Source organism: Oncorhynchus nerka, linkage group LG6 (genome assembly GCF_034236695.1).
Source record: "Oncorhynchus nerka isolate Pitt River linkage group LG6, Oner_Uvic_2.0, whole genome shotgun sequence".
Classification (NCBI taxonomy): Eukaryota; Metazoa; Chordata; class Actinopteri; order Salmoniformes; family Salmonidae; genus Oncorhynchus; species Oncorhynchus nerka.
In genome coordinates this window covers 79851984-79994316 of record NC_088401.1, presented here as the reverse complement: position 1 = coordinate 79994316, position 142333 = coordinate 79851984, and the positions used below count along the sequence as shown (strand labels likewise).

Here is a 142333-nt window from a genome sequence, read left to right as displayed (position 1 = left end):
TGGTCTAAACTGAGGTAAGGCCCAGGTTAAGTTGATTAGAGCTTTCTCCGATTTCCCTCTCTGACTGATGGCTGCTCTCGGGTATTTAGACACACTAAAGGGTTTAATGTTCCTCTTGAGGGGAGGTGATGAAAGTTCCTCCAAGGAGCTGCTTAGAGGACTGCAGGAGGCCGTGGATCAGGTAGGCAGGGAGGCTGAGGAGGTGGGGTGTGGTGTGGTGAGGACTGGGGAAGGCAGGAGAGACAGGTGGGAGGTGGTGGGGGAGGGGTGGTGACAGTGGAAGAGGTAAGGATGCAGTGGGAGAGATGGAGTGAGGGGCTATAAACTGCATATGGACAGACAGGTGAGAGGCTGGGGGAGTAATTGGGGGGGTTGTATGGGTCAACAGACAGGTGAGAAGCTGGGGGGTAGATGGGGGGTTGTATGGGTCAACAGACAGGTGAGAGGCTGGGGGGGTAGATGGGGGAGGGGATGGGGTTGTATGGGTCAACAGAGAGGTGAGAGGCTGGGGGTATATATGGGGGAGGGGGATGGGTTGTATGGATCAACAGACAGGTGAGAGGCTGGGGGGAAGATGGGGGGAGGGGTTGTATGGGTCAACAGACAGGTGAGAGGCTGGGGGTATATGGGGGAGGGGGAGGGGTTGTATGGATCAACAGACAGGTGAGAGGCTGGGGAGGGGGATGGGGGAGGGGTTGTATGGGTCAACAGACAGGTGAGAGGCTGGGGGCAGATGGGGAGGGGGGATGGGGTTGTATGGGTCAACAGACAGGTGAGAGGCTGGGGGTATATGGGGGAGGGGTTGTATGGGTCAACAGACAGGTGAGAGGCTGGGGGTATATGGGGGAGGGGTTGTATGGGTCAACAGAGAGGTGAGAGGCTGGGGGTAGATGGGGGAGGGGGATGGGTTGTATGGATCAACAGACAGGTGAGAGGCTGGGGGAAGATGGGGGAGGGGTTGTATGGGTCAACAGAGAGGTGACAGGCTGGGGGTATATGGGGGAGGGGGATCGGTTGTATGGATCAACAAACAGGTGAGAGGCTGGGGGCAGATGGGGGAGGGGTTGTATGGGTCAACAGACAGGTGAGAGGCTGGGGGGAAGATGGGGGAGGGGTTGTATGGGTCAACAGAGAGGTGACAGGCTGGGGGTATATGGGGAGGGGGATGGGTTGTATGGATCAACAGACAGGTGAGAGGCTGGGGGGAAGATGGGGGAGGGGTTGTATGGGTCAACAGACAGGTGAGAGGCTGGGGGCAGATGGGGGAGGGTTGTATGGGTCAACAGTCAGGTGAGATGCTGAGTGGGCAGATGGGGGAGGGGTTGTATGGGTCAACAGACAGGTGAGAGGCTGGGGGGCAGATGGGGGAGGGTTGTATGGGTCAACAGTCAGGTGAGATGCTGGGGGGCAGATGGGGGAGGGGTTGTATGGGTCAACAGACAGGTGAGAGGCTGGGGGTATATGGGGGAGGAGGAGGGGCTGTATGGATCAACAGACAGGTGAGAGGCTGGGGAGGGGGATGGGGGAGGGGTTGTATGGGTCAACAGACAGGTGAGAGGCTGGGGGGCAGATGGGGAAGGGGTTGAATGGGTCAACAGAGAGGTGACAGGCTGGGGGCTATATGGGGGAGGGGGAGGGGTTGTATGGGTCAACAGGTGAGAGGCTGGGGAGGGGATGGGGGAGGGGTTGTATGGGTCAACAGACAGGTGAGAGGCTGGGGGGTATATGGGGGAGGGGTTGTATGGATCAACAGACAGGTGAGAGGCTGGGGAGGGGGATGGGGAGGGGTTGTATGGGTCAACAGGTGAGAGGCTGGGGAGGGGGATGGGGAGGGGCTGTATGGGTCAACAGACAGGTGAGAGGCTGGGGGCAGATGGGGAAGGGGTTGTATGGGTCAACAGACAGGTGAGAGGCTGGGGGCAGATGGGGAGGGGTTGTATGGGTCAACAGACAGGTGAGAGGCTGGGGAGGGGATGGGGAGGGGTTGTATGGGTCAACAGACAGGTGAGAGGCTGGGGGCAGATGGGGAAGGGGTTGAATGGGTCAACAGAGAGGTGACAGGCTGGGGGCTATTTGGGGGAGGGGAGGGGTTGTATGGGTCAACAGACAGGTGAGAGGCTGGGGGGCAGATGGGGAAGGGGTTGAATGGGTCAACAGAGAGGTGACAGGCTGGGGGCTATATGGGGGAGGGGGAGGGGTTGTATGGATCAACAGACAGGTGAGAGGCTGGGGAGGGGATGGGGGAGGGGTTGTATGGGTCAACAGACAGGTGAGAGGCTGGGGGGCAGATGGGGAGGGGGATGGGGTTGTATGGGTCAACAGACAGGTGAGAGGCTGGGGGTATATGGGGAGGGGTTGTATGGGTCAACAGACAGGTGAGAGGCTGGGGGTATATGGGGGAGGGGTTGTATGGGTCAACAGAGAGGTGAGAGGCTGGGGGTAGATGGGGGAGGGGGATGGGTTGTATGGATCAACAGACAGGTGAGAGGCTGGGGGGGGAAGATGGGGAGGGGTTGTATGGGTCAACAGAGAGGTGACAGGCTGGGGGTATATGGGGGAGGGGGATCGGTTGTATGGATCAACAAACAGGTGAGAGGCTGGGGGGCAGATGGGGAGGGGTTGTATGGGTCAACAGACAGGTGAGAGGCTGGGGGAAGATGGGGGAGGGGTTGTATGGGTCAACAGAGAGGTGACAGGCTGGGGGTATATGGGGGAGGGGGATGGGTTGTATGGATCAACAGACAGGTGAGAGGCTGGGGGAAGATGGGGAGGGGTTGTATGGGTCAACAGACAGGTGAGAGGCTGGGGGTTAGATGGGGGAGGGTTGTATGGGTCAACAGTCAGGTGAGATGCTGAGTGGGCAGATGGGGAGGGGTTGTATGGGTCAACAGACAGGTGAGAGGCTGGGGGCAGATGGGGGAGGGTTGTATGGGTCAACAGTCAGGTGAGATGCTGGGGGGCAGATGGGGGAGGGGTTGTATGGGTCAACAGACAGGTGAGAGGCTGGGGGTATATGGGGGAGGAGGAGGGGCTGTATGGATCAACAGACAGGTGAGAGGCTGGGGAGGGGGATGGGGAGGGGTTGTATGGGTCAACAGACAGGTGAGAGGCTGGGGGGCAGATGGGGAAGGGGTTGAATGGGTCAACAGAGAGGTGACAGGCTGGGGGCTATATGTGGGAGGGGGAGGGGTTGTATGGGTCAACAGGTGAGAGGCTGGGGAGGGGGATGGGGGAGGGGTTGTATGGGTCAACAGACAGGTGAGAGGCTGGGGGTATATGGGGAGGGGTTGTATGGATCAACAGACAGGTGAGAGGCTGGGGAGGGGGATGGGGGAGGGGTTGTATGGGTCAACAGGTGAGAGGCTGGGGAGGGGGATGGGGAGGGGCTGTATGGGTCAACAGACAGGTGAGAGGCTGGGGGCAGATGGGGAAGGGGTTGTATGGGTCAACAGACAGGTGAGAGGCTGGGGGCAGATGGGGAGGGGTTGTATGGGTCAACAGACAGGTGAGAGGCTGGGGAGGGGGATGGGGAGGGGTTGTATGGGTCAACAGACAGGTGAGAGGCTGGGGGGGGCAGATGGGGAAGGGGTTGAATGGGTCAACAGAGAGGTGACAGGCTGGGGGCTATATGGGGGAGGGGTTGTATGGGTCAACAGAGAGGTGAGAGGCTGGGGGTAGATGGGGGAGGGGGATGGGTTGTATGGATCAACAGACAGGTGAGAGGCTGGGGGAAGATGGGGGGAGGGGTTGTATGGGTCAACAGAGAGGTGACAGGCTGGGGGTATATGGGGAGGGGATCGGTTGTATGGATCAACAAACAGGTGAGAGGCTGGGGGCAGATGGGGGAGGGGTTGTATGGGTCAACAGACAGGTGAGAGGCTGGGGGAAGATGGGGGGGGTTGTATGGGTCAACAGAGAGGTGACAGGCTGGGGGTATATGGGGGAGGGGGATGGGTTGTATGGATCAACAGACAGGTGAGAGGCTGGGGGAAGATGGGGGAGGGGTTGTATGGGTCAACAGACAGGTGAGAGGCTGGGGGCAGATGGGGAGGGTTGTATGGGTCAACAGTCAGGTGAGATGCTGAGTGGGTAGATGGGGGAGGGGTTGTTGGGTCAACAGACAGGTATGGGTCAACAGACAGGTGAGAGGCTGGGGGGCAGATGGGGAGGGTTGTATGGGTCAACAGTCAGGTGAGATGCTGGGGGGCAGATGGGGGAGGGGTTGTATGGGTCAACAGACAGGTGAGAGGCTGGGGGTAGATGGGGAGGAGGAGGGGCTGTATGGATCAACAGACAGGTGAGAGGCTGGGGAGGGGGATGGGGGAGGGGTTGTATGGGTCAACAGACAGGTGAGAGGCTGGGGGGCAGATGGGGAAGGGGAGGCTGAATGAGTCAACAGAGAGGTGACAGGCTGGGGGCTATATGGGGGAGGCTGGGGATGGGGAGGGGTTGTATGGGTCAACAGGTGAGAGGGGGGGAGGGGGATGGGGGAGGGGTTGTATGGGTCAACAGACAGGTGAGAGGCTGGGGGAAGGGGTATGGGGGAGGGGTTGGGGAGGGGGATGGGGGAGGGGTTGTATCAACAGGAGAGGTGGGGGAGGCTGGGGACAGGTGAGAGGCTGGGGGCAGGGGATGGGGAGATGGGTCAAATGGGTCAACAGAGTGAGAGGCTGGGGGGGGGGGAGGGGAGGTTGTATGGGTCAACAGACAGGTGAGAGGCTGGGGGCAGATGGGGAAGGGTTGAATGGGTCAACAGAGAGGTGACAGGCTGGGGGCTATATGGGGAGGGGAGGGTTGTATGGGTCAACAGACAGGTGAGAGGCTGGGGGGGTGATGGGGAGGGGTTGTATGGGTCAACAGACAGGCTGGGGGCTGAGGGGAGGGGTGGGGGACAGGTGAGATGGGGGAGGGGGAGGGGAGGGGTTGTATGGATCAACAGACAGGTGAGAGGCTGGGGGAGGTAGATGGGGGAGGGGAGGGGTTGTATGGGTCAAAAGACAGGTGAGAGGCTGGGGGGCAGATGGGGAGGGGTTGTATGGATCAACAGACAGGTGAGAGGCTGGGGGCAGATGGGGGAGGGGTTGTATGGGTCAACAGACAGGTGAGAGGCTGGGGGGGGGATGGGGGAGGGTTGTATGGGTCAACAGTCAGGTGAGATGCTGAGTGGGCAGATGGGGAGGGGTTGTATGGGTCAACAGACAGGTGAGAGGCTGGGGGGCAGATGGGGGAGGGTTGTATGGGTCAACAGTCAGGTGAGATGCTGGGGGGCAGATGGGGGAAGGGTTGTATGGGTCAACAGACAGGTGAGAGGCTGGGGGTATATGGGGAGGAGGAGGGGCTGTATGGATCAACAGACCGGTGAGAGGCTGGGGAGGGGGATGGGGAGGGTTGTATGGGTCAACAGACAGGTGAGAGGCTGGGGGGCAGATGGGGAGGGGTTGAATGGGTCAACAGAGAGGTGACAGGCTGGGGGCTATATGGGGAGGGGGAGGGGTTGTATGGGTCAACAGGTGAGAGGCTGGGGAGAGGGGGATGGGGGAGGGGTTGTATGGGTCAACAGACAGGTGAGAGGCTGGGGGTATATGGGGGAGGGGTTGTATGGATCAACAGACAGGTGAGAGGCTGGGGAGGGGGATGGGGGAGGGGTTGTATGGGTCAACAGGTGAGAGGCTGGGGAGGGGATGGGGAGGGGCTGTATGGGTCAACAGACAGGTGAGAGGCTGGGGGCAGATGGGGAAGGGGTTGTATGGGTCAACAGACAGGTGAGAGGCTGGGGGCAGATGGGGAGGGGTTGTATGGGTCAACAGACAGGTGAGAGGCTGGGGAGGGGGATGGGGGAGGGGTTGTATGGGTCAACAGACAGGTGAGAGGCTGGGGGCAGATGGGGAAGGGGTTGAATGGGTCAACAGAGAGGTGACAGGCTGGGGGCTATATGGGGGAGGGGGAGGGGTTGTATGGGTCAACAGACAGGTGAGAGGCTGGGGGCAGATGGGGAAGGGGTTGAATGGGTCAACAGAGGTGACAGGCTGGGGGCTATATGGGGAGGGGAGGGGTTGTATGGGTCAACAGACAGGTGAGAGGCTGGGGAGGGGGTGGGGGAGGGGTTGTATGGGTCAACAGACAGGTGAGAGGCTGGGGGCAGATGGGGAAGGGGTTGTATGGATCAACAGACAGGTGAGAGGCTGGTGGATATATGGAGGAGGGGAGGGGTTGTATGGATCAACAGACAGGTGAGAGGCTGGGGGATATATGGGGGAGGGGAGGGGTTGTATGGGTCAACAGACAGGTGAGAGGCTGGGGGGGCAGATGGGGGAGGGGTTGTATGGATCAACAGACAGGTGAGAGGCTGGGGGGCAGATGGGGGAGGGGTTGTATGGATCAACAGACAGGTGAGAGGCTGGGGGGGCAGATGGGGGAGGGGTTGTATGGATCAACAGACAGGTGAGAGGCTGGGGGGGCAGATGGGGGAGGGGTTGTATGGGTCATCAGACAGGTGAGAAGCAGCAGCAGCAAGGCACACCACCATCTCAAGTCACAGAGCGAGCCCTCCCTCCATCACCCGATATCTGCCATTCTCACTTCACTAATGTAGTGTTAGATCACATTTCACCCAGCCAGGACAGAACCCAGCCAGGACAGAATACGCTGTACTGTACTTCTAAAAGAAATAGACTACTTCTTCTGCTGTTGTCTGGAGCCTTGATCAGAAGGGTGCAATGTTACAGAGCCCACTGTTAGAAGAGTAGTGTGTAGACCAGATGTGATTGTCTGTTATAGAATAGAGTCGTGTCAGCTCTCTTCCCTGTCAAAGGCCCTGTTCAGGACAACGTTACAGAAGAGACCCCTGACATGTTGCCTGTTGTGTAGACCAGATGTGATTATAGAAGAGACCCCTGACATGTTGCCTGTTGTGTAGACCAGATGTGATTATAGAAGAGACCACTGACATGTTGCCTGTTGTGTAGACCAGATGTGATTATAGAAGAGACCCCTGACATGTTGCCTGTTGTGTAGACCAGATGTGATTATAGAATAGGGAGTCGTGTTGCCTGTTGTGTAGACCAGATGTGATTATAGAGTAGGGAGACGTGTTGCCTGTTGTGTAGACCAGATGTGATTATAGAAGAGACCCCTGACATGTTGCCTGTTGTGTAGACCAGATGTGATTATAGAAGAGACCCCTGACATGTTGTGTAGACCAGATGTGATTATAGAGTAGGGAGACGTGTTGCCTGTTGTGTAGACCAGATGTGATTATAGAGTAGGGAGTTGTGTTGCCTGTTGTGTAGACCAGATGTGATTATAGAGTAAGGAGACGTGTTGCCTGTTGTGTAGACCAGATGTGATTATAGAGTAGGGAGACGTGTTGCCTGTTGTGTAGACCAGATGTGATTATAGAGTAGGGAGTCGTGTTGCCTGTTGTGTAGACCAGATGTGATTATAGAGTAGGGAGACGTGTTGCCTGTTGTGTAGACCAGATGTGATTATAGATTATACAGTGTTGTGTAGACCAGATGTGATTATAGAAGAGACCCCTGACATGTTGTGTAGACCAGATGTGATTATAGAGTAGGGAGACGTGTTGCCTGTTGTGTAGACCAGATGTGATTATAGAATAGGGAGTTGTGAGACCAGATGTGATTATAGAAGAGACCCCTGACATGTTGCCTGTTGTGTAGACCAGATGTGATTATAGAATAGGGAGTCGTGTTGCCTGTTGTGTAGACCAGATGTGATTATAGAGTAGGGAGTTGTGTTGCCTGTTGTGTAGACCAGATGTGATTATAGAAGAGACCCCTGACATGTTGTGTAGACCAGATGTGATTATAGAGTAGGGAGACGTGTTGCCTGTTGTGTAGACCAGATGTGATTATAGAATAGGGAGTTGTGTTGCCTGTTGTGTAGACCAGATGTGATTATAGAAGAGACCCCTGACATGTTGCCTGTTGTGTAGACCAGATGTGATTATAGAATAGGGAGTCGTGTTGCCTGTTGTGTAGACCAGATGTGATTATAGAGTAGGGAGACGTGTTGCCTGTTGTGTAGACCAGATGTGATTATAGAGTAGGAGTCCCTGTTGTGTAGACCAGATGTGATTATAGAGTGGGATTAGACCAGATGTGATTATAGAGTAGGGAGTCGTGTTGCCTGTTGTGTAGACCAGATGTGATTATAGAGTAGGGAGACGTGTTGCCTGTTGTGTAGACCAGATGTGATTATAGAGTAAGGAGACGTGTTGCCTGTTGTGTAGACCAGATGTGATTATAGAGTAAGGAGACGTGTTGCCTGTTGCCTGTTGTGATTAGACCAGATGTTGATTATAGACCAGATGTGATTATAGAAGAGACCCTGACATGTTGCCTGTTGTGTAGACCAGATGTGATTATAGAATAGGGAGTCGTGTTGCCTGTTGTGTAGACCAGATGTGATTATAGAGTAGGGAGACGTGCGTGTTATAGAGTAGGAGTCGTATGCCTGTTGTGTAGACCTGTTGCCTGTTGTGTAGACCAGATGTGATTATAGAGTAGGAGACGTGTTGCCTGTTGTGTAGACCAGATGTGATTATAGAGTAAGGAGACCCTGTTGTGTAGACCAGATGTTGTGTAGACCAGATGTGATTATAGAGTAGGGAGTCGTGTTGCCTGTTGTGTAGACCAGATGTGATTATAGAGTAGGGAGTCGTGTTGCCTGTTGTGTAGACCAGATGTGATTATAGAGTAGGGGTAGACCAGATGTGATTATACAGTAGTTTGCCTGTTGTGATGTGAGACCAGATGTTGTGTATTTATAGAGTAGGGAGACGTGTTGCCTGTTGTGTAGACCAGATGTGATTATAGAGTAGGGAGACGTGTTGCCTGTTGTGTAGACCAGATGTGATTATAGAGTAGGGAGTCGTGTTGCCTGTTGTGTAGACCAGATGTGATTATAGAGTAGGGAGACATGTTGCCTGTTGTGTAGACCAGATGTGATTATAGAATAGGGAGTCGTGTTGCCTGTTGTGTAGACCAGATGTGATTATAGAGTAGGGAGTCGTGTTGCCTGTTGTGTAGACCAGATGTGATTATAGAGTAGGGAGTTGCCTGTGTTGTGATTATAGAGTAGGGAGTCGTGTTGCCTGCTGTGTAGACCAGATGTGATTATAGAGTAGGGAGTTGTGTTGCCTGTTGTGTAGACCAGATGTGATTATAGAGTAGGGAGTCGTGTCTGCTCTCCTCGTTACGTCTTTGACACGTTCTCACTGTTTCACCTAACTGTTGTGAATACTTCCCAGGTGAGGAATGTGATGTGACAACTGACACGGTTCTTATCTTCAGGTACTCCGGCATGCCCTTATTCCTTGGTATCCTTAATATTTGTAGACTGTTGTTCATAGTGAGGGAAAAATCAAACAAGACTTAACATGCATGTCACAAAGTTAAGAAGAATCAACATGAAAAAGGCCTCAGGTTGCAACATGTCCAATTAGTACAACAAGATGAAATAGAACACAGAGACTACAAATCAATGTTTACTATATATCCAGCATTGAAAACACAAACTGTCATAGAAGCAATTCCTGTTCAGTCAGTTCTCTCAGGTTCTTCACAAGTTAAGACAGGTGACATAAGAGGAATTAAATTGTTTTGCTGAGTGAACTCCCCTTATCACATAATCTTTCCAGCCATCTTGAAACCTCACACCACAGTCGTTGAAATAATTATTCAAGCCTTTGGAGTTTGGCACCTTGGGTAATTGTACCTGTCATCATGCTCGGTTTGAAGTGTGTGTGTGTGTGTGTGTGTGTGTGTGTGTGTGTGTGTGTGTGTGTGTGTGTGTGTGTGTGTGTGTGTGTGTGTGTGTGTGTGTGTGTGTGTGTGTGTGTGTGTGTGTGTGTGTATGGGTGGGAGAGTGTGTGTGGGTAGATGAGTGTGTGTATGTGTGAGTGTGCATGTATGCGTGCAACCTCATAGATAGACATCTAGGTAGACAGGCACTATAGGCCACCAACTAGTTTCCTCTACTGTGTCTCCATCCTCATTCCTCCTTAGCGTGTGACTTGGTTTACACAGCAGTCAACTGGATGTTGAAAAAGCCTCACAGAGAATCCACAGTTCAATGGAATGTCAGTTTATTTCCAAAAGCAGCAGGAAGGAGTGGTTATATCCTCTTCTTGAACCCTGAGTCATCTTCAGGTATTCAGTGGGGGAAGAGAACCTCCTCAAACTGTAGACTACCAATTCTCAACTTAAAAAGTGTCATTAATAAAATACTCCAGCCTGAACTTAAACAACTTAAAGCAGGTAGAAAGTGTGTAGAAATTATAATTAACTTTTTTTATTATTATTATAATTGAATCTCTGAAGAAGAAAAAATCCCTGCATTTTCAATATAAATCAAATCAAATCAAATTGTATTTGTCACATACACATGGTTAGCAGATGTTAATGCGAGTGTAGCGAAATGCTTGTGCTTCTAGTTCCGACAATTCAGTAAGAACCAACAAGTAATCTAGCTAACAATTCCAAAACTACTACCTTATAGACACAAGTGTAAGGGGATAAAGAATATGTACATAAAGATATATGAATGAGTGATGGTACAGAGCGGCATAGGCAAGATACAGTAGATGGTATTGAGTACAGTATATACATATGAGATGAGTATGTAAAAGTGGCATAGTTAAAGTGGCTAGTGATACATGTATTACATAAAGATGTAGTAGATTTATTTATTTTACCTTTATTTAACTAGGCAAGTCAGTTAAGAACTAATTCTTATTTTCAATGATGGCCTAGGAACAGTGGATTTACTGCCTGTTCAGGGGCAGAAAAACAGATTTGTACCTTGTCAGCTCCGGATTTGAACTTGCAACCTTCCGGTTACTAGTCCAACGCTCTAACCACTAGGCTACCAATAGGCTACCCTGCCCAGTGTGCAGTGTGGTTGAGATTGCATCGTCTGTGGACCTATTTGGGCGGTAAGCAAATTGGAGTGGGTCTAGGGTGTCAGGTAGGGTGGAGGTGATATGGTCCTTGACTAGTCTCTCAAAGCACTTCATGATGACATAGAGTACAGTATATACGTATACATATGAGATGAATAATGTAGGGTATGTAAACATTATATTAGGTAGCATTGTTTAAAGTGGCTAGGGATATATTTTACATCATTTCCCATCAATTCCCATTATTAAAGTGGCTGGAGTTGAGTCAGTGTGTTGGCAGCAGACACTCAATGTTAGTGGTGGCTGTTTAACAGTCTGATGGCCTTGAGATAGAAGCTGTTTTTCAGTCTCTCGGTCCCAGCTTTGATGCACCTGTACTGACCTCGCCTTCTGGATGATAGCGGGGTGAACAGGCAGTGGCTCGGGTGGTTGTTGTCCTTGATGATCTTTATGGCCTTCCTGTGACATCGGGTGGTGTAGGTGTCCTGGAGGGCAGGTAGTTTGCCCCTGGTGATGCGTTGTGCAGACCTCACTACCCTCTGGAGAGCCTTACGGTTGTGGGCGGAGCAGTTGCCGTACCAGGCGGTGATACAGCCCGACAGAATGCTCTCGATTGTGCATCTGTAGAAGTTTGTGAGTGCTTTGGGTGACAAGCCAAATTTCTTCAGCCTCCTGAGGTTGAAGAGGCGCTGCTGCGCCTTCTTCACGATGCTGTCTGTGTGGATGGACCAATTCGGTTTGTCTGTGATGTGTACGCTGAGGAACTTAAAACTTACTACCCTCTCCACTACTGTTCCATCGATGTGGCTAGGGGGGTGTTCCCTCTGCTGTTTCCTGAAGTCCACAATCATCTCCTTAGTTTTGTTTTGATGTTGAGTGTGAGGTTATTTTCCTGACACCACACTCCGAGGGCCCTCACCTCCTCCCTATAGGCTGTCTCGTCGTTGTTGGTAATCAAGCCTACCACTGTTGTGTCGTCCGCAAACTTGATGATTGAGTTGGAGGCGTGCGTGGCCACGCAGTCGTGGGTGAACAGGGAGTACAGGAGAGGGCTCAGAACGCACCCTTGTAGGGCCCAAGTGTTGAGGATCAGCGGGGTGGAGATGTTGTTGCCTACCCTCACCAACTGGGGGCGGCCCGTCAGGAAGTCCAGTACCCAGTTGCACAGGGCGGGGTCGAGACCCAGGGTCTCGAACTTGATGACGAGCTTGGAGGGCACTATGGTGTTAAATGCCGAGCTGTAGTCGATGAACAGCATTCTCCCATAGGTATACCTCTTTTCCAGATGGGTTAGGGCAGTGTGCAGTGTGGTTGAGATTTCATCATCTGTGGACCTATTGGCGCGGTAATTAAATTGGAGTGGGTCTAGGGTGTCAGGTAGGGTGGAGGTGATATGGTCCTTGACTAGTCTCTCAAAGCACTTCATGATGACGGAAGTGAGTGCTACGGGGCGGTAGTCGTTTAGCTCAGTTACCTTTGCTTTCTTGGGAACAGGAACAATGGTGGCCCTCTTGAAGCATGTGGGAACAACAGACTGGGATAGGGATTGATTGAATATGTCCGTAAACACACCAGCCAGCTGGTCTGCGCATGCTCTGAGGGCGCGGCTGGGGATGCCGTCTGGGCCTGCAGCCTTGCAAGGGTTGACACGTTTAAATGTTTTCCTCACGTTGGCTGCAGTGAAGGAGAGTCCGCATGTTTTGGTTGCAGGCCGTGTCAGTGGCACTGTATTGTCCTCAAAGCGGGCAAAAAAGTTATTTAGTCTGCCTGGGAGCAAGACATCCTGGTCCGTGACGGGGCTGGTTTTCTTTTTGTAATCCGTGATTGACTGTAGACCCTGCCACATAACTCTTGTGTCTGAGCCGTTGAATTGAGATTCTACTTTGTCTCTATACCGACGCTTAGCTTGTTTGATTGCCTTGCGGAGGGAATAACTACACTTTTTGTATTCGGTCATGTTTCCGGTCACCTTGCCCTGATTAACAGCAGTGGTTCACGCTTTCAGTTTCACACGAATGCTGCCATGAATCCACGGTTTCTGGTTTGGGAATGTTTTAATCGTTGCTATGGGAACGACATCTTCAACGCATGTTCTAATGAACTCGCTCACCGAATCAGCGTATTCTGTAGGCAGGGATCAACAAAATGGAGTCGTGGTCAGCTTTTCCGAAAGGAAAGCGGGGCAGGGCCTTATATGCGTTGCGGAAGTTAGAATAGCAGTGATCCAAGGTTTTTCCAGCCCTGGTTGCGCAATCGATATGCTGATACAATTTAGTCTTGTTTTCAGATTAGCCTTGTTAAAATCCCCAGCTACAATGAATGCAGCCTCAGGATATATGGATTCCAGTTTGCAAAGAGTCAAATAAAGTTTGTTCAGAGCCATCGATGTGTCTGCTTGGGGGAAATATATACGGCTGTGATTATAATCGAAGAGAATTCCCTTGGTAGATAATGCGGTCGACATTTGATTGTGAGGAATTCTAAATCAGGTGAACAGAAGGACTTGAGTTCCTGTATGTTGTTGTGGCCACACCACGTCTCGTTAACCATGAAGCATACGCCCCCGCCCCTCTTCTTACCAGAAAGATGTTTGTTTCTGTCAGCGCGATGCGTGGAGAAACCAGCTGGCTGCATTGACTCCGATAGCGTCTCTCCAGTGAGCCATGTTTCCGTGAAGCAAAGAACGTTACAGTCTCTGATGTCCCTCTGGAATGCTACCCTTGCTCAGATTTCATCAACCTTGTTGTCAAGAGACTGGACATTGGCGAGAAGAATGCTAGGGAGTGGTGCACGATGTGCCCGTCTCCGGAGTCTGACCAGAAGACCGCTTCGTTTCCCCCTTTTACGAAGTCGTTTTTTTGGGTCGCCGGCTGGGATCCATTCCGTTGTCCTGGGTGAAAGGCAGAACACAGGATCCGCTTCGCGAAAGTCATATTCTTGGTCGTACTGATGGTGAGTTGACGCTGCTCTTATATTCAGTAGTTCTTCTCGACTGTATGTAATGAAACCTAAGATGACCTGGGGTACCAATGTAAGAAATAACACGTAAAAAAAGGAGGAAGAAGCGAAGGAACGCGAAGCGAGGCGGCCATCTCTGTCGGCGCCAGATCAACTCTATGCGAAGGAGATGTGGCACGCTGCATGAGGACATATATAGAGCTATTAGCCGTGTTATTTTGGTTCATTTTGTGGTCAAGACAGAATTTATTAACATTCTTCATCAAGAATATGGGCAACATTTGATTATTGACAATGGAAGAGGTGGGGATGTTGTTCCCTTGACAATGGAAGAGGTGGGGATGTTGTTCCCTTGACAATGGAAGAGGTGGGGATGATGTTCCCTTGACAATGGAAGAGGTGGGGATGATGTTCCCTTGACAATGGAAGAGGTGGGGATGTTGTTCCCTTGACAATGGAAGAGGTGGGGATGATGTTCCCTTGACAATGGAATAGGTGGGGATGTTGTTCCCTTGACAATGGAAGAGGTGGGGATGATGTTCCCTTGACAATGGAAGAGGTGGGGATGATGTTCCCTTGACAATGGAAGAGGTGGGGATGTTGTTCCCTTGACAATGGAAGAGGTGGGGATGTTGTTCCCTTGACAATGGAAGAGGTGGGGATGATGTTCCCTTGACAATGGAAGAGGTGGGGATGTTGTTCCCTTGACAATGGAAGAGGTGGGGATGATGTTTCCTTGTCATACAGTATAATTGCTACATGTATTATCAACATAACATTGAAAATAGTTTTCCAGATTGTAATTTGGTGCTGATTTTTTTTGCTACCCAATTATTGGGTCGCGACTGAGACAACCTGGTTCAATTTGGGTCCCGAGGCAAAACCAGTTAAGAACCAATGGTCTACTGGAAGTCTATTCCTATTCACAGGACGAGCTTTGATCTGAGGATTTCTCAGGTAGTCAGTCACCTGACATAGAAATGACCACAGCCTTATGAAAAGAGACTTTTATTAGAATGGATCTTGTCTCGTGGCCTCAGAACGTGAAAAGCCTGGGTTCCTGAGGCTATTACATCTAATACTGTTTAGAGCCTGTGTAGAACAGTATAACTTACTGTACATATGGCGCAGGCTTATCATGTGTAAGGCTGCCACCTGGTGGCTGTGATGTGTGAGGGAAATTATATACTGTTATACTGTATATACTGTCCACCAGCGTTACCCAAACTAAGGATCGCGAAAGCAATGTGGGGTCATCTAATTTGAGAATGGATTTGTGGGAGAAACTGTGGTTCCTAGAACCAGTGTCACTGATCTCCGGTAGCCGCTAGATACGGTTGTAATAAACAGAGCGGTTTTTGTTTTCTTCTTACAAATGTGGATCTATCTTTTGAACGGTTTAAGCTACACAATATCATGACCTCATCACTGAAAGATAAGGCTGGAACACATACAGTACGTGTCTTCTATTACCCTCAACAAGGCCCACAATCCTCTTCTATTACCCTCAACAAGGCCCACAATCCTCTTCTATTACCCTCAACAAGGCCCACAATCCTCTTCTATTACCCTCAACAAGGCCCACATGCCTCTTCTATTACCCTCAACAATGCCCACAAGCCTCTTCTATTACCCTCAACAAGGCCCACAAGCCTATTCTATTACCCTCAACAAGGCCCACAAGCCTCTTCTATTACCCTCAACAAGGCCCACAATCCTCTTCTATTACCCTCAACAAGGCCCACAATCCTCTCCGATTATCCTCAACAAGGCCCACAATCCTCTTCTATTACCCTCAACAAGGCCCACAATCCTCTTCTATTACCCTCAACAAGGCCCACAATCCTCTTCTATTACCCTCAACAATGCCCACAAGCCTCTTCTATTACCCTCAACAATGCCCACAAGCCTCTTCTATTACCCTCAACAAGGCCCACAATCCTCTTCTATTACCCTCAACAAGGCCCACAATCCTCTTCTATTATCCTCAACAAGGCCCACAATCCTCTTCTATTACCCTCAACAAGGCCCACAATCCTCTTCTATTACCCTCAACAAGGCCCACAAGCCTCTTCTATTACCCTCAACAAGGCCCACAAGCCTCTTCTATTATCCTCAACAAGGCCCACAATCCTCTTCTATTACCCTCAACAAGGCCCACAATCCTCTTCTATTACCCTCAACAAGGCCCACAAGCCTCTTCTATTACCCTCAACAAGGCCCCCAATCCTCTTCTATTACCCTCAACAAGGCCCACAATCCTCTTCTATTATCCTCAACAAGGCCCACAATCCTCTTCTATTACCCTCAATAAGGCCCACAATCCTCTTCTATTACCCTCAACAAGGCCCACAAGCCTCTTCTATTACCCTCAACGAGGCCCACAATCCTCTTCTATTACCCTCAACAAGGCCCACAAGCCTCTTCTATTATCCTCAACAAGGCCCACAATCCTCTTCTATTACCCTCAACAATGCACACAAGTCTCTTCTATTACCCTCAACAAGGCCCACAATCCTCTTCTATTACCCTCAACAAGGCCCACAATCCTCTTCTATTACCCTCAACAAGGCCCACAATCCTCTTCTATTACCCTCAACAATGCCCACAATCCTCTTCTATTACCCTCAACAGGGCCCACAATCCTCTTCTATTACCCTCAACAAGGCCCACAATCCTCTTCTATTATCCTCAACAAGGCCCACAAGCCTCTTCTATTACCCTCAACAAGGCCCACAATCCTCTTCTATTACCCTCAACAATGCCCACAATCCTCTTCTATTACCCTCAACAAGGCCCACAAACCTCTTCTATTATCCTCAACAATGCCCACAAGCCTCAGAAGAACAATAGACAAGACCAGGCACTAAATCAGACAAGGGGGGGGAATAACTTTGTCAATGATTATGTTCTTTTATACACAGAAGAGCATACCAAATTATTGCATGAACATCCCAATACTTTTCTGAATCATTTCAGTCAATTCAAACCATACTTCCTTCAGCTTTAAATACTGTCAAAGGTTCTGTCAGACTGATTTGTAATCGACTGTCATAGTAAAAACAAGTCTATATTGGCCGCTGATTCCGTCTTTTTTACATGGTGGGGTTGCAGGGGAAAAAATTGGGCCCAAAAATGTGTTCACGGGCCAAAAAAGCTTGGGAACCCGGTTGACTTTATAAGTCAAATATATTTGAGTAGTAAAGAGGTAAACAACAACAACGAGTCCCACACAGTTCGCAACAGGACATACCAGAGTAGGGCATTGTTTACTAGGCTACATACAGTCAATTATTGGGATCATCTGGTTACCACCAGTGTTTGGAATATATTGAGCTCGTTGGCAAAACAGACCATGGGAAGCCTTTTTACATGGAGATTTATTTGTCAATGGTCCGTGGTGAGTCTGTGTAAACTATGTGATTATATTGGAGAAAGGTTTATATATCATTTACTGTTCTACTGTTTCTAAGTAGTAGCCAGGGAAACTCATTTTCTCACTTTATGACAGAAGATCGAGAGTTTTCTGCCTGACTGACCTTTTAACCTGAATTCTCAGCCTGACTGTGGCCTTTTAACCTGAATTCTCTGTCTGACTGGCCTTTTAACCTGAATTCTCAGCCTGACTGGCCTTTTAACCTGAATTCTCAGCCTGACTGTGGCCTTATAACCTGAATTCTCAGCCTGACTGGCCTTTTAACCTGAATTCTCAGCCTGACTGGCCTTTTAACCTGAATTCTCTGCCTGGCTGGCCTTTTAACCTGAATTCTCAGCCTGACTGGCCTTTTAACCTGAATTCTCAGCCTGACTGTGGCCTTATAACCTGAATTCTCAGCCTGACTACGGCCTTTTAACCTGAATCCTCAGCCTGACTGTGGCCTTTTAACCTGAATTCTAAGCCTGGCTGAAATATCAAATCAAGTTTTATTGGTCACACACACATGGTTAGCAGATGTTATTTTGAGTGTAGCGAAATGCTTGTGCTTCTAGTGCAGCAATATTTAATATGTAATCTGACAATTCCACAACAACTACCTAATACACAAATCTAAGTAAAGGGATGGAATAAGAATATATAAATATAAATATATGGATGAACAATGACCGAGCGGCATAGGCAAGATGCAATAGATGGTATAAAATACAGTATATACAGTACATGTACAATGAGCAATGCAAGATATGTAAACATTATTAAAGTGACTAGTGATCCATTTATTAAAGTGGCCAATGATTTCAAGTCTGTATGTAGGCAGAAGCCTCACTGTGTTAGTGATGGCTGTTTATCAGTCTGATGGCCTTGAGATAGAAGCTGTTTTTCAGTCTCTCGGTCCCAGCTTTGATGCACCTGTACTGACCTCGCCTTCTGGATGATAGCGGGGTAAACAGGCAGTGGCTCGGGTGGTTGTTGTCCTTGGTTATCTTTTTGGCCATCCTGTGTCATCAGGTGTTGTAGGTGTCCTGGAGGGCAGGTAGTTTGCCCCCGGTGATGCGTTGTGCAGACCACACCACCCTCTGGAGAGCCCTGCGGTTGTGGGCGGTGCAGATGCCGTACCAGGCGGTGATACAGCCCGACAGGATGCTCTCAATTGTGCATCTGTAAAAGTTCGTGAAGGTTTTAGATGACAAGACAAATTTCTTCAGCATCCTGAGGTTGAAGAGGCACTGTTGCGCCTTCTTCAACTTCCGGGTTAGAGCGAGCGGTCGTATCCGCACTCGGTCCGCAGGTAGTATTACATTTCATTACATTTCATTACAGTACAACGGTTTGATTTGTCTAATCTTAGCAATTTCTTCTTAGCTAGCTACATAGCCGTCTTTGTATCATTGCGTAATTATCGTATTTCGTCGTCCTAACGCAGTCTACACTGCTATCTGCCCTGCAGCTAGCCAGCTAGCTAACGTCCACCGTCTACCGATTAGCAGCACAACTATTACACTCAACTGAACGACTTGATTAGTGTAGTGTTAGCTAGCTACATAGTTGTCTTTGCTGTCTTCGTATCCAAGATAATTGTGTAGTTTAGAGTGTGTAGTTTTAGAGTGATTATCTTAATTTACAGAGGTTAGCTAGCCAGCTATTTGTCGTCCTTAACGTAGGAGACACTGCTAGCTAGCCAACAGCTAGCCAACGTCTACCGAACAGAACTTCCGCACTCAACAACCCGGTCGCATTTCGCTTCGCTCCACAGGTAGTATCACATTTTTCATTTCATTTCATTACAGTACAACGGCTTGATTTGTTTGATCGTAGCTAGCTACATAGCCGTCTTTGTATCAAAGATAATTGTGTAGTCTAGAGCGATTTCCTAGGTTAGCTAGCCAGCTATTGTCGTTCTTTTAACGCAACGTAACGTAATCAACACTGCTAGCTAGCCAGCTAGCCCCGAATAGCAGCACAGTAGAAACTATTACACTCAACGGAACGACTTGATTAGTGTAGTGTCAACAGCGCAGCCACTGCCAGCTAGCCTACATAGTCAACTACGCAGCCTCTGCCAGCTAGCCTACTTCAGCAGTACTGTATCATTTTAATCATTTTAGTCAATAAGATTCTTGCTACGTAAGCTTAACTTTCTGAACACTCGAAACGTGTAGTCCACTTGTCATTCCAATCTCCTTTGCATTAGCGTAGCCTCTTGTGTAGCCTGTCAACTATGTGTCTGTCTATCCCTGTTCTCTCCTCTCTGCACAGACCATACAAACGCTCCACACCGCGTGGCCGCGGCCACCCTAATCTGGTGGTCCCAGCGCGCACGACCCACGTGGAGTTCCAGGTCTCCGGTAGCCTCTGGAACTGCCGATCTGCGGCCAACAAGGCAGAGTTCATCTCAGCCTATGCCTCCCTCCAGTCCCTCGACTTCTTGCCACTGACGGAAACATGGATCACCACAGACAACACTGCTACTCCTACTGCTCTCTCTTCGTCTGCCCACGTGTTCTCGCACACCCCGAGAGCTTCTGGTCAGCGGGGTGGTGGCACCGGGATCCTCATCTCTCCCATGTGGTCATTCTCTCTTTCTCCCCTTACCCATCTGTCTATCGCCTCCTTTGAATTCCATGCTGTCACAGTTACCAGCCCTTTCAAGCTTAACATCCTTATCATTTATCGCCCTCCAGGTTCCTCGGAGAGTTCATCAATGAGCTTGATGCCTTGATAAGCTCCTTTCCTGAGGACGGCTCACCTCTCACAGTTCTGGGCGACTTTAACCTCCCCACGTCTACCTTTGACTCATTCCTCTCTGCCTCCTTCTTTCCACTCCTCTCCTCTTTTGACCTCACCCTCTCACCTTCCCCCTACTCACAAGGCAGGAAATACGCTCGACCTCATCTTTACTAGATGCTGTTCTTCCACTAACCTCATTGCAACTCCCCTCCAAGTCTCCGACCACTACCTTGTATCCTTTTCCCTCTCGCTCTCATCCAACACTTCCCACACTGCCCCTACTCGGATGGTATCGCGCCGTCCCAACCTTCGCTCTCTCTCCCCGCTACTCTCTCCTCTTCCATCCTATCATCTCTTCCCTCTGCTCAAACCTTCTCCAACCTATCTCCTGATTCTGCCTCCTCAACCCTCCTCTCCTCCCTTTCTGCATCCTTTGACTCTCTATGTCCCCTATCCTCCAGGCCGGCTCGGTCCTCCCCTCCCGCTCCGTGGCTCGACGACTCATTGCGAGCTCACAGAACAGGGCTCCGGGCAGCCGAGCGGAAATGGAGGAAAACTCGCCTCCCTGCGGACCTGGCATCCTTTCACTCCCTCCTCTCTACATTTTCCTCTTCTCTCTCTGCTGCTAAAGCCACTTTCTACCACTCTAAATTCCAAGCATCTGCCTCTAACCCTAGGAAGCTCTTTGCCACCTTCTCCTCCCTCCTGAATCCTCCTCCCCTCCCCCCTCCTCCCTCTCTGCAGATGACTTCGTCAACCATTTTGAAAAGAAGGTCGACGACATCCGATCCTCGTTTGCTAAGTCAAACGACACCGCTGGTTCTGCTCACACTGCCCTACCCTGTGCTCTGACCTTTTTCTCTCCTCTCTCTCCAGATGAAATCTCGCGTCTTGTGACGGCCGGCCGCCCAACAACCTGCCCGCTTGACCCTATCCCCTCCTCTCTTCTCCAGACCATTTCCGGAGACCTTCTCCCTTACCTCACCTCGCTCATCAACTCATCCCTGACCGCTGGCTACGTCCCTTCCGTCTTCAAGAGAGCGAGAGTTGCACCCCTTCTGAAAAAACCTACACTCGATCCCTCCGATGTCAACAACTACAGACCAGTATCCCTTCTTTCTTTTCTCTCCAAAACTCTTGAACGTGCCGTCCTTGGCCAGCTCTCCCGCTATCTCGCTCAGAATGACCTTCTTGATCCATATCAGTCAGGTTTCAAGACTAGTCATTCAACTGAGACTGCTCTTCTCTGTATCACGGAGGCGCTCCGCACTGCTAAAGCTAACTCTCTCTCCTCTGCTCTCATCCTTCTAGACCTATCGGCTGCCTTCGATACTGTGAACCATCAGATCCTCCTCTCCACCCTCTCCGAGTTGGGCATCTCCGGCGCGGCCCACACTTGGATTGCGTCCTACCTGACAGGTCGCTCCTACCAGGTGGCGTGGCGAGAATCCGTCTCCACACCACGTGCTCTCACCACTGGTGTCCCCCAGGGCTCTGTTCTAGGCCCTCTCCTATTCTCGCTATACACCAAGTCACTTGGCTCTGTCATAACCTCACATGGTCTCTCCTATCATTGCTATGCAGACGACACACAATTAATCTTCTCCTTTCCCCCTTCTGATGACCAGGTGGCGAATCGCATCTCTGCATGTCTGGCAGACATATCAGTGTGGATGACGGATCACCACCTCAAGCTGAACCTCGGCAAGACGGAGCTGCTCTTCCTCCCGGGAAGGACTGCCCGTTCCATGATCTCGCCATCACGGTTGACAACTCCACTGTGTCCTCCTCCCAGAGCGCTAAGAACCTTGGCGTGATCCTGGACAACACCCTGTCGTTCTCAACTAACATCAAGGCGGTGGCCCGTTCCTGTAGGTTCATGCTCTACAACATCCGCAGAGTACGACCCTGCCTCACACAGGAAGCGGCGCAGGTCCTAATCCAGGCACTTGTCATCTCCCGTCTGGATTACTGCAACTCGCTGTTGGCTGGGCTCCCTGCCTGTGCCATTAAACCCCTACAACTCATCCAGAACGCCGCAGCCCGTCTGGTGTTCAACCTTCCCAAGTTCTCTCACGTCACCCCGCTCCTCTGCTCTCTCCACTGGCTTCCAGTTGAAGCTCGCATCCGCTACAAGACCATGGTGCTTGCCTATGGAGCTGTGAGGGGAACGGCACCTCAGTACCTCCAGGCTCTGATCAGGCCCTACACCCAAACAAGGGCACTGCGTTCATCCACCTCTGGCCTGCTCGCCTCCCTACCACTGAGGAAGTACAGTTCCCGTTCAGCCCAGTCAAAACTGTTCGCTGCTCTGGCCCCCCAATGGTGGAACAAACTCCCTCACGACGCCAGGACAGCGGAGTCAATCACCACCTTCCCGAGACACCTGAAACCCCACCTCTTTAAGGAATACCTAGGATATGATAAAGTAATCCCTCTCACCCCCCCCTTAAAAGATTTAGATGCACTACTGTTCCACTGGATGTCATAAGGTGAATGCACCAATTTGTAAGTCGCTCTGGATAAGAGCGTCTGCTAAATGACTTAACCTCTTACCTCTACCTGGGACGCTTGCGTCCCAACTAGAGCTCTGGAAATGCAAATGCGCTACGCTAAATGCTAATAGTATTAGTTAAAACTCAAAAGTTCATTAAAATACACATGCAGGGTATCAAATTAAAGCTACGCTCGTTGTGAATCCAGGCAACAAGTCAGATTTTTAAAATGCTTTTCGGCGACAGCATGAGAAGCTATTATCTGATAGCATGCACCAATACACTACAACAGAAAAGCACAGCAGGGGACGTAAACAAAATAATTAGCATTTCGGCGTTACACAAACCGCACAATAAAATAGAAAACAGTCATTACCTTTCACCATCTTCTTTGTAGGCACTCCTAGATGTCCCATAAACACTATTGGGTCTTTATTTCGATTAAATCGGGCCATATAAAGCCAAGATATCGTTATATGTAGACTGTGTGATAAACGAAAAAAACAGCGATTTCACAACGTAACGTCATTTTTTAAAATTCAAAAAGTAGACGATAAACTTTCACAAAACACTTCGAAATACGTTTGTAATGCTACTTTAGGTATTAGTAAACGTTAATAAGCGATAAAAATCATCCGTAGGCGATGTACATATCATTAGCTGTCGTCTTGGAAAAAAATTCAGGAGAGAGCTCTTCCGGAATGATCTGGGCGGAGACCGGAGGTACGTCGTGCCCCTCTTTCGGTTCAACCAAGAATCAAAGAGGATTAAATTCACAAGATACTCGACTACATGGGGATGCTGTGGGAGTTGAATGCTCGGTCTTATCTAATTCGGCTCACTGTTAACAATTGCTTGAAGTGGTGCAAGGATATTTATTTCCATTTTCTGTGATCAGGTTTTCCTGCGCTTTCCGATGTAACGCACGTTATGTAATAGCCACAGTCGTGATTTAACCAGTTTTAAAAACGTCCGAGGGTTTCCTATACACACATTCTAACCATATGAACGTACTATATTCCTGGCATGAGTAGCAGGGCGCTGAAATGTTGCGCGATTTTTAACAAAATGTTCAAAAAAGTAGAGGGTAGGAGCAACTAGTTAAATGTAAATGTAAATGTTCACCACACTGTCTACGTGGGTGGACCATTTTAGTTTGTCTGTGATGTGTATGCCGAGGAAATTAAAACTTTTCACCTTCTGCACTACTGTCCCTTCGATGTGGATAGGGGGGGGGGGGGCTCCCTCTGCTGTTTACTGAAGTCCACGATCATCTCCTTTGTTTTGTTGACTTTGAATAAGAGGTTATTTTCCTGACACCACACTCCGAGTGCCCTCACCTCCTCCCTATAGGCTGTCTCGTCGTTGTTCGTAATCAAGCCTACTACGGTTGTGTCGTCTGCAAACTTGATGATTGAGTTGGAGGCATGAGTGAACAGGTAGTACAGGAGGGGGCTGGGCTCGCACCCTTGTGGGGCCCCAGTGTTGAGGATTGGCGATTTGGAGATGTTGTTTCCTACCCTCACCACCTGGGGCGGCCCAGGTCCAGGACCCAGTTACACAGGGAGGGGTTGAGACCCAAGGCCTCAAGCTTAATGATGAGCTTGGAGGGTACCACGGTGTTGAATGCAGAGCTGTAGTCAATGAACAGCATTCTTACATAGGTATTCCTCTTGTCCAGATGGGATAGGACAGTGTGCAGTGTGATGGTGATTGGATGGTTGGGGAGCTATTGGCGTGGTATGCAAATTGAAGTGGGTCTAAAGTGGGTCTAGGGTGACAGGTAAGGTGGAGGTGATATGATCCTTAACTAGCCTCTCAAAGCAATTCATGATGACAGATAGTCATTTAGTTCAGTTACCTTTGCCTTATTGGGTACAGGAACAATGGCGGCCATCTTGAAGCATGTGGGGACAGCAGACTGGGATAGGGAGAGATTGAATATGTCCGTAACCACAGCAGCCAGCTGGTCTGCGCATGCTCTGAGGACGCGGCTAGGGATGCTGTCTGGGCCGGCAGCCTTGCGAGGGTTAACACGTTTAAATGTCTTACTCACGTCGGCCAAGGAGAAGGAGAGCCCACAGTCCTTGGTAGCGGGCCGCGTCGGGGCACTGTGTTATCCTCAAAGCGGGTAAAGAAGGTGTTTAGTTTGTCTGGAAGCAAGACGTCAGTGTCCGTGACGTGGTTGCTTTTCTTTTTGTAGGGTGTGATTGTCTGTAGACCCTGCCACATATGTCTCGTGTCTGAGCCGTTGAATTGCAACTCCAATTTCCTTGAGGAGGGAATAACTACACTGTTTGTATTCGGCCATATTCCCGGTCAACTTTCCATGGTTAAATGCGGTGGTTTGCGTTTTCAGTTTTTCTCGAATGCTGAATTTCAGTCAGCTCAAAGAACAGTGCCTGAGTGTGGCAGTGTTTGGCTCTGGATAAGAGTGCCAGCTAAATGACTAAAATGTCAAATGTAGATTATCCAGTGTCCACAGCAACTCTGTTGATTATTCTCTACCCTCTGTGCATGTGGTGGTCTACGGTGTTAGCCATGCTCTCACTGACCCTCATGTTTTCTCTTTCTCTGTGTCCCCTTCCAGAGGGCCTGAGGCTGAGGACACCCTGGCCTGACACCGAGACGTGCCAGCCCCAATCCACCTGGCCCCCCTTTACCTGCTACCTGCCTGTTGCTGCCTCCACTGGTTCTGTCAATTCAATTCAATTCAAAGGGCTTTATTGGCATGGGAAACATGTGTTAACATTGCCAAAGCAAGTGAGGTAGATAATATATAAAGTGAATATATAAAGTGAAATAAACAATAAAAATTAACAGTAAACATTACACATACAGAAGTTTCAAAACAATAAAGACATTACAAATGTCATATTATATATATACAGTGTTTTAACAATGTACAAATGGTTAAAGGACACCAGATAAAATAAATAAGCAAAAATATGGGTTGTATTTACTGAAAGCGGGCAGTATTATTTATTTATTTTCTGTCTCCCCCTCAAATCACTGACCCCCACCCCACATACTTGGATTCCATGACTTACCATGACGTCTTTATGATGAGCCGTCTGACCGTAGGGCCTTGAAGTGTGTTATTTCTGGATATTGTCTGAGCCTGCTGGCTATTAATATTGCTATTGCTCTTTCCTTATTGAAATGGTGAATAAAGGAAGATTCTGCTTTCATTTTCAATCAAGGCAATGTTAGAGATGTAATGTATTCTTTTATATGGCCTATCTATCTGTATTACAGACAGCAAGTCAAATGAAGATTAGTGCAAACAGGAAGTGTGACTTCTTTCTCTAATGATTTCCTAAGGCTAAGGTATTTAGGCAGTTATCAGTTATTCCACACCAAGGCTAGATGAGGCTGGATGGCAACAACACCACACAATGCAATGCAACTAATTAATCTCATTGGTACATGACTGCTCAGTCTGTTGAATATTCAATCAATGGAAAGATGGATTTCTTGTCTGAATTAAACATTTTATTAAACCTTCAAAAGCAACACGCACAGTAAAGGAAGTTTATAAAATAAAGTCATTGACAGGAAAAGTGATTTACTACATCAATTATAGTCACAGCCTTTCCCGTTCGTGTGATTAACTGGGGGAATGGGATGGAGAAATGGTTTACTGTACAGTAGGTGGGGTGGGGCTCAACAGGCAGAATGGATCCCAAAGGGCACCCTATTCCCTTTGACTTTTTCCTGTGTAATGGGGCTCTGGTCTAAAGTAGAGCACTATGTATAGGGAATAGGGTGCCATTTGGGATGCAACCCATCTGTTGATGAAGCCACCTGAAATGGATGGCTGCATACCAATCATCCATCTCTGTCCTCGTGGATAATAAGGTGAGGAAACAGTCCATGTCAGCCAGGACCAACTTTTTAAAGAAATACAATTTATTTCCATCTCTAGTTCAGTAAAATAAGTTGTTTTTTTCTGGTCACAAGCTACTCCAGAAACTTGCGGTAAACAGCGCCACACTCAGGCAGAAAAAGTAATATTCTATTCCAACCAGGCCTGTCTTTTCAGAGAAAACACAATTTAATTCTCTCCATTTGAGCAAAAGAAGTGGTTTTGTCGTGATCACAAGAAAATCAGAACTATTCAGGTAAAGAGCACCACAGTCAAGCAGAAAAAATCTGAACGTTCTATCACATAGTGAGAACAATTAGTTTCTCTGGCTACTTGGAAATAGTTTAAAGAGTTAATGAATAGATGACATTCACTCTGGGGTGTAAAATAAACATATTTTGAAGTACTACTTAAGTAGTTTTTTGGGGTAACTTTACTTTACTATTTATATTTTTGACAACTTTTACTTTTCCTTCACTACATTCCTAATGAAAATAATGTACTTTTTACTCCATATATTTTCCATGACACCCAAAAGTACTCGCCACATTTTGAATGCTTAGCAGGACAGAAAATGGTCCAAGTCACACACTTATCAACAGAACCTCCCTGGTCACTCCTACTGCCTCTGATCTGGCGGACTCACTAAACAGAGAACATCCCTGGTCACTCCTACTGCCTCTGATCTGGCGGACTCACTAAACAGAGAACATCCCTGGTCACTCCTACTGCCTCTGATCTGGCGGACTCACTAAACAGAGAACATCCCTGGTCACTCCTACTGCCTCTGATCTGGCGGACTCACTAAACAGAGAACATCCCTGGTCACTCCTACTGCCTCTGATCTGGCGGACTCACTAAACAGAGAACATCCCTGGTCACTCCTACTGCCTCTGATCTGGCGGACTCACTAAACAGAGAACATCCCTGGTCACTCCTACTGCCTCTGATCTGGCGGACTCACTAAACAGAGAACATCCCTGGTCACTCCTACTGCCTCTGATCTGGCGGACTCACTAAACAGAGAACATCCCTGGTCACTCCTACTGCCTCTGATCTGGCGGACTCACTAAACAGAGAACATCCCTGGTCACTCCTACTGCCTCTGATCTGGCGGACTCACTAAACAGAGAACATCCCTGGTCACTCCTACTGCCTCTGATCTGGCGGACTCACTAAACAGAGAACATCCCTGGTCACTCCTACTGCCTCTGATCTGGCGGACTCACTAAACACAAATGCATGGTTTGTAAATGATGTTGGACTGTTGGAATGTATCCCTGGCGATCCGTAAATAAAAAGAAAAAAAAATGTGCCGCCTGGTTTGGTTAACATAAGTCATTTTAATTATTCATACTTTTACTCTTGATACTTAAGTATATTTAAAACCAAATACTTTTAGACTTTTACTCAAGTAGTATTTTACTGGGGGACTTTCACTTTTACTTGAGTCGTTTTCTATTAAGGTATCTTTACTTTTACTCAAGTATGACAATTGGGCACTTTTTCCACGACTGCATTCACTGCTATAAACCTGTCTCAAATATAAATCTCACAGTTTACACAGAACCACCGCGGACCTTTGACAATACATCTCTGTGTGAAAAGGCATCCCATAGTCTGTTTTGTCAACAAACTCAATGTACTCCAAACACTGGTGGTAACCAGATGATCCCAATAATTTACTGTATGTAGCCTAGTAAACGATGCCCCCCTCTAGTATGTTCTGTTGCAAACTGTCTGGGACTCGTTTCCTTGTTTACGACTCAAAGATATTTGACATATCAAGTCAAAGACGAAATGAACCTCAAAACACTGGTCTCAAATGTATAAGCATAACTAGGCTACACAGAACCATGGTGGATACATTGTAAATTGAGAGGCATTTCACCATATTAAACCGTGTCCCAGTCCAACATGCCTAGCTCTGCCCACTGGGGCATGGCTTATGGAGGGCTCTTTGAAATCAGCGCTCCGATCGTTGTGTTCCACCGGATCCAGTCCATCTCACAGCACCTTCAAAGAAGCGGACACCAACTGTTTCACACACAGCCACTGTGGGATGCACAACGGCCTAATGTTCTCACACAACGGCCTAATGTTCTCACACAACGGCCTAATGTTCTCACACAACGGCCTAATGTTCTCACACAACGGCCTAATGTTCTCACACAACGGCCTAATGACAGATATCTGTCAGAGAAATATCAAGAGTAGACTGATGATGTCACAGTGTCTAACCCCCCCTCCCCCCTCCCTCTTTTCTTCAGTCCATATGTTCCAAAACCAACCTTTACAAACTCCCATCAGCCACTACGTCATCTGGTCAGTCCAGCAATCATGGAGCTAGAAGAGAACCCAAACGGTCATTTTATAGGCTCCATTCCTGTAGACTGTTAGCCTCGTACGAATCATCCTGATCTCTCAAGCTTACATTCTGTTTCGCTACATATATCCTTTTAGCCGAAACAAAATGTATGTATGATCAGGATGGTTCATACAAGGCTAGTAGGCTGTGGCCTATGCCTGTCGATTCACATTGCACAACACAATAATAGACTATTGTTTTGTTTATTATCCCATGAAACAGTAGGCCTACATCACTACTACTAGACCTAATAGACTAGGTTACACTTGAAAACAAAAGAAAGAAAGAGAGAGAGAGAGAGAGAGAGAGAGAGAGAGAGAGAGAGAGAGAGAGAGAGAGAGAGAGAGAGAGAGAGAGAGAGACAGAGAGAGAGAGAGAGAGAGAGAGAGAGAGAGAGAGAGAGAGAGAGAATTTTATTTATTTTTTATTTAACCTTTATTTAACTAGGTAGGCCAGTTGAGAACAGGTTCTCATTTACAACTGCGACCTGGCCAAGATAAAGTAAAGCAGTGAGATAAAAACATCTACACAGAGTTACACATAAACAAACGTAGTCTATAACACAATAGAAAAATATATGTACAGTGTGTGCAAATGTAGGAGAGTAGGGAGGTAAGGCAATAAATAGGCCATAGAGGTAAAATAATTACAATTTAGCATTAATACTGGAGTGATAGATGTGCAGATGATGATGTGCAAGTAGAGATACTGTTGTGCAAAAGAGCAAGAGGATAAATAACAATATGGGGATGAGGTAGTTTTGTGTGCTATTTACAGATTGGCTGTGTACAGGTACAGTGATCGGTAAGCTGCTCTGACAGCTGATGCTTAAAGTTAGAGAGGGAGATATAAGACTCCAGCTTCAGAGATTTTTGCAATTCGTTCCAGTCATTGGCAAGAGAACTGGAAGGAAAGGCGGCCAAAGGAAGTGTTGGCTTTGGGGATGACCAGTGAAATATACCTGCTGGAGCGCGGGCTATGGGAGGGTGTTGCTATGGTGACCAGTGAACTGAGATAAGGTGGGGCTTTACCTAGCAAAAACGTATAGATGACCTGAAGCCAGTGGGTTTGGCTACGAATATGTAGTGAGGGCCAGCCAACGAGAGCATACAGGTCACAGTGGTGGGTAGTATATGGTGCTTTGGTGACAAAACCGATGGCACTGTGATAGACTGCATCCAATTTGCTGAGTAGAGTGTTGGAGGCTATTTTGTAAATGACATCACCGAAGTCAAGGATCGGCAGGATATTCAGTTTTATGAGGATATGTTTGGCAGCATGAGTGAAGGAGGCTTGTTGCGAAATAGTACGCAGATTCTAGAATAAATTTTGGATTGGAGATGCTTAATGTGAGTCTGGAAGGAGAGTTTGTAGTCTAACCAGACACCTAGATATTTGTAGTTGTCCACATATTCTAAGTCAGAACCATCCAGAGTAGTGATGCTGGACGGGCGGGCGGGCGGGTGGGTAACAATCAGTTGAAGAAAGAAAGAAAAAGACAGAAAGAAAGAAAGAAAGAAAGAAAGAAAGAAAGAAAGAAAGAAAGAAAGAAAGAAAGAAAGAAAGAAAGAAAAACATGAAGAAAAATAACATGGAACAAGAAACAAGAAATCTTGGAGATGCTACCAAATGATATGCAAATACACATGGTGCTGCTGACCAACAATGAACTGAAGTACATTTTTCCAAATTGCTACATTTCCTTATCAGTTATTAGTTGAATATTACATGTTACAATTGACAATACGGCATGTATAGCCCCTCATAGCCCTCCTTCATTATCCTCTGTCTTGAACCGTAGTCCATTGAAAAGCGACCTTGTTTCTTTAAGATTCGACTGTCAGCCATCAACGGGTCAGTCTGTTCTTTGTTGAAGAGAGAGCGAGTTGAGGTTGATGTTTTGGGGACTGAGGACAAGTCGTGCATAATATCACCCGAGCAGCTGCGGTGGAAAGCAGCACATCCTACCAGAGACAACATGGGTAAGTTATCTACGTTTGTTAAGGTACCTCTAATAGGCTATTTTATAGCCAACCAACCACAAACAAACGATACGTTTTCTTTGGTATTCTTTTAATGATTTTCACATTATAACATGTACTATTAGGCAATGGCTGGCATGGAAGGGTAAGATTGCCTATACTCACGGGTGATGCCAGTACTATGTAATTAATTTAATGCTTCTAGAGGCACATACTGGCCTACTTTTCAGAAGTGCCTTGTCGCGTTTGCTTTCACTTACAATTTCTTAATTTTTTACCGAAATACCGTGTTTTAAGTAGTTATTTGTTTGAGGAAAGTAGCAAGTGAGTTAATTATAGGCCACTTTGCAACAATTTGAACAAAATGGGCTTCGGTTCCTAAAAGGGTTAAACTTGCTTCCTCGGGCATACAGGGCTGGGATGTAACGGAGAAGTTAATTGAGGTTCCTAATAGGTCCGTATGTTTATTCGGATTGTTGAGGGCCTTTTGAGGTCAGAACAGTGTAAATAGAGACAAGTGAAACTGTTTAAACTGGAGTGAGAACCCCTGTTGCTGGGTGACTATGCTATTTTCCTTCCTCTGTGTACTGAGAAGTGCTGCTATGTTCCTTCCTCTGTGTACTGAGAAGTGCTGCTATGTTCCTTCCTCTGTGTACTGAGAAGTGCTGCTATTTTCCTTCCTCTGTGTACTGAGAAGTGCTGCTATTTTCCTTCCTCTGTGTACTGAGAAGTGCTGCTATTTTCCTTCCTCTGTGTACTGAGAAGTGCTGCTATTTTCCTTCCTCTGTGTACTGAGAAGTGCTGCTATTTTCCTTCCTCTGTGTACTGAGAAGTGCTGCTATTTTCCTTCCTCTGTGTACTGAGAAGTGCTGCTATTTTCCTTCCTCTGTGTACTGAGAAGTGCTGCTATTTTCCTTCCTCTGTGTACTGAGAAGTGCTGCTATTTTGTCAAAATAACAAAATTGCTTGAACATAAGTATTGAGACTATAAAAGTAAAGTGTTGATTATCAAGTGTTGGTTATCACTGCATGTCCTGGCGGTTAGTCAGTGTTCTTTCATTGGCAAACTTTTTAATTGGTTTAAAACTCATTTCCACACTGGTGTTGTTATGGAACCTGGAAGACGGTCTGATCTCTCGCTCACACACACAACCCTGGAGTGGCCGAGTGCATGTGTGTGCTTCCTCTTCCTGCCATCTGTTATAATGGTACCAGCTCCAGCCAGTCTTCTGAGATCTTTCCCCACTTCCAGCTCAGACTATTGGATATCCCTCTGGTTGTCACAAGCCTCCTTCTGCTCCTATAAACCCCAGTGTGGGTGCTGGAGGTGGCTCTGGCTATTGTTTGCTTGACATTGGAGGCCCTTTTCTTCCCACACTGCACCGGGACAAAGAACGTTGTCTCTGCAGTCACACAAGCAGTCTCTCTTTCGCTGTCCTCCATATTTTCTCGCTGTCCCCATGGTGTGAGCTGGGGTTAGTGTTGGGACAAACAGACAGATCCTCACGTCCTAAGGGCCCATTCACAGCACATGACTCTGGGGAAGAATGCCCCGTATCTATCAGACAGACCAAACACTACTGTGCATAGAAAACAGAACAGTCCGAGTAACTCAGGGATGAGCTATTTTGATGACCACAGCTGGATAGTGTAATTAACTGTAGCCATATCCTTCCAGTATACAGCTGTTTATCCATCCATGTAGTCACAGTGACGTTATGTTCATTAACACTCCCCTGGTGGTGTTATAGCCTGTCTTTGTTGTTGTGACTGCTGTAGTAAGTGCCTGGGAGGATTGCCCTATGCTTCTCTACAGGTAACCCTACATTAACCCCTATGTCCTGTCCTATAGGTTGTTATGACTGTTGTATGAAGTGCCTGGGAGGGGTACCATATTGCTCCCTGGTGGCCACTCTGCTGTGTTTCTCTGGGATCGCTCTGTTCTGTGGCTGTGGTCACCAGGCCCTCACTGAGACGGAGAGACTCATCGAGACATACTTCGCCCGTAACCTACAGGACTACAGTACCCTGGCCTACCTGTGAGTGGCTCAAAGGCTATTGCTTTACCCCCCCCCCCCCTAGGACCAGGATTGGCCACCATTGGTTTAGATGTCCCCTAGGTCTGCTGTATAAGTATGTTCAACTAAATGGTAGACCTACTGACCTCTGTACTGATGTGTTGTGATACTTTTTCCCCTCCTCTTCTCCCCTCCGCCTCTCTGTTCTCCCCTCCGCCTCTCTGTTCTCCCCCGCCTCTCTGTTCTCCCCCGCCTCTCTGTTCTCCCCCGCCTCTCTGTTCTCCCCCTCTCTCTGTTCTCCCCCGCCTCTCTGTTCTCCCCCTGCCCCTCCGCCTCTTTGTTCTCCCCCCGCCTCTTTGTTCTCCCCCCGCCTCTCTGTTCTCCCCCCCCCCGCCTCTCTGTTCTCCCCCCGCCTCTCTGTTCTCCCCCCGCCTCTCTGTTCTCCCCCCCGCCTCTCTGTTCTCCCCCCCGCCTCTCTGTTCTCCCCCCCGCCTCTCTGTTCTCCCCCCCCTCTCTGTTCTCCCCCCGCCTCTCTGTTCTCCCCCCCCGCCTCTCTGTTCTCCCCCCCTCCGCCTCTCTGTTCTCCCCCTCCGCCTCTCTGTTCTCCCCCTGCCCCTCCGCCTCTCTGTTCTCCCCCCGCCTCTCTGTTCTCCCCCCGCCTCTCTGTTCTCCCCCGCCTCTCTGTTCTCCCCCCCGCCTCTCTGTTCTCCCCCGCCTCTCTGTTCTCCCCCCGCCTCTCTGTTCTCCCCTCCGCCTCTCTGTTCTCCCCCTGCCTCTCTGTTCTCCCCCTGCCCCGCCGCCTCTCGGTTCTCCCTCCTGTACCTCCTTCTCTTTCTACATAGTATCCAGTACTTCCAGTATGTTATCTATGGCTTGGCTTCATTCTTCTTCCTCTACTGCATCGTACTGCTGGCGGAGGGATTCTACACCACCAGCGCCACCAAGCAGACCTTCGGAGAGTTTAGGAGCACCCTGTGTGGACGCTGTCTTAGTAGCATGGTGAGAGAGTGGGGGGAATGGTGGAGGTGTGAGGGTAACAGGGTGGAGGTGTGAGGGTAACAGGGTGGAGGTGTGAGGGTAACAGGGTGGAGGTGTGAGGGTAACAGGGTGGGGTGGAGGTGTGAGGGTAACAGGGTGGGGTGGAGGTGTGAGGGTAACAGGGTGGGGTGGAGGTGTGACGGTAACAGGGTGGGGTGGAGGTGTGACGGTAACAGGGTGGGGTGGAGGTGTGACGGTAACAGGGTGGGGTGGAGGTGTGACGGTAACAGGGTGGGGTGGAGGTGTGACGGTAACAGGGTGGGGTGACGGTAACAGGGTAACAGGGTGGAGGTGTGAGGGTAACAGGGTGGAGGTGTGAGGGTAACAGGGTGGAGGTGTGAGGGTAACAGGGTAGGGTGGAGGTGTGAGGGTAACAGGGTAGGGTGGAGGTGTGAGGGTAACATGTTGGAGTGGAGGTGTGAGGGTAACATGTTGGAGTGGAGGTGTGAGGGTAACTGGGTGGAGGTGTGAGGGTAACACTAACCGGGTGGGGTGGAGGTGTGAAGGTAACAGGGTGGGGTGGCGGTGTGAGGGTAACAGGGTAACAGGGTGGGGTGGCGGTGTGAGGGTAACAGGGTGGGGGTCACAGGGTAACAGGGTGGGGTGGAGGTGTGAGGGTAACAGGGTGGGGTGGCGGTGTGACGGTAACAGGGTGGAGGTGTGAGGGTAACAGGGTGGGGTGACGGTAACAGGGTAACAGGGTGGAGGTGTGAGGGTAACAGGGTGGAGGTGTGAGGGTAACAGGGTGGGGGTCACAGGGTAACAGGGTGGGGTGGAGGTGTGAGGGTAACAGGGTGGGGTGGCGGTGTGACGGTAACAGGGTGGAGGTGTGACGGTAACAGGGTGGGGTGACGGTAACAGGGTAACAGGGTGGAGGTGTGAGGGTAACAGGGTGGAGGTGTGAGGGTAACAGGGTGGAGGTGTGAGGGTAACAGGGTGGAGGTGTGAGGGTAACAGGGTAGGGTGGAGGTGTGAGGGTAACAGGGTAGGGTGGAGGTGTGAGGGTAACATGTTGGAGTGGAGGTGTGAGGGTAACATGTTGGAGTGGAGGTGTGAGGGTAACTGGGTGGAGGTGTGAGGGTAACACTAACCGGGTGGGGTGGAGGTGTGAAGGTAACAGGGTGGGGTGGCGGTGTGAGGGTAACAGGGTGGGGTGGCGGTGTGAGGGTAACAGGGTGGGGGTCACAGGGTAACAGGGTGGGGTGGAGGTGTGAGGGTAACAGGGTGGGGTGGCGGTGTGACGGTAACAGGGTGGAGGTGTGAGGGTAACAGGGTGGGGTGAAGATAGAGTGGGGGTTGAGGCTAGTGGGATGAAGGTAAGAGTGAGGGCTGAGATGAGCGCTCAACAAAACTGATTCATTTTTGGCCTGTTATGATTCATAAACATCCATCTCTCTCTCCCTTCATCTCCAGTTTATATTGATAACGTACCTGCTGGTGGTGGTGTGGCTATTGGTGTTTGCCTTCTCTGCCTTGCCTGTCTACTTCTTCTACAACATGGACACTACCTGCCACACCATCACCGTCCTGACTGAGGAGACCCCAACTAGCATCAACCAGCTCTGTATTGACGCCAGGCAGTACGGTAAGGACATCAAACCTTCCCTCACTGTAGTTCTCTATATGACCTAATCATCTATATGTAAACCTGACCTCACTGTAGTTCTCTATATGACCTAATCATCTATATGTAAACCTGACCTCACTGTAGTTCTCTATATGACCTAATCATCTATATGTAAACCTGACCTCACTGTAGTTCTCTATATGACCTAATCATCTATATGTAAACCTGACCTCACTGTAGTTCTCTATATGACCTAATCATCTATATGTAAACCTGACCTCACTGTAGTTCTCTATACGACCTAATCATCTATATGTAAACCTGACCTCACTGTAGTTCTCTATACGACCTAATCATCTATATGTAAACCTGACCTCACTGTAGTTCTCTATATGACCTAATCATCTATATGTAAACCTGACCTCACTGTAGTTCTCTATACGACCTAATCATCTATATGTAAACCTGACCTCACTGTAGTTCTCTATATGACCTAATCATCAATATGTAAACCTGACCTCACTGTAGTTCTCTATACGACCTAATCATCTATATGTAAACCTGACCTCACTGTAGTTCTCTATACGACCTAATCATCTATATGTAAACCTGACCTCACTGTAGTTCTCTATATGACCTAATCATCTATATGTAAACCTGACCTCACTGTAGTTCTCTATATGACCTAATCATTCATGTAGATTCCGAGTGCTCAATTCAATTCATTAAAATCTACTCTGTGGAAATCTGGAGTGACGTTTACAACTACAAAAGCTGAAAATTGACAGCAGAGAATCAAGTCTTTTTCTCCATTTCTTTCAGGGCTTCTACCATGGAATGCGTTGCCAGGCAAGGCTTGTGGAATGACACTGTCCACTGTCTGCAAAACCAGAGAGGTCAGTCATACAGTTTCTCTCATGATGAAACTTGGCAGACACGAGGAAACAAAGCGTGTCTAGAATGTCGACGTGTGTCTAGAATTGACACATGATTACTTTGACTCATCTCTGATTTTGTTCTTTTACAGTTCCGTCTGACCTACGACCTGTACATCGCAACGTTTGCCGGGGCTGGCATCACACTCTTGGCGCTGGTGAGTGACCCTGCCCTAATCTCTTAACTGGGAGCAGATTGGCTACAGCCTTACAATAGAGTTGTGTCCCATGTGACATAGTCAGTGTAGGTGTTCAGGAATGGCAGGCCTCCATGGCTGATGAGTCTCACTGTAGCTCTCTGTTCTTTCACTTCTCAGCTGATTCTGATCATAGAAACACTAACGTCATAACGGCTGGTACTTTTCCTGCTGGGAAGATCCCATAGTTACATTGCCATATCAGTACACTGTTAATGTAGCCTACTGTAGATGCTCAGCATTACACTGAGATTGTCATGGAACTTGATGAACATAAGTGTGAAATGGTGCTCAATTCTGTGTTTTCTGTCTTCAATGCTCTCCTTTCATTCTCTCTCTCTCTCTCTAGCTCACCTACATGGTGTCCACCACCTATAACTTTGCGTTGCTACGGTACCTGGGGAGAAAGGGTATAGGCACACGGTGTTAGACTCTCCATCCGACAGAGACACCCCGAGGGGACACTATGACTCCCTAACACCCCTCTACCTATCTTCACCTTGAGCGAATCCTATTCTGTCCATTTCCCCTTCAAGACCCACCAGCCTTTCCCTGTACTGTCCTCATTGCACAACGGGTGGTTTAGTGGATGTGTTGTTGAGAAACCCAGACGTATGCTACCTTTTTCTACTGCTTTGTCACTGTCTTTTTCATGTTCCGTTTAGTTTGTTCTGAAGCCGTCTTCCAGTTCTCTGTGTTTTTGTTATTCTCCATATGGATTTTTGTCATGTGTCACCAAATGTTTGTAAAGATTGATGTAATCTTCATATACTGAGGTGAGTGTGCATGGCATATACTCCATGTTTTATCTTTCCTCATTTTTAAAAAGAAATCTCATGTAAAACCTAACTAATAATTTTGGTAACATAACAAAATGTATATTTGACAAATATCTTCAGTTATAAATGTCACACTGACTCATGGTTAGGGACTACTTGCCTAGTTTAGGCTATGTGATTCTAATCTGTTACTATGGGTACCATCCCTCACATCTGGTTGCTATGGTGCCAGACAAGTGTGCATTTGCAGTTCATCTCTGACCTCAGGTCCTTTTCTCACGGGCAGCAGAAAGGCCTCAACAATGGAGGCCGCCCCCCTTAGGACTTCTTAGAAAACTAACCAATCAGAGGGGGTTCCTAGGGTCCACCGGCCCCCGGGTGGGAGGTGGAACGAGGGGGGGTCTGTGTGACAAGGCCCCTTTGTTACTATAGGGACCTTAGTCTGTGGCAAGGGTCATATTGAATGTCTTTGGGAGAAGGTCTTCATGACAAAGACAGGGAAAAAGGCTGAAGTCTTCTCTCAATGGCCCGAATACCAACCCTGCTGTGACGAACGCACTGCTGCACGACACCCCATCTGTTGGAGATGATGGACCCTGTGAAGGGACTTGGAAAGAAAAGGGTTAACGTTTGTTTGAATTTGGGGATATCTCTGAGAAAAGGGACAGTATTTTTAGTGCGTTTGTGTCAAGACTTCTGGTGGGAACAGATGTAGAGAAGTCCTTCATTTCTCTGTTTTTTCATGTTAAGATGGTGAAGTTGTTACTGCTGCTTGTTTTTTTTAGCAACCTTTTTTATGTTATTTAGAAGATTTAAACCTCCTCTTAAGATGCTTTACTCTGTACGGCACCACATTGAGGTGATTTTAGTATTGCTCTCCCTTCTGACGGTATTCATGGTATCGTTTGCAAGAGATGAGGTTCCGTTATAGAGGCAAAACGATGCAGTTTGGTCTCTGTAGCTGTCTAGAAAATATTAGTAGTTATTGTATAACAACCCACTACTTACTGTAGATAAATGTACTAATCTTAATTCCAATTTATTTTGTTTTAAACAAAAGACGGCTTCTTTAACTAACAACATATCTTGTAACATACTGTGAGTGTAGGTTATCCAATTGGATGGACGCTTTATCCAGCAGCACAGGTTGGTTTTGTGAATTGACAACTGGCTGTTTCTTTGTGTTTTATGAAAACTGTTGGTTTGGTAATAAAAGATGTCCTCTCCTTTTTTAAAGAAGTTATTCTCTCTTTTTGTTACGACCGGGTATCGAACCCATGATGTCCATGCTACTCTTAAGGCTACTACTATGTGTGCCCTGCCAGCTCCTCGATGGGGCATTTATTTATTAACATTTATGTCAAGTCTGCTCATCACACAAACGTAGCTCACTGAACCAACTCTGTGACACCCCTATCAGTAAATGTGTTGTGAGAAAAGCCTGTTTTTGTGCCTTGATGCTACTGTAGGCCATGTCTTCCTGGGGCTGTTTCTCTTATGGCTTCTCTTCCCCCACAGATCCACTGCTGCCTCCAGCTGGCAGTCAGACAGGTGGACCTAAAGGAAGAGAGGAGGCAGGAGAAAGACCAGAGGAAAAGCTATGAGCTGTACGGTAGACTGCAGAAGGACATAGAAGGGACAATGCGCTCCCCTTACGCCCCCCACATCATATCTGATAGTCTACCTCCTGACTGACCCCCCCCCCCCCTCAACCCTCCATGGTAACCCCTGAGAACGATCAGTTGGAGCTGACTCCCTAAACTTGAAGTGACCCGTTTCGTGTATCCACATTTAATCCTGGATTTTTAAAAGCAGTGGAGAATCTCCATGAGCATGCTTTTTAATCCAGGACTAAACCTACTAATCTGAGTCTGGGAAATTGTCCCGTGAAAGGTTCCTCCCTAATATTGAATACAATTATTTGGTTTATATCCTTAGTCTTTAAACCCACACACATTATTATTATTGTCTTATCCCAGTGGGTGGTTTAGTTTGCAGGAATCTCAACAGCTCTCCAGAGTATACTTCTACTTTCTCCTGCTTTTGACCTAGCTAGCCGTTTTAGAGCCAGGCCAGATCCATTGTCAGGATATTATTCCATGTTAAAATATATTCTTTACTAGCCCATACATGGGCTCTGAAGTCCTATGAAGTTAAGTGTGTTCATTTTGTAGGTTTACATGACTTGCGTTCCAGTTTAAATTCCCAGTTAGACTTTGAGTTGTACACTGGCGATATGTTGGACAAAACAACCCTATTAGGGCCCTGCTTTTTTACATTTAGTTTCTTTCTCTGAAGGGACAAATTTTATATTGGTAACCTTTCATATGTGTTTTGCTTTTCTTTTGGCCAAATCAAGGTAAATAAAGATGTTTACTGTTACTATCCTGTTGTTATGATCTGATTGTAACAATGTACTTTCCAAAGAATCATGTACTCAAAAGAACCTCAAAACCACATAAGTCAGTTCTTGTATTTGGTATGTTGCATGTTTTTGGTTTTATTAGTTGTCGTACATTGTTGGATAGTATTCACACCTACATCCAGTCTTTCTGCATCCCATATGGCAACCTATTCCCTATATAGTGCCCTCATTTTAACCAGGGGCCATATGGCAACCTATTCCCTATATGGTGCCCTCATTTTAACCAGGGGCCATAGGGCTGATTCCCTATATAGTGCCCTCATTTTAACCAGGGGCCATAGGGCTGATTCCCTATAGTGCCATCATTTTAACCAGAGGCCATAGGGCTGATTCCCTATAGTGCCATCATTTTAACCAGGGGCCATAGGGCTGATTCCCTATATGGTGCCCTCATTTTAATCAGGGGCTATAGGGCTCTGATAGAGTTGTGCACTATATCCTGTATTAATAGGGTGCCATTTGGGACGCAGAACTGTAAAGGGACAGTCTTAACCTCCATAGGGCAATGAAGAGGTTAAGGTTTGATATTGGAGTTACAAGCAAATCAGCAGATAGTTATATTCCTACATCAACTCTATGATAGTCAGTTATACACCTCTTACTCAGCTCAAAGCAGGCTAACAAACACTTAGGTGAGGTTAAAAATGATATTTTAGTCAGTTCGTACAGTAGTATTGAGGATTTCATTGATTGTACAGTTATTTCAGGAATGAAACGAATGCCCTTTTACATTGTACATGTAGCCATGTCTTTGCACTGCGGCAAGCCCAAATTAAACATTACTGTGTACATTTTTCTTATTCAACATATAGATTAAAAACAAAAACAGGTCATCAACATTGGTTAGTGGGAGTGAGACAAGACTGAGGAAGACATGAGAACTGCATGTTAAGAGTTTGACAGATGGAATACATTCTCGGGAATACAGTTGACACAGCAGTGGAATGTGATGTCTCGTAATAGACGTCCAGCCCTCTTTCTATTGGGTAAAATACATGTCGTTTTTTCATATGTTAATACTTTGTTACAGAACATTCCAACTGTACTTGTTGTACTGTTTCTCTAAATACCACAGGTTGAGTAAATTTGCCAATCAACATCTTCAATAGATACGGGTGTACCGCGACGTCAGTGTCAACATAACTCAGTGCGGCTGGTTCTTTCACACCCCTCTGCTGTACCAGACAGTCATTTCAATCGAGAGGCAGATGACTTCCTGTAGATCGGTACAGCACACAAACATAACTTTAAAAGACAAAGACATGTAAGTTGAATCAGTGAATTTCACATGCATGCAAATAAAATAACGATGTACTGTAGTAGTAATGCAACACCGCATTGGTTGATTAAAACTGATCCTTTTGATTTTGACTACATCGTTCAAATCCAGTGAGGGCAGGCCAGCATAGGTCACCACTGATGTAAAATAACAGAAAAAAACTAAAGTACCCAAAAAATAATGCTTTTAAGATAATCCTCACTTATGTTTCCCTCTTATCAATACCTACGGGAGAAAATGCAATATCTGTACATTAAAAAGGTACAATTATTTTTCTGTCCATTCAGGTTGTTTCACATTCAAATAAGACTAATCAACTGGGTAAATCAGAGGAGTAGAGAGGTGGCTATGATATCAGATGAAGGACTGGAATGTTCTTATACTCGGTCTAGAATGTTCTCTGACTGGAATGCTCTACAGCTAACAATGTTCTAGATAATATAAGGTTCTATCTAGAACCGAGAATGTTCCAGAACTGTCAGTGTTCTAGAGCAGGGCCCATGCGGTAGACAAGCAAGGCAGTAGGGCTGAGAAAAACCATCACTCACTCTTAGTGACACACCAACCCAAACATAAGTTGCAGTGCCTTGCAAAAGTATTCATCCCCCGTTTGTCCTATTTTGCTGCATTACAACCTGTAATGTAAATATTTTTGGGGGGGGATTTCATGTAATGGACATACACAAAATAGTCCAAATTGGTGAAGTGAAATTTTTAAAAAAAATGATTTGTTTAAACAAATGACAAAAACTTTTAAAGCAGAAAAGTGGTGTGTGTATATGTAATCACCCCCTAAATAAGGTCTGGTGCAACCAATCACCTTCAAAAGTCACATAACTAGTTAAATAAAGTCCACCTGTGTGCAATCTAAGAGTCACATGATCTCAGTATATATACACCTGTTCTGAAAGGCCCCAGAGTCTGCAACACAACCAAGCAAGCGGCATCACCAAGCAAGTGACACCATGAAGACCAAGGATCTCTCCAAACAGGTCAGGGACAAAGTTGTGGAGAAGTACAGATCAGGGTTGGGTTATAAAAAAAATATCCCAAACTTTGAACATCCCACAGAGCACCATTAAATCCATTATTAAAAAATGGAAAGAATATGGTACCACAACAAACCTGCCTTTAGAGGGCCGTCCACCAAAACTCACAGACCAGGCAAGTAGGGCATTAATCAGAGGCAACAAAGAGACCATAGATAACCCTGAAGGAGCTGCAAAACTCCACAGTGGAGATTGGAGTATCAGTCCATAGGACCACTTTAAGCCGTACACTCCACAGAGCTGGGCTTTACGGAAAGAAAAAAATAAGCAAACATGTTTGGTGTTTGCCGAAAGGCATGTAGGAGACTCCCCAAACATATGGAAGAAGGTACTCTGGTCAGATTAGACTAAAATTGTGCTTTTTGGCCATCAAGGAAAACACTTTGTCGGGCGCAAACCTAACCTCTCACCACCCCGACAGTGAAGCATGGAGGCGGCAGCATCATGCTGTGGGGATGTTTTTCCATCGACAGGGACTGGGAAACTGGTCAGAATTGAAGGAATGATGGATGGGGCTAAATACAGGGAAATTCTTGAGGGAAACCTGTTTCAGTCTTCCAGAAACTTGAGAATGGGACGGAGATTCACCTTCCAGCAGAACAATGACCCTAAGCATACTGCTAAAGCAACAGGTTGTTTAAGGGGAAATATTTAAATGTCTTGGAATGGCCTAGTCAAAGCCCAGACCTCAATCCAATTGAGATCTGTGGTATGACTTTGCTGTACACAAGCGGAACCCATCCAACTTGAAGGAGCTGGAGCAGTTTTGCCTTGAAGAATGGGCAAAAATCCCAGTGGCTCGATGTGCAAGCTTATAGAGACATACCCCAAGAGACTTGCAGCTGTAATTGCTGCAAAAGGTGGCGCTACAAAGTATTGACTTTGGGGGTTAATAGTTATGCACACTCAGGTTGGCTTATTTCTTTTACAAAAAAATATTTGTCATCTTCAAAGTGATAGGCATGTTGGGTAAATAAAATGATAAACCCCTCCCCAAAAAAGATTTCTATTTTAATTCCAGGTTGTAAGGCAACAAAATAGGAAAAATGCCAAGGGGGTGAATACTTTCGCAAGCCACTGTAGATGGTAGAAAACCCACAGTAAATATCAGAACCTAAATTAACTAATGAAAAGAAAAAGGGGATCTGCCATAAGCCAAACAAAAGAACTGTTACACCTATAAGGAAGACACTTTATTGATTAAGAACATTATATCATTGATGTCAAGAGAGACCGACTAAAAAAATGAAAGGGATCTCACAAAATAAAAAACGGTATGTACCGTAGTAGCTAAAACTTTGTTAACAAGAAATGTGTGGAGTGGTTGAAAAACGAGGTTTAATAACTCCAACCTAAGTGTCTGTAAACTTCAACTGTACGTACCGTAGTAGGGAAGGGATGAAATTAAAACAGGCGTCTCCTGCAACTCTCACACGTAGACATAACACTTCTGATTCAGACAGGCCTACAAAGCCTAAAGGATGAGAAAATACTGTCGCATCTGGTATAGATACAAACTACCTCAAATAGATATGTACCCAGTGTTCAACAGATATGACAGAAACATCTTTCCCTTTGGAAAAAAATCTAACAAATCAAATCCCTTTTTGTGCAGTAAACATTTGTCCTGGTACAGTAATGTGTGCAGTCAATGTTGTCAGTTCTTAAACAAGATGTGACTGGATCAAGTCCAGCTTCATGTAGAGGTCTATGTCAGTGTATTTAATATGTATATGTATTATGTTAAATGATATTCCTCTGGTCAGTCAACACACCATGTCTATATGTATTATATTAAATGATATTCCTCTGGTCAGTCAGTCAACACACCATGTCTATATGTATTATATTAAATGATATTCCTCTGGTCAGTCAACACACCATGTCTATATGTATTATATTAAATGATATTCCTCTGGTCAGTCAGTCAACACACCATGTCTATATGTATTATATTAAATGATATTCCTCTGGTCAGTCAACACACCATGTCTATATGTATTGTATTAAATGATATTCCTCTGGTCAGTCAACACACCATGTCTATATGTATTATATTAAATGATATTCCTCTGGTCAGTCAACACACCATGTCTATATGTATTATATTAAATGATATTCCTCTGGTCAGTCAACACACCATGTCTATATGTATTATATTAAATGATATTCCTCTGGTCAGTCAACACACCATGTCTATATGTATTGTATTAAATGATATTCCTCTGGTCAGTCAACACACCATGTCTATATGTATTATATTAAATGATATTCCTCTGGTCAGTCAACACACCATGTCTATATGTATTATATTAAATGATATTCCTCTGGTCAGTCAGTCAACACACCATGTCTATATGTATTGTATTAAATGATATTCCTCTGGTCAGTCAACACACCATGTCTATATGTATTATGTTAAATGATATTCCTCTGGTCAGTCAACACACCATGTCTATATGTATTATATTAAATGATATTCCTCTGGTCAGTCAACACACCATGTCTATATGTATTATATTAAATGATATTCCTCTGGTCAGTCAGTCAACACACCATGTCTATATGTATTATATTAAATGATATTCCTCTGGTCAGTCAACACACCATGTCTATATGTATTGTATTAAATGATATTCCTCTGGTCAGTCAACACACCATGTCTATATGTATTATATTAAATGATATTCCTCTGGTCAGTCAACACACCATGTCTATATGTATTATATTAAATGATATTCCTCTGGTCAGTCAACACACCATGTCTATATGTATTATATTAAATGATATTCCTCTGGTCAGTCAACACACCATGTCTATATGTATTGTATTAAATGATATTCCTCTGGTCAGTCAACACACCATGTCTATATGTATTATATTAAATGATATTCCTCTGGTCAGTCAACACACCATGTCTATATGTATTATATTAAATGATATTCCTCTGGTCAGTCAGTCAACACACCATGTCTATATGTATTGTATTAAATGATATTCCTCTGGTCAGTCAACACACCATGTCTATATGTATTATGTTAAATGATATTCCTCTGGTCAGTCAACACACCATGTCTATATGTATTATATTAAATGATATTCCTCTGGTCAGTCAACACACCATGTCTATATGTATTGTATTAAATGATATTCCTCTGGTCAGTCAGTCAACACACCATGTCTATATGTATTATATTAAATGATATTCCTCTGGTCAGTCAACACACCATGTCTATATGTATTATATTAAATGATATTCCTCTGGTCAGTCAGTCAACACACCATGTCTATATGTATTATATTAAATGATATTCCTCTGGTCAGTCAACACACCATGTCTATATGTATTATATTAAATGATATTCCTCTGGTCAGTCAACACACCATGTCTATATGTATTATATTAAATGATATTCCTCTGGTCAGTCAGTCAACACACCATGTCTATATGTATTATATTAAATGATATTCCTCTGGTCATGAGACCTGACAATGTGATAGAATCGTGTTCTGGTCTAAGTACCTATGAGACGTTAGAAGACTTAGCAGACAGACAGATAAAGAAATGAATGAGAATGTTGCTGTGCCACAAGCAGCCTGTGCTCTTGGAGAGGAGAACAGAAAGGACACATGAATATTATCAGATTAAAATGACTGTTCTGTAAGAGGGCTAGGGTAGCCTAGTGGTTAGAGCTTTGGACTCGTAACCGGAAGGTTGCAAGTTCAAATCCCCGAGCTGACAAGGTACAAATCTGTCGTTCTGCCCCTGAACAGGCAGTTCCCTAGGCTGTCATTGAAAATAATAATTTGTTCATAACTGACTTGCCTAGTTAAATAAAAAATAACAAAATATGCTGAAAACATTACACAGGGCAGGTACATGAAGCTGGCTGGATGTAGTAAAGAGCAGTTTTGTGCTATACTGCTGAAAGCAGAGTGAGTTGAACAACATATTGTACCTCATTGATAAACTTTAGAAATCAGATGTGTCGATACCGACAACCCAACACTCTTTAAAATCAGCTGCATTGATAGCCGATCATCATGATCGGGTATATTGATACCCGATCATCAGTCTCAGCAGCTTGTACCTGCATCAGGTAAGTAACCATAGAGATCAGTGGAGAGCAGAACAGCTCTCTAGCCCTCAGGATGCTACAGGCTGGACGGAGAGAGAAACCAGTCCTTTCAACCAATCAGCAGCAAGAAGAGCGCGGTACTTTACGGTTGCCGTGGAGATCGATAGTGCTACTCAACAGCGTGTGGTCGATCTGATCCTCCGCCGCCAGAACCTCCCGTACCGCTGCCTCGAATGCCACTCCCACGTTAGTATCGTCCTTAGCACTGGTCTCGAAGTAGGGACAACAGCCGTTCTCCTCGCACCAGGCCCGAGCCTCGTCCTCCCCCACCTCCTTCCCCTCCTCCTTGTCCACCTTGTTGCCCAGGACAACGAAGGGGAACCTCTCTGGGTCTCGTACGTCAGAGTAAAACATGAACTCTTTCTTCCAGCTGGCCAGGTTCTGGAAGCTGTGCAGGTCGTCTACAGCGAAGGTGAGGAGGCAGCAGTCGGCGCCACGGTAGAACGGCGTCCTCAGGGACTTGAAGCGCTCCTGACCCGCCGTGTCCCAGATCTGAAGGGTCACCAGGCGCCCGTCCACCTGGAGGGAGGGAGGAAGTGAATGAAAACATGAATTGTCCCGAAGAGAAACCTTTACTGTCCCCAAAGACAATTAGATTTGTACATAATATACACCGCCATCATAAAGATATAAAACAGTAGACAAGAATCAATGACAGTAGTAAAACAATAGCTTAATAAAACACATTTTGTCAAAAAGTAATCCACTGCACTAGCCTATAGAGAGAACAGAACAAATTACTGCTCAACCTGCCCCCCCAGGAATTTGAATTTACAAACCGAATTACGAACTGTATCCACATGTTGTCTACTGTAATTATTGCATGTACTTATGTATCTATGCACTCACGTGCAGATGCTTTGGTTTGTTGAGATGCAAGACACATTATAATAATTATTATTATTCAATTTCAGACAGACCTTGGCTCTATCTCCTCGCCGCCTCCTCAATCTTATTGGAGAAAGTCCAAGGTCCCTCCCCTCATTTTAAATTTTGAGAAGAAGGCAAGGGGATATAATGCCACGAATGAAGAAAAGATGAATTCAGAAAGGGCTCTAATCTGACCTCCAGGTCTCTGTTGAGGAACTCGACCCCGATGGTGTGGAAGGACTGGGCGTCGAAGCGGTCCGTGACGTAGCGGTTCATTAAGGAAGATTTCCCCACGCCACCGTCCCCCAGCAGGATCACCTTTAACAGCAGGCTCTTCCCGCTCATCACAACCCCCCCGCCGCTGCTAGTCTCCGCAGCTCACCAGGCCGTTCCGTGGCAAGGCCCCCTCCCTCTGCTGGCAGGCTGGCTAGCCTGGAGCCAAGCCTTCTAGCTGGGTTACTGACCACTGTGACCCAGCCTTCACCTCGTGATAGGCTACTGGGGTAGTACTATCAGGGTCAATGCAACCTGAAGGATGAGCAGAGAGATTTTTTTTTAAACTATCAAATCCAATGTTATTGGTCACGTACACATATTTGGCAGATTATCGTGAGTGTAGCAAAATGCTTGTTCCTAGCTCCAACAGTGCAGTAATACCTAACCATATAAAACATGCAAATACCAAAAATGTTAAGAAAATCATTTAGAAAAATATAAAATAGTAGAGTCCGGAATATACAGTTGAAGTCGCAAGTTTACATACATTTAGGTTTGAGTCATTAAAACACATTTTTCAACCACTCCACAAATTTCTTGTTAACAAACTATAGTTTTGGCAAGTCGGTTAGGACATCTACTTGGTGCATGACACAAATAATTTTCCCAACAATTGTTTACAGACAGATTAGTTCACACAATTCCAGTAGGTCAAAGGTTTACATACACTAAATTGACAGTGCCTTTAAACAGTTTGGAAAATTCCAGAAAATTATGCCATGGCTTTAGAAGCTTCCGATAGGCTAATTGACATCATTTGAGTCAATTGGAGGTGTACCTGTGGATGTATTTCAAGGCCTACCTTCAAACTCATGGGAAAATCTAAAGAAATCAGTCAAGAAAGCCAAAAATTATAGACCTCCACAAGTCTGGTTCATCCTTTGGAGCAATTTCCAAACGCCTGACGGTACCACAATCATCTGTACAAACAATAGTACGCAAGAAAAAAACACCATGGGACCACGCAGCCGTCATACCACTCAGGAAGGTGTTCTGTCTCCTAGAGATAAACACCATGGGACCACGCAGCCGTCATACCACTCAGGAAGGTGTTCTGTCTCCTAGAGATGAACACCATGGGACCACGCAGCCGTCATACCACTCAGGAAGGTGTTCTGTCTCCTAGAGATAAACACCATGGGACCACGCAGCCGTCATACCACTCAGGAAGGTGTTCTGTCTCCTAGAGATGAACACCATGGGACCACGCAGCCGTCATACCACTCAGGAAGGTGTTCTGTCTCCTAGAGATAAACACCATGGGACCACGCAGCCGTCATACCACTCAGGAAGGTGTTCTGTCTCCTAGAGATGAACACCATGGGACCACGCAGCCGTCATACCACTCAGGAAGGTGTTCTGTCTCCTAGAGATAAACACCATGGGACCACGCAGCCGTCATACCACTCAGGAAGGTGTTCTGTCTCCTAGAGATGAACACCATGGGACCACGCAGCCGTCATACCACTCAGGAAGGTGTTCTGTCTCCTAGAGATGAACACCATGGGACCACGCAGCCGTCATACCACTCAGGAAGGTGTTCTGTCTCCTAGAGATAAACACCATGGGACCACGCAGCCGTCATACTGAGGAAGGAGACGTGTTCTGTCTCCTAGAGATAAACACCATGGGACCACGCAGCCGTCATACTGAGGAAGGAGATGCGTTCTGTCTCCTAGAGATAAACACCATGGGACCGTGCAGCCGTCATACCGCTCAGGAAGGAGACGTGTTCTGTCTCCTAGAGATAAACACCATGGGACCACGCAGCCGTCATACTGAGGAAGGAGACGTGTTCTGTCTCCTAGACATAAACACCATGGGACCACGCAGCCGTCATACTGAGGAAGGAGACGTGTTCTGTCTCCTAGAGATAAACACCATGGGACCGTGCAGCCGTCATACCGCTCAGGAAGGAGACGTGTTCTGTCTCCTAGAGATAAACACCATGGGACCACACAGCCGTCATACCACTCAGGAAGGTGTTCTGTCTCCTAGAGATAAACACCATGGGACCGTGCAGCCGTCATACCGCTCAGGAAGGAGACGTGTTCTGTCTCCTAGAGATAAACACCATGGGACCGTGCAGCCGTCATACCGCTCAGGAAGGAGATGAGTTCTGTCTCCTAGAGATAAACACCATGGGACCACACAGCCGTCATACCACTCAGGAAGGTGTTCTGTCTCCTAGAGATAAACACCATGGGACGGTGCAGCCGTCATACCGCTCAGGAAGGAGACGTGTTCTGTCTCCTAGAGATAAACACCATGGGACCACGCAGCCGTCATACCACTCAGGAAGGTGTTCTGTCTCCTAGAGATAAACACCATGGGCCCACGCAGCCGTCATACCACTCAGGAAGGAGACACGTTCTGTCTCCTAGAGATAAACACCATGGGACCGTGCAGCCGTCATACTGAGGAAGGAGACGCGTTCTGTCTCCTAGAGATGAACACCATGGGACCATGCAGCCGTCATACCACTCAGGAAGGAGACGCGTTCTGTCTCTTAGAGATAAACACCATGGGACCACACAGCCGTCATACCACTCAGGAAGGAGACGTGTTCTGTCTCCTAGAGATAAACACCATGGGACCACGCAGCCGTCATACTGAGGAAGGAGACGTGTTCTGTCTCCTAGAGATAAACACCATGGGACCACGCAGCCGTCATACTGAGGAAGGAGACGTGTTCTGTCTCCTAGAGATAAACACCATGGGACCACGCAGCCGTCATACCGCTCAGGAAGGTGTTCTGTCTCCTAGAGATAAACACCATGGGACCACGCAGCCGTCATAACACTCAGGAAGGAGACACGTTCTGTCTCCTAGAGATAAACACCATGGGACCGTGCAGCCGTCATACTGAGGAAGGAGACGCGTTCTGTCTCCTAGAGATGAACACCATGGGACCACGCAGCCGTCATACCACTCAGGAAGGAGACGCGTTCTGTCTCTTAGAGATAAACACCATGGGACCACACAGCCGTCATACCACTCAGGAAGGAGACGCGTTCTGTCTCCTAGAGATAAACACCATGGGACCACGCAGCCGTCATACTGAGGAAGGAGACGTGTTCTGTCTCCTAGAGATAAACACCATGGGACCACACAGCCGTCATACCGCTCAGGAAGGAGACGTGTTCTGTCTCCTAGAGATAAACACCATGGGACCACGCAGCCGTCATACTGAGGAAGGAGACGTGTTCTGTCTCCTAGAGATAAACACCATGGGACCACGCAGCCGTCATACTGAGGAAGGAGACGTGTTCTGTCTCCTAGAGATAAACACCATGGGACCACGCAGCCGTCATACTGAGGAAGGAGACGTGTTCTGTCTCCTAGAGATAAACACCATGGGACCACACAGTCGTCATACCGCTCAGGAAGGAGACACGTTCTGTCTCCTAGAGATAAACACCATGGGACCACGCAGCCGTCATACCACTCAGGAAGGTGTTCTGTCTCCTAGAGATAAACACCATGGGACCACGCAGCAGTCATACCACTCAGGAAGGAGATGCGTTCTGTCTCCTAGAGATGAACACCATGGGACCACGCAGCCGTCATACCACTCAGGAAGGAGATGCGTTCTGTCTCCTAGAGATAAACACCATGGGACCACGCAGCCGTCATACTGAGGAAGGAGACGTGTTCTGTCTCCTAGACATAAACACCATGGGACCACGCAGCCGTCATACTGAGGAAGGAGACGTGTTCTGTCTCCTAGAGATAAACACCATGGGACCGTGCAGCCGTCATACCGCTCAGGAAGGAGACGTGTTCTGTCTCCTAGAGATAAACACCATGGGACCACACAGCCGTCATACCACTCAGGAAGGTGTTCTGTCTCCTAGAGATAAACACCATGGGACCGTGCAGCCGTCATACCGCTCAGGAAGGAGACGTGTTCTGTCTCCTAGAGATAAACACCATGGGACCGTGCAGCCGTCATACCGCTCAGGAAGGAGATGAGTTCTGTCTCCTAGAGATAAACACCATGGGACCACACAGCCGTCATACCACTCAGGAAGGTGTTCTGTCTCCTAGAGATAAACACCATGGGACGGTGCAGCCGTCATACCGCTCAGGAAGGAGACGTGTTCTGTCTCCTAGAGATAAACACCATGGGACCACGCAGCCGTCATACCACTCAGGAAGGTGTTCTGTCTCCTAGAGATAAACACCATGGGCCCACGCAGCCGTCATACCACTCAGGAAGGAGACACGTTCTGTCTCCTAGAGATAAACACCATGGGACCGTGCAGCCGTCATACTGAGGAAGGAGACGCGTTCTGTCTCCTAGAGATGAACACCATGGGACCATGCAGCCGTCATACCACTCAGGAAGGAGACGCGTTCTGTCTCTTAGAGATAAACACCATGGGACCACACAGCCGTCATACCACTCAGGAAGGAGACGCGTTCTGTCTCCTAGAGATAAACACCATGGGACCACACAGCCGTCATACCACTCAGGAAGGAGACGTGTTCTGTCTCCTAGAGATAAACACCATGGGACCACGCAGCCGTCATACTGAGGAAGGAGACGTGTTCTGTCTCCTAGAGATAAACACCATGGGACCACGCAGCCGTCATACCGCTCAGGAAGGAGACGTGTTCTGTCTCCTAGAGATAAACACCATGGGACCACGCAGCCGTCATACTGAGGAAGGAGACGTGTTCTGTCTCCTAGAGATAAACACCATGGGACCACGCAGCCGTCATACTGAGGAAGGAGACGTGTTCTGTCTCCTAGAGATAAACACCATGGGACCACGCAGCCGTCATACTGAGGAAGGAGACGTGTTCTGTCTCCTAGAGATAAACACCATGGGACCACACAGTCGTCATACCGCTCAGGAAGGAGACACGTTCTGTCTCCTAGAGATAAACACCATGGGACCACGCAGCCGTCATACCACTCAGGAAGGTGTTCTGTCTCCTAGAGATAAACCCCATGGGACCACGCAGCAGTCATACCACTCAGGAAGGAGATGCGTTCTGTCTCCTAGAGATGAACACCATGGGACCACGCAGCCGTCATACCACTCAGGAAGGAGATGCGTTCTGTCTCCTAGAGATAAACACCATGGGACCACGCAGCCGTCATACTGAGGAAGGAGACGTGTTCTGTCTCCTAGACATAAACACCATGGGACCACGCAGCCGTCATACTGAGGAAGGAGACGTGTTCTGTCTCCTAGAGATAAACACCATGGGACCGTGCAGCCGTCATACCGCTCAGGAAGGAGACGTGTTCTGTCTCCTAGAGATAAACACCATGGGACCACACAGCCGTCATACCACTCAGGAAGGTGTTCTGTCTCCTAGAGATAAACACCATGGGACCGTGCAGCCGTCATACCGCTCAGGAAGGAGACGTGTTCTGTCTCCTAGAGATAAACACCATGGGACCGTGCAGCCGTCATACCGCTCAGGAAGGAGATGAGTTCTGTCTCCTAGAGATAAACACCATGGGACCACACAGCCGTCATACCACTCAGGAAGGTGTTCTGTCTCCTAGAGATAAACACCATGGGACGGTGCAGCCGTCATACCGCTCAGGAAGGAGACGTGTTCTGTCTCCTAGAGATAAACACCATGGGACCACGCAGCCGTCATACCACTCAGGAAGGTGTTCTGTCTCCTAGAGATAAACACCATGGGCCCACGCAGCCGTCATACCACTCAGGAAGGAGACACGTTCTGTCTCCTAGAGATAAACACCATGGGACCGTGCAGCCGTCATACTGAGGAAGGAGACGCGTTCTGTCTCCTAGAGATGAACACCATGGGACCATGCAGCCGTCATACCACTCAGGAAGGAGACGCGTTCTGTCTCTTAGAGATAAACACCATGGGACCACACAGCCGTCATACCACTCAGGAAGGAGACGCGTTCTGTCTCCTAGAGATAAACACCATGGGACCACACAGCCGTCATACCACTCAGGAAGGAGACGTGTTCTGTCTCCTAGAGATAAACACCATGGGACCACGCAGCCGTCATACTGAGGAAGGAGACGTGTTCTGTCTCCTAGAGATAAACACCATGGGACCACGCAGCCGTCATACTGAGGAAGGAGACGTGTTCTGTCTCCTAGAGATAAACACCATGGGACCACGCAGCCGTCATACCACTCAGGAAGGAGACACGTTCTGTCTCCTAGAGATAAACACCATGGGACCGTGCAGCCGTCATACTGAGGAAGGAGACGCGTTCTGTCTCCTAGAGATGAACACCATGGGACCACGCAGCCGTCATACCACTCAGGAAGGAGACGCGTTCTGTCTCTTAGAGATAAACACCATGGGACCACACAGCCGTCATACCACTCAGGAAGGAGACGCGTTCTGTCTCCTAGAGATAAACACCATGGGACCACACAGCCGTCATACCACTCAGGAAGGAGACGCGTTCTGTCTCCTAGAGATAAACACCATGGGACCGTGCAGCCGTCATACTGAGGAAGGAGACGCGTTCTGTCTCCTAGAGATGAACACCATGGGACCACGCAGCCGTCATACCACTCAGGAAGGAGACGCGTTCTGTCTCTTAGAGATAAACACCATGGGACCACACAGCCGTCATACCACTCAGGAAGGAGACGCGTTCTGTCTCCTAGAGATAAACACCATGGGACCACACAGCCGTCATACCACTCAGGAAGGAGACGTGTTCTGTCTCCTAGAGATAAACACCATGGGACCACGCAGCCGTCATACTGAGGAAGGAGACGTGTTCTGTCTCCTAGAGATAAACACCATGGGACCACGCAGCCGTCATACTGAGGAAGGAGACGTGTTCTGTCTCCTAGAGATAAACACCATGGGACCACGCAGCCGTCATACTGAGGAAGGAGACGTGTTCTGTCTCCTAGAGATAAACACCATGGGACCACACAGTCGTCATACCGCTCAGGAAGGAGACACGTTCTGTCTCCTAGAGATAAACACCATGGGACCACACAGCCGTCATACCGCTCAGGAAGGAGACACATTCTGTCTCCTAGAGATAAACACCATGGGACCACGCAGCCGTCATACCACTCAGGAAGGTGTTCTGTCTCCTAGAGATAAACACCATGGGACCACGCAGCAGTCATACCACTCAGGAAGGAGATGCGTTCTGTCTCCTAGAGATGAACACCATGGGACCACGCAGCCGTCATACCACTCAGGAAGGAGACGCGTTCTGTCTCCTAGAGATGAACACCATGGGACCACGCAGCCGTCATACCGCTCAGGAAGGAGATGCGTTCTGTCTCCTAGAGATGAACACCATGGGACCACACAGCCGTCATACCACTGAGGAAGGAGACACGTTCTGTCTCCTAGAGATAAACACCATGGGACCACGCAGCCGTCATACCGCTCAGGAAGGAGACGCATTCTGTCTCCTAGAGATAAACACCATGGGACCACGCAGCCGTCATACCGCTCAGGAAGGAGACGCGTTCTGTCTCCTAGAGATAAACACCATGGGACCACGCAGCCGTCATACCGCTCAGGAAGGAGACGGGTTCTGTCTCCTAGAGATGAACACCATGGGACCACGCAGCCGTCATACCGCTCAGGAAAGAGACGCGTTCTGTCTCCTAGAGATGAACACCATGGGACCACGCAGCCGTCATACCACTCAGGAAGGAGACGCGTTCTGTCTCCTAGAGATGAACACCATGGGACCACGCAGCCGTCATACCGCTCAGGAAAGAGACGCGTTCTGTCTCCTAGAGATGAACATACTTTGGTTCGAAAAGTGCAAATCAATCCCAGAACAGCAGCAAAGGACCTTGTGAAGATGCTGGAGGAAACAGGTACAAAAGTATCTATATCCACAGTAAAACGAGTCCAATATCGACATAACCTGAAAGGCCACTCAGCAAGGACGAAGCCACTGCTCCAAACCCACCATAAAAAGCCAGACTACGGTTTGCAACTGCACATGGGGACAAAGATCGTACTTTTGGAGAAATATTCTCTGGTCTGAGGAAACAAAAATAGAACTGTTTGGCCATAATGACCATCGATATGTTTGGAGGAAAAAGTGGGAGGCTTGCAAGCTGAAGAACGCCATTCCAACCGTGAAGCACGGTGGTGGCAGCATCATGTTGTGGGGGTGCTTTGCTGCAGGAGGGACCGGTGCACTTCACAAAATAGATGGCATCACGAGGAAGGGAAATTTGGTGGATATATTGAAGCAACATCTCAAGACATCAGTCAGGAAGTTAAAGCTTGGTCGCAAGTGGGTCTTCCAAATGGATACATGCTGGTAGACCCTGACAATGAGCAACAGAACTTAGTCCTAGAAAGAAAACATCACGTGGCTGTCTTTTACCAGGAAGAGAAGTGGAGAGAGAGAGGAGCTAGAGACAGAACAAGAGAGAGTGGTTACTAAAATTAACAAACTAAAATAGCAGCAGCCTTAAAAATGGTAACAACAATACTGATACAACAACAATCTCTTCTCATACCCACTGTATCTGGAGCTATTTGCAAGTGATGCCCCTCCTGTATGAGATGTGCTGGGTATAGAGATGTGTAAGATTACCGGGGTGGTTGTCCTTAGGGACACCTGATAGGGGTGAATGACCCAGAGAAACTCCCCCTCTAACAAACCCAGGGATTGGTTGAGCTGGAGATTGGCAAGTCGTAAAATGTACTACCGATGAGCTAAAGTTACTCTGCTGTACATCACGACGCCCATGTTGTTGATAACAATGTATAGGAAGCAACGCTGAACCCGTGTACAGTATGGTTGAAAATCACATGGGAGAAATACATATTAATGTGACATGGTTCTTGATTTACAATACAGCTTTTAGTACACTGTTTCTTATTATGCCGCATATCTGGAATGTGGATGAGAGATCCTAAGAACAGATAGTTAGCTAACTCACAACAACTCAGAATGTTCTCTTCACTACCAGAGATTTCCATAACAACAACGATGAGTCAGGAAGATAAGCACACGACTGAGTCAGGTACACCCGACACTGAGCTGCTCCATGACTGCACAAGCTTGCTGTCAAAAAGGTGTTTAATTAAGTGATTCTCAACAAACATGACAACAACAAAAAACGAAACATTTCCCACCACAATTCCTCTTGGATCACTAATATTAGGATCTGTATTCATCTATTTCATAATTATTTATGTTTATTGATCATATATTATGCATTTTACCACAATTACCAACGCAAAAATTATTGTTACCGCAATAGTTTATGTCCAAGTCCAAAAAAGCTAAACAAATCCATTTCTAATATATATATATATTTATTTTTTTACATTCCTCACCTAATAAAAAGGCCATGACACTCATTTATTTTAATGTATTAACATTTATTTAGCAATTTCTCATTACCATCATTTTGTTTTTGTCATAATTACTTGTGTATACATGTTTTTTTTTATGTACACATTTGTATAAAGAACAAAAGGCACACTATCAGATTAAGCCAAAATAACTAAAGTAGACATTTTATTTTCCTAAATATCGGTGCAATAAGGTAATGATAAGCAGGTTTCAGAGATGAGGGTTTTATAGTTTGAAAAACTGTACTGAGCTCTATTAGAGATTCAGTAACCCAATACATCAAACCGTGTCAGTTGTTAATCCCAAATGACTTGCATAAAACTAAAATCACTGATCAAAATGCAATTGACTAAAATAACCCTTATTTTAGCCTAAGTATAAAGGACTGTAATTAAGTACATGTATCTTCAAAAATCAAAAATGGACTTAAGCATAAAAAAGTCCCTTAAATGTAACATTTCCAAGGTCTTTCCAGGTAACATTGCTGTATTAGTACATGGATGTGTGTGGTTCTTTAGATGTATTTGTAAATTGAACGGGATGGCATAACATGATATGCCTAAAGTATCTCAATATGTGAGATATGGACCAAAAACTGTCTTGGGATATCAAACAACAGTATAAGTAAGTGCTAAAACAGATTCCTGTGCCATAATAGGGAATAACCTCCTTTAAGTGGAAGTTTCTCTTTGCTGAAAAACAAACTCTAGATTGTAAGTAAATTAAATGGGGTTTATAAACCTATATTTCTTGACTCCCACCTACCTAATCAAATAACTGTTTTACAAATAATCCATACAATAGGTGTAAGCAATGGTCCTAGTAAATAATGAAAGCTACCAGCACAGCACACCCATTAATTATACATTAGAACGAGTTTATTTTATTACCGAAATTAAAAGTCTCACCTAAAAATGATGCAGTAATGAGAAATGTGTGTTTGGTAATCAAATAAAATGTTATGTCACATGTGCCAATTACAAACAGGTGTAGACCTTACAGTGAAATGCTTACTTACTTACAAGCCAAAAGTGCAGTTTTAAGAAAAATACTTTTTAATTTTTTAGGTAACAAATAATTAAAGAGCAGCAGTAAAATAACAAGAGGGGCCCTTAGCTCAATCTGCAAGTAATAGGAGACTTCCATTATGGATCAACAATTGACCACATCAGTAAAGCCCATTCATGCCTCCATGTTGGTAAGGTAATGGTTCTTCAAGTTGATCCCAACTTTAGCATTTTAGTCATTTCGGTAATGAGAAAGTTAAGTGTTGTAAAGAGGGTGTTTGAGAATACCATCGTCATTCTGAAGGTATATAAACTCATCTAACGACTGATCCTCTAGTCTAGATGATGCATCATGGGTTACAGCAACTTGAAAAGGTGTTATGGTAATGAGTGTTTTTATATAATAAATATTATAGTTTAATGTAAACTTATATTAATGTTTAAAAATATATATATATAATTTATGTTGGAGTGAGCCCCTGGTTATCCGCAAATAAGAAAACGGTGCCGTGTGGTTTGTTTAATATAGGGAACTTGAAATGATTTATAATTTTACATTCGACACTGTGTCATAAACTAGGCATGTTAGTCTTCAGAAAGATAGAAAACCATGATGCATCTGCAACAAACTAACTCAATTTGCCACTGCCATGACTAAGACTGGTTTCATGAGAATCACCGAATTGATTAGAGGCTCACCAACTACTGTACCTATTAACGTTATATTGTTGTTCTGGTGCAATGTTATTGTAGCGAATGAAATCTGAGGGTTCCCATTTCGTAAATGCAGCTACATATTACACAGGACATCTAGCTAGATATAGGGATGAATAGCTGGCAAATGAAATGGCGACGATGATAACAAAATGCCAAACAGTAGCCAGCTAGCCTGTTACCGTTAGCTAGCTTATCCACCGGGATGGGTTGTGTTGTTGACATCAATTGTTCTGAATTATTAAACTAAACTACGAATAAATAGACCGGTTTGAACAAACACGCACCATATTCAATATTACTACATGTGACTGCATTATTTTAAGGCGTAAAATCGTTTTCGTTACCTCATGTTGTACCGTGTTATAAATCATAGCTTGCCCAGTTTTGCATCTGAGATTTTGACGGATTGTGAACACTTGCTTGTTGAGGCGCGTCCCCGGTATTTTCCAGTCTAGGGTAATAATCAGTCCAAACGGTTGCAAACAGTTTCTTTTTGCAACAAACCCGAGATTTTATATTGGATATATTCAATGTAGGTCGCGCCCCGTTCCATTCCATTTGCTTCCGTTTAAGAACATTTTGAAACAGAATTGGCGTAATGAATACACCCCTAAATCCAGTCGCGACGCTTGGTCCTAAAGCCCGCGAGATTCCCTCCCTGGTCTATCTAATTATTTTGCGGCCAAATTTGGTCCATGCTCTGTGAGCCTCTGTGACCAGGAGAATACCAGACTGGAAGCTGAACGGGCCTATAGGAAAGCACCAGAGAAGAGGCCGCCCCCCCAGCCTAAACTGGCCTATAATTCTCATAGGGGATGTCCTCTACCCAGTCCAAGATTTTGAGACCGTCAGGACCGACACACCAATGACAGGTAGGCACCACCAGCCTGAAATAAAGGGCTTTATCTTTTTGTAAATAATTGTAGTTTTGACCCTTATAGCACTGTATGACAGTGTACTGTTTGCAGTGAGAGATATTCCTCCTTTGAGGAAGTGTCTTCAAATACACACACATGTTTGTTTTTCTCCTAACATTTCACATAAACTGCTGTGCTTATTAGCCTGATTTATTTGTGTGTTTTTCCAGCTTGGTCCAGATGTGGCCGCAGGACTACAGGCAGAGCCTAGGTCAGGCTGAAGGATTGGAGTCTCCAATCAGACATAACGAGTCAGACCCTGCACTGCTCTGGCATCACATCCAGGAGTTGGCTATGAGGAGGGCCAAAGGAAGACAGGCATAAGAGCCAGAAGTAACTGAGAAAGTCCCTTATTGACAGTATTTTTTGACAGGAAGAGGAAAGACATGTACAGTTGAAGTCGGAGGTTTACATACACCTCAGCCAAATACATTTCAACTCAGTTTTTCACAAATCTTGACATTTAATCCTAATAAAAAGTTAGGATCACCACTTTATTTTAAGAATGTGAAATGTCAGAATAATAGTAGAGATAATGATTTATTTCAGCTTTTATTTATTTCATCACATTCCCAGTGGGTCAGAAGTTTACAAACTCAATTAGTAGTTGGTAGCATTAACTTTGGAAGTATGCCTGGGGTCATTTTCCATTTGGAAGACCCATTTGCGACCAAGCTTTAACTTACTGACTGATGTCTTGAGATGTTGCTTCAATATATCTACCAAATTTCCCTGCCTCATGATGCCATCTATTTTGTGAAGTGCACCAGTCCCTCCTGCAGCAAAGCACCCCCACAACATGATGCTGCCACCCCTGTGCTTCAAGGCTTGCAAGCCTCCCACTTTTTCCTCCAAACATATCGATGGTCATTATGGCCAAACAGTTCTATTTTTGTTTCCTCAGACCAGAGAATATTTCTCCAAAAAGTACATTCTTTGTCCCCATGTGCAGTTGCAAACCGTAGTCTGGCTTTTTTATGGCGGTTTTGGAGCAGTGGCTTCTTCCTTGCTGAACGGCCTTTCAGGTTATGTCAATATAGGACTCGTTTTACTGTGGATATAGATACTTTTGTACCTGTTTCCTCCAGCATCTTCACAAGGTCCTTTGCTGTTGTTCTGGGATTGATTTGCACTTTTCGCACCAAAGTACATTAATCTCTAGGAGACAGAATGCATCTCCTTCCTGAGTGGTATGACGGCTGCGTGGTCCCATGGTGTTTATACTTGCGTACTATTGTTTGTACAGCTGAACATGGTACCTTCAGGAATTTGGAAATTGCTCCTAAGGATGAACCAGACTTGTGGAGGTCTACAATTTCTTTTCTGAGGTCTTGGCTGATTTCTTTTGCTTTTCCTGTGATACATCACAGGACATCCAATACATCCACAGGTACACCTCCAATTAACTCAAATTATGTCAATTAGCCTATCAGAAGCTTCTAAAGCCATAACATAATTTTCTGGAATTTTCCAAGCTGTTTAAAGGCACAGTCAACTTAGTTTATCTAAACTTCTGACCCACTGGAATTGTGATACAGTGAAATACAAGTGAAACAATCTGTCTGTAAACAATTGTTGGAAAAATTATTTGTGTCATGCACAAAGTAGATGTCCTAACCAACTTGCCAAAACTATAGTTTGTTAACAAGAAATGTGTGGAGTCATTGAAAAATGAGTTTTATTGACTCCAACCTAAGTGTATGTAAACTTTCGACTTCAACTGTATTTGGACATGTCAAGAGACTTGCACCCCTAAACCAGTGAGTTGTGGACCAGTAATGCTTGGAGAATCTACCACAATGTTAATGAACTGTTACTGAACTGGAGAAGATCAGCTGTTACTGAACTGGGGAAAATCAGCTGTTACTGAACTAGAGAAGTTCAACTGTTACTGAACTAGAGAAGATCAACTGTTACTGAACTAGAGAAGATCAACTGTTACTGAACTAGAGAAGATCAACTGTTACTGAACTAGAGAAAATCAACTGTTACTGAACTAGAGAAGATCAACTGTTACTGAACTAGAGAAGATCAGCTGTTACTGAACTAGAGAAGATCAACTGTTACTGAACTAGAGAAGATCAGCTGTTACTGAACTAGAGAAGATCAACTGTTACTGAACTAGAGAAGATCAACTGTTACTGAACTAGAGAAAATCAACTGTTACTGAACTAGAGAAGATCAGCTGTTACTGAACTAGAGAAAATCAACTGTTACTGAACTAGAGAAGATCAACTGTTACTGAACTAGAGAAGATCAGCTGTTACTGAACTAGAGAAGATCAACTGTTACTGAACTAGAGAAGATCAACTGTTACTGAACTAGAGAAAATCAACTGTTACTGAACTAGAGAAGATCAGCTGTTACTGAACTAGAGAAGATCAACTGTTACTGAACTAGAGAAAATCAACTGTTACTGAACTGGAGAAGAAGAAGAATACAGTATAGTGTTTAAGCCATCCACTTGAGGTGTTTGGTAGCCGCAGCTGTGGCACCCAAGGTCCTAATGTATCTCCAAGTAACAGTAGATCAGTAGATTTTTTTTTACCCCCCTCTGCAATGAAAAACTTTGTGCAATATATTTGATATTGTTCTACAGGTCTCAAACCTGTCGCCATAACTGCTCTTTTCGACAATATTTTCAACACTCAATCATATACACAAATATGCTATATTCTATAATTATCATGTTTATGTGAATCAGTTTTGATTGTTTATTGTGAGGAAAAGGCATCAGACAATTAAAAATGAAAATTTGAAAAAAAAATATAATTATTTACTTTGCATAGTCAAGCCTGAAATTAGGAAATGTACCCAACTGCTAATCTACATAGCCAGTTCCCAGTTAAATCGTGTCATTACATAATAATATCTAGAGACTTTTACATACAGTTCCTTCATATTTCACAATAAATTCACAAAGTTACTACATTAAAGGGCCAATGCAGCCGTTTTTATCTCAATATCAAACCATTTCTGGGTAATTAATTACCTCGCTAAAATTGTCAAAAAGAAACAAAAATAGCTTCTAAGCAAAGAGCAATTTCTCGAAAAACTATTTTGGTAGGCCTGAGTGAGAGTTCTAACTGGACGAGCCTAATGGGAAGGATATGTTTGATGAAAATTAGTTGTTATTCATATACCACCTGGTGATACCGCCAATCTGGCCAAAACTCCTCCCACTAAAACAAGCAGACATTTCTGGCAGTTTTTTTTCTTCAAACAGAGCTTACACACTGTTACTGTAAATGAATGATGCCAATGTGTTTTCATTAATTGAAAACCCTTAATCTATTTTATGAGAATTTGTAAGATTCTTGTTTGCATAAAATAGACGGAGACCAGTCTTTTCAATAATAGGTAACATAATTTTTTCTCGGAGCGCGCTGCCACTTCACCACGATCAACAGTTTATATACAAAACATGACGTCATTTCATTGCTTAACAGAAACCCCTCCTCTCGACAGGGACAACGTGAGGTGAAAAGTTAATTCTAACTTATTAACACACTCCCAGGTAACTTTTGACCCCTCAACATTATCGATCACCACTGAACTGACAGTTCTAATTAACAGAAAAGACAGTGAGTGCATTCCTAGGTTATCTAAAAACCCCAGAGCTCAGTTTCGTCGGTTCAACCATAGGTTAACTACCTTATCTGTTTACTTAATCCACAACCCATTCGTTTCTGCCTAGTTGGAATGGTGTTCATTAACTTTAATTACTCCTTGTCCATGTCTCACAATCCCTTCTTATGAACTCATATTGTTAATCAGATATAATAAAACAGAGTATACGTTTTACTTAGTTATACTGTTCCATTTAAAATGATTTGTTCAGTCATTTAATCATAATTTCCCCAACACACACAAAGAGAATTATCATAATTTTTCCAATTTCGTAGTATTATTCCGACCTCATAGCATGGAAATACAGTATATGTAAAACATAGGAATCATGTTTTTTGACTGCACTGGGCCTTTAAGGAGAAAAAAAAAAAAAAAAAGTGGTCATTCAAATGGACGGAAGACAATATCAGTAATTTGATCATATTATTCTCTTTAAACCATAGAGTAACTGCCATAGAATTCCAGTGTTAACCTCATGAAATTCAGATCCATACAAAGGTATGAAATCAAAATCTCACACATGGAAATTCATGTCAAACTCAAGGTGCAGTGTCCCTGTGTCTGTCAGCAGACGACAGGTCTTGATGGGAAAGAGCAGTTATATCAACCATCCAGTCTTGTCATCTCCCAGTGGCCATGAAGGAAAAGAGACGAGGAGACAAGGAAAGGAAGCATCCTACAAGACGTTGACATAGCAGCTCTCACAGTGGACTTTCCCTTTGTGCAGGAACATGTTGAACAGAAAGTCCCCCATTGGCTCACTGCAAACACCACACTGCAATGACAACAGCATATTGTTAATGTAGCACAGCCAAGACTATATGAAGGCTTCAGCTTACTTCTAGTCTTCAATAATTATACCTGCTAGTAACACAACAACCACTTTTACCACTACCGCAGCCACCACAGCTGATACAGGCTCAAAGTGTCCAGCCAATCACATGTTTATAACCAGAGTATAACATGTTGATAACCAGAGTATAACATGATTATAACCAGAGTATAACATGATTATAACCAGAGTATAACATGATTATAACCAGAGTATAACATGATTATAACCAGAGTATAACATGATTATAACCAGAGTATAACATGATTATAACCAGAGTATAACATGTTGATAACCAGGTGTCATTACCTTGAAGCAGGCTGGGTGGCAGGAGATGTTGAGGTGCTCGATGGTGATCTTGGCATCGTTGCCCACCTGCTCTCCACAGTACGTACAGGCAGACGTCATGGTAGACCTAGAGGATGGGGGAGAGGTGTTGAGCATGGGACACAGCTCTAATCGATCAAAGCCTGTATCTACAAGTTTCCAGCCAAGGCATGACAAGATGGCATGACAAAAGGTTATTATAGTTTTGTGATTTAATATTTGTTTTTATTTCTATTAATATATATTTTTTTTAAATAGAACATTCGGTTTAGTTACAGTTAGTGTTCAGACTTGATTTGCTCGTCTTTATTTAGTTTCAGTTTGATATAAATGTTTCTATATAATTTTGTTTTAGTCAGGGCCGGTCTTTGTCGTTCTGCCGCTCTCGGCGAGAGCAAAGAATACAGCCCCCGCAAAACTAGAATACACCCAGTAAGCACAATGACGTTTGAAAGACATGTAAAATAGGTATTTTCCAGGCGTCGAAGTTAAGTTCAATTTAAGGTCTGAATAGAAGGTGAAAATACATGTTTTCCGGACGTTGAAAAGAAGTATTTTCCGGATGTTGAAATCAAGTCCATTTTTGGTTCTGAATGAAAGTTGAAAAGATGTAATTTGTCGATGTCTATGTTTGGGCCAAATAAAGGCTGGTCCAGACCGGACAAAATCTGAACCAAAAATAGACGTCTATGATTGGTTCAGATTTTGTCTGGACAGAACAAAAAACCAATGCACCCAAAAATATTTCCAAAAGGCATTGGTCAGCTTGTGCTTACTGAGGTATAGCCTACAGTGTTGCCTGAAACTGAATTTTATGAATGCCCATCTATATGGTAGACACACCATTTGTAAAACATTGGCTTTATTAGTCCTGATTCCTGTGACTTATCAATTTGGCTATTTAAGCTCTGAATATCAGATACCCAACTTTATCAGGACTTATCGTGAGCCTATTGGCAGGAAACACAGAAGTATTTTCTTTTTCACTATGATCAGCTTGTCAAAAATGTATAGATACAAACTTGAAAACACTGATCATGACAATGAAGTGAAACTCCTAGATAATAGTTGAGTGTCCCATTCCATATTGTCCAGTCCATATTGTTCATTCCATATTGTCCAGTCCATATTGTCCATTCCATATTGTCCATTCCATATTGTCCATTCCATATTGTCCATTCCATATTGTCCAGTCCATATTGGTCCATATTGTCCAGTCCATATTGTCCAGTCCATATTGTCCATTCCATATTGTCCATTCCATATTGTCCAGTCCATATTGTCCATTCCATATTGTCCATTCCATATTGTCCAGTCCATATTGTCCAGTCCATATTGTCCATTCCATATTGTCCATTCCATATTGTCCAGTCCATATTGTCCAGTCCATATTGTCCAGTCCATATTGTCCATTCCATATTGTCCAGTCCATATTGGTCCATATTGTCCAGTCCATATTGTCCAGTCCATATTGTCCATTCCATATTGTCCATTCCATATTGTCCAGTCCATATTGTCCAGTCCATATTGTCCAGTCCATATTGTCCAGTCCATATTGTCCAGTCCATATTGTCCAGTCCATATTGTCCAGTCCATATTGTTCAGTCCATATTGTCCAGTCCATATTGTCCAGTCCATATTGTCCAGTCCATATTGTCCAGTCCATATTGTCCAGTCCATATTGTCCAGTCCATATTGTTCAGTCCATATTGTCCAGTCCATATTGTCCAGTCCATATTGTCCAGTCCATATTGTCCAGTCCATATTGTTCAGTCCATATTGTCCAGTCCATATTGTTCAGTCCATATTGTCCAGTCCATATTGTTCAGTCCATATTGTCCAGTCCATATTGTCCAGTCCATATTGTCCAGTCCATATTGTCCAGTCCATATTGTCCATTCCATATTGTTCATTCCATATTGTCCAGTCCATATTGTCCAGTCCATATTGTCCAGTCCATATTGTCCAGTCCATATTGTTCAGTCCATATTGTCCAGTCCATATTGGTCCATATTGTTCAGTCCATATTGTCCAGTCCATATTGTCCAGTCCATATTGTCCAGTCCATATTGTCCAGTCCATATTGTCCAGTCCATATTGTTCAGTCCATATTGTCCAGTCCATATTGTCCAGTCCATATTGTCCAGTCCATATTGTCCAGTCCATATTGTTCAGTCCATATTGTCCATTCCATATTGTCCAGTCCATATTGTCCAGTCCATATTGTCCAGTCCATATTGTTCAGTCCATATTGTCCAGTCCATATTGTCCAGTCCATATTGTCCAGTCCATATTGTCCATTCCATATTGTTCAGTCCATATTGTCCAGTCCATATTGTCCAGTCCATATTGTCCATTCCATATTGTCCATTCCATATTGGTCCATATTGTCCAGTCCATATTGTCCAGTCCATATTGGTCCATATTGTCCAGTCCATATTGTCCAGTCCATATTGTCCAGTCCATATTGTTCAGTCCATATTGTCCAGTCCATATTGTCCAGTCCATATTGTCCAGTCCATATTGTCCAGTCCATATTGTTCGGTCCATATTGTCCGGTCCATATTGTCCAGTCCATATTGTCCAGTCCATATTGTCCAGTCCATATTGGTCCATATTGTCCAGTCCATATTGGTCCATATTGTCCAGTCCATATTGGTCCATATTGTCCAGTCCATATTGGTCCATATTGTCCAGTCCATATTGTCCAGTCCATATTGGTCCATATTGTCCAGTCCATATTGTCCAGTCCATATTGTCCATTCCATATTGTCCATTCCATATTGTCCAGTCCATATTGTCCAGTCCATATTGTCCAGTCCATATTGTCCAGTCCATATTGTCCATTCCATATTGTCCAGTCCATATTGTCCATTCCATATTGTCCAGTCCATATTGGTCCATATTGTCCAGTCCATATTGTCCAGTCCATATTGTCCATTCCATATTGTCCAGTCCATATTGGTCCATATTGTCCAGTCCATATTGTCCATTCCATATTGTCCAGTCCATATTGTCCATTCCATATTGTCCAGTCCATATTGGTCCATATTGTCCAGTCCATATTGTTCAGTCCATATTGTCCAGTCCATATTGTCCAGTCCATATTGTCCAGTCCATATTGTCCAGTCCATATTGTCCATTCCATATTGTCCATTCCATATTGTCCATTCCATATTGTCCAGTCCATATTGTTCAGTCCATATTGTCCAGTCCATATTGTCCATTTACTTTGACCCGTCCTGTTGTTAGAAAATGTTGTTTGTTTTAACATGACAGCGCATTTGTTTATTTGATTGGGCGCCATTTAGGTTAAGCTATTCGATGGGAGAAACCTGCATGATGAGCAGGCCGGCCAATGGTTTTAGTGGGAGGCTGGGAGCCATGTATGTGTCACTTCCTGCCACTGGGGGCAGTAATACATAAGATGATGGGTCAGGACCATAGACTTGGATAGACATAACATCTCTGTATCTCCGTCATGATGGTGTCTGCGAGGGCATGGGCAGCACCATTGAGACCATCTCCACCTTGAAATAGTCCATTTTCTAGTTCAAAAAGTAAAGTTAATTTGCTGATCCCACCTGATGACCCGGCTGTCACGACTCCAATCGGGTCATCAGGTCATGCCAACCGGGTCATCAGGTCATGCCAACCGGGTCATCAGGTCATGCCAACCGGGTCATCAGGAGGGATCAGCTAATGAAGTTGGAAGTCCCGCCCAGTTGACTAAATCAAAATGTAGAAAATACTCAATGGCGCTGCCCATGCTAACACGGGCTTTTGGCCACCACGGGACTCCATACAACTCCACGACCAGGACATAGGATTGGTTAGGTTGAAATATTAACACAATCCTAATGTGACTTGGATTTAAAGGACAAACGGCTAGACTGGAGCAAGAACTATGGTGGGAGGGAAGGCTCTTGCCAATGTTTACACCAATCCAATGCTTCTTTAACTTTAGTAGTAGATGAGAGAGGAAAAAGCAACACATTAAATCATGGCACATTTGACATGATGTAATATTAAACATGTATCACTGACTAACCACTTCAAATAGGTTTAATACAAACAGCTGCAAGCAACAGCAGCAAAAACATAAGCAATACAACACTTCTTCACAAATCTATCAGTTCACAGTCAACCTGTGTGTGTATCAGTTCACAGCCAGCCTGATTGAGTGTATCAGTTCACAGTCAACCTGTGTGTGTATCAGTTCACAGCCAGCCTGATTGAGTGTATCAGTTCACAGCCAGCCTGATTGAGTGTATCAGTTCACAGCCAGCCTGATTGAGTGTATCAGTTCACAGCCAGCCTGATTGAGTGTATCAGTTCACAGCCAGCCTGATTGAGTGTATCAGTTCACAGCCAGCCTGATTGAGTGTATCAGTTCACAGCCAGCCTGATTGAGTGTATCAGTTCACAGCCAGCCTGATTGAGTGTATCAGTTCACAGCCAGCCTGATTGAGTGTATCAGTTCACAGCCAGCCTGATTGAGTGTATCAGTTCACAGCCAGCCTGATTGAGTGTATCAGTTCACAGCCAGCCTGATTGAGTGTATCAGTTCACAGCCAGCCTGATTGAGTGTATCAGTTCACAGCCAGCCTGATTGAGTGTATCAGTTCACAGCCAGCCTGTGTGTGTATCAGTTCACAGCCAGCCTGATTGAGTGTATCAGTTCACAGCCAGCCTGATTGAGTGTATCAGTTCACAGCCAGCCTGATTGAGTGTATCAGTTCACAGCCAGCCTGATTGAGTGTATCAGTTCACAGCCAGCCTGTGTGTGTATCAGTTCACAGCCAGCCTGATTGAGTGTATCAGTTCACAGCCAGCCTGATTGAGTGTATCAGTTCACAGCCAGCCTGTGTGTGTATCAGTTCACAGCCAGCCTGATTGAGTGTATCAGTTCACAGCCAGCCTGATTGAGTGTATCAGTTCACAGCCAGCCTGATTGAGTGTATCAGTTCACAGCCAGCCTGATTGAGTGTATCAGTTCACAGCCAGCCTGATTGAGTGTATCAGTTCACAGCCAGCCTGTGTGTGTATCAGTTCACAGCCAGCCAGATTGAGTGTATCAGTTTACAGCCAGCCTGATTGAGTGTATCAGTTTACAGCCAGCCTGATTGAGTGTATCAGTTCACAGCCAGCCTGATTGAGTGTATCAGTTCACAGCCAGCCTGATTGAGTGTATCAGTTTACAGCCAGCCTGTGTGTGTATCAGTTCACAGCCAGCCTGATTGTGTGTATCAGTTTACAGGCAGCCTGATTGAGTGTATCAGTTTACAGCCAGCCTGATTGAGTGTATCAGTTCACAGCCAGCCTGATTGAGTGTATCAGTTCACAGCCAGCCTGTGTGTGTATCAGTTCACAGCCAGCCTGATTGAGTGTATCAGTTCACAGCCAGCCTGTGTGTGTATCAGTTCACAGCCAGCCTGATTGTGTGTATCAGTTTACAGGCAGCCTGATTGAGTGTATCAGTTTACAGCCAGCCTGATTGAGTGTATCAGTTCACAGCCAGCCTGATTGTGTGTATCAGTTCACAGCCAGCCTGATTGAGTGTATCAGTTCACAGCCAGCCTGATTGAGTGTATCAGTTCACAGCCAGCCTGATTGAGTGTATCAGTTCACAGCCAGTCTGATTTAGTGTATCAGTTCACAGCCAGACTGATTGAGTGTATCAGTTCACAGCCAGCCTGTGTGTGTATCAGTTCACAGCCAGCCTGATTGAGTGTATTAGTTCACAGCCAGCCTGATTGAGTGTATCAGTTCACAGCCAGCCTGATTGAGTGTATCAGTTCACAGCCAGCTTGTGTGTGTATCAGTTCACAGCCAGCCTGATTGAGTGTATCAGTTCACAGCCAGCCTGATTGAGTGTATCAGTTCACAGCCAGACTGATTGAGTGTATCAGTTCACAGCCAGCCTGATTGAGTGTATCAGTTCACAGCCAGACTGATTGAGTGTATCAGTTCACAGCCAGACTGATTGAGTGTATCAGTTCACAGCCAGCCTGATTGAGTGTATCAGTTCACAGCCAGACTGATTGAGTGTATCAGTTCACAGCCAGCCTGTGTGTGTATCAGTTCACAGCCAGCCTGATTGAGTGTATCAGTTCACAGCCAGCCTGATTGAGTGTATCAGTTCACAGCCAGCTTGTGTGTGTATCAGTTCACAGCCAGCCTGATTGAGTGTATCAGTTCACAGCCAGACTGATTGAGTGTATCAGTTCACAGCCAGACTGATTGAGTGTATCAGTTCACAGCCAGTCTGATTGAGTGTATCAGTTCACAGCCAGCTTGTGTGTGTATCAGTTCACAGCCAGCCTGATTGAGTGTATCAGTTCACAGCCAGCCTGATTGAGTGGGTGTTTTATTTTTTCCTTCTTTTCAACCAAACAAGATGTTCTGGTTTAGAAAGCTTGGAATGCAGGGGCAGAAACCAGATCCAGTCCCACAGGGCACAGCTTTGGATAAACAAACACTTGCCTCTGTAAACATGCCCTCCTTTACCTCTTCCAGGTATTTCCACACCTCACACTTAAGGCCCTGCCAGGTTGATCCTCCGGCTGGACAGTGACCTCAGACACAGTCTTCGATGTGAGCTATTGTTCTGATGCACTGTGGTCGAGATGCTTGCTGAATTCATCTTGATGGGATCTTACTGGGGTCCTGCTGCTCCACGGCTGTACTCTCTGATTTGCTGGAGTACAAAAGACTCTGCTTCCCTTATCAGCGGCTTCATCTCTGTTGGGTGAAGTGCCAGAGACACTCTTGGATCCATCAGGCAAGCTGCTGCAGGGGTTGGATTGAAGTTGGCTGCCAGAGGACTCAGTATGCATGTGAGGTGCTCACGCAGTGACTTCAGGAGGACCAGTGCCAACTGTTTTGCAACAGTAGTGACTGCAAGTGTGCCTCAAGGTTGAGGAGACACAACGTCACATCAGACAGAGTCTGGCTGTCAGTTTGAAGTTGGTCGGTGTGGACGGCTCCAGCAACTTCACAAGCTGCTCTAGCTTGACCCAGTCGCGCTCCGTGCTCGCCCTCTGATTTCATCCCTGTTAGCTAGTGATAGTGATGCACAAGCTGCTCTAGCTTGGCCTAGTCACGCTCCGCGCTCGCCATCTGATTTCATCCCTGTTAGCTAGCGATAGTGATGCACAAGCTGCTCTAGCTTGGCCCAGTCGCGCTCCGTGCTCGCCCTCTGATTTCATCCCTGTTAGCTAGCGATAGTGATGCACAAGCTGCTCTAGCTTGGCCCAGTCGCGCTCCGTGCTCGCCCTCTGATTTCATCCCTGTTAGCTAGCGATAGTGATACACAAGCTGCTCTAGCTTGGCCCAGTCGCGCTCTGTGCTCGCCCTCTGATTTCATCCCTGTTAGCTAGCGATAGTGATGCACAAGCTGCTCTAGCTTGGCCCAGTCGCGCTCCGTGCTCGCCCTCTGATTTCATCCCTGTTAGCTAGCGATAGTGATGCACAAGCTGCTCTAGCTTGACACCAGTCGCGCTCCGTGCTCGCCCTCTGATTTCATCCCTGTTAGCTAGCGATAGTGACGCACAAGCTGCTCTAGCTTGGCCCAGTCGCGCTCCGTGCTCGCCCTCTGATTTCATCCCTGTTAGCTAGCGATAGTGATGCACAAGCTGCTCTAGTTTGGCCCAGTCACGCTCCGTGCTCGCCCTCTGATTTCATCCCTGTTAGCTAGCGATAGTGATGCACAAGCTGCTCTAGTTTGGCCCAGTCGCGCTCCGTGCTCGCCCTCTGATTTCATCCCTGTTAGCTAGCGATAGTGATGCACAAGCTGCTCTAGCTTGGCCCAGTCACGCTCCGCGCTCGCCCTCTGATTTCATCCCTGTTAGCTAGTGATAGTGATGCACCAGCTGCTCTAGCTTGGCCCAGTCGCGCTCCGTGCTCGCCCTCTGATTTCATCCCTGTTAGCTAGCGATAGTGATGCACAAGCTGCTCTAGCTTGGCCCAGTCGCGCTCCGTGCTCGCCCTCTGATTTCATCCCTGTTAGCTAGCGATAGTGATGCACAAGCTAGTTCTATTTGAAACATCGGCATCTACCGGAAGCTTTTGCAAGATTCAGAAGCTCGGAAAACCCATTAGGAAAAACAGCTTGAAAACACCATTTGATTTTTGCACAAGGTTAAGATGAAAACGACTAAAACAAAACATAATTTGATGGTTTTCATTGAATTTTTGCAGTCAAAGATAGTTTGCTTTTCTTTAAAATGTTTATTTAAGTTTACTAAATAGTTTTTCCAACTATAGTTAAATTTTAGTTTCAGTTTTTGTTGACTATAATAACCTTGGTGTCCATACCACTTGGTGTTTGCCGATCTGAAGGAACCAGATATGCATAAGCAATACAGTTTGATTTGAATATGGTGATGATCCCACTCCACCCAGCTAACCTTGTAGCTTCCTTCTGCCGTGTTCATTACTATTAAACAACAAGGGCCTATGGGTTGTTTTCAAACTGGGGCTTGGACAAAGTAGTGTTACCTGGTGTAAGAGGAGGGGCTACTGTAGGAATGGCTGGTAGAACTAGACGTTACATAGTCAGGATCGTTGTCTCTAGTGTTGTGCTTGGTTAGATCTGTAACGTCCACATACTCCTTCAGGTACACAAAACACCTGAGGGAGGAGAGAGAGAGAGGCAATGAGAGAGAGAGAGAGAGAGAGGGAATGAGAGAGAGAGAGAGAGAGAGAGAGAGGGAATGAGAGAGAGAGAGGGAATGAGAGAGAGAGAGAGAGAGAGAGAGAGGGGGAATGAGAGAGAGAGAGGGAATGAGAGAGAGAGAGAGAGAGAGAGAGAGAGAGGGAATGAGAGAGAGAGAGAGAGAGAGAGAGAGGGAATGAGAGAGAGAGAGGGAATGAGAGAGAGAGAGAGGGAATGAGAGAGAGGGGGAATGAGAGAGAGAGAGAGAGAGAGAGAGAGAGAGAGGCAATGAGAGAGAGAGAGAGAGAGAGAGAGAGAGAGAGGGAGAGAGAGAGAGAGAGAGAGAGAGAGAGAGAGAATGAGAGAGAGAGGGAAGGAGAGAGAGAGAGGGAATGAGAGAGAGAGGGAATGAGAGAGAGAGAGAGAGAGAGAGAGAGGTAATGACAGAGAGAGAGGTAATGAAAGAGAGAGAGGGAATGACAGAGAGATAGGGGATGACAGAGAGAGAGGGAATGAGAGAGAGAGAGGGGGAATGAGAGAGAGAGAGGGGGGGAATGAGAGAGAGGGGGAATGAGAGAGAGAGAGGGAATGAGAGAGAGAGAGAGAGAGAGGGAATGAGAGAGAGAGGGAATGAGAGAGAGAGGGAATGAGAGAGAGAGAGGGAATGAAAGAGAGAGAGACAATGAAAGAGAGAGAGAGGCAATGAGAGAGAGAGGGAATGAGAGAGAGAGGGAATGAGAGAGAGAGAGGGGGAATGAGAGAGAGGGAATGAAAGAGAGAGAGACAATGAAAGAGATAGAGAGGGAATGAGAGAGAGAGGGGGAATGAAAGAGAGAGAGAGAGAGAGAGAGAGAGAGAGAGAGAGAGAGAGAGGGAATGCAAGTGAGAGAGGGAATGAAAGAGAGAGGGAATGCAAGAGAGAGAGGGAATTAAAGAGAGAGAGGGAATGCAAGAGAGAGAGAGGGAATGCAAGAGAGAGAGAGGGAATGCAAGAGAGAGAGAATGAAAGAGAGAGAAGGAATGCAAGAGAGAGAGAGAGGCAATGAAAGAGAGAGACAATGAAAGAGAGAGAGGGAATGCAAGAGAGAGAGAGACAATGAAAGAGAGAGAGACAATGAAAGAGAGAGGCAATGAAAGAGAGAGAGAGGCAATGAAAGAGAGAGAAAGGCAATGAAAGAGTGAGAGAGGCAATGAAAGAGAGGGGGGAATGCAAGAGAGAGAGAGGCAATGAAAGAGCGAGAGAGAGGAAATGAAAGAGAGAGGCAATGAAAGAGAGAGAGAGGCAATGAAAGAGAGAGGCAATGAAAGAGAGAGAGAGGCAATGGAAGAGAGAGGGGCAATGAAAGAAAGAGAGAGGCAATGAAAGAGAGAGAGAGGCAATGAAAGAGAGAGAGGCAATGAAAGAGAGAGAGGCAATGAAAGAGAGAGAGAGGCAATGAAAGAGAGAGAGGCAATGAAAGAGAGAGAGAGAGGTAATGAAAGAGAGAGAGGCAATGAAAGAGAGAGAGAGAGGTAATGAAAGAGAGAGGGAATACAAGAGAGAGAGAGGCAATGAAAGAGAGAGGCAATGAAAGAGAGAGGCAATGAAAGAGAGAGAGAGGGAATGCAACAGAGAGAGAGGCAATGAAAGAGAGAGAGAGGGAATGCAAGAGAGAGAGGCAATGAAAGAGAGAGGCAATGAAAGAGAGAGAGAGGCAATGAAAGAGAGAGAGAGGGAATGCAAGAGAGAGCGAGGCAATGAAAGAAAGAGAGGTAATGAAAGAGAGAGAGGGAATGCAAGAGAGAGAGAGAGGAAATGAAAGAGAGAGGAGGGGTAGAGGGTCGAGAGAGACTTAATTTTTTGTAACCATCACAAATAGTACCCATCACATGATAGTAACCATCACATAGTAACCATCACTACTAGGCTAATGGTTATAACTAACTGTACTTCCAAAGTTATACCCCCATCCTTCTCATGATTCACTCACTTCTTGGACTCGGTGTCTGGTGCCTTGGGTCTCTGGTTGGCAGAACTGTCCAAGGTCCTGGAGTAGGAGCTAGAACTAGAGGAAATAATACTGTATATCAGACAGTGTGTCGTTATGGGGTGAAATACAACATAGCAGAGAAATAGACTATACTGGTATGTCTATGCGTAGTACGAGAGAGGATTGATACAGAGGACAGGCTAGTCCAGGTATGACAGGAGGACAGGCTAGTCCTCTGTATCAGGCCTCTCTGGATTTACTCATAGACATACCAGTATAGCCTGTCCTCTGTATACTGGTATGTCTATGCAGGCTATACTGGTATGTCTATGAGTAAATCCAGAGAGGCCTGATACAGAGGACAGGCTATACTGGTATGACTGTCAGTAGTACCAGATAGGCTTGCTATGACCCTCACAGTTTCTCCGTATTAACTTGGATGTACTATGACCCTCACAGTTTCTCCTGATTAACCTGGATGTACTATGACCCTCACAGTTTCTCCTGATTAACCTGGATGTACTATGACCCTCACAGTTTCTCCTGATTAACCTGGATGTACTATGACCCTCACAGTTTCTCCTGATTAACCTGGATGTACTATGACCCTCACAGTTTCTCCTGATTAACTTGGATGTACTATGACCCTCACAATTTTTCCTGATTAACCTGGATGTACTATGACCCTCACAGTTTCTCCTGATTAACCTGGATGTACTAGGACCTTCACAGTTTCTCCTGATTAACTTGGATGTACTATGACCCTCACAGTTTCTCCTGATTAACCTGGATGTACTATGACCCTCACAGTTTCTCCTGGATAACCTGGATGTACTATGACCCTCACAGTTTCTCCTGATTAACCTGGATGTACTATGACCCTCACAGTTTCTCCTGATTAACCTGGATGTACTATGACCCTCAGTTTCTCCTGATTAACTTGGATGTACTATGACCCTCACAGTTTCTCCTGATTAACCTGGATGTACTATGACCCTCACAGTTTCTCCTGGTTAATCTGGATGTACTATGACCCTCACAGTTTCTCCTATATAACCTGGATGTACTATGACCCTCACAGTTTCTCCTATATAACCTGGATGTACTATGACCCTCACAGTTTCTCCTGATTAACCTGGATGTACAATGACCCTCACAGTTTCTCCTGATTAACCTGGATGTACTATGACCCTCACAGTTTATCCTGATTAACCTGGATGTACTATGATCCTCACAGTTTCTCCTGATTAACCTGGATGTACTATGACCCTCACAGTTTCTCCTAGATAACCTGGATGTACTATGACCCTCACAGTTTCTCCTGGATATACCTTTAGTACCCTCAATATCACATGTATTTCGATTTCCTATCTTACTACCAATAGATTCCTTACTATTGTAGAGTCCCTAACTTACTTATATCCAACATGCATCAGGTTTCCTTACCACAGCAGCAAAGAAAATGTTGTAAAGATTTTAGATTACAGCAGACAAAGGGAAGATGTGCTATCACAGGCATGAGGGAAAAAATGAGAGATATTAACATGTTGCTGTGTTAGACAGATCATGACACACTCACCAGTCCATTGAAGGCTCTGGGTCTCTGTGATGGAGAGACAGTAATATCAGTCAGAGCATCCATTTCTATTGAATGGCTTTCAATAGCCAACACGCGTCTTCACACTGGGCACAAACGTCTATTCCACGTTGGTTCAACGTCATATCATTACAATTACGTGGAAACAACATTGATTCAACCAGTGTGTTTCCAGTGGGTTCTCATCTAAGTGTTCTCTAACGTGTTCCTTCTTCTTCTAACCTGTCACTTCTTCTTCTTCTAATTTGTCACTTCTTCTAACTTGTCACTTCTTCTTCTAACTTGTCACTTCTTCTAACTTGTCACTTCTTCTAACTTGTCACTTCTTCTTCTTCTAATTTGTCACTTCTTCTAACTTGTCACTTCTTCTTCTAACTTGTCACTTCTTCTTCTAACTTGGCACTTCTTCTTCTTCTAACTTGGCACTTCTTCTAATTTTTCACTTTTTCTTCTAACTTGTCACTTTTTCTTCTAACTTGTCACTTCTTCTAATTTGTCACTTCTTCTTCTAATTTGTCACTTCTTCTTCTAACTTGTCACTTCTTCTTCTAACTTGTCACTTCTTCTTCTAATTTGTCACTTCTTCTTCTAACTTGTCACTTCTTGTTACTTCTTCTTCTTCTAATTTGTCACTTCTTCTTCTTCTAACTTTTCACTTCTTCTTCTAACTTGTCACTTCTTCTAACTTGGCACTTCTTCTAACTTGGCACTTCTTCTAACTTGGCACTTCTTCTAATTTTTCACTTTTTCTTCTAACTTGTAACTTTTTCTAACGTGTCACTTCTTCTAATTTGTCACTTCTTCTTTTAATTTGTCACTTCTTCTTCTAACTTGTCACTTCTTCTTCTTCTAACTTGTCACTTCTTCTTCTAATTTGTCACTTCTTCTTCTAATTTGTCACTTCTTCTTCTAACTTGTCACTTCTTCGTCTAACTTGTCACTTCGTCTAACTTGTCACTTCTTGTTACTTCTTCTTCTAATTTGTCACTTCTTCTTCTTCTAACTTGTCACTTCTTCTTCTAATTTGTCACTTCTTCTTCTAACTTGTCACTTCTTCTTCTAACTTGTCATTTCTTCTAACTTGTCACTTCTTCTTCTAATTTGTCACTTCTTCTAACTTGTCACTTCTTCTTCTAACTTGTCACTTCTTCTTCTAACTTGTCACTTCTTCTTCTAACTTGTCACTTCTTCTAACCTGTCACTTCTTCTTCTAATTTGTCACTTCTTCTTCTTCTAACTTGTCACTTCTTCTTCTAACTTGTCACTTCTTCTTCTAATTTGTTACTGCTTCTTCTTCTTCTAATTTGTCACCTCTTCTTCTAATTTGTCACTTCTTCTTCTAACTTGTCACTTCTTCCTCTTCTAACTTGGGGATTATGTTTCTCTAGCTGCTTTACTGGCTAAGAAAGGTGTGGTCTGAAACTTCTTCACTATAGTGTTACCTTCCCTGACCGACCTCTCCTCTGACCGCCCTCTCCTCTGACCGACCTCTCCTCTCCTCCATTTTAGTCATACTGCATCTCTCAGTTAACCATTACCTCACTCACTCTTTCATCTCTCTCTCATTCTCTGTCTCTCTCTCATTCTCAGTCTCTCTCTGGTATTTTCCCCTCTCTCTCCTTCCTCTCTCTCTCTGACATGCTTCTAAAATTATGTTAGTCAATGATTAAAGACATTGTGTTGTAATATAAAGACGTCAATATGACTAAATAGTCCTATAGAGGTTGTAATATAATATAGGTACATACCTGTCCTCCTTCTCTTTATAGACAGTTGGTGCACTCCATCTATCCCACGGTGAATCATTGTCAGATGACCTACAACACACACACACACACACACACACACCATTAAGACATCATACATACAAGTGTAATCCAAAACGTAAAATAATTTACAAGCACAATGTCTCTCAGTAGACAGGTACAGTATATCTAACAGGTGTTCTATCTCAGTAGACAGGTACAGTATATCTAACAGGTGTTCTCTCTCAGTAGACAGGTACAGTATATCTAACAGGTGTTCTCTCTCAGTAGACAGGTACAGTATATCTAACAGGTGTTCTCTCTCAGTAGACAGGTACAGTATATCTAACAGGTGTTCTCTCTCAGTAGACAGGTACAGTATATCTAACAGGTGTTCTCTCTCAGTAGACAGGTACAGTATATCTAACAGGTGTTCTCTCTCAGTAGACAGGTACAGTATATCTAACAGGTGTTCTCTCTCAGTACACAGGTACAGTATATCTAACAGGTGTTCTCTCTCAGTAGACCAGTACAGTATATCTAACAGGTGTTCTCTCTCAGTAGACAGGTACCGTATATCTACCAGGTGTTCTCTCTCAGTAAACAGGTACAGTATATCTAACAGGTGTTCTCTCTCAGTACACAGGTACCGTATATCTAACAGGTGTTCTCTCTCAGTAGACAGGTACAGTATATCTAACAGGTGTTCTCTCTCAGTAGACAGGTACCGTATATCTACCAGGTGTTCTCTCTCAGTAAACAGGTACAGTATATCTAACAGGTGTTCTCTCTCAGTAAACAGGTACAGTATATCTAACAGGTGTTCTCTCTCAGTACACAGGTACCGTATATCTAACAGGTGTTCTCTCTCAGTAAACAGGTACAGTATATCTAACAGGTGTTCTCTCTCAGTAAACAGGTACAGTATATCTCACCTGGAGTCAGTACTAGGGGTTGAACTGTCAGGGGACACTACCTCTGTCGAGACAATATCTCTGTTGAAATAATATCATTATATGTTCCTGTTAGAATTTAACACATTGAAGTAGTAGTAGTAGTAGTAGTAGTAGTAGTGGTGGTAGTAGTAGTAGTGGTAGTAGTAGTAGTGGCAGTAGTAGTAGTGGTAGTAGTAGTAGTAGTAGTGGTAGTAGTAGTAGTAGTAGTAGTAGTAGTAGTGGTAGTAGTAGTGGTAGTAGTGGTAGTAGTAGTAGTAGTAGTGGTAGTAGTAGTAGTAGTAGTAGTGGTAGTAGTAGTAGTAGTAGTAGTAGTGGTAGTAGTAGTAGTGGTAGTAGTAGTAGTAGTAGTAGTGGTAGTAGTAGTAGTAGTGGTAGTAGTAGTAGTAGTAGTAGTAGTAGTAGTAGTAGTGGTAGTAGTAGTAGTAGTAGTGGTAGTAATAGTAGTGGTAGTAGTAGTAGTAGTAGTAGTAGTAGTAGTAGTAGTAGTATTAGTAGTAGTGGTGGTAGTAGTAGTAGTAGTGGTAGTAGTAGTAGTAGTAGTAGTAGTAGTAGTAGTAGTAGTAATAGTAGTGGTAGTAGTAGTAGTAGTAGTAGTAGTAGTAGTAGTGGTATTATTATTATTATTATTAGTAGTAGTAGTAGTAGTGGTAGTAGTAGTAGTGGTAGTAGTGGTAGTAGTAGTAGTAGTAGTAGTAGTAGTAGTGGTAGTAGTGGTAGTAGTAGTAGTAGTGGTAGTAGTAGTAGTAGTAGTAGTAGATTTAGTAGTAGTAGTAGTAGTAGTAGTAGTAGATTTAGTAGTAGTAGTAGTAGTAGTAGATTTAGTAGTAGTAGTAGTAGTAGTAGTAGTAGATTTAGTAGTAGTAGTAGTAGTAGTAGTAGTAGTAGTAGTAGTAGATTTAGTAGTAGTAGTAGTAGTAGTAGATTTAGTAGTAGTAGTAGTAGTAGTAGTAGTATATTTAGTAGTAGTAGTAGTAGTAGTAGTAGTAGATTTAGTAGTAGTAGTAGTAGTAGTAGTAGTAGTAGATTTAGTAGTGGCAGGTGGTAGTAGTAGTAGTTGTAATAATAAAGACCAAGGAGACCAAGGAGCTGCTATGCTACTACTATAAGAGTAGTAGTAGTAGTAGTAGATTTAGTAGTGACAGGTAATAGTAGTAGTAGATTTAGTAGTGAGAGGTAATAGTAGTAGTAGATTTAGTAGTGACAGGTAGTAGTAGTAGTAGATTTAGTAGTGACAGGTAATAGTAGTAGTAGATTTAGTAGTGACAGGTAATAGTAGTAGTAGATTTAGTAGTGACAGGTAATAGTAGTAGTAGTAGATTTAGTAGTGACAGGTAATAGTAGTAGTAGATTTAGTAGTGACAGGTAATAGTAGTAGTAGATTTAGTAGTGACAGGTAGTAGTGACAGGTAGTAATAGTAATAGTAGTAGTAGTAGTAGCTTTAGTAGTGGAAGGTAATAGTAGTAGTAGTAGATTTAGTACTGACAGGTAATAGTAGATTTAGTAGTAGTAGTAGTAGTAGATTTAGTAGTGACAGGTAGTAGTAGTATATTTAGTAGTGACAGGTAATAGTAGTAGTAGTAGATTTAGTAGTAGATTTAGTAGTAGCAGGTAATAGTAGTAGTAGATTTAGTAGTGACAGGTAATAGTAGTAGTAGATTTAGTAGTGACAGGTAGTAGTAGTAGATTTAGTAGTGACAGGTAGTAGTAGTAGATTTAGTAGTGACAGGTAGTAGTAGTAGTAGATTTAGTAGTGACAGGTAATAGTAGTAGTAGATTTAGTAGTGACAGGTAATAGTAGTAGTAGATTTAGTAGTGACAGGTAGTAGTAGTAGATTTAGTAGTGACAGGTAGTAGTAGTAGATTTAGTAGTGACAGGTAGTAGTAGTAGATTTAGTAGTGACAGGTAATAGTAGTAGTAGATTTAGTAGTGACAGGTAGTAGTAGTAGATTTAGTAGTGACAGGTAGTAGTAGATTTAGTAGTGACAGGTAGTAGTAGTAGTAGATTTAGTAGTGACAGGTAGTAGTAGTAGATTTAGTAGTGACAGGTAGTAGTAGATTTAGTAGTGACAGGTAATAGTAGTAGTAGATTTAGTAGTGACAGGTAATAGTAGTAGTAGATTTAGTAGTGACAGGTAGTAGTAGTAGTAGATTTAGTAGTGACAGGTAGTAGTAGTAGATTTAGTAGTGACAGGTAATAGTAGTAGTAGATTTAGTAGTGACAGGTAGTAGTAGTAGTAGATTTAGTAGTGACAGGTAGTAGTAGTAGTAGATTTAGTAGTGACAGGTAGTAGTAGTAGTAGATTTAGTAGTGACAGGTAGTAGTAGTAGATTTAGTAGTGACAGGTAGTAGTAGATTTAGTAGTGACAGGTAGTAGTAGTAGTAGATTTAGTAGTGACAGGTAGTAGTAGTAGATTTAGTAGTGACAGGTAGTAGTAGATTTAGTAGTGACAGGTAATAGTAGTAGTAGATTTAGTAGTGACAGGTAATAGTAGTAGTAGATTTAGTAGTGGCAGGTAGTAGTAGCAGTAGTAGTAGTAGTAGATTTAGTAGTGGAAGGTAATAGTAGTAGTAGTAGATTTAGTAGTAGATTTAGTAGTAGATTTAGTAGTAGCAGGTAGTAGTAGTAGTAGATTTAGTAGTGACAGGTAGTAGTAGTAGTAGATTTAGTAGTGACAGGTAGTAGTAGTAGTAGATTTAGTAGTGACAGGTAGTAGTAGTAGTAGATTTAGTAGTGACAGGTAATAGTAGATTTAGTAGTGACAGGTAGTAGTAGTAGTAGATTTAGTAGTGACAGGTAATAGTAGTAGTAGATTTAGTAGTGACAGGTAATAGTAGTAGTAGATTTAGTAGTGACAGGTAATAGTAGTAGTAGATTTAGTAGTGACAGGCAGTAGTAGTAGATTTAGTAGTGACAGGTAGTAGTAGATTTAGTAGTGACAGGTAGTAGTAGTAGTAGATTTAGTAGTGACAGGTAGTAGTAGTAGATTTAGTAGTGACAGGTAGTAGTAGATTTAGTAGTGACAGGTAGTAGTAGTAGATTTAGTAGTGACAGGTAATAGTAGTAGTAGATTTAGTAGTGACAGGTAATAGTAGTAGTAGATTTAGTAGTGACAGGTAATAGTAGTAGTAGATTTAGTAGTGACAGGTAGCAGTAGATTTAGTAGTGACAGGTAGTCGAGGTAAGAGGCTAGCTGGAGAGGGTAGAGGCTGGCGGGAGAGGGTAGAGGCTGGCGGGAGAGGGTAGAGGCTGGCGGGAGAGGGTAGAGGCTAGCTGGAGAGGGTAGAGGCTGGCGGGAGAGGGTAGAGGCTGACGGGAGAGGGTAGAGGCTAGCTGGAGAGGGTAGAGGCTAGCTGGAGAGGGTAGAGGCTAGCTGGAGAGGATAGAGGCTAGGTTGGAGAGGATAGAGGCTAGGTTGGAGAGGGTAGAGGCTAGCTGGAGAGGGTAGAGGCTATGGGGAGAGTGTAGAGGTTAGAGGCTGGGGGAGAGACTGAGCATGAGGGAGAGACAACCAGAGACACAGTTGGTCAGTAAGTTCCCCCCTAACCACTGGCCTATCAGAACTACAGACACAGTTGGTCAGTAAGTTTCCCCCTAACCACTGGCCTATCAGAACTACAGACACAGTTGGTCAGTAAGTTGCCTCCTAACCCCTGGTCCATCAGAACCAGAGACACAGTTGCACTGTGATGTATGGAGGAATGAATTAGTGTCTTATATAAGGGGTCTCCTCTCTTCCCACCTGTCTGATCCACTGAGAAGCTCCTGACTCCTAGATCCTGGGCTGGGAGGGATGGGCTTTACCAACTCCTCTTCTAGACTACACAGAAGAGAGGAGAGTCGAAATATAATTACAAGGCTTATAGTGTGACATGATACATTGTCGTATTAAATTTAAAAAATTGTAAAGATTTTTTTATTTTTTTATGTTGGAACAAACCCATTGGTGAGAGAGAGGAGATCATCAACTATGAGCTGAGGGATTGGCTCACCATGCAATCTGCAGACAAGACAGAGAGGACTTGAATAGAAGAGCACAACGGTTTACATCTAACTGACTGTTATAGCAGCAGCTAACAGACTATTATAACAGCAGCTAACAGACTATTATAACAGCAGCTAACAGACTATTATAGCAGCAACTAACAGACTGTTATAGCAACAGCTAACAGACTATTATAGCAGCAGCTAACAGACTGTTATAGCAACAGCTAACAGACTATTATAGCAGCAACTAACAGACTATTATAGCAGCAACTAACAGACTGTTATAGCAACAGCTAACAGACTATTATAGCAGCAACTAACAGACTGTTATAGTAGCAGATAACAGGCTATTATAGCAGCAGCTAACAGACTGTTATAGCAGCAACTAACAGACTGTTATAGAAGCAACTAACAGACTATTATAGCAGCAACTAACAGACTATTATAGCAGCAACTAACAGACTGTTATAGCAACAGCTAACAGACTATTATAGCAGCAACTAACAGACTGTTATAGTAGCAGATAACAGGCTATTATAACAGCAGCTAACAGACTATTATAGCAGCAGCTAACAGACTGTTATAACAGCTAACAGACTATTATAGCAGCAACTAACAGACTATTATAACAGCAGCTAACAGACTATTATAGCAGCAGCTAACAGACTGTTATAGAAGCAACTAACAGACTGTTATAACAGCTAACAGACTATTATAACAGCAACTAACAGACTATTATAACAGCAGCTAACAGACTATTATAGCAGCAACTAACAGACTATTATAACAGCAGCTAACAGACTATTATAGCAGCAACTAACAGACTGTTATAACAGCAGCTAACATACTATTATAACAGCAGCTAACAGACTATTATAGCAGCAACTAACAGACTATTATAGCAGCAGCTAACAGACTGTTATAGAAGCAACTAACAGACTATTATAACAGCTAACAGACTATTATAGCAACAGCTAACAGACTGTTATAGAAGCAACTAACAGACTATTATAACAGCTAACAGACTATTATAGCAGCAACTAACAGACTATTATAACAGCTAACAGACTGTTATAGCAGCAGCTAACAGACTATTATAGCAGCAGCTAACAGACTGTTATAGCAGCAACTAACAGACTATTATAGCAGCAACTAACAGACTGTTATAGCAGCAACTAACAGACTATTATAGTAGCAGATAACAGGCTATTATAGCAGCAACTAACAGACTATTATAACAGCTAACAGACTGTTATAGCAGCAACTAACAGACTGTTATAGCAGCAGATAACAGGCTATTATAGCAGCAACTAACAGACTGTTATAGCAGCAACTAACAGACTATTATAGCAGCAACTAACAGACTATTATAGCAGCAACTAACAGACTGTTATAGCAGCAACTAACAGACTATTATAGCAGCAACTAACAGACTATTATAGCAGCAGCTAACAGACTGTTATAGCAGCAGCGAACATACTATTATAGTAGCAGATAACAGGCTATTACAGCAGCACCTGGCTATCCATCATGCACACACTGCACAACACCTGTGTAAAACCACATTTAATTCTGTATCAAAAGTTGTTTGATCACTTCCTCTTTTGGTTCTATTTAAGGTACTTCACCAGCAGGATTGTGTTTTAATATTCACTGAGTATACAAAACATTAAGAACACCTGCTCTTTCCATGACAGACTGACCAGGTGCATCCAGCTGAAAGCTATGATCCCTTATTGATGTCACTTGTTAAATCCACTTCAATCAGTGTAGATGAAGAGGAGACAGGTTAAAGAAGGATTTTTAAGTCTTCAGACAATTGAGACATGAATTGTGTGTATGTACCATTGAGGGAGAATGGGCAAGACACAATATTTAAAAGCCTTTGAACGGAGTATGGTAGTAAGTGCCAGGTTCCACCAGTTTGTGTCGAGTACTGCAACGCTGCTGGGTTTTTCCATACTTAACAGTTTCACACGTGATTCAAGAATGGTCCACTGCCCAAAGGACATCCAGCCAACTTGACACAACTGTGGGAAGCATTGGAGTCAGCATGGGGCAGCATCCTTGTGGAACGCTTTCAACACCTTGTATTGTCCATAGCCCCAATGAATTGAGGCTGTTCTGAGGGGGGTGCAACTCATTATTAGGAAGGTGTTCCTAATGTTTTGTTCACTCAGTATAGAAGTATAGAATGACCGTTGACACCATGGGTGTATTCACTAGACACCAAACGGAAGCAAACGCCTGAAACAGGGAGGGACTAACCTGAAGGTGTCCAATAAACACTAGTTTTCATTGCAAAACATTTTGTTACGGTGTGCCCTAATGAATACACGTCGTTAGTAACCTACTGTAACCGGTTTCATATCACCCACTATGGCGTGAATGAGGAAGTGTGTCTCTGTGGTTTCCTACCTGTCCTCTGGCTCTGCTGGCTCTGTCCCTACTGGGTCAGGGACTCTGGAGCTATGGGGGATGGGAGATACACTTTGTGTTATTGGACTACAGCTATCTTTTATTTTATTTTATTTTTTACCTTTATTTAACCAGGCAAGTCAGTTAAGAACAAATTCTTATTTTCAATGACTGCCTAGGAACAGTGGGTTAACTGCCTGTTCAGGGGCAGAACGACAGATTTGTACCTTGTCAGCTCGGGGGTTTGAACTCGCAACCTTCCGGTTACTAGTCCAACGCTCTAACCACTAGCTACCCTTCCGCCCCGGTTCAAACTGTACAACTGACTAATGGAGGTTTTCTAAAGACAATGGGTTGGACCAACTTTAATAGTCTCACCCAGAGCCCTACCCATAATGTAAATAAAATGTTCTGGTCTCAACACTACACACACTGTGGTGCAATATACATGATCATTGTTTGGTCAATACGTCCAAATGTTTCTATCTATACTTATTCAAATGAATATATACAGTAATGAATCAATACTGTACCTGGATGAACCTGTGTCGAAGGAGATGAGTGTGTCAGACAGGGCTGTCAGAGTGTCCACTGGGGCAGGATCTGTCTTCACTGGTTTGTATGGGACAGGGGACACTGGGGAGACTACTTTCAACAGGACACTACTCTCTGGGGACAGCTCAGTGGCCACTTTGGTACGCCCTGGCTTCATGCCCTCATAAGGGTCAATCACTGCTGGGGTGTCAACTATGACAGGGGTTGGCATGAGGACGTCTTTCACACATACATGGATGTCCTCCACAGATACAGAAGGGACATCTTTCACAGATACAGGAGAGACATCTTTCACAGATACAGGAGAGACATCTTTCACAGATACAGGAGAGACGTCTTTCACACAAACAGGAGATACGTCTTTCACAGATACAGGAGGGAAGTCTTTCACAGATACAGGAGAGACGTCTTTCACAGATACAGGAGGGACGCCTTTCACAGATACAGGAGGGACGCCTTTCACAGATACAGGAGGGACGCCTTTCACAGATACAGGAGAGACGTCTTTCACAGATACAGGAGGGACGCCTTTCACAGATAGTGCAGCTGGTTCTTTGGGGACAGAGGGAGTCTCGGTGAAGACAGAGTCATCATTGTCTGTGATCACCACCCTTTAGACACACAAGAAAAACAACATGTCAGAAAAACTAAACATCTCCCGTCAAGCCTTTCCTTTCAAACAACATCATCATTTTCCATACGGGACAAAACAAGTCAAGACGGTTCTTTGACAGACATCAATTACCTTTTAGCCACAAAAGATGTAACATCTGTGGTCAGGGAGGTTTCTGGTGGTTTGTCAGTACAACTGTCAGGTGAACAGGAGAACAGGTGATAAGACACAAACAGAGGAATAGAGAGATGGAGAGAGAAAAAGAGATGGAGAGAGTGAAAGAGATGGAGAGAGTGAAAGAGATGGAGAGAGTGAAAGAGTGAAAGAGAGAAAGAAAGAGTGAAAGAGAGAAAGAGAAAGAAAGAAAGAAAGAAAGAAAGAAAGAAAGAAAGAAAGAAAGAAAGAAAGAAAGAAAGAAAGAAAGAAAGAAAGAAAGAAAGAAAGAAAAACAGAAAGGGAGAGAGCGAGAAAGAAAGAAAGAAAGAAAGAAAGAAAGAAAGAAAGAAAGAAAGAAAGAAAGAAAGAAAGAAAGAAAGAAAGAAAGAAAGAAAGAAAGAAAGAAAGAAAGGGAGAGAGCGAGAAAGAAAGAAAGAAAGAAAGAAAGAAAGAAAGAAAGAAAGAAAGAAAGAGAGAATGAAAGAAAGAAAGAAAGAAAGAAAGAAAGAAAGAAAGAAAGAAAGAAAGAGAGAATGAAAGAAAGAAAGAAAGAAAGGGAGAGAGCGAGAAAGAAAGAAAGAAAGAAAGAAATAAAGAGTGAAAGAGAGAAAGAAATAAAGAGTGAGAGAGAGAAAGAGAGAGAGAAAGAGTGAACGAGTGAAAGAGAGAAAGAGAGAGAGAAAGAAAGAGTGCTGGCTGTCTAAATGATAGACTGAGTACACTGCTGGCTGTCTAAATGATAGACTGATTACACTGCTGGCTGTCTAAATCATAGACTGATTACACTGCTGGCTGTCTAAATTATAGACTGAGTACACAGAATAGACTCTACTCTACTTAATAGAGTCCCTGCTGCCAGTAGACCTCTGACATTACTGCTGCCAGTAGAGCTGTGACATTACTGCTGTCAGTAGAGCTGTGACATTACTGCTGCCAGTAGAGCTGTGACATTACTGCTGCCAGTAGACCTCTGACATTACTGCTGCCAGTAGAGCTGTGACATTACTGCTGCCAGTAGACCTCTGACATTACTGCTGCCAGTAGAGCTGTGACATTACTACTGTCAGTAGACCTCTGACATTACTGCTGCCAGTAGACCTCTGACATTACTGCTGCCAGTAGACCTCTGACATTACTGCTGTCAGTAGACCTCTGACATTACTGCTGCCAGTAGAGCTGTGACATTACTGCTGCCAGTAGACCTCTGACATTACTGCTGCCAGTAGAGCTGTGACATTACTGCTGTCCAGTAGAGCTGTGACATTACTGCTGCCAGTAGAGCTGTGACATTACTGCTGCCAGTAGACCTCTGACATTACTGCTGCCAGTAGAGCTGTGACATTACTGCTGCCAGTAGAGCTGTGACATTACTACTGTCAGTAGACCTCTGACATTACTGCTGCCAGTAGAGCTGTGACATTACTGCTGCCAGTAGACCTCTGACATTACTGCTGCCAGTAGAGCTCTGACATTACTACTGCCAGTAGAGCTGTGACAATACTGCTGCCAGTAGAGTTGTGACATTACTGCTGTTGAGACATTACTGCTGACATTACTGCTGTCAGTAGAGCTGTGACATTACTGCTGCCAGTAGAGCTGTGACATTACTGCTGCCAGTAGAGCTGTGACATTACTGCTGTCAGTAGAGCTGTGACATTATTGCTGCCAGTAGAGCTGTGACATTACTGCTGCCAGTAGAGCTGTGATATTACTGCTGCCAGTAGAGCTGTGACATTACTGCTGCCAGTAGAGCTGTGACATTACTGCTGTCAGTAGACCTCTGACATTACTGCTGCCAGTAGAGCTCTGACATTACTACTGCCAGTAGAGCTGTGACAATACTGCTGCCAGTAGAGCTGTGACATTACTGCTGTCAGTAGAGCTGTGACATTATTGCTGCCAGTAGAGCTGTGACAGTACTTTATTTACCTGAAGCCATTGGATGTAGATGAGTTGGCAGCAGGCTTGGTGTCTGTCTCGGTAAAAACCCCTCTGAAAAAATATATACGATTATTCACCTTTTGGATTATTCACAATTAATGAATGAATTACATTGAATAAGCAGTTGATCAAGTGATGCAATGGTGGAGGTCTGTTTTACCTGATCCTGGAGATGGTGCTCTTTATTTAGGAACCAGAAGTTTGTGGGCAGTTTATGATGAAGAACATGTTTTGTGGTTTGTGTTGAGGTGGGAGTTAGTGTGTAGTGTTGAGGTGGGAGTCCGTGTGTAGTGTTGAGGTGGGTGTCAGTGTGTAGTGTTGAGGTGGGTGTCAGTGTGTAGTGTTGAGGTGGGAGTCAGTGTGTAGTGTTGAGGTGGGTGTCAGTGTGTAGTGTTGAGGTGGGAGTCCGTGTGTAGTGTTGAGGTGGGTGTCAGTGTGTAGTGTTGAGGTGGGTGTCAGTGTGTAGTGTTGAGGTGGGAGTCAGTGTGTAGTGTTGAGGTGGGTGTCAGTGTGTAGTGTTGAGGTGGGTGTGTAGTGTTGAGGTGGGTGTGTAGTGTTGAGGTGGGTGTCAGGGTGTAGTGTTGAGTTGGGTGTGTAGTGTTGAGGTGGGGTTGTAGTGTTGAGGTGGGTGTGTAATGTTGAGGTGGGTGTCAGTATGTAGTGTTGAGGTGGGTGTGTAGTGTTGAGGTGGGTGTCAGTGTGTAGTGTTGAGTTGGGTGTGTAGTGTTGAGGTGGGGTTGTAGTGTTGAGGTGGGTGTCAGTGTGTAGTGTTGAGGTGGGTGTGTAGTGTTGAGGTGGGTGTGTAGTGTTGAGGTGGGTGTGTAATGTTGAGGTGGGTGTCAGGGTGTAGTGTTGAGGTGGGTGTGTAATGTTGAGGTGGGTGTCAGTGTGTAGTGTTGAGGTGGGTGTGTAGTGTTGAGGTGGGTGTCAGTATGTAGTGTTGAGGTGGGTGTCAGTGTGTATTGTTGAGGTGGGTGTGTAGTATTGAGGTGGGTGTCAGTGTGTAGTGTTGAGGTGAGTGTCAGTATGTAGTGTTGAGGTGGGAGTCAGTGTGTAGTGTTGAGGTGGGTGTCAGTGTGTATTGTTGAGGTGGGTGTGTAGTGTTGAGGTGGGAGTCAGTGTGTAGTGTTGAGGTGGGTGTCAGTGTGTATTGTTGAGGTGGGTGTGTAGTGTTGAGGTGGGTGTGTATTGTTGAGGTGGGTGTGTAGTGTTGAGGTGGGTGTCAGTGTTTACCCATTTTCTGCAGGTCTGGTGGGGGAGGGAGGGGTCTTGGATGTGGGAGAGGCTATTGGGCTGGTGTCTATAGGGGCTCCATTCAGTCGATTCACTTTAACTTCTGCCATCCTGTTCAGATAGGGAGAGAGAGAGGGGGTAGGAGAGAGGGAGAGGGAGAGAGGGGGAGAGAGGGAGGAGGAGATAGGGAGAGCGAGAGGGAGAGAGAGGGGGTAGGAGAGAGGGAGATGGAGAGAGAGCGAAAGAGAAAGAGAGAGGGTAGGAGAGAGAGAGAGGGAGAGCGAGAGGTGGTAGGAGAGAGAGAGAGAGAGAGAGCGAGAGGTGGTAGGAGAGAGAGAGAGAGAGCGAGAGGTGGTAGGAGAGAGAGAGAGAGAGAGAGAGAGAGGTGGTAGGAGAGAGAGAGAGAGAGAGAGAGAGAGAGAGCGAGAGGTGGTAGGAGAGAGGGTATGAGAGAGAGAGAGAGAGAGAGAGAGAGGGGATAGGAGAGAGAGAGAGAGAGAGAGAGAGAGAGAGAGGATAGGAGAGAGAAAGAGGGCATTAGAGTGGGGAGAGACATTGAATAGGATATGAGTGGAACCTCATCCCTAGTGTTAACTGATACCACGTAGAGAGATCTGTCTGATAAACCAGACTAATGTGACTAACTTCATTCTAATGACTTTGTTTCTCTGTCTCTCTGTCTCTCTGTCTCTCTGTCTGTCTGTCTGTCTGTCTGTCTGTCTGTCTGTCTGTCTGTCTGTCTGTCTGTCTGTCTGTCTGTCTGTCTGTCTGTCTGTCTGTCTGTCTGCGTTACCATGGTTTCTCCTCCTCTGTTTCAGACTGAGGTTCACTGAGTCTCTGCATCCAGCTGGCATCTCCCTTCAGCTTGGTCCGAACCTTAGAGGTCTTCAACACTGATGCTCTGTCCCCCTCTGAAACACACACAGTACACACGTTAGACAGAAACACACACACACACACACACACACACACACACACACACACACACACACACATTAGACAGAAACACACACACATGCACAAATGCACATGTACATAATGAAACAATCACACACACACACACACATACCATCTGAATAAGAGAAAACAGCATTATGATACATACTTCACACTGATCACACCGCAGGAATGGATGGAACTATGGTGCAATAAACATGGTATCCATCACCTCGTCCCCATGGTATGGACCTACTACCACATCTTACAATGGCAGGAAACACACTATCACATGCTCATCCTACTGAAATCAGCTCAGTCAGTCAGTAAACCTGTCAACTCACCTTTTGACATAGTCGGGTGATTCCTCTGCTGGCTCCCAATCTGGTTCCTATGATTCCTCTGCTGACTCCCAATCTAGTTCCTATGATTCCTCTGCTGGCTCCCAATCTGGTTCCTATGATTCCTCTGCTGGCTCCCAATCTGGTTCCTATGATTCCTCTGCTGACTCCCAATCTGGTTCCTATGATTCCTCTGCTGGCTCCCAATCTGGTTCCTATGATTCCTCTGCTGGCTCCCAATCTGGTTCCTATGATTCCTCTGCTGGCTCCCAATCTGGTTCCTATGATTCCTCTGCTGGCTCCCAATCTGGTTCCTATGATTCCTCTGCTGGCTCCCAATCTGGTTCCTATGATTCCTCTGCTGGCTCCCAATCTGGTTCCTACGATTCCTCTGCTGACTCCCAATCTGGTTCCTATGATTCCTCCGCGGGCTCCCTGAGTACCACAGACAGCAGTACAGACACAGGTTAGTTTATGTGTCGGGGGGCTAGGGTCAGTCTGTTATATCTGGAGTTATTTCTCCTGTCTTATCCGGTGTCCTGTGTGAATTTAAGTATGCGCTCTCTAATTCTCTCTTTCTCTCTCTCGGAGGACCTGAGCCATAGGATCATGCCTCAGGACTACTTGGCATGATGACTCCTTGTTGTCCCCAGTCCACCTGGCCGTGCTGCTGCTCCAGTTTCAACTATTCTGCCTGCGGCTATGGAACCCTGACCTGTTCACCAGATGTGCTTCCTGTCCCAGACCTGCTGTTTTCAACTCTCTAGAGACAGCAGGAGCGGTAGAGATACTCTGAATGATCGGCTATGAAAAGACAACTGACATTTACTCCTGAGTTGCTGACCCTCTACAACCACTGTGATTATTATTATTTGACCATGCTGGTCATTTATGAACATTTGAACATCTTGGCCATGTTCTGTTATAATCTCCACCCGGCACAGCCAGAAGAGGACTGGCCACCCCTCATAGCCTGGTTCCTCTCTAGGTTTCTTCCTAGGTTTTGGCCTTTCTAGGGAGTTTGTCCTAGCCACCGTGCTTCTACACCTGCATTGCTTGCTGTTTGGGGTTTTAGACTGGGTTTCTGTACAGCACTTTGAGATATCAGCTAATGTAAGAAGGGCTATATAAATAAATTGGATTTGATTAAGAGAAGTTGGGTCCAGAAACAAGCCCTAGTCTCTGTCCCACTTGGTCCTTGTGTATATTTGATAAGATTGGACCTCTTGGTGTACAGTATTGGTATCGGTGTTGGACTGACACACTCTGGGTTGCAGGCCATTCGGGCTACCCCTCTAGTTTGTTCTACAACTGTTTAGTCTCTGTCAAAATCAGGGTTGGCAGTTTCCCTCTCCTCCTGTAAGGAACAGGAACATGTGATAGACATTCCACAGTCATCCTTTAATTATGCAGGTGAGCCTGTCCTACCACTTTCTGCCGAACGACCAAACATACCCTCTGTCAGCCAAAGATAGATGGACACACACACATACACACGCACACACACATACACACGCACACACATACACACGCACAGACACATACACACACATGCACACGCAAACTGGAGCAAACATTCCCTCTGTCAGCCAAAGATAGATGGACACACACACACATACACACGCACACACACATACACACGCACACACATACACACGCACACACACATACACACACATGCACACGCAAACTGGAGCAAACATTCCCTCTGTCAGCCAAAGATAGATGGACACACACACATACACACGCACACACACATACACACGCACGCACACACAAACTGGAGCAAACATACCCTCTGTCAGACAAAGATAGATGGACACACACACACACACGCATTGCACACACAAACTGGAGCAAACATAAATCCTCAATGTATGGTTTTAGAAGTAGGGTCTGAGATGTTAATTAAAACCTGGTCTGCTTGCTTTTTCTCACAAATATTCTATTTAAATATTCAATGAAGTGGCTTGATAGATTGGTTTGATAGAAATTAACTACAAATATATTACACAATTCACAGGTGTCTTTCTCTTATCCCTAATCAAACACAAACGGCTCACTCACATTTCTCCTCAGGAAACTGAAAGCAAGTGGAAATTGTAATAAAACACTGTTATGATTTTTCCTAATCAAACGACAGGCAAAGTTGACCTCTTTGTCAAATAAAATGGAGTGCTGTCAATTTCACTATGTAAATGACGCCCCAGTGGTAAATTCACATCCTGAGGCAGTGGAATGTCTCTTTCTGAATATCTTCTGCCAGTGAGGACAGATCAAATAGACTGAAGGCTTAGATACTGTATTGATCATACATGATACACACCAGTCTACACACATGATACATTTTACAAGATACACACCACCAGCACACACACACACACACACAGACACACACACACACACACACGTTAAATGATAAGGTACGGTAAGGGAGCAGAAGGATGGAAAGGCTCATATGACAGGCAATTATGGCAAACAAGGCACAGAGAATAATGGTTCTGGGAGGACAAACAGACTGCCTGACAACCATCGTAGATGTCTGTCAGGGTCTGAGGATTTAGCATAACATTAAACCATTAGCAAAGGATATGATTGATTATATTCCTGATCTATACTGATTGAAAAAGAGAGGGTCAAGAAAGAGAGAATCCACATTCTAAGCCCTGACAAACATGGCACAAAATAACCTAATAAGCAACAGGAGTAAAAAGTACCTACTTTCACTGGATACTGTATCCACAGTCTCCCAAACTGTAGAGAATCCCACACAGGTAGAGTGAGAGCAGGTGAGGGACAAAAGTATAGGTAAAAGATTGCTAGGTCTGTGTGTGAACGGAGAGAGGGCGTGTGACTAGCTGTGTGACAAGCTGACAGGTGTTTGAACAGATACGGACGTGGACACAGACGTGGACACAGACTAGCTCAGACAGTCCTAGAGGCTACGCCACCACCCAGGGGGTGTGTGTGTTTGTGTAGGGGTGAGATTGGTAAGAAGTGAGTTTTGTTTACTGCTTATTCCCCTCTCTTTTAACACATACCTGAGAGCCAGGTGAGCAGGAACATACTTGGCATAGCCAGTAGGAGTGTAGAGCATGACCCAAACACACACACACAGAGACACACACACAGGTGTAACGGATGTGAAACGGCTAGCTTAGTTAGCGGTGCGCGCTAAATAGCGTTTCAATCGGTGACGTCACTTGCTCTGAGACCTTGAAGTAGTAGTTCCCCTTGCTCTGCAAGTGCCCCGGCTTTTGTGGAGCGATGGGTAACGATGCTTCGTGGGTGTCAGCAGAGGGTCCCTGGTTCGCGCCCGGGTATGGGCGAGGGGACAGTCTAAAGTTATACTGTTACACAGGCTCCTATAAAACTGTTTCTCTCATGCTTACTGGACAGGGAGACATCAGAAAGAGACATCAACACATCTGAGAACAGTGACTGTAGATATTCTCTAACAACTGGGTCACACTTCAAAGCCTACGTGTTAAATAAACACCAGGACTGCGATTTGCTTTGTAATGTTACGAGTTCAATAAGCCTCTCTATTTCTCTTCCAAACTAGAGGCAATGATGATGTAGCCCCATTAAAACATGCCTCATCTTGATAAGGTGTGATTAAGTTAATAGCAGTCTCTTGTAAGACAGACCTGGGTAACACTGTCAGTCGGCTGACCTATGAATAGTTAAACCATGGGACCATGAGGTGTAGATGTAGGCAGAACAGGGTGTTAGGTCACAGATGTGTGTGTGTGTGACACACTTTCTCAGAACACCTGCGTCCTCCAACATCTACCATCTGCTCCAAAGCACAGTTGTCAATAGCAACATAATAGATTAACTCTCAAAATGAACATCCACACCAGATAGTGTTTACAGTACACAACCCTGCCCTTATTTAGTCTTATTCAAATAGATTAGGGTGGAGACATGGGAGGGATGTCTATTTACTCAGTCATACAGGTTCACTGTAGTAGAGTGTAAGGATGAGGAAACTGCTTGGTTTTAGTGCCAATGTTTCACTTCAGCTCATAGTCAGTGTAAACTGTGAAGTCTATTGCACCTGCTTGCTCTTTCCTCATCCCTCTCTCTCCCCTACACTCTGAGGGCTAAACCAGTTAAGCAGCTCAGCCTAGCAGCAGTGAGTCTTACCATGGCTCATTATACTAGAAGGAATGTCAGGCATTTCAACCTAAACCCTGCCCTCTCTCTCCCCCGCCCGCCCTCACACCTGAACCCCGCCCTCCTGAGTTATGGTGGATAGATGCAAACAGACAGCCAACTCTATTTTCTAATGAGGGTGAACAAACTTTATTATATGTTAATTCCTATACAAACACATTCTATGTTCACGTTTTAATAAACTGTACAATGTTTAGATTAAGGGAATGTAAGGCATAAGATTGTATTTGAAATGAACTGCATGACTGCTTGTGATTTAAATGAACAAACTGCATGATGGCTTGTGATTTGTATAAGAGACTAGAAACAAGATGGCTGTAGAGGGAAAACAGTCACAGTACATCAAAATGAGTGCTCATGAATAATGGCAAGAGGAAGTGCTGGAAACAATGTTAGATTGTGTATCCACATTGAGAAGAAATGTGTGCTGCTCTCTATTGGTGAAGAGAGGTACTGAAGCCAGGCAAAACATGTGTTACTGACTGTCCTAGGAAAGGTGAGAGTTCACAGATCCTCATAAGTCCACAGACATGAGAGCGAGAGCACCCATTTCACAGGCTTATACCCCCAGTTAGTATTATGGGCCCACAAATATATCAGAGTTTGAAAAGAAAACTTTTTTGTTACCTAAAGAACAAGACTCAAGACACTGGTGAGGGTATGAAACAGTCCGACCCTTCGGGTTGAATCTTAACTTGATAACTGTACACAACTCACAGCTTCAAATGTTTTTCTCCCATTGACAGCAGTGATTAATGTGCATAGATCAAGTTAGGACTCAAGTGAGGTTCTGTACCACTAGCCTGGAATCTAAACTGATACGATCCATTTCACCATTGTTACACGGAGCATATCAGTTTGGTTTCCAGGCTACCATATTGCAGGTAGTCATCAGGCTCCATGTCGTAGATGAGGATAGCTCTCCACCGTGCGTCTGATTCCATCCTTTAGACCGACCACAGGCTTGTACCCCATGTCCTGCTTGGCTCTGGAGCAGCTGTAGAAGTGGTGTTTACCTGCCAGGGCCACCCTCATGGGGGTGAAGGTGGGTTTGAAGGCCACTAGGGGGCGTAGTAACAGAGACAGCAGCCACAGCAGCAGAGCCAGCCCGTAGACTAGTGTGTAGGGAAGGTTGTAGCGCGGAGCAGCGTAGCCCAGACCTACTAGAATATCTGACATGAAGTCCCAGAACCGGACAGGCTCGTCATTAGTGATGTGGTACGCCTGGAGGGAGGAAGGGGGAGACGAGAAAGATCAGTCAATACGGATTGAGAAAAATGTTAAATGTTGACAGAGTTGGCCTCCCGGGTGGTGCAGTGGTTAAGGGCGCTGTACTGCAGCGCCAGCTGTGCCACCAGAGACTCTGGGTTCGCGCCCAGGCTCTGTCGTAACCGGCCGCGACCGGTAGGTACGTGGGGCGATGCACAATTGACCTAGCGTCGCCAAGGTTAGGGAGGGTTTGGCCGGTAGGGATATCCTTGTCTCATCGCGCACCAGCGACTCCTATGGCTGGCCGGGCGCAGTGCACACTAACCAAGGTTGCCAGGTGCACGCTGTTTCCTCAGACACATTGGTGCGGCTGGCTTCCAGGTTGGATGTGCGCTGTGTTAAGAAGCAGTGCGGCTTGGTTGGGTTGTGTATCGGAGGACGCATGACTTTCAACCTTCGTCTCTCCCGAGCCCATACGGGAGTTGTAGCGATGAGACAAGATAGTAGCTACTAAAACAATTGGATACCACGAAATTGGGGAGAAAAAGGGGTAAAAAAAATGTTTAAAAAATAAAAATGTTGACAGAGTTAGAGAAAGACATTTCACTGGTTAGAACCCAATATTGTCCACCAGTTGGCTCTTTTCACTTTTGGAACCGTCTGGTATCACAGCGCCTCAGAAAAGGACTTGAATGGAGAGGGAAGAAAATCCAGCGGGAGTTTATTGGCTGATCTCTCTGTCCATCAACATCTAGCACAGGAATGGGCGACTTTGATAGGTGTAGGGCCACGACAAATCAGAACTCATGAGGGGCCTGCCGTTGCTCGTGGGCCTGCGTATTATGATATCGGAGTCAGACTGACTAATCAAATGGGGGACTAACCCAGTCGGTAATTCAAACACGATGAAAAGTTTAGATAGCTGGTCGCTAAACTAACTTAGCAAAGTAAAAAAAAAAAAATGTTAGCTGACATAACAGCAGTAGAACCAAATTTCCAAATTCTAACTCGCAACATTAAGTTGAGACCCCGACTGAGTTCACCCAAAAACTTGCCCATCCCTGGTATAGCATAACCCTTAGAACCTCCACATTTGTGAATATCAGAGTCCAAGCAGCGCAAGTGATTTAATGTAGGCTAAACAAGGAAGTGAGTTGGGGAAATTGGAAAGTATGCATCTCCCGAGTGGCGCAGCGGTCTAATGCTCTGCATCTCAGTACTAGAGGCGTCACTACAGACCCTGGTTCAGCGGTCTAATGCTCTGCATCTCAGTACTAGAGGCGTCACTACTGACCCTGGTTCAGCGGTCTAATGCTCTGCATCTCAGTGTTAGAGGCGTCACTACAGACACCCTGGTTCGAATCCAGACACAACCGGCCGTGATTGGGAGTCCCATAGGGCGGCACACAACTGGCCCGGCGTCGTCCGGGTTAGGGTTTGGCCGGTGTAGGCCGTCATTGTAAATAAGAACTTGTTCTAAAATGACTTGCCTAGTAAATAAAAAGGTTACCGGTAAATAAATAAAAACTAGTTTTCACATATAAACTTTATATGCCCAAACTTAGGATCAATTGGGCTTCCCAAATATAACACTGACCCCAAAACAAGATGGCCGCTGAGATGGAAAATTAATTTGAACTGACGATTTGTCTTTTTTAAGTCCCATTTAAGTCAGCTGTAGCAGGCTCTCTCCCGCCTCCATTTTAACCCACACCCCTTTCAAGTACCACTTTGTTGCACAGTATTTCCAGGCTCTATAATCGGGATCTTGGGACTATAAAAAGGCTCAATCTGCATTTTTGGTGAAATTGAGTAATTGACATGGCCTTGTTCTGGTTAATGTTCTCTACACACATACATATTACTCTAAATACATATTACTCTAAATACCCCCATTTGTGTTGTTAAGTTCAAAAGAATAGAAGATTACATTTCCAATGAGGGTTGGAACTTTAAAGCCAATTATCTCAGAATCATCTTTTAGCAGGTAGAACATTAATAGTCCCCGACCTCTGAACACCGTTTGTTACAACCAATGTTCCCTCAACAAAAAAAAAATGTCACCACCGAGCAAATGTAAGGTCTGCTGAGAGCAAACCTGAAGGTTGTGAAATCCTGTGCAACTTCTGACACACGTTTACTGTGAACACAGAGGCTGTACTTGTTTTAAGTTACAGTTAACAGTGGCCATGTATGCTACTGTGGCTATTTGATCATAATGTAGACCTACCAGAGTGGACTACCATCACAAACAATGGAGAAAATGCATCCCGTAACATTTTAACATGGAAATAACTGTCCTATCATTCAGCCTACAGTAGCAGCCAATGTGTGGTGTTCAATGTAGAGCTACATTCCATGAGACTTTTGAAAAAATCATGCAGGGCTTGACATTAACCTGTTTATCCACTTGTCCTTCAGACATTGAGGTGACGGAAAATGTGTTGCTTGATGCAAGAAACCACTTCAAAATAAAAAAACATTAATCCCATTGCATTACTACAGAGAATCAGACAAATTATGCTACCCTATGCCTATTGGCTACTTAACTTATTCAAGACCGTCTCAAAATACAACACTGCCCCTTTAAGACATAAAACAGCTCTTTACCTGACTCGCTTTTCAAAGATGTCTAGAAATGCACATTTGTGCTCTTGTAGGACGCAACCACTGCCCCATCGCTGACTAGAAATTAACTAGTCAGACCCCATTGAGAACAGGGTCTGAACTTACTAGCAAAGGATATTAACAAATAGCACACGTGGCTACACGCAACTCTCGCTTTGATCTCAAAACAAGCGCATCTACTCGTGACCGCTCATCCTGTAAACACAGTCCAGTTAAAAGTGAAGATCACAGATCCATATGGCAATGGCTATTTGCATATAGGCCTACTGCAGTGCTGATTAGTTATGGCGCGCCGTTCTGTGTCGAGTACGGCCCTGACGCGTACCTGTCAATGCAATAGAATCCTACTCCAATGCACTCTGCCTACAAGAAAATCTCTTGCACAGTTAGTCTTGCATAGTATGTTGCATTGAAAGCGGCTAATATTGTGTTGATTCGATAACAATTCCCACAGTAAAGAGGAACATTGACCGTGTTAACTAAAGGGGAAAACGCAAGAAAGGTGGGTGAAGTACAATCTCGTGCTTCCCTGCAAGGACAGCTGTTTCTTCTGTGCAGCAGTCCGATTGAGAGCTGCGCGCCCAGTTTATAGAGAACATTGGTTGGAACCCAACAAATATTTTGCGAGTGAGAAAGGCATCTTTCTTCAAACACACTACAGTTGACCCCATTGGTCATCATCACACAGTTGTACAGTGCAGGCAGGTCTACTGTATGAGATGGTTCCTACCTTGCCACAGATAGGAGACTCTGGCCTCAGACTCTCAGCAGACAGGATGAGTCCATGAACTACATTGTCCACGAAGGTGAAATCCACCAGGTTAGAACCATCACTACAGAGACAGAAGACATAGTTGGCAGAGAGAGAGACAACGTCAAACAAGGGCAGCGTCATATGGGGCTGCAGGTAGCCTAGTGGTTAGAGCGTTGGGACAGTAACCCAAAGGTTGCTAAATTGAATCCCCGAGCTGACAAGGTAAAAATCTGTCGTTCTTCCCCTGAACAAGGCAGTTGTTGTTGTTCCTAGGCAGTCATTGTAAATAACAATTTGTTCTTAACCGACTTGCCTAGTTACATTTTTTAAATCCATAAAACATTAACTTTGGTCTAGTTAAGAGTCCATGTTACATTCCAGACTGACCCGATGATGAACTTCATATTGCCCCTGCGTGCCGTGTCGACCAGGATGGGCACCAGCTGGGGGTCCCGGGGGCCGAAGATACCGTGAGGTCGGATGGCCACTGTCAGGAGGCCCTTCTCCTTGTCACAGGCCTTCAGAACCAGCTGAGACACCAGGCAGACAAGATGGAGATAGAAGAGAATATTATTGTTTTAATGTGGAGCCTGTTACATGTCTGGACAGCATCAATGTCTAAATGTTCTACAAGTTCTCCCCCCCTAGCAATGCTCTGGTACCATTAACATAACTATGTTAAGGCTATTCTACAAAATAAACAAGCTCCCTTCTCCTGTTCTGTGTGTAGTAGTGTCCTCACCTTCTCCTGTTCTGTGTGTAGTAGTGTCCTCACCTTCTCCTGTTCTGTGTGTAGTAGTGTCCTCACCTTCTCCTGTTCTGTGTGTAGTAGTGTCCTCACCTTCTCCTGTTCTGTGTGTAGTAGTGTCCTCACCTTCTCTTGTTCTGTGTGTAGTAGTGTCCTCACCTTCTCCTGTTCTGTGTGTAGTAGTGTCCTCACCTTCTCCTGTTCTGTGTGTAGTAGTGTCCTCACCTTCTCCTGTTCTGTGTGTAGTAGTGTCCTCACCTTCTCCTGTTCTATCTTGGTCTCTGTGTAGTAGTAGTGTCCTCACCTTCTCCTGTTCTATCTTGGTCTCTGTGTAGTAGTGTCCTCACCTTCTCCTGTTCTATCTTGGTCTCTGTGTAGTAGTGTCCTCACCTTCTCCTGTTCTATCTTGGTCTCTGTGTAGTAGTGTCCTCACCTTCTCCTGTTCTATCTTGGTCTCTGTGTAGTAGTGTCCTCACCTTCTCCTGTTCTATCTTGGTCTCTGTGTAGTAGTGTCCTCACCTTCTCCTGTTCTGTGTGTAGTAGTGTCCTCACCTTCTCCTGTTCTGTGTGTAGTAGTGTCCTCACCTTCTCCTGTTCTGTGTGTAGTAGTGTCCTCACCTTCTCCTGTTCTGTGTGTAGTAGTGTCCTCACCTTCTCCTGTTCTGTGTGTAGTAGTGTCCTCACCTTCTCCTGTTCTGTGTGTAGTAGTGTCCTCACCTTCTCCTGTTCTGTGTGTAGTAGTGTCCTCACCTTCTCCTGTTCTGTGTGTAGTAGTGTCCTCACCTTCTCATGTTCTGTGTGTAGTAGTGTCCTCACCTTCTCCTGTTCTATCTTGGTCTCTGTGTAGTAGTAGTGTCCTCACCTTCTCCTGTTCTATCTTGGTCTCTGTGTAGTAGTGTCCTCACCTTCTCCTGTTCTATCTTGGTCTCTGTGTGTAGTAGTGTCCTCACCTTCTCCTGTTCTATCTTGGTCTCTGTGTGTAGTAGTGTCCTCACCTTCTCCTGTTCTATCTTGGTCTCTGTGTGTAGTAGTGTCCTCACCTTCTCCTGTTCTATCTTGGTCTCTGTGTGTAGTAGTGTCCTCACCTTCTCCTGTTCTGTGTGTAGTAGTGTCCTCACCTTCTCCTGTTCTGTGTGTAGTAGTGCCCTCACCTTCTCATGTTCTGTGTGTAGTAGTGTCCTCACCTTCTCCTGTTCTATCTTGGTCTCTGTGTAGTAGTGTCCTCACCTTCTCCTGTTCTATCTTGGTCTCTGTGTAGTAGTGTCCTCACCTTCTCCTGTTCTGTGTGTAGTAGTGTCCTCACCTTCTCCTGTTCTGTGTGTAGTAGTGTCCTCACCTTCTCCTGTTCTGTGTGTAGTAGTGTCCTCACCTTCTCATGTTCTGTGTGTAGTAGTGTCCTCACCTTCTCATGTTCTGTGTGTAGTAGTGTCCTCACCTTCTCCTGTTCTGTGTGTAGTAGTGTCCTCACCTTCTCCTGTTCTATCTTGGTCTCTGTGTGTAGTAGTGTCCTCACCTTCTCCTGTTCTATCTTGGTCTCTGTGTGTAGTAGTGTCCTCACCTTCTCCTGTTCTATCTTGGTCTCTGTGTGTAGTAGTGTCCTCACCTTCTCCTGTTCTATCTTGGTCTCTGTGTGTAGTAGTGTCCTCACCTTCTCCTGTTCTATCTTGGTCTCTGTGTGTAGTAGTGTCCTCACCTTCTCCTGTTCTATCTTGGTCTCTGTGTGTAGTAGTGTCCTCACCTTCTCCTGTTCTATCTTGGTCTCTGTGTAGTAGTGTCCTCACCTTCTCCTGTTCTATCTTGGTCTCTGTGTAGTAGTGTCCTCACCTTCTCCTGTTCTATCTTGGTCTCTGTGTAGTAGTGTCCTCACCTTCTCCTGTTCTATCTTGGTCTCTGTGTGTAGTAGTGTCCTCACCTTCTCCTGTTCTGTGTGTAGTAGTGTCCTCACCTTCTCCTGTTCTGTGTGTAGTAGTGTCCTCACCTTCTCATGTTCTGTGTGTAGTAGTGTCCTCACCTTCTCCTGTTCTATCTTGGTCTCTGTGTAGTAGTGTCCTCACCTTCTCCTGTTCTATCTTGGTCTCTGTGTAGTAGTGTCCTCACCTTCTCCTGTTCTATCTTGGTCTCTGTGTGTAGTAGTGTCCTCACCTTCTCCTGTTCTATCTTGGTCTCTGTGTAGTAGTGTCCTCACCTTCTCCTGTTCTATCTTGGTCTCTGTGTAGTAGTGTCCTCACCTTCTCCTGTTCTATCTTGGTCTCTGTGTAGTAGTGTCCTCACCTTCTCCTGTTCTATCTTGGTCTCTGTGTAGTAGTGTCCTCACCTTCTCCTGTTCTATCTTGGTCTCTGTGTAGTGTCCTCACCTTCTCCTGTTCTATCTTGGTCTCTGTGTAGTAGTGTCCTCACCTTCTCCTGTTCTGTGTGTAGTAGTGTCCTCACCTTCTCCTGTTCTGTGTGTAGTAGTGTCCTCACCTTCTCCTGTTCTGTGTGTAGTAGTGTCCTCACCTTCTCCTGTTCTGTGTGTAGTAGTGTCCTCACCTTCTCATGTTCTGTGTGTAGTAGTGTCCTCACCTTCTCCTGTTCTATCTTGGTCTCTGTGTAGTAGTAGTGTCCTCACCTTCTCCTGTTCTATCTTGGTCTCTGTGTAGTAGTGTCCTCACCTTCTCCTGTTCTATCTTGGTCTCTGTGTGTAGTAGTGTCCTCACCTTCTCCTGTTCTATCTTGGTCTCTGTGTGTAGTAGTGTCCTCACCTTCTCCTGTTCTATCTTGGTCTCTGTGTGTAGTAGTGTCCTCACCTTCTCCTGTTCTGTGTGTAGTAGTGTCCTCACCTTCTCCTGTTCTGTGTGTAGTAGTGTCCTCACCTTCTCCTGTTCTGTGTGTAGTAGTGTCCTCACCTTCTCATGTTCTGTGTGTAGTAGTGTCCTCACCTTCTCCTGTTCTATCTTGGTCTCTGTGTAGTAGTGTCCTCACCTTCTCCTGTTCTGTGTGTAGTAGTGTCCTCACCTTCTCCTGTTCTGTGTGTAGTAGTGTCCTCACCTTCTCCTGTTCTGTGTGTAGTAGTGTCCTCACCTTCTCATGTTCTGTGTGTAGTAGTGTCCTCACCTTCTCCTGTTCTATCTTGGTCTCTGTGTGTAGTAGTGTCCTCACCTTCTCCTGTTCTATCTTGGTCTCTGTGTGTAGTAGTGTCCTCACCTTCTCCTGTTCTATCTTGGTCTCTGTGTGTAGTAGTGTCCTCACCTTCTCCTGTTCTATCTTGGTCTCTGTGTGTAGTAGTGTCCTCACCTTCTCCTGTTCTATCTTGGTCTCTGTGTGTAGTAGTGTCCTCACCTTCTCCTGTTCTGTGTGTAGTAGTGTCCTCACCTTCTCCTGTTCTGTGTGTAGTAGTGTCCTCACCTTCTCATGTTCTGTGTGTAGTAGTGTCCTCACCTTCTCCTGTTCTATCTTGGTCTCTGTGTAGTAGTGTCCTCACCTTCTCCTGTTCTATCTTGGTCTCTGTGTAGTAGTGTCCTCACCTTCTCCTGTTCTATCTTGGTCTCTGTGTGTAGTAGTGTCCTCACCTTCTCCTGTTCTATCTTGGTCTCTGTGTAGTAGTGTCCTCACCTTCTCCTGTTCTATCTTGGTCTCTGTGTAGTAGTGTCCTCACCTTCTCCTGTTCTATCTTGGTCTCTGTGTAGTAGTGTCCTCACCTTCTCCTGTTCTGTGTGTAGTAGTGTCCTCACCTTCTCCTGTTCTGTGTGTAGTAGTGTCCTCACCTTCTCCTGTTCTGTGTGTAGTAGTGTCCTCACCTTCTCATGTTCTGTGTGTAGTAGTGTCCTCACCTTCTCATGTTCTGTGTGTAGTAGTGTCCTCACCTTCTCCTGTTCTATCTTGGTCTCTGTGTGTAGTAGTGTCCTCACCTTCTCCTGTTCTATCTTGGTCTCTGTGTGTAGTAGTGTCCTCACCTTCTCCTGTTCTATCTTGGTCTCTGTGTAGTAGTGTCCTCACCTTCTCCTGTTCTATCTTGGTCTCTGTGTAGTAGTGTCCTCACCTTCTCCTGTTCTATCTTGGTCTCTGTGTAGTAGTCGATGGGCTTCTTGGCGTAGGGAAGGTCTTCTCTCCCATCCTTAATGTCTGTTCCTTCAAACACCACACTGGCACTGCTGGTCAGAACCACTTTCTATGGCACAGGCAGAAACACACCTAAACTTAGTCAGTATAGGGGACTATCTATCCACTTGATCAGTAATTACATTAAATTATGGAGAATGTACAGGTATTTTAACAGAGCATTTCTTTCATTGAATTTAGTTTGTCTTTGTAACATATTGTATGACAGGCCTATGTGTTTAATAGTAACCCTATACTGCCCCCTACCTGTACTCCAGCCTCAGTGCAGGCCTGTAGGACAGTGTGTGTCCCCTGGATGTTGACTCTCTGGAACAGAGCCTTGTCATCACTGGCTGGGGCTGGAGAGGCACAGTGGAACACCAGGGAGACACCTTGGAGGGCTGTTAGGAGAGCCTGGGATAGGGCCACATACACAATGATGCCCAGATGCAGACACACATAGGACGCACACAGACAAACACAGGCCTAACATGTACACATGAGGCACAAAGGCCATAGACCATAACAAGGTCATATAGCTGGCCCCAACCAGCTCAGTGCACAGACCCTTCACAGACAGACAGAGACACTCACCTGTTTGTCACAGAGGTCTCCCTGGTGGAAGGTGACTCCTGGTAGTTCGTAGCTCTGTCTGATGTCAAACACCGACACAGTGTAGCCTTTACCCAACAGCTTCTCTACCAGGTGTCTACCCAGGAATCCTGAGCCCCCGATCACTGCACACCTCTTACTGCTCTGTAGCGGATAGAGCGACAACATTCATTAAAGACAGACTATGATACAATGAAACGGACATGCATGAGACATAGGAGAAGAACCAAAAAATAGCCAGAACATGTGGTATATAGCTCAGAACTTGATATGTTCTTCAAACTACCGCGCACTCACCGGTCGTATGCGCGTGGCCATGACAAACTGCAGGAGCGTCGTCGGTGTTGGGAAACAAACTGACAGAGAAATTTGAGTATTTGTTTAAAGTTCCCTCGTTCGAAAACAGTTTGACGAGATCATGTCACACGGACAATTGAATCATGATGAAGACTACAAGCAAACACATTTAGGCTTATTTCAAGACAAGTTTATAATATAAAGACACTTTAATATGCTATCAAATAAGTGAAAAATTTTAACCATTCACCTGTTCAATCTGTTTTACAACAATATAAATCGACCCGCGCACAATTAATAAACCCTGTATCAGCTGAGCCCGAGAGGCGCTCCCGTTGGGTAGACGGGAGTTTGGGTGTAAAGGTGACAGGCTCGAACAGCCAATGCAGTGGAGCCTACGTCAAAGAACGCCACTGCTCTGACCAACCGGGACATATCCACCGTGAGACCACACCCACAGTGGGTAGCTATAGAAGTGTAAACGCCCCTAAACCTGATCCTGTATCCGTTGTTATATTTCCCACAGATAAATTGGCGCACGGAGAACAGATTCTGGATCAGAGCTCCAACCATTAATCTAGCCAATTGTCATATAACGTTTTATACCACATGTCATCAACAACCAATAATCTTCTCGCCCGACTCGATGCACTCGATTTAGCTTGCTCGGCACGTTCATACGAATTGTTTCCATTCTGAATGTGGCATTTTGTATACCCGGCGTGCAGAAGGATTATCATAGCACAGACATAATACTGCGCTCATTGACTGGAAATCTTCATTTTATTAACTTAATTTATTAGCCCAAAATTATATTAAGCCTATTGTAACATTGAGATATAATAACTGCATATCTGTTATTGCAGCCCCTGTAATAAACGGTCCGGTCTTCTGTCTATGATCTCATCCCCGCCTAGATGATAGGAGGAGAGAGAGGAGGGACGTAAACATATTACACAGAGCACTCTTCAGTAAATCTACGGTTCTCTTGTGTCTGTCTTCGCGAGTGATCATCTGAAATGGTGAGTAGACTAATGCTGGAGCGCAATTAATTAACGGTGTTGCAGTTCTGTTTTGACGCTCCTTGTGCTTCTGCTACAAAATGACAAGAGGCCTCGCTACGCTGAGGCTCCCACAACCTATATTAACCCTAACTGGCTGTGCGATAGAAATACCAGGCTTGCTTATTACTCAATCAATGGAAGCACGTGCATATTATCTGAAAGGGTTAATAATGGGGTGTGAATAAATTGAATGAAAAAAGTAGTGGTGCATATTTTCCCATGTCTACGCTAGCCTTCTGTTGCCAGCTATCTGTAAATAATCAGCTATAGTGACAGTCATGTTTTATTTATTAGTACTTAAATCATCGCCCTATTTATGGTATGTTTCCCCTAGGCTATCTGACTTTACATTGGGGCGGCAGGGTAGCCTAGTGGTAAGAACAAAGAAAGGTTGCAAGTTCAAATCCCTGAGCTGACAAGGTACAAATCTGTCGTTCTGCCCCTGAACAGGCAGTTAACCCAATGTTCCTAGGCCATCATTGAAAATAAGAATTTGTTCTTAACTGACTTGCCTAGTTAAATAAAGTTTTTTTTTAAATTAAATGACCTTTTGCAGATACAAGATGACTTGTCTATACATATAAATTAAAATCACACCCTTCTAAGGCTTTCCATTTCTCTTTATCTCCTGGCTACATCTCAATAACTGAATCTAGCTGGACTGAAGGAGATTAGACAAGGAATCTACTTAAGACCATTGAGATACGCCCATCAAGCCTTAATGTGTTTCCTTGTTGCCATCGCTAGGCAACCAGTGTAAAGAGGCCGTCCCTGGGTCCGGTCCCTCCCCCCAGGAAGAAGTCCAACCCCAAGTCAGAGCTCACTGAGGAACTGAAACAGGAGATCAGAGAGGCCTTTGAACTGTTCGACACCGACGCCTCCGGATACATTGATGTCAAGGAGCTAAAGGTCAGGGGTCAGAGGTTCAGGGTTAGGGGTTATGCACAGGGACAATATTTGTGTAACATGATGTACTACAGTACCCATAGTACAGTGTCGGTCAACAAAGATCGTCCTGGGGAGCTACAGGGTGTTTTTGTTCCAACTCAACACTAACACACCTGGTTTTAACCAACTCATCTGTTTTTATCTATCTCTCTCAATTCAATTCAAGGGCTTTATTGTCATGGGAAACATATGTTAACATTGGTCTTTATTGGCATGGGGAAACATATGTTAACATTGGTCTTTATTGGCATGGGAAACATATGTTAACATTGGTCTTTATTGGCATGGGGAAACATATGTTAACATTGGTCTTTATTGTCATGGGAAACATATGTTAACATTGGTCTTTATTGGCATGGGGAAACATATGTTAACATTGGTCTTTATTGTCATGGGGAAACATATGTTAACATTGGTCTTTATTGTCATGGGGAAACATATGTTAACATTGGTCTTTATTGGCATGGGGAAACATATGTTAACATTGGTCTTTATTGTCATGGGAAACATATGTTAACATTGGTCTTTATTGGCATGGGGAAACATATGTTAACATTGGTCTTTATTGTCATGGGAAACATATGTTAACATTGGTCTTTATTGTCATGGGGAAACATATGTTAACATTGGTCTTTATTGTCATGGGGAAACATATGTTAACATTGCCAAAGCAAGTGAAGTAGATAATGAACAAAAGTGAAATAAACAATAAAAATTAACAGTCAACATTACACATACAGATGTTCCAAAAGAATAAAGACATTACAAATGTCATATTATGTGTATATATATATATATATATATATATATATATATATATATATATATATACAGTGTTGTAATGATGTGCAAATAGTTAAAGTACAAAAGTTCAAATAAATCAACATAAATATGGGTTGTATTTCAAATAAAATCGAATCAAATTTTATTTGTCACATACACGTGGTTAGCAGATGTTAATGCGAGTGTAGCGAAATGCTTGTGCTTCTAGTTCCAACAATACAGTAATAACCAACAAGTAATCTAACTAACAATTCCAAAACTACTGTCTTATACACAGTGTAAGGGGATAAAGAATATGTACATAAGGATATATGAATGAGTGATGGTACAGAGCAGCATAGGCAAGATACAGTAGATGGTATCGAGTGCAGTATATACATATGAGATGAGTATGTAAACAAAGTGGCATAGTTAAAGTGGCTAGTGATACATGTATTACATAAGGATGCAGTCGATGATATAGGGTACAGTATATACGTATGCATATGAGATGAATAATGTAGGGTAAGTAACATTATATAAGGTAGCATTGTTTAAAGTGGCTAGTGATATATTTACATCATTTCCCATCAATTCCCATTATTAAAGTGGCTGGAGTTGAGTCAGTGTCAGTGTGTTGGCAGCAGCCACTCGATGTTAGTGGTGGCTGTTTAACAGTCTGATGGCCTTGAGATAGAAGCTGTTTTTCAGTCTCTCAGTCCCAGCTTTGATGCACCTGTACTGACCTCGCCTTCTGGATGATAGCGGGGTGAACAGGCAGTGGCTCGGGTGGTTGATGTCCTTGATGATCTTTATGGCCTTCCTGTAACATCGGGTGGTGTAGGTGTCCTGGAGGGCAGGTAGTTTGCCCCCGGTGATGCGTTGTGCAGACCTCACTACCCTCTGGAGAGCCTTACAGTTGTGGGCGGAGCAGTTGCCGTACCAGGCGGTGATACAGCCCGCCAGGATGCTCTCGATTGTGCATCTGTAGAAGTTTGTGAGTGCTTTTGGTGTTTGTTCTTCTGTCTCTCTCTAGGTTGCTATGAGGGCGCTGGGGTTTGAGCCGAAGAAAGAGGAGATTAAGAGGATGATAACAGAGGTGGATAAGGACGAAACAGGAAAGATCTCATTCTCTGATTTCCTCACCGTCATGACTCAGAAGATGGTAAGAAAAACAACATTGTGAATTTTAAAAAATCATAATAATTGTCAAAAATTATTTACTGTCAAGAACAAACACTGTCAGTGTTTGTAACATTGTAAAAGCTATAAAAATAAATAAAAAGAGTCGCACACTGTGTAAACCACCGTTTCGGCATCACTGTGCCTTCTTCAGGGTGATGTCATAAATACTTGAACCAGGTTATGTAGACAAACTGTGCAATTAGTTCAACCAATGACAATAGTGAGGTGTGTCATAATTATTAGGGTGATTGGAATAAATTGAGTGAAAAAGTTTAAAAGACAATAGTTTACAGCATGTTGAATATATTAGGCTGTTATCACATGGCAACATAAATAGATATTGTACATAATATTAGCATCAACATGTTGTTTAATTTCATTTCACACATATGTTTGCCTTCAATTTAATATAATTTTTGTTACATGTAATCTTTTGGTTTAACCATAATGCACAATAAGCATCATCAACAGGGGACATATTGGGTGTACGCTGATCAGCTGGGGAAATAATATATTCATGAAAACATTTTTTAAAAATTGTTCTTAAGAAGAGCCTGAGATCAAAGTCAATATTTAGACCACCAGGGATCAATGTTTTTAGACAGGATATCCTGTAGGTCTTCTTCTGTAGACGTATGATCTCGATGTTACCTCCTCTCCTTGGTAGAGCAACATGCTCAATGTCTGTGTATTTGAGGGAGGAGATGGGATGGTTAGCTTCAACAAGGTGCGCTGCTACTGGATAGTCAGTGTTCTTACACCTGATTGAGCTGCGGTGTTCAGCTCTGCGTTGTTTTAATTGTCTTTTCATTTGTCCTACGTAGGCTTTTCCACATGAACAGGTGATGAGATAGATTACTCCCTTTGTCTTGCATGAGATGATACTCCTAACAGGGATTGTTTTCGACCTGTATGTGGGTGTCTGAAGAAGGATGTTTTTGTAGTGCCATTTAGAAACGTTAGACGTCAGAGAGTCGATTGCTGCTACACTGGGTCTACCTGGGGGAGGAGACACTGGGTCTACCTGGGGGAGGAGACACTGGGTCTACCTGGGGGAGGAGACACTGGGTCTACCTGGGGGAGGAGACACTGGGTCTACCTGGGGGAGGAGACACTGGGTCTACCTGGGGGAGGAGACACTGGGTCTACCTGGGGGAGGAGACACTGGGTCTACCTGGGGGAGGAGACACTGGGTCTACCTGGGGGAGGAGACACTGGGTCTACCTGGGGGAGGAGACACTGGGTCTACCTGGGGGAGGAGACACTGGGTCTACCTGGGGGAGGAGACACTGGGTCTACCTGGGGGAGGAGACACTGGGTCTACCTGGGGGAGGAGACACTTATTTGTGTGATTTAGCGACTGTATAAAAAGTTGGTAGCTTAGGAAATTTCACACATAGAAATTTCACACATAGAAATTCACATTTGTCCTTATTCAAAACAGCTTTCCACTGTGGATGTGATATTGTGCTGGAGAGGAGGTAACATGGAGATCAGACTCATACAGAGGGAGACCTACAGGATATACTGTCTTAAAACATTGACCCCTAGTGGTCTGAATATTGACTTTGATCTCTAGGTCCTTCTTACGAACAGTGGTGTAAAGTACTTAAGTAAAAATACTTTAAAGTACTAAGTCGTTTTTTGGGGGGAATCTGTACATTACTATTTACATTTTTGACAATTTTTGCTTTTACTCCACTACATTTCTAAAGAAAATAATGTACGTTTTACTCCTTTCATTTTCCCTGACACCCAAAAGTACTCATTACATTTTTAATGCTTAGCAGCACAGGAAAATTGTCTAATTCACGTACTTATCAAGAGAACATCCCTGGTCATCCCTACTGCCTCTGATCTGGCAGACTCACTAAACAGAGAACATCCCTGGTCATCCCTACTGCTTCTGATCTGGCAGACTCCCTAAACACACATGCTTAATTTGTTAATTATGTTTGAGTGTTGAACTGTGCCTGTGTGGCTGTCAATTTTTTAAACAAGAAAATGTTGTCGTCTGTTTTGCTTAATATAAGAAATGTATAATGATTTATACTTTTACTTTTGATACTTAAGTACATTTCAAACCAAATACTTTTAGACTTTTACTCAAGTACTATTTTACTGGGTGACTTTCACTTTTACTTGAGTCATTTTCTTTTAAGGCATCTTTACTTTTACTCAAGTATGAAAATTGGGTGCTCAAGTGAACAAAGTCTTATAAATGAATATATTATTTCCCCAGCTGATCAGCGTACACCCAATATGTCCCCTGTTGATGATGCTTATTGTGCATTATGGTTAAACCAAAAGATTACATGTAACAAATTATATTTATTGGAAACAAATATATATGTGAAATTAAATTACATTATTGTTTATGTTGATACTAATATTATGTACAATATCTATTTGTTGCCATGTGATAACAGCCTAATATATTCAACATACTGTAAACTATTGTCTTTTAACAGTTTCACTCAATTAATTCTAATCACCCTAATAATTATGACACACCCCTCACTATTGTCATTGGTTGAACTAATTGCACAGTTTGTCTACATAACCTGGTTCAAGTATTTATGACCACCCTGAAGAAGGCACAGAAATTGCAAATCGTTGGTGGTTTACCCAATACATTTCTGTGGGTTTATATATAGAGTGTGACTTTTTATAGCTTACAGTTTATTCACCGTTAGTCAACACCTCGACACTAAATCATTTTCTCTGGGTGTGCGCCAGCTCATGCTTTTTATTCGTGCTTGTAACATTGCAATTTAGCAACAAAAAAATGTGACAGGAGTTGTACATTTTAGTTCCCAACTACAGTGCATTTGGAAAGTATTCAGACCCCTTGACAGGTTTTTAGAATAAAATAAACTGAAATACCTTATTTACATAATTATTCAGATCCTTTGCTATGAGACTTGAAATTGAGCTCAGGTGCATCCTGTTTCCATTGATCATCCTTGATGATTCTACAACTTGATTGGAGTTCACCTGTGGTAAATTCAATTGATTGGACATTTATCTGGAAAGGCACACACCTGTCAATATCAGGTCCAACAGTTGACAGTGCATGTCAGAGAAAACAACATGAGTTGGAAGGAATTGTCCATAGAGCTCCGAGACAGGATTGTGTCGAGGCACAGTTCTGTGGAAGGGGACCAATGTCTGCAGCATTGACGGTCCCAAAAACACAGTAACCTCCATCATTCTTAAATGGAAGATGTTTGGAACCCCCAAGACTCTTCCTAGAGCTGGCTGCCCGGCCAAACTGAGGAATTAGGGGAGAATGGCCTTGGTCAGGGAGGTGACCAAGAACCTGATGGTCACTCCGACACAGCTCTAGAGTTCCTCTGTGGAGATGGGAAAACCTTCCAGAAGGACAACCATCTCTGCAGCACTCCAACAATGCCTTTATGGTAGAGTGTCCAGACAGAAGCCAATCCTCAGTAAAAGGCACATGACAGCCCGCTTGGAGTTTGCCAAAAGGCACCTAAAGACTCTCAGACCATGAGAAACAAAATTCTCTGGTTTGAAGAAACCAAGATTGAACTCTTTGGCCTGAATGCCAAGCGTCTCGTCTGGAAGAAACCTGGCACCATCCCTACGGTGAAGCATGGTGGTGACAGCATCATGCTGTGGAGATGTTTTTCAGTGGAAGGGACTGGGAGACTAGTCAGTATCGAGGGAAAGATGAACAGAGCAAAGTACAGAGAGATCCTTGATGAAAACCTGCTCCAGAGTGCTCAGGACCTCAGACTGGGGCAAAGGTTTCACCTTCCAACAGAACAACAACCCTAAGCACACAGCCAAGACAATGCAGGAGTGGCTTCGGGACAAGTCTCTGAGTGTCCTTGAGTGGCCCAGCCAGAGCCTGGACTTGAACCCAGTCGAACATCTCTAGAGAGACCTGAAAATAGTTGTGCAGCGACACTCCCCATCCAACCTGACAGAGGATCTTGAGAGGATCTGCAGAGAAGAATGGGAGAAACTCCCCAAATACAGATGTAACTAGCTTGTAGCATCATACCCAAGAAGGTTTGAGGCTGTAATTGCTGCCAAAGGTGCTTCAACAAAGTACTGAGTAGGTCTACACTCCGGCGCCGACAGAGATGGCCGCCTCGCTTCGCGTTCCTAGGAAACTATGCAGTTTTTTGATTTTTTTACGTGTTATTTCTTACATTGGTACCCCAGGTCATCTTAGGTTTCATTACATACAGTCGAGAAGAACTACTGAATATAAGATCAGCGTCAACTCACCATCAGTACGACCAAGAATATGTTTTCCGCGACGCGGATCCTGTGTTCTGCCTTACAAACAGGCCAACGGAATTGATTCCAGGCAACGACCCCAAAAAACGACTTCGTAAAAGAGGGAAACGTAGCGGTCTTCTGGTCAGACTCCGGACACGGGCACATCGTGCACCACTCCCTAGCATTCTTCTTGCCAATGTCCAGTCTCTTGACAACAAGGTTGATGAAATCCGAGCAAGGGTAGCATTCCAGAGGGACATCAGAGACTGTAATGTTCTCTGCTTCACGGAAACATGGCTCACTGGAGAGACTCTATCCGGGGCGGTGCAGCCAACGGGTTTCTCCACGCATCGCGCCGACAGAAACAAACATCTTTCTGGTAAGAAGAGTGGCGGGGGCGTATGCCTCATGACTAACGAGACATGGTGTGATGAAGGAAACATACAGGAACTCATCCTTCTGTTCACCTGATTTAGAATTCCTCACAATCAAATGTAGACCGCATTATCTACCAAGAGAATTCTCTTCGATTATAATCACAGCCGTATATATCCCCCCCCAAGCAGACACATCGATGGCTCTGAACGAACTTTATTTAACTCTTTGCAAACTTGAAACCATTTATCCGGAGGCTGCATTCATTGTAGCTGGGGATTTTAACAAAGCTAATCTGAAAACAAGACTCCCTAAATTTTATCAGCATATCGATTGCGCAACCAGGGGTGGTAAAACCCTGGATCATTGTTACTCTAACTTCCGCGAGGCATATAAGGCCCTGCCCCGCCCCCCTTTCGGAAAAGCTGACCACGACTCCATTTTGTTGATCCCTGCCTACAGACAGAAACTTAAACAAGAGGCTCCCACGCTGAGGTCTGTCCAACGCTGGTCCGACCAAGCTGACTCCACACTCCAAGACTGCTTCCATCACGTGGACTGGGACATGTTTCGTACTGCGTCAGATAACAATATTGACGAATACGCTGATTCGGTGTGCGAGTTCATTAGAACGTGCGCTGAAGATGTCGTTCCCATAGCAACGATAAAAACATTCCCTAACCAGAAACCGTGGATTGATGGCAGCATTCGCGTGAAACTGAAAGCGCGAACCACTGCTTTTAATCAGGGCAAGGTGTCTGGTAACATGACCGAATACAAACAGTGCAGCTATTCCCTCCGCAAGGCTATCAATCAAGCTAAGCGTCAGTACAGAGACAAAGTAGAATCTCAATTCAACGGCTCAGACACAAGAGGCATGTGGCAGGGTCTACAGTCAATCACGGACTACAAGAAGAAACCCAGCCCAGTCACGGACCAGGATGTCTTGCTCCCAGGCAGACTAAATAACTTTTTTGCCCGCTTTGAGGACAATACAGTGCCACTGACACGGCCTGCAACGAAAACATGCGGTCTCTCCTTCACTGCAGCCGAGGTGAGTAAGACATTTAAACGTGTTAACCCTCGCAAGGCTGCAGGCCCAGACGGCATCCCCAGCCGCGCCCTCAGAGCATGCGCAGACCAGCTGGCCGGTGTGTTTACGGACATATTCAATCAATCCCTATACCAGTCTGCTGTTCCCACATGCTTCAAGAGGGCCACCATTGTTTCTGTTCCCAAGAAAGCTAAGGTAACTGAGCTAAACGACTACCGCCCCGTAGCACTCACTTCCGTCATCATGAAGTGCTTTGAGAGACTAGTCAAGGACCATATCACCTCCACCCTACCTGACACCCTAGACCCACTCCAATTTGCTTACCGCCCAAATAGGTCCACAGACGATGCAATCTCAACCACACTGCACACTGCCCTAACCCATCTGGACAAGAGGAATACCTATTTGAGAATGCTGTTCATCGACTACAGCTCGGCATTCAACACCATAGTACCCTCCAAGCTCGTCATCAAGCTCGAGACCCTGGGTCTCGACCCCGCCCTGTGCAACTGGGTACTGGACTTCCTGACGGGCCGCCCCCAGGTGGTGAGGGTAGGCAACAACATCTCCTCCCCGCTGATCCTCAACACTTGGGCCCTACAAGGGTGCGTTCTGAGCCCTCTCCTGTACTCCCTGTTCACCCACGACTGCGTGGCCACGCACGCCTCCAACTCAATCATCAAGTTTGCGGACGACACAACAGTGGTAGGCTTGATTACCAACAATGACGAGACGGCCTACAGGGAGGAGGTGAGGGCCCTCGGAGTGTGGTGTCAGGAAAATAACCTCACACTCAACGTCAACAAAACTAAGGAGATGATTGTGGACTTCAGGAAACAGCAGAGGGAACACCCCCCTATCCACATCGATGGAACAGTAGTGGAGAGGGTAGCAAGTTTTAAGTTCCTCGGCATACACATCACAGACAAACTGAATTGGTCCACTCACACAGACAGCGTCGTGAAGAAGGCGCAGCAGCGCCTCTTCAACCTCAGGAGGCTGAAGAAATTCGGCTTGTCACCAAAAGCACTCACAAACTTCTACAGATGCACAATCGAGAGCATCCTGGCGGGCTGTATCACCGCCTGGTACGGCAACTGCTCTGCCCTCAACCGTAAGGCTCTCCAGAGGGTAGTGAGGTCTGCACAACGCATCACCGGGGGCAAACTACCTGCCCTCCAGGACACCTACACCACCCGATGTTACAGGAAGGCCATAAAGATCATCAAGGACATCAACCACCCGAGCCACTGCCTGTTCACCCCGCTATCATCCAGAAGGCGAGGTCAGTACAGGTGCATCAAAGCTGGGACCGAGAGACTGAAAAACAGCTTCTATCTCAAGGCCATCAGACTGTTAAACAGCCACCACTAACATTGAGTGGCTGCTGCCAACACACTGACATTGACACTGACCCAACTCCAGCCACTTTAATAATGGGAATTGATGGGAAATGATGTAAATATATCACTAGCCACTTTAAACAATGCTACCTTATATAATGTTACTTACCCTACATTATTCATCTCATATGCATACGTATATACTGTACCCTATATCATCGACTGCATCCTTATGTAATACATGTATCACTAGCCACTTTAACTATGTCACTTTGTCTACATACTCATCTCATATGTGTATATACTGTACTCGATACCATCTACCGTATGCTGCCCTGTACCATCACTCATTCATATATCCTTATGTACATATTCTTTATCCCCTTACACTGTGTATAAGACAGTAGTTTTGGAATTGTTAGTTAGATTACTTGTTGGTTATTACTGCATTGTCGGAACTAGAAGCACAAGCATTTCGCTACACTCGCACTAACATCTGCTAACCATGTGTATGTGACAAATAAAATTTGATTTGAGTAAAGGGTCTGAATACTTATGTAAATGTGATATTTCCGTTTTTTATTTTTTATACATTTGCAAAAATTTCTAGAAACTTGTTTTTGATGAAAGGGGGGAAAAAACAATTGAATCCATTTTAGAATAAGGCTAACTGAACAAAATGTGGAAAAAAGTCAAGAGGTCTGATTGCTTTCCGTGTGTGTGTATATGAGTGTTGTATTACGGGGTATGTTATTGATAGTGTATCACAATGCATTATTGTGTTGTAACTGTCTACCAACCCAGGCTGAGAAGGATTCTAAGGAGGAGATCCTGAAAGCATTCCGTCTGTTTGATGATGATGAGACGGGGAAGATCTCCTTCAGGAACCTGAAGAGGGTCGCTAAGGAACTGGGAGAGAGCCTGACTGACGAGGAACTGCAGGTGAGGTATACATCTGGACAGCACTGTATATACACACACACACACACACACACACACACACACACACAGACAGCACCTTTTCCCCAAACCTGGAGAGTACTGTACACACAGCGTGAACATACAGGATGATTTAGGTTAGGATACAAGATTGCTTTAAAACAAAAAATAATAATAATAATTTAAAGATAAATATACTGGTCTACTGCTAAGGCTTCTGTTTAATTGGTTTACTGTGAATCTGCTGTCTCCTGTATCCTCTCCTCCCTGTCCGTTTTCCCTCTTCCCTTTCCGCCCCCTGCTTCCTCTCCTCCCTTTCCGTCCCCTGCTTCCTCTCCTCCCTGTCCCGTTTTCCCTCCTTCCTTTCCGCCCCCTGCTTCCTCTCCTCCCTGTCCCGTTTTCCCTCCTCCCTTTCCTTCCCGTTTCCTCTCCTACCTTTCCATCTCTCTCCCCCTCATACCTACCTACCTCCACTCTTCTAGGAGATGATCGAGGAGGCAGACAGGGATGGAGACGGAGAGGTGAACCAGGGAGAGTTCCTCCGCATCATGAAGAAGACCAGCCTGTACTGAGACTAGACCAGGGTGTTATGGGGTGGAGGGTGATGTTTGGGACATACAGGGGCAGAGGAGACTATGGTTTGGTTTTACATGTTATGTACTAGTCAAGTCATTACTCAGTTATCCAGGCCTGTCCTAGTTTAATTAGACAACTTCCTTTTCTTGTCTCCTTCCTTATCTCCTTGCTGTCACGACCTTTCATCAGTTAGATATTCTTTATAGCTCTTCTCTTTCTTTTAGTTAGAATGCTGGTAGAGTCCCAAAACAGTGCTTTCATCTATCTATGCCCTGTTTCACATTTCATATGTGTCATCGTGAAGGTTAATGGGACAAGGGAAGGAAGCTCTTTAGGACGCCTAGGGTCTATCCCTAGACATTCCCTCCAACACTCACCTCCTCTATCCCTAGACATTCCCTCCAACACTCACCTCCTCTACCCCTAGTCACCCCTTCCCCTCCAACACCCCCCTCTCTACCCCTAGTCACCCCCTCCCCTCCAACACCCCCCTCTCTACCCCTAGTCACCCCCCTCTACCCCTTGGCACCCCTCCCCTCCAACACAACCCTCCTCTACCCCTTGGCACCCCCTCCCCTCCAACACCCCCCACTCCTCTACCCCTTGGCACCCCCTCCCTCCAACACCCCCCACTCCTCTACCCCTTGGCACCCCCTCCCCTCCAACACCCCCGCCACTCCTCTACCCCTTGGCACCCCCTCCCCTCCAACACCCCCGCCACTCCTCTACCCCTTGGCACCCCTCCCCTCCAACACCCCCTCCTCTACCCCTAGGCACCCCCCCCTCCAACATCCCCCTCCTCTCTACCCCTAGGCACCCCCTCCCCTCCAACACCCCCTCCTCTACGCCTTGGCACCCCCTCCCCTCCAACACCCCTCTCCTCCAACATCCCCCTCCTCTACCCCTAGGCACCCCCTCTCCTCCAACATCCCCTCCTCTACCCCTAGGCACCCCTCCCCTCCAACACCCCCTCTCCTCCAACATCAACCTTATAACTCTAATGTAAAGTGAAAGTTGTGACTGTATTTTTCTTCTTCGTATTGTTGTATTTGTGTCTCTATGAATTATCTACAGTATGATCTCCTGTATTGAATGTTTTGTACGTATAAACTGCATGTGCAGATATATATTGATATTTAAGAAATTCATTAATGAAATACCTTTTTAAGCAGTTTTTTTTCAGTGTATTCGTAAGACAAGTTCATGGTGCTGTATCAACATGTTCTGACCATATGCATCCATGTACTGTGTTGGAGAAGTCTCTAGAAAGAAAGATTTCCCTGACCAAGATGGCTGTCCTATAATCATGTTGCCAGTGTCCATTCCAGTGTTACACACGTCCATATTTAATCTCTAGTCGAATGTTAGTACATTACAGTGCCTTGCGAAAGTATTCGGCCCCCTTGAACTTTGCGACCTTTTGCCACATTTCAGGCTTCAAACATAAAGATATAAAACTGTATATTTTTGTGAAGAATCAACAACAAGTGGGACACAATCATGAAGTGGAACGACATTTATTGGATATTTCAAACTTTTTTTAACAAATCAAAAACTGAAAAATTGGGCGTGCAAAATTATTCAGCCCCTTTACTTTCAGTGCAGAAAACTCTCTCCAGAAGTTCAGTGAGGGTCTCTGAATGATCCAATGTTGACCTAAATGACTAATGATGATGATAAATACAATCCACCTGTGTGTAATCAAGTCTCCGTGTAAATGCACCTGCACTGTGATAGTCTCAGAGGTCCGTTAAAAGCGCAGAGAGCATCATGAAGGACAAGGAACACACCAGGCAGGTCCGAGATACTGTTGTGAAGAAGTTTAAAGCCGGATTTGGATACAAAAAGATTTCCCAAGGTTTATACATCCCAAGGAGCACTGTGCAAGCGATAATATTGAAATGGAAGGAGTATCAGACCACTGCAAATCTACCAAGACCTGGCCGTCCCTCTAAACTTTCAGCTCATACAAGGAGAAGACTGATCAGAGATGCAGCCAAGAGGCCCATGATCCCTCTGGATGAACTGCAGAGATCTACAGCTGAGGTGGGAGACTCTGTCCATAGGACAACAATCAGTCGTATATTGCACAAATCTGGCCTTTATGGAAGAGTGGCAAGAAGAAAGACATTTCTTAAAGATATCCATAAAAAGTGTCGTTGCTGATTGCAGGGTACTGTGGAATATTCCATGAATCAATTATGAGTCTGTGCTCTTTGGCTATGTTGCCAATATTTGGGTTCCAGGAATACAATTCTACTCTCTCACTTCTGAGTTCTGGAGTATTCATGACATTTCAACTGAGATCAGGTCAACTTTAGTTCACCACGTTGAGGTATAAAAACATTGGTTATCCCAATAATCTCTCCTTTGCACCAGTTTACTTTCCTTTGTCGCGTAAAAATCCTTACAGCGTAAAAATCCCCACAATTCAACTTCATTGATGAAAAAGGAAATGAGTGGCCTCCTGAGTGGTGCAGCGGTCTAAGGCATTGCATCGCAGTGCTTGAGGCATTACGACAGACCCGGGTTTGATCCCAGGCTGTGTCACAACTGCCGGTGACCGGGATTCCCATAGGGCGGCTCACAATTGGTCCAGTGTCATCCGGTTTAGGAGAAGGTTTGGCCGGGGGTGTTTTTACTTGGATCATTGTGCTCTAGCGACTCCTTGTGGCCGGCCGGGCCCCTGCAGGCTCACCACGGTCATCAGTTGAGCAGTGTTTCCTCTGACACGTTGGTGTGGCTGGCGCCCGGGTTAAGCGGCTGTTAAAAAGTGCGGTTTGGCGGGTCATGTTTTGGAGGACGCAGGACTCGACCTCCGCCTCTCCTGAGCCCATAGAAGCAAGATCGCAATTGGATATCACAAAATTGGGGAGTAAAGGGGGGTAAAAAAAAGAAGAAAAAAAGGGAAATGACTGATATAAGAAATATAGTGCCTTGCCTCCACCAATATGACTTTACATTTGTGGGAATCTAGTGAATGAGTGTACACTTCAGGAGAGATTTAAAATCTTTTTTCAAGAACGTCCTGGCCAAGATAGGCAGCACCAAGTCATTACAAAAATTACAGACAAACATGAAAAACTACAAGTAATCTAATAAAAACCATAGAATTCACAAGAGTATAACAAAATCAAAAACGGCTAATTAAAAACATTGACAGGTCAGGGAATCAGTCTCAAGATCATTCATCAGTGATTTAAAAATACCAATCGGGACAAGTTCTTCCAGTTGAAAAGTATTTTGTAAGGTGTTCCAAGACGATAGCGCAGAGTACATAAAAGCCCTTTTACCAAATTCAGTTCGGACATTTGGAACAGTTAGCAGGATAAAGTCCAGCGAACGAAGAGAGTACACACCACATTTCTGAACAAAACAAAGCGGCCAAATATTAAAGGTAGTAAACCCAAAAATGACTTTGTAAATAAAAGTATACCAGTGCCTGAGCCTACGAGTGACTAGAGAAGGCCAGCCAACCCTGGTATACAAAGTGCAGTGGTGTGTAAAGGCTTTGTAAATAAAAGTATACCAGTGCCTGAGCCTACGAGTGACTAGAGAAGGCCAGCCAACCCTGGTATACAAAGTGCATTGGTGCGTAAGGGCTTTGTAAATAAAAGTATACCAGTGCCTGAGCCTACGAGTGACTAGAGAAGCCAACCCTGGTATACAAAGTGCAGTGGTGTGTAATGGCTTTGTAAATAAAAGTATACCAGTGACTGAGCCTACGAGTGACTAGAGAAGGCCAGCCAACCCTGGTATACAAAGTGCAGTGGTGTGTAAAGGTTTTGCAGTTTAAAATAAATCTCAAAGTACCATGGTAAAGGGTGTCCATTGATCTCAAACACTGAGCGGAAGCGTTCATATATAAAATATCCCCATAGTCTAGTAAAGGCATAAATGTAGCTGATACTAGCCTCCTTCTGGCTTCAAAAGAAAAACAGGCCTTATTCCTAAAATAATATCCCAATTTCAGCTTACATTTTTTTGTAAGTTGTTGAATATGCAATTTAAAAGAGAGGCTGTCATCAATTAAAATTCCAAGATATTTATATGAGGTTACAACCTCAATCTCCTTGCCCTGACAGATAGTAATAGGTTAAAGGTTCAGAGGTCTATTTCTTGCTTTAGAAAACACCCTTAGTTTAGTTGTCAGTATTGAGGATAATCTTCAATTGACACAAGGTATGTTGAACAGTATAAAAAGCAGTTTGCAAGTTCTGGAAAGCTTTTGTAAGAGACGAGGCACAACAGTAAATAACAGTATCATCAGCATAAAAATGAAGTTGCGCATTTTGGACATTTTTGTCTAAATCATTTATATAAATAATGAATAAGAGAGGACCAAGTACAGAGCCTTGGGGCACACCCTTAAAGGCAAACAATTTAACAGACATAAGCCCATCAAATTGAGTGCACTGAGTTCTATCAGACAGATAGTTAGCAAACCATGCAACTGCATGCTCTGAAAGACCTACACTTGACAATCTCTGCCTTAGCATGATCAACTGTGTCAAAAGCCTTAGAGAGATCAATAAAAAGTGAGACAGTGCTGTTTTTTGTCAAGGGCTTCAGTGATATCATTTAAAACCTTCATGGCTGCCTTATTTGACATGGCAGGCGACTACAAATCACCTTACATCATAAATCATAAATAACTACTCAATATTATTCGTAGATCAGTCAGTCAGTCACAATTTTACCCATAATGCACCCCCCCTTGCCCTCAGGACAGCCTCAATTTGTGGGGCATGGACTCTACACAGCGTTGAAAGCGTTCCACAGGGATGCTTCCCACAGTTGTGTCAAGTTGGCTGGATGTCCTTTTAGGTGGTGGATCATTCTTGATTCACACAGGAATCTGTTGAGCGCAAAAAACCCAGCAGCGTTGCAGTTCTTGACACAAACCGTTGCCCCTGTGTAAGTCTTGCTTCCATCCCTCTCCTCGCCCCTACATGGGCTTCGAACCAGGGACCCTCTGCAAACATCAACAACTGCCTCCCACGAAGCATCGTTACCCATTGCCCCACAAAAGCAGCGGGCCTTGCAGAGCAAGAGAAACAAGTACTTCAAGGTCTCAGAGCGAGTGATGTTAGCGCACACCTCGCTAACTAGCTAGCCATTTCACACCGGTTACACCTGGCACCTACTACCATACCCTGTTCTAAGGCACTTAAATCTTTTGTCTTGCCCATTCACCCTCTGAATGGCAGACATACACAATCCGTCTATATTGTCTCAAGGCTTAAAAATCCTTCTTTAACCTGTTTCCTCTTCATCTACACTGATTGAAGTGACATCAATAAGGGATCATAGCTTTCACCTGGTCAGTGTCATGGAAAGAACAGGTGTTCTTTAATGTTTTGTACATCAAGTATACTGCAGTCACCTGTGTTTGTCCCGAAGTAGCTTGTGAATTTTGATAACACTATATTTTCTGTCGTTTCTGAACCACTAGGCTGATATCGTTGCCTGAAACGGTCGACCTGGATAGCTGAGTCAATAGACCAGTGGAGAAGAAGAGTTTGCAGAGACAATACATGTACAAAACAAGCAGAATGGTTGTAATGAGGGGGATACAGGAGTGGGATAACATTCCTCACCTTAGTGATGTTTAGTCTACCAGCAAATCAACAGATATGTTTATATTGCAGAGTTGACACTGACGTGTACAACATCAAATCTTTTATTAAAACATTGTAACGTTATCAACAACAAAACACGAAGAAAAAAAAACACATTAAGACAAACGTTAATTTTTTAACATATATTTCCCCTCGCATGAATGAGAAGTTGCCACATCTGCCTGTTACGCACTGAATCAAATTTAATGGAACAAAAATATACCTGAAAATATATTACAATAATAATTTTCACTGATTCAAATTTCAAGTCATTCAAAACAGTTTGTCACCATATGTTAACATCACTAAAGCCCCCCCAAAATGACATTTGAATGGTATGAAACCATGTCACAGGCAGGCTTGACACAACAATATATGACTGATTCACGTTTCCTTTAGTCACTGTGCAGTGTGTCTCTTAGCAACACTTCACTGTAATGGTGAGACTCCAGTTAGAGGTAAGGAATGACAGACTCACCATAGCTGCCTCTGAAAACCTGATATAACCACAGAGGTATTTAAGACCTATCAACTTGAAGATCCCACTGATCTTACACATTAGGATGGTTGAAAGAGAAGGATCCCATCATGGCTTCAAATCAGAGCAGTGGAAACCGTCAAGGAATTAACAGGAGAATGCATGTTCAGCGAGGGTTTTTACGGCTACTCCTGAACAAAAAACATGTCTCATTATTAAGATCCTGAAGGCTTTATAGTCTGAGACAAGAGCAGTGTAGGGCTAGTCCAGGTCCATGCAACCACGCCCTCCAACTGCCTCAGAATGAATCCACCTCATCTCTTTCACACCTATCAAATAATGTGAGACCAGTGAAATTCTTCAAGCCAAGGATACAGTTAGTGAAATATAGGGACAGCTGATCCCTCTCTCTCTCTCCCTCTCAGTTCTGGCTGAGCTTGGTCTTGGTGGCGAAGTCAACACTGAGTTTCCTCATTACCTCACCGTGGCTCTGACCCACCAGGTTTTGGCGAACACTACCATAGTTCTCCTTGACGAAGTTGGCGAAGGGCGTGGGTGCCCGGGGCTTGGAGGGGTTGAGCAGGACCAGCTGACCCGTACAGAGGGCACACACAAACCTCTGGGTGTCCAGAGACTTAGAGTGGCGACCGAGTCTACAGAGGGCAGGAAGAAGAGAACAGTTTAGCCATCAATAGGATGGAGTTTAGCCATCAATAGGTTTAACAGTTTAGCCATCAATAGGTTTATGAGTTTAGCCATCAATAGGTTTAACAGTTTAGCCATCAATAGGTTTAATTGTTTAGCCATCAATAGGTTTAACAGTTTAGCCATCAATAGGTTTAACAGTTTAGCCATCAATAGGTTTAAGAGTTTAGCCATCAATAGGTTTAACAGTTTAGCCATCAATAGGTTTAAGAGTTTAGCCATCAATAGGTTTAACAGTTTAGCCATCAATAGGTTTAAGAGTTTAGCCATCAAGCAAGTCTCTTCTTATTGGTGTCCTTTAGTAGTGGTTTCTTTGCAGCAATTCAACCATGAAGTCCTCCTCTGTCTCCTCTCAACAGTTGATGTTGAGATGTTACTTGAACTCTGAAGCATTTATTTGGGCTGCAATCTGAGGTGCAGTTAGCTCTAATGAATTTATCCTCTGCAGCAGATGTAACTCTGGGTCTTCCTTTCCTGTGTTGGTCCTCATGAGAGCCAGTTTCATCATAGCGCTTGATGGTTTTTGCGACTGCACTTGAAGAAACTTTCAAAGTTCTTGAAATTTTCCGGATTGACTGACCTTCATGTCTTAAAGTAATGATGGACTGTCGTTTCTCTTTAATAATTTGAGCTGTTCTTGCCATAATATAGACTTGGTCTTTTACCAAATAGGGCTATATTCTGTATACTACCCCTCCCTTGTCACAACACAACTGATTGGCTCAAACACATTAAGGAAAGAAAGAAATTCCACAAATGAACTTAACATGGAACAGCTGTTAATTTAAATGAATTTAAATGCATTCCAGGTGACTACCTCAAAGCTGGTTGAGAGAATGCCAAGAGTGTGCAAAGCTGTCATCAAGGCAAAGGTTGGCTACTTTCAAGAAACTAAAAAAATTATATATTTTGATTTGTTTAACACTTTTTTGGTTACTACATGATTCCATATGTGTTATTTCACAGTTCTGATGTCTTCACTATTATTCTACAATGTAGAAAATATTCCAATAAAGAAAAACCCTGGAATGAAACTTTTGACTGGTACTGGTACTGTACGTGTTTTTGCAGCAGCTGCACTGGTACTGGTACTTGTAGTTAATGTCGTAGCTGTGGCAGCGGGTGACCACAGGCAGCTCGGGGTGTGCCAGCGTGGCCTTGCGGGCGTACAGCTTCCAGAAGGGGCCGTGCCCATCCCTCACACTGTTGATCAACCAGGTGGCAGCGTGGCACATCTCATGAACCAATGTATCCCGCAGGCGGTCTGGCAAGAGGGAGGATGGAAAGTAACGCGGGAGAGAAAAGAAGAGACAAGGGGGGAATGGGAGAGAGAGGAAGGATGGGAGAGAGAGGGAGAGAGGGAGTGGTAGAGAGAGGAGAGAGTGGGAGAGAGAGGAGAGAGTGGGAGAGGGAGAGAGAGAGAGGAGAGTGGGAGTGGGAGGAGAGAGGGAGCGGGAGAGAGGGAGGGAGTGGGAGGAGAAAGGGAGTGGGAGAGAGGAGAAAGGGAGTGGGAGAGAGGAGAAAGGGAGTGGGAGGAGAGAGGGAGTGGGAGGAGAAAGGGAGTGGGAGAAGAAAGGGAGTGGGAGAAGAAAGGGAGTGGGAGAGAGGGAGTGGGAGAGAGGAGAAAGGGAGTGGGAGAGAGGAGAGAGGGAGTGGGAGAGAGGTAGTGGGAGAGAGGAAGGATGGGTGAGAACGAGGCAAGGTGGGAGAGAGAGGAAGGATGGGTGAGAACGAGGCAAGGTGGGAGAGAGAGGAAGGATGGGTGAGAACGAGGCAAGGTGGGAGAGAGAGGAAGGATGGGTGAGAACGAGGCAAGGTGGGAGAGAGAGGAAGGATGGGTGAGAACGAGGCAAGGTGGGAGAGAGAGGAAGGATGGGTGAGAACGAGGCAAGGTGGGAGAGAGAGGAAGGATGGGTGAGAACGAGGCAAGGTGGGAGAGAGAGAAGGATGGGTGAGAACGAGGCAAGGTGGGAGAGAGAGGAAGGATGGGTGAGAACGAGGCAAGGTGGGAGAGAGAGGAAGGATGGGTGAGAACGAGGCAAGGTGGGAGAGAGAGGAAGGATGGGTGAGAACGAGGCAAGGTGGGAGAGAGAGGAAGGATGGGTGAGAACGAGGCAAGGTGGGAGAGAGAGGAAGGATGGGTGAGAACGAGGCAAGGTGGGAGAGAGAGGAAGGATGGGTGAGAACGAGGCAAGGTGGGAGAGAGAGGAAGGATGGGTGAGAACGAGGCAAGGTGGGAGAGAGAGGAAGGATGGGTGAGAACGAGGCAAGGTGGGAGAGAAAGCAGGATACTTTTTACACAGGTTTAATAATACAGACACGGGCTGTTCAAATTCAAGTTTGACTTTAAATTACTTTCACCAGAACCTAATTGCAACATTATAACAAGGTAGATTTAATCTCATGTCATTAGTTCTTCAACCAGTGAAGCCTTACCTGCAGAGTCACAGACTTTCTCCGAGAGTTGGATACGGGCGTATCGGTTCCCTCCTCTTCTCTCCTGCCCTGTGACGCAGTAGCCAGCAGTCTTTCTCATCTTGTTATTCCAGCTCACTGACATGTTACTGGGCAGCTGGGGAACAAAGACGTTACAAAGGAAAGAAGAGGTAAAACATGCAAGATAATCCCAGGTCACATGATGTTATGGTGTAGGTCAACACAAAACACTGTGTAAGATGGCATCTTCATCACTCTCCAAGTGATATGGCGGTATATGTATGCTTATAACCTGTGTGTTTAAACCTGTATAGCCTATGTATGCTTATAACCTGTGTGTTTAACACTGTATAGCCTATGTATGCTTATAACCTGTGTGTTTAACACTATAGCCTATGTATGCTTATAACCTGTGTGTTTAACACTATAGCCTATGTATGCTTAAAGTGTGTGTGTGTGCATACCTTGTTGTCGAACACGCTGGTGTTGTACAGGCGATACAGTTTGCTGGTGAGCTCCTCCTTGGTCTGTTTGAAGTTGCGGCTGTAGCTGGAGCCTGGTCCAGACAGAGACTGGAGAAAACACCCAGGAGTCATACACCCTGCTGATACACTGAGGAGAGAAACACCTAGGAGTCATACACCCTGCTGATACACTGAGGAGAGAAACACCTAGGAGTCATACACCCTGCTGATACATCGAGGAGAGAAACACCCAGGAGTCATACACCCTGCTGATACACAGAGGAGAGAAACACCCAGGAGTCATACACCCTTCTGATACACTGTTCAATAGAATATTGATCAACACCCTGTCCTAGGCCCTGTTCAGTAGAATATTGATCAACACCCTGTCCTAGGCCCTGTTCAGTAGAATATTGATCAACACCCTGTCCTAGGCCCTGTTCAATAGAATATTGATCAACACCCTGTCCTAGGCCCTGTTCAGTAGAATATTGATCAACACCCTGTCCTAGGCCCTGTTCAGTAGAGTATTGATCAACACCCTGCCATAGGCCCTGTTCAGTAGAATATTGATCAACACCCTGTCCTAGGCCCTGTTCAGTAGAATATTGATCAACACCCTGTCCTAGGCCCTGTTCAATAGAATATTGATCAACACCCTGTCCTAGGCCCTGTTCAGTAGAGTATTGATCAACACCCTGCCATAGGCCCTGTTCAGTAGAGTATTGATCAACACCCTGTCCTAGGCCCTGTTCAGTAGAGTATTGAGGTACAGCCTTAGGCCCTGTTCAGTAGAGTATTGATCTACACCCCTAGGCCCTGTTCAATAGAGTATTGAGGTGCAGCCTTAGGCCCTGTTCAGTAGAGTATTGAGGTACAGCCCAACCAAGGCCCTGTTCAGTAGAGTATTGAGGTACAGCCCGACCAAGGCCCTGTTCAGTAGAGTACTGGGGTACAGCACGTCCTAGGCCCTGTTCAGTAGAATATTGAGGTACACCCTTCCCTAGGCCCTGTTCAGTAGAGGATTGAGGTACACCCTGTCCTAGGCCCTGTTCAGTAGAGTATTGATCTACACCCCTAGGCCCTGTTCAGTAGAGTATTGATCTACACCCCTAGGCCCTGTTCAGTAGAGTATTGAGGTACACCCTTCCCTAGGCCGTGTTCAGTAGAGGATTGAGGTACACCCTGTCCTAGGCCCTGTTCAGTAGAGTATTGAGGTACAGCCCTAGGCCCTGTTCAGTAGAGTATTGAGGTACAGCCCGACCAAGGCCCTGTTCAGTAGAGTATTGAGGTACAGCCCGACCAAGGCCCTGTTCAGTAGAGTATTGAGGTACACCCTGTCCTAGACCCTGTTCAGTAGAGTATTGAGGTACAGCCCTAGACCCTGTTCAGTAGAGTATTGAGGTACAGCCCTAGGCCCTGTTCAGTAGAGTATTGAGGTACACCCTGTCCTAGACCCTGTTCAGTAGAGTATTGAGGTACACCCTGTCCTAGACCCTGTTCAGTAGAGTATTGAGGTACAGCCCTAGACCCTGTTCAGTAGAGTATTGAGGTACAGCCCTAGACCCTGTTCAGTAGAGTATTGAGGTACAGCCCTAGGCCCTGTTCAGTAGAGTATTGAGGTACACCCTGTCCTAGACCCTGTTCAGTAGAGTATTGAGGTACACCCTGTCCTAGACCCTGTTCAGTAGAGTATTGAGGTACAGCTCATCCTAGGCCCTGTTCAGTAGAGTATTGAGGTACAGCTCATCCTAGGCCCTGTTCAGTAGAGTATTGAGGTACAGTCCTAGGGCCTGTTCAGTAGAGTATTGGGGTACAGCCCGTCCTAGGCCCTGTTCAGTAGAATATTGAGGTACACCTTTCCCTAGGGCCTGTTCAGTAGAGTATTGGGGTACAGCCCGTCCTAGGCCCTGTTCAGTAGAATATTGAGGTACACCCTTCCCTAGGGCCTGTTCAGTAGAGTATTGAGGTACAGTCCTAGGCCCTGTTCAGTAGAGTATTGAGGTACAGTCCTAGGGCCTGTTCAGTAGAGTATTGAGGTACAGTCCTAGGGCCTGTTCAGTAGAGTATTGAGGTACAGTCCTAGGGCCTGTTCAGTAGAGTATTGAGGTACAGTCCTAGGGCCTGCTTAATATTACCTGGAGAAGGAAAGGCTGCTGGTCTGAAGTCTGGCCTCTGTGGGTTTAGAGACAAGCAGCCTCGCTGGAGTATTCAGAACCAATGGTGTTCTCCCTACCGGCCGAGGGCCGGCCTCTTTCGAGGCTTTGGGCCGTGGAGCTGGCTTCTGATTGGGCCCTGGATTCACACACGAGGATAGCCAATGAGATGAAGTGATACAGAAACAAAAAAGGAAATGTACCAATTAAAAACCACAGCTGGCAGGAAGAAACCTTGTGGGTGGACACGGTCTGAACAGAAATATAGGAGTTATATTTAAACACTTTGGGAGCATTATACCATCGTGCATATTTACTTTGTTACGTTAACCTCTCTGATCCAACTCCTGGGACAAGTTTTTTCATATTTTTTAGGTATGTGCCACCCCACTTACTGTTTAGGTGTTGGGGTATTACCTGTGTCATGTTTAGGTGTTACCTGTGTCATGTTTAGGTGTTGGGGTGTTACCGGTGTCATGTTTAGGTGTCATGTTTAGGTGTTGGGGTGTTACCTGTGTCATGTTTAGGTGTCATGTTTAGGTGTTGGGGTGTTACCTGTGTCATGTTTAGGTGTTGGGGTGTTACCTGTGTCATGTTTAGGTGTCATGTTTAGGTGTTGGGGTGTTACCTGTGTCATGTTTAGGTGTTACCTGTGTCATGTTTAGGTGTTGGGGTGTTACCTGTGTCATGTTTAGGTGTTGGGGTGTTACCTGTGTCATGTTTAGGTGTTGGGGTGTTACCTGTGTCATGTTTAGGTGTTGGGGTGTTACCCGTGTCATGTTTAGGTGTTACCTGTGTCATGTTTAGGTGTTACCTGTGTCATGTGTAGGTGTTGGGGTGTTACCTGTGTCATGTTTAGGTGTTGGGTTAGGTGTTGGGGTGTTACCTGTGTCCTGTTTAGGTGTTGGGTTAGGTGTTGGGGTGTTACCTGTGTCCTGTTTAGGTGTTGGGGTGTTACCTGTGTCCTGTTTAGGTGTTGGGGTGTTACCTGTGTCATGTTTAGGTGTTGGGTTAGGTGTTGGTGTGTTACCTGTGTGCTGTTTAGGTGTTGGGGTGTTACCTGTGTCCTGTTTAGGTGTTGGGGTGTTACCTGTGTCCTGTTTAGGTGTTGGGGTGTTACCTGTGTCATGTTTAGGTGTTGGGTTAGGTGTTGGGGTGTTACCTGTGTCCTGTTTAGGTGTTGGGTTAGGTGTTGGGGTGTTACCTGTGTCCTGTTTAGGTGTTGGGGTGTTACCTGTGTCCTGTTTAGGTGTTGGGGTGTTACCTGTGTCATGTTTAGGTGTTGGGGTGTTACCTGTGTCATGTTTAGGTGTTGGGGTGTTACCTGTGTCATGTTTAGGTGTTGGGGTGTTACCTGTGTCATATTTAGGTGTTGGTGTGTTACCTGTGTCATGTTTAGGTGTTGGGGTGTTACCTGTGTCATGTTTAGGTGTTGGTGTGTTACCTGTGTCATGTTTAGGTGTGGGGGTGTTACCTGTGTCATGTTTAGGTGTTGGGGTGTTACCTGTGTCATGTTTAGGTGTTGGGGTGTTGCCGGTCTTGTGGTTCTTCTTAATTCTGTCCAGTAAGCTGAGGAACTCCTCCTCTGAGCTGGCTGAGTCCTCCAGCTTCGACGGGGCTGAGTGGGTCCGCTGTGGAAGGGGGGCCAGGGTGGAAGAGGGGAGAGGAGAGGACAGAGAAGGATGGGAGGGCGAGGGAAAGAAGATGTCCTCCTGGTTACTTTGTGGAACTTTGACCTTGTGTGTCCGAGACGAGGGCGGATGGCGCACAGGGTGGCGCGTCCTCCACGTGCTCTTCATCAAGATATCATCATCGTCACTGTCGCTGAGGAAAACTGGGGAGTCACACTGGGACAGGGGTCTTCTGACTGGGAGCTGGGAGGATGACGGCTTAGGGGTGTTAGAGGTACCTGTAGAAGACAGACACAGTGACCTGTTGTTGGGACTGAATCATAATATCTCCATGAGTTAAACAAAACAGACAGTGACTGTTGAGTAGGTAACGCTGTCGGCCTAACAACTCCCCTCTAGCCGTGACAATATATCAAAATAACCAAGGCTTCCTGGGTATTACTTCAATTCTGGCTATGATAAGAAAAGTCACCACAGTGCTGAACTGAAATTGAGCAGAAAGAACTTCTTCGAAACAGATTTCAGTTCATTACAAGCATGTATGTTGACAGTTAATGGAAGCGTATCAAATAGCCCCCTATTCCCTATATAGTCCACTACTTTTGAATAGAGTAGTGCCCTATATAGGGAATAGGTTGCCATTAGGGACACAGCAATGTTACCTTTGGCGGTAGGCGTTTTTTTCTTCTTGAGGACAAAGTCATCGTCGGAGGAAGAGCTGTCGACAATAAAGTTTCTGAGGCTGAGGACAAAACAGGAGATAAACCTGAGTATTAACACACGATAGGGACCATAGTCACGGTAAGAGGTTGAAACCACTGTACCTGTCTACACTGCCACGCTCGGCTTCCTTGGGCTTCGGCTTGGGAGTTTTCACACGGCTCAGGACTTCAGGGGCACCAGACGAGACACAAGGGAACAGTAAACATGTCATCCCCCATGATGCAGCAGCGCCAGTTATACCTCCCGCTTCGCATCTTCCTCTTCTGCTGTGACTCACTAATTTCTGTTTATTACTGAAGCTCCTGCTTTGGGCCAATCAGTGTAATTTTGTAAATGCGGGATCTCTATGACCAGACGCATCATTCACCAGAGTTTCTGCAAAAGCAGGCCAGTGCTGTCTTGAGATATCGCGTGTGACTCATGTATGAACGGACGGAGACCGAGCCACAGTCCCCTCCCCGATTTCATCATGGGGAACAATGACATGAGTAAGGAGACATCGAAGAGACCTGGGCCCGTTTCCCGGTAGCGATGGAACTTACGAGTGTTTTAATGATGCATCTTTACTACAACGGACGAAGAAGTAACATGTTTCCCAGAACACCACGCAGAGAGAACGTTCACAAGCTGGTCGTTGAGAAGTGTCAATACTGATAGGATCAAAAGAAAATCAGGGCTGCTCTCGGAACAGCTTTCTCCATTCAAATGTTACCTTAAACATGAGAATGATTTCGCAATACTGATGTCAGATCAGCTCCTGAAGAGATATAATCATCGATGGCTGAAAATATTGAGGCGGCTTATTCTATAGATTACGCTATAATAATGCACTAACTCACAGATTTGGCATGTTAGGCTACACATTATGAAATATAGAGGCACGAATGACAGACAGGATCCAAATAGCAAACTAAAACAATTGAATTAACATTGATTTCAATATCATTTAAATATACAAGCCTATAGTCTATACTGTAGGTAGGCTATTTATCTTTTAATGCAGTCATTTCGGTTTTTATTTTAAGATTTGTATCCTTTGCTTGTTTGTAACAATTGCAAAGACATTAAAAACGATGTATTTGTAGTCAACTTCGTTGTGAAGTTATTGGCGGTCACAGAGTGAATGATACACATCTTGATTCTATTTGTACCAGAGATCGTCGATGTATAAAGTGATAAACTAACGACGCACTTTGCTGTTCTACGAGTGGTTTGGGGCAGCTGGTAAATAATTAGCCTTTTCAAGTACGACTTTAGTAACGATGCTTTTGGGAAACATCTTTGAGATTTAATGATGCTTCTACAAAGGTTCTAACAACGAACTTAGCCTTAAGATGCATTTAGGAAACCGGGGCCCTGGACAGTCATAAACAATACTGTTGTTTGACTTAGAAATGACATACACCAAATTAGACATGACAAACACCCATTCAGAAGTGACATAGATGATTGTTTCAATAAAGAAGCCTCACCCCAACACAAAACATGACTTCACTAATGCAGAAGTCAAGGCACCAGTATGGTACTTACAGTTTTCAAAGCCGCCATCACTGTCTGAGCTTAATACAAGGACTGGTTCACTAGAGGGGAGAGAATCAGAAAATAAAAAACAACACATTTTGTCCAATTGAATGACAGATAGATGAAATGGAATTAAGGGCACTATTCAATCCGTATTGCGGAAGTTCAGCGCTACAGCATGATTGAAATTTAAACGCAACGTACCCAGGTAAGTGGGTATTGCGTTCTCGGTAAACGCTGCATATGTCTCCTCAATCAGACATTACATTTAGATTTCTATTGGCTAATCTGTAAGGCTTCAGTTATCCAGATTGAATAGAGACCTATAAGTCTACAAGGCTATAGGCTGGAAGTAGGGTAGTGACGGTCATGGTATTTTGGATGACTGTAATTAGCCAGCCAAATGACAGCGTTCACCATAATAGCGTAAACATTATTTATTTTTTTATTACATTTTCTACTCTTCTCCGCTCCTGACTGTATGTGCTGCCATAGAAATGGAATTAATAGAACAGGTGTCCCCATTCAAGTCAATGACGACATAACGGGTGGACTGGCAGCCATTGCGAGTGTACCAATATCAACAAAGCAGGATGTAAAATATGTGCTTTAATTTGTTGATTCAAGTCACGTGACATTATCAGTTTACATCATTTGAGTGAACATTCCACATTACCATTACTGATATCACAATACCAGGCAGCCATTTCAAGTGTACACATGAGTTTACCAGTCAAATTGCCAGGGTTAGAGGTTCCAAGTCTATTCTTTTCATTCTATTTCTATGTGTGCTGCTGCTGCATTGTGGGAGGTATAAGCCTAGGCAATCGAAGACTTGTTTGCTTGTTCCAGCAAGGAGCAAAAAAGCTTCATCACGTTGTTACAGCAGAAACGGACAGAGATGGAAGAGAAAGTGAGACACCCCACTCCCTCATTTTTTTATGGTTACATTACAGTCAATGAACTATGCAGACCAGACCCAACTGCTATTTCATGTCTATGGGATAACCACACCATTAAGCAGACTGGAAGTGACCACTTTTTTTCAATGGTAAACGGCCTGAGTGAACTATTTTCTTTTATCCACCATCTTTGAAACGTACTAAACCGCACAAATGCCGTCCCATCTTCAGTGAGCTGATTATTCCACGGCAAACACATTTTTTTGAAGGTTATTTTATTTTCACGAGAGTCTTCATCCATAACCATTGGTTACACAGTATTTGTGCCAGCACTAGCTGGGCAAATCACTACTTTACCTGACTTTGTTAGCAGCACTGCAATGTTTCCGAGAAGCAGCTTTGGGTGTAGCCTGCTCCACAAGAACTACAGACAAGAAGAACATGGAGATTAATTCATTCAACTACAGTATTTCAATGCATGGCTATCATGTCATAGATCTACATGTTTGGCACCACGACAACCATAATCAAGAGTTGGCCAATGCTCATACAGCTCTGGACCAGGTGTAAAGGAATCTTCCAGGTGAACAAAAAAGAAAGCAGTCGAGTCAATCAAACATCATCAATCAATCCAGGTTTAATATAAATTGCAACAAGGAGCCACTCTGCACAGAAGCAGAGAACATGTCAAACAGGCCCTTTATATTCTAATAGACAAGCAGCACAACCCACTGACCCTCACTTACACTGGTCGAAATCATCATCGCTGGACTCTATCAACACCTTGGTCCTGTAACTGTTGCCCTGGGAGACCTGGTTCTCTTTCCCTGAGCCTCCGTCATCCTCTTCCTCACTGTCTGGCAGATGTTGCCGGACTCGGGGAGGAAGGTCTTGAACACCCCTGTAGAAGTGATTGCCTGTGGCCGGACGCCGAGTCTTAATCAGCTGTAAAGAAGACATGTCTTTGAAATGGCACCCAGGTCAAATGTAGTTGGTGCAATTGATAACATAATCATTGGTAGTTCTGATTAATGTGACCAAGTTAAGTAAGATAACAACATTACCTGTTCTTCTGCTGTTTTCAACCCTCCCTTCTCTGACCAGCCCAGTTTCTGTGAAACTCTTTGAAATAATCTGTGATTGTCGTCATCCATGGTACTTTTCTCTGTCTATCTTCTCTGTAAGGGGGACAATATAACTATTATCTGCTAACAACATTCCCAGATAGCTACTGTAGCTCTGCCACTGGATAGCCCTCTGGGAAATGCATACAAACAAGACATATTTTTTGATGTTCGCGAATCGTGACATAACGTTACCTTTGAAGATGATGATAAGAACTTTTGCTTTGTGCCCACGTTTCGGACAGCTACTGAAAGCAACCAACGAAAATTCAAAACTTCACACCGGAAGTGTTTTTTTCCCTTCTTTTTTTTAACCCGGAAGTTGTCATTGGCAAAGCGAAAACGAGTAGTAATGACGTAGCTAGATGCGGAACTAGGCCTACTTGAACAAATGGTTGCTTTGTTCACAATAATAATACGAATTTCTATACTTTTATTCCGCTCAAAATGTCTAAACTACAGTTTCTGAACGCGTATGTTACTGAACGACTAACGGCTGCTGCTCTAGAGATATCCGTAGCCATAGAGACAACAGTAGTAGAGATGCATCAAGAAATCTCCCGTTCGACGGAGGAGAATGTTCGTCTACGAAGACTGTTGGATTTGGTTTTCAACCGACAGATAAAGTCACACAGAGGTTTGCATTGACGACTTGCAACTGTATTAACACACGTAAATCATATGGCAACTTGGCAAGATAGAAGCTTAAGATACACGATTGCAAATATACAAGTACTAAAGCAACGCTGCAATTGTAATTTTGAATCCCACAGCAGTATTCTCTGCGTACCAAGAAACAAGTTAGCTAGCTTTTTAACATTTTGTAGTTGCCGAAGAAAACTATGCATTTAGAGTTAGACAAAACACTTATTGAATTATCAGCAACTTTATATTTCTTATTTATCAGATACCCACCAGCTCACACTCCCCATATCTGAAGAGGAGGTTCCCCCTGAGCAGCAGCACTGTGAGCAGGAGTGGGGCCCCAGTCTGATTCAAGAGGACCCAGTGCCCACACAGATTAAAGAGGAACAGGAGGAACTACAGACCAGTCAAGAGGAAGATCAGCTTCAAGGACTGGGGGAGGCTGATCTTATAAAGTTCATATTCACTTCTCCCCGTGTGGAAAGTGACTATGATCAGGAGAACCCATCTCAGCCCTCACATCTACACCAAACCCAAACTGTGGAGGACAGAGAGAGGGACTCTCTACTCACCTACACAACTGATGAGATCAAACTAGAACCTGATGGAGAGAATTACAGAGTATCAGATCCAGCCAGTGACTCTCAGCCCCTCTCTGCAGTAAATCCAGACTGTTCTGCAGCTCCATGTGAAAACATGAAAAGTGATGATGAGGTGGAGAGTGGAGGACAGCTATTAGGGTCTAAGACACTCGAATCAAAAAGAAAACAGACAAAGAAAGGAGAAAAGGGGACGGCCACAATGTTGCCCCGTTTGACATCTTCTAGTGTTACTACTCATTATTGCAAGGTGTGTAGGAAGACTTTTCTGTCAAACGGTTTTTTAATCTATCATGTGCGAAAAACACACACAGAGCATAAGGAATGCCAGTGTGGTGTGTGTGGAAAATACTTATGTTCGACAGAAAGTATGACAGGTCACCTACAAACTCATACCGAAGAAAACATTTCTTGTCATGTTTGTGGCAAATGTTTCTCTAAGAATGGTGATCTCAAAACACATATTAGGAGTCATACAGGAGAGAAACCATATCAGTGTACTCAATGTAGTAAATGCTACACACAGAAAGTACACCTTAAAAATCATATGAGAACTCATACAGGGGAGAAACCGTTTAGGTGTAAAGAATGTGGGAAATACTTCACACAGAAGAATACCCTGTCCAATCACATGATGATCCACAGAGGAGAGAAACCATATCAGTGCAAAATATGTGGAAAAAGCTTCACTGAAAGTGGAACCCTGAGCAGGCATATGAGAGTTCACACAGGGGAGAAACCACATCAGTGCCAAGAATGTGGGAAATGCTTCACTGAACGTGGAAACTTGACTAAACATATAAAGATCCACAGAGGGGAGAAATCCTATTGTTGCAGCTACTGTAGCAGATGCTTTACTGATGAAGCAAATTGTAAAAGACACATGAGGACCGTTCACAACAATGAGAACATATGACAATTGAGTTAATCCTGAGTAGAGTAAAACCTTCAGATAGAAAATCTAATGTATAGAACTCACACAATTCCGTGCCCTGCTCTACGTGACGGATAAACGTGTATTTTCCATACATTTCTTCAGCATGTCGGAGTTTTCCACATCATATTTTCATCACATCTTCTACAACCCTACTATGGATATGTGGGCATTTCTGTTCAAATGTTTTGTTTATTTTATTGCAAACTTAATTGTATTTCCATGTGAATTACCTGTATAAATAAAGGTTAAATGAAAAAAAGCAATCAGAGTTCTTGCTCATGTAAGAACATGGCTGAGCTCTTTAAATCACCACTTCATTAAGTCAGGATTCCTATTTGACTCAGCCATGCCTCCTTGCCCTTCCAACATTTCATCATCTCCCACCCCTTCTAATGCGACTATCCCCGATGCTTCTCCCTCATTTTCCCCTGCCCCACTACAAAGTTTCTCCCTGCAGGCGGTCACTGAGTCTGAGGTGTTAAAGGAGCTCCTTAAACTTGACCCCCCAAAAACCATCTGGGTCAGATGGTTTAGACCCTTTCTTCATTAAGGTTGCTGCCCCTATCATCGCCAAGCCTTTTTAACCTGTCTCTCCTCTCTGAAGAGGTTCCCATTGCTTGGATGGCAGCCACGGTTCGGCCTTTATTTAAAGGGGGAGATCAAGCTGATCCTAACTGTTATAGGCCTATTTCTATTTTGCCCTGTTAATCAAAAGTGTTGAAAAAACTTGCCAATAATCAATTGACTGGCTTTCTTGATGTTTATAGTATTCTCTCTGGTATGCAATCTGGCTTCTGCTCAGGTTATGGATGTGTCACTGCAACCTTAAAGGTCCTCAATGATGTCACCATTGCCCTTGATTCTAAGCAATGTTGTGGTGCTATTTTTATTGACTTGGCCAAAGCTTTTGATACGGTAGACCATCCATTCTTGTGGGCCGGCCAAGGAGTATTGGTGTCTCTGAGGCGTCTTTGGCCTGGTTTGCTAACTACCTCTCTCAAAGAGTGCAGTGTATAAAGTCAGAACATCTGCTGTCTCAACCAGTGCCTGTCACCAAGGGAGTACCCCCAGGCTCGATCCTAGGCCCCACACTCTTCTTACATCACCAACATAGCTCAGGCAGTAGGAAGCTCTCTCATCCATTTACAGTATATCACAAAAGTGAATATTTGAGTATATCTTTTCATGTGACAACACTGAAGAAATGACACTTTGCTATAATGTAAAGTAGTGAGTGTGCAGCTTGTATAACAGTGTAAATTTGCTGTCCCCTCAAAATAACTCACACAGCCATTAATGTCTAAACCGCTGGCAACAAAAGTGAGTACACTCCTAAGTGAAAATGTCCAAATTATATACATACATACCATATAATACATCTCTGTATATCTGTTTCAAGACCCACTGGTTGATATTTATTTATAAAACCCTCTTAGGCCTCACTCCCTCCTATCTGAGAAATCTACTGCAGCACTCATCCTCCACATACAACACCCGTTCTGCCAGTCACATTCTGTTAAAGGTCCCCAAAGCACACACATACCTGGGTCGCTCCACTTTTCAGTTCGCTGCAGCTAGCTACTGGAACGAGCTGCAATAAACACTCAAACTGGACAGTTTTATCTCAATCTTTTCATTCAAAGACTCAATCATGGACACTCTTACTGGCAGTTGTGGCTGCTTTGCGTGATGTATTGTTGTATCTACATTCTTGCCCTTTGTGCTGTTGTCTGTGCCCAAAGATGTTTGTACCATGTTTTGTGCTGCTACCATGTTATGTTGCTACCATGCTGTGTTGTCATGTGTTGCTGCCTGCTATGTTGTTGTCTTAGGTCCCTGTGTAGTGTCTCTCTTGTCGTGATGTGTGTTTTGTTCTATATTTTATGTTTAATCCCAGCTCCCGTCCCCACAGGAGGCCTTTTGCCTTTTGGTAGGTCTTCGTTGTAAATAAGAATTTGTTCTTAACTGACATGCCCAGTTAAATAAAGTTAAAATAAAATAATATATATTGCAGATTGATGCAAATTACATTTCAGTCACTTAAGAGTCTCAACCAAGTTCTGCTTACACTTGTTTCATCTTGGGAAGATGTTGGTTAGGCTACATTGCTTATTACCTTTTCAAAAACATGAAATGTTGGATACAACGTATATAGCATTAGACACGTCATCATTTTTTGTTGTTGAGACTTTTACAATAGAGAGACTACTTTTGTGTAAGCCACACGATGGCGCCCACGGCCAAAGCCATTCGATGAGGCGGAAGCTGTCATTTGCAAAAAGGAAACGTAAGAGATTTGATCTCTCTTCCGGATAATAGTTTTTTTTTTTTACGTGTTTTGTAGGATATAATCAAAGAGTTTCTAAACCCAGACGCGCAACATCGCAAGCAGACCAGACCGGGGTTTGAGAAGTCAATGAGAGAAGTAAAAAGTTATTCCTTAGTTGTTCATTTTCTCGAAATCCAAAGGCACAACCTATATTCGAGCCAAGTAGTTGAACATGTTATTACTCCAAACTCGTGAAAGTGACAAACTGACGCGTTTTCATCTAGCTCCCATTGGAAACGACAGGTTGTGGTCTATCTTGGGTTAGTTTGACACAATGATGTGTTTCTGCGCATGAGCATAGCTATCCAACGTCGCCTACAAGTCTTCATACTGTACTCTCTTTGATATAATATGTATCTCTATATCTATTACTGGTACATAACCATTATACTATAGAATAAGAAGCTCACTTGCTACATTTTGACTACGTGAAATGTAACGTTATAGGCGGAACAGAATAATACCAACTTGTCGACTTTCATTCCGGTCAAAATGTCTAAACTACAGTTGCTGAACGTGTATGTTACTGAACGACTAACAGCGGCTGTTGCAGAGATATCCGTGGCGGTCGACAGGACAGTAGTAGAGTTGTATGAAGAAATCTCCCGTTCTAAGGAGGAGAATAACCGTCTGCGAAGGCTGTTGGATTTGGTTTTCAACCCGGAGATAAAGTTACACAAAGCAGGTTTGTATTGACTAGCTACCGTATTTGCCTGAATAGATTCCGACCATCGACCCTACACTTCGTTTACAGCTACATTGGGGTCGGACCCCATTCATAGTCATAGATGCTAACTGCTGCTGCAGCCCAATTGATGGTATCTTCTGGTCAGGGGACTTCTGTTGATCAGAGCCCCGACTCTCGTTCTTAACATTAAAACGCATCGCTTGGGGTACGGTTTTGGAAACATAAGGAACGTATCCTTCATCTCAACAATAGACTATTTCCAAAATGACTGTACACAGTAGGATTGGGGTTAGTTTTCCCACGGCCATATCTCCATGTTTACAGCTCTTTAAAAATTTTTTTTATTTTTACAGAAGACAACTGGAAGACACAGTCGGTCACCTGTGCTAATTAGCTATCTAGCTTGGGCCGAACACCTGTGTGTATTAGAGGTCGACCTCTAGTGTGTATCCATAACTGGGGAGGAAGTGTAGTTCGACAACTGGGGGCACACACAGCATATAGATCTGTGCAGTAAGTGTATCATTATTTATTTGAGAGATTATTTATTGCAGATCACGGCTATAAGCATATGTTTCGAATGAAGGATCCAACTTACTTGGTCATTCGTTAGTGATGGGGGGAAAAGGAGATAGTTAGTTACATATAAGGATATTTTTTTGATTATATATCCCATCGTTTTGAAAATATAGCAATGTATATATATATTTTTGCTCATTCACCAAAACTCCATATCCTTTTCTCCATGTTCTTTTTAAAAGGGGAGCCAATTCGTTTTCAGCACAATTATTTCCATGACTGATCAAAACTTGTTTTCTCTCTCTTGTCCCTCAGGAAGCCGGTCCGACCCCGGTGCAGCTGTATAGCACGTGTAGGAACCTATTCAGGCTACCTCTGTATTAGCTCAACTTACATGAATCAAACTGATATCAAGTTAATACAAGAATTGAGCTTCAATTGTAATATTGACTCTATAAAAATGTTTTAATCAATAACATGGAAGTGATCAAATAGCTCAGTAGCATTTTTAACATTGAATTCTAAGTAGCTTTATACTTCTCTATCAGATGCCCAGCAGCTCACTCTCCCCATATCTGAAGAGGAGGTTCCCCCGGAGCAGCAGCACTGTGAGCAGGAGTGGAGCCCCAGTCTGATTCAGGAGGACCCAGTG

At 44.9% G+C, this 142333-nt stretch overlaps 8 protein-coding genes across 14 annotated transcripts in view; 4 read left to right on the top strand and 4 right to left on the bottom strand.

Moving 5' to 3' along the window:
- Positions 1 to 30604: 30604 nt before the first annotated feature.
- Positions 30605 to 39076, top strand: LOC115124293 (myelin proteolipid protein-like). 4 transcript variants are annotated; one of them, XM_029653699.2, is made up of 7 exons: positions 30605 to 30761; positions 32614 to 32800; positions 33622 to 33778; positions 35231 to 35402; positions 36207 to 36280; positions 36412 to 36477; positions 38814 to 39076. In XM_029653699.2, exons 1-7 carry the CDS (start codon positions 30758 to 30760, stop codon positions 38988 to 38990), a joined length of 837 nt encoding a protein of 278 aa, XP_029509559.1. In that variant the 5' UTR covers positions 30605 to 30757; the 3' UTR covers positions 38991 to 39076. The 4 variants fall into 4 exon arrangements, with proteins under 4 accessions (XP_029509559.1, XP_029509561.1, XP_029509558.1 ...); XM_029653701.2 differs by lacking the exon at positions 38814 to 39076 and adding an exon at positions 36866 to 37045 and having other exon boundaries at positions 30678 to 30761; XM_029653698.2 differs by lacking the exon at positions 30605 to 30761 and having other exon boundaries at positions 32598 to 32800.
- A 6130-nt stretch (positions 39077 to 45206) lies between these two features.
- LOC115124294 (ras-related protein Rab-9B-like) lies at positions 45207 to 58929 on the bottom strand. Its single transcript, XM_029653702.2, has 3 exons — positions 58724 to 58929; positions 47253 to 47585; positions 45207 to 46706 (listed from the first exon to the last, which is right to left on the bottom strand). Exons 2-3 carry the CDS (start codon positions 47400 to 47402, stop codon positions 46245 to 46247), a joined length of 612 nt encoding a protein of 203 aa, XP_029509562.1. The 5' UTR covers positions 47403 to 47585; positions 58724 to 58929; the 3' UTR covers positions 45207 to 46244.
- Positions 58930 to 61996: 3067 nt separating this feature from the next.
- On the bottom strand, positions 61997 to 94146 carry LOC115130083 (mucin-2-like). Of its 2 annotated transcripts, XM_065019919.1 has the most exons (17): positions 93915 to 94146; positions 91197 to 91628; positions 90710 to 90827; positions 89917 to 90027; positions 88672 to 88734; positions 86719 to 86781; positions 85952 to 86584; positions 85419 to 85469; positions 82954 to 83013; positions 82756 to 82833; positions 78992 to 79051; positions 78060 to 78128; positions 76294 to 76317; positions 74715 to 74789; positions 72588 to 72719; positions 64068 to 64173; positions 61997 to 63701 (listed from the first exon to the last, which is right to left on the bottom strand). In XM_065019919.1, the coding sequence occupies exons 2-17, from the start codon at positions 91204 to 91206 to the stop codon at positions 63603 to 63605; spliced, it is 1752 nt and encodes a 583-aa protein (XP_064875991.1). In that variant the 5' UTR covers positions 91207 to 91628; positions 93915 to 94146; the 3' UTR covers positions 61997 to 63602. The 2 variants fall into 2 exon arrangements, with proteins under 2 accessions (XP_064875991.1, XP_064875992.1); XM_065019920.1 differs by lacking the exon at positions 78992 to 79051 and having other exon boundaries at positions 93915 to 94145.
- Positions 94147 to 95480: 1334 nt separating this feature from the next.
- Positions 95481 to 106072, bottom strand: LOC115130984 (sterol-4-alpha-carboxylate 3-dehydrogenase, decarboxylating-like). Of its 2 annotated transcripts, XM_029662598.2 has the most exons (8): positions 105951 to 106072; positions 105701 to 105759; positions 105386 to 105547; positions 105059 to 105205; positions 104733 to 104861; positions 100354 to 100496; positions 99943 to 100045; positions 95481 to 96599 (listed from the first exon to the last, which is right to left on the bottom strand). In XM_029662598.2, exons 2-8 carry the CDS (start codon positions 105719 to 105721, stop codon positions 96267 to 96269), a joined length of 1038 nt encoding a protein of 345 aa, XP_029518458.1. In that variant the 5' UTR covers positions 105722 to 105759; positions 105951 to 106072; the 3' UTR covers positions 95481 to 96266. The 2 variants fall into 2 exon arrangements, with proteins under 2 accessions (XP_029518458.1, XP_029518459.1); XM_029662599.2 differs by lacking the exon at positions 105951 to 106072 and having other exon boundaries at positions 105701 to 105944.
- A 174-nt stretch (positions 106073 to 106246) lies between these two features.
- Positions 106247 to 118689, top strand: LOC115130986 (uncharacterized). Of its 2 annotated transcripts, none has more exons than XM_065019918.1 (5): positions 106247 to 106722; positions 107512 to 107673; positions 109511 to 109639; positions 117493 to 117635; positions 118110 to 118197. In XM_065019918.1, exons 1-5 carry the CDS (start codon positions 106720 to 106722, stop codon positions 118114 to 118116), a joined length of 444 nt encoding a protein of 147 aa, XP_064875990.1. In that variant the 5' UTR covers positions 106247 to 106719; the 3' UTR covers positions 118117 to 118197. The 2 variants fall into 2 exon arrangements, with proteins under 2 accessions (XP_064875990.1, XP_029518461.1); XM_029662601.2 differs by having other exon boundaries at positions 106275 to 106722; positions 117493 to 117630; positions 118110 to 118689.
- Positions 118690 to 123842: 5153 nt separating this feature from the next.
- Positions 123843 to 136266, bottom strand: LOC115130981 (germ cell nuclear acidic protein-like). The gene is made up of 13 exons (XM_029662594.2): positions 136160 to 136266; positions 135905 to 136018; positions 135587 to 135785; positions 135198 to 135264; positions 133948 to 133997; positions 132519 to 132582; positions 132357 to 132436; positions 131568 to 131972; positions 130046 to 130202; positions 127908 to 128055; positions 127444 to 127579; positions 126067 to 126271; positions 123843 to 124955 (listed from the first exon to the last, which is right to left on the bottom strand). The coding sequence occupies exons 2-13, from the start codon at positions 135992 to 135994 to the stop codon at positions 124724 to 124726; spliced, it is 1833 nt and encodes a 610-aa protein (XP_029518454.2). The 5' UTR covers positions 135995 to 136018; positions 136160 to 136266; the 3' UTR covers positions 123843 to 124723.
- A 53-nt stretch (positions 136267 to 136319) lies between these two features.
- Positions 136320 to 138408, top strand: LOC115130982 (zinc finger protein OZF-like). Its single transcript, XM_029662595.2, has 2 exons — positions 136320 to 136601; positions 136872 to 138408. The coding sequence occupies exons 1-2, from the start codon at positions 136412 to 136414 to the stop codon at positions 138122 to 138124; spliced, it is 1443 nt and encodes a 480-aa protein (XP_029518455.1). The 5' UTR covers positions 136320 to 136411; the 3' UTR covers positions 138125 to 138408.
- Positions 138409 to 140473: 2065 nt separating this feature from the next.
- The window catches only part of LOC135559485 (uncharacterized), an 8054-nt gene continuing 6194 nt past the window's right edge, over positions 140474 to 142333 (top strand). Inside the window, exons 1-2 of the mRNA XM_029662606.2 lie at positions 140474 to 141159; positions 142230 to 142333. The exon at positions 142230 to 142333 is cut by the window's right edge and continues 510 nt beyond it. Coding sequence (XP_029518466.1) covers positions 140967 to 141159; positions 142230 to 142333 — 297 coding nt within the window. The 5' untranslated portion in view covers positions 140474 to 140966. The remainder of the gene's footprint in view (positions 141160 to 142229) is intronic.

Coding starts and splice junctions, on each gene's coding strand:
- LOC115130083 (XM_065019919.1), bottom strand. Junction 86,782..88,671: donor TCTACATCCAATGGCTTCAG/GTAAATAAAGTA, acceptor TTCACCTGACAG/TTGTACTGACAAACCACCAG. Junction 85,470..85,951: donor TTCGACACAGGTTCATCCAG/GTACAGTATTGA, acceptor CATCCCCCATAG/CTCCAGAGTCCCTGACCCAG.
- LOC115130986 (XM_029662601.2), top strand. Junction 107,674..109,510: donor TTGATGTCAAGGAGCTAAAG/GTCAGGGGTCAG, acceptor GTCTCTCTCTAG/GTTGCTATGAGGGCGCTGGG. Junction 109,640..117,492: donor CCGTCATGACTCAGAAGATG/GTAAGAAAAACA, acceptor CTACCAACCCAG/GCTGAGAAGGATTCTAAGGA.
- LOC115130984 (XM_029662598.2), bottom strand. CDS start 105,721: ATGGCCACGCGCATACGACCG. Junction 105,548..105,700: donor TGGCCACGCGCATACGACCG/GTGAGTGCGCGG, acceptor TATCCGCTACAG/AGCAGTAAGAGGTGTGCAGT. Junction 104,862..105,058: donor GCACTGAGGCTGGAGTACAG/GTAGGGGGCAGT, acceptor CCTGTGCCATAG/AAAGTGGTTCTGACCAGCAG.
- LOC115124293 (XM_029653698.2), top strand. CDS start 32,598: ATGTCCTGTCCTATAGGTTGTTATGACTGTTGTATGAAGTGCCTGGGA. Junction 33,779..35,230: donor GACGCTGTCTTAGTAGCATG/GTGAGAGAGTGG, acceptor CTTCATCTCCAG/TTTATATTGATAACGTACCT. Junction 35,403..36,206: donor TATTGACGCCAGGCAGTACG/GTAAGGACATCA, acceptor CATTTCTTTCAG/GGCTTCTACCATGGAATGCG.
- LOC115124294 (XM_029653702.2), bottom strand. CDS start 47,402: ATGAGCGGGAAGAGCCTGCTGTTAAAGGTGATCCTGCTGGGGGACGGT. Junction 46,707..47,252: donor TCCTCAACAGAGACCTGGAG/GTCAGATTAGAG, acceptor CCCTCCCTCCAG/GTGGACGGGCGCCTGGTGAC.
- LOC115130982 (XM_029662595.2), top strand. CDS start 136,412: ATGTCTAAACTACAGTTTCTGAACGCGTATGTTACTGAACGACTAACG. Junction 136,602..136,871: donor ACAGATAAAGTCACACAGAG/GTTTGCATTGAC, acceptor CTTATTTATCAG/ATACCCACCAGCTCACACTC.
- LOC115130981 (XM_029662594.2), bottom strand. CDS start 135,994: ATGGATGACGACAATCACAGATTATTTCAAAGAGTTTCACAGAAACTG. Junction 135,265..135,586: donor CGATGATGATTTCGACCAGT/GTAAGTGAGGGT, acceptor TCTTGTCTGTAG/TTCTTGTGGAGCAGGCTACA. Junction 132,437..132,518: donor GAGCGTGGCAGTGTAGACAG/GTACAGTGGTTT, acceptor TTTTGTCCTCAG/CCTCAGAAACTTTATTGTCG.